At 36.2% G+C, this 144179-nt stretch overlaps 9 protein-coding genes, 1 non-coding gene and 3 pseudogenes across 10 annotated transcripts; 4 read left to right on the top strand and 9 right to left on the bottom strand.

Annotated features, from left to right (window-relative positions):
• Positions 1-7473: 7473 nt before the first annotated feature.
• On the top strand, positions 7474-11626 carry LOC143583126 (4-hydroxy-3-methylbut-2-enyl diphosphate reductase, chloroplastic-like). Its single transcript, XM_077065521.1, has 10 exons — positions 7474-7773; positions 9182-9378; positions 9578-9757; positions 9858-9989; positions 10067-10141; positions 10230-10335; positions 10426-10520; positions 10949-11134; positions 11225-11311; positions 11392-11626. Exons 1-10 carry the CDS (start codon positions 7530-7532, stop codon positions 11455-11457), a joined length of 1368 nt encoding a protein of 455 aa, XP_076921636.1. The 5' UTR covers positions 7474-7529; the 3' UTR covers positions 11458-11626.
• A 153-nt stretch (positions 11627-11779) lies between these two features.
• On the bottom strand, positions 11780-13156 carry LOC143583130 (UPF0496 protein At4g34320 pseudogene; annotated as a pseudogene).
• An 8301-nt stretch (positions 13157-21457) lies between these two features.
• On the bottom strand, positions 21458-23207 carry LOC143583132 (deSI-like protein At4g17486). Its single transcript, XM_077065526.1, has 3 exons — positions 22918-23207; positions 22175-22462; positions 21458-21702 (listed from the first exon to the last, which is right to left on the bottom strand). Exons 1-3 carry the CDS (start codon positions 23138-23140, stop codon positions 21458-21460), a joined length of 756 nt encoding a protein of 251 aa, XP_076921641.1. The 5' UTR covers positions 23141-23207.
• Positions 23208-30188: 6981 nt separating this feature from the next.
• LOC143583129 (pentatricopeptide repeat-containing protein At1g74630) lies at positions 30189-32188 on the top strand. The gene has a single exon (XM_077065525.1). The coding sequence runs from the start codon at positions 30189-30191 to the stop codon at positions 32142-32144; it is 1956 nt and encodes a 651-aa protein (XP_076921640.1). The 3' UTR covers positions 32145-32188.
• A 2406-nt stretch (positions 32189-34594) lies between these two features.
• Positions 34595-36695, bottom strand: LOC143583133 (putative pentatricopeptide repeat-containing protein At3g18840 pseudogene; annotated as a pseudogene).
• Positions 36696-55071: 18376 nt separating this feature from the next.
• On the bottom strand, positions 55072-58419 carry LOC143583134 (pseudouridine kinase-like). The gene is made up of 8 exons (XM_077065527.1): positions 58314-58419; positions 57314-57416; positions 57206-57253; positions 57030-57127; positions 56793-56907; positions 56625-56707; positions 55248-55815; positions 55072-55164 (listed from the first exon to the last, which is right to left on the bottom strand). The coding sequence occupies exons 1-8, from the start codon at positions 58377-58379 to the stop codon at positions 55106-55108; spliced, it is 1140 nt and encodes a 379-aa protein (XP_076921642.1). The 5' UTR covers positions 58380-58419; the 3' UTR covers positions 55072-55105.
• Positions 58420-62269: 3850 nt separating this feature from the next.
• Positions 62270-62835, bottom strand: LOC143583139 (uncharacterized; the record flags this gene model as incomplete). The annotated part of the gene is made up of 1 exon (XM_077065531.1): positions 62270-62835. A coding segment is annotated over one exon (543 nt), but the record flags the coding sequence as incomplete, so codon positions are not given.
• Positions 62836-65482: 2647 nt separating this feature from the next.
• LOC143583135 (BURP domain-containing protein BNM2A-like) lies at positions 65483-67049 on the bottom strand. The gene is made up of 2 exons (XM_077065529.1): positions 66946-67049; positions 65483-66256 (listed from the first exon to the last, which is right to left on the bottom strand). The coding sequence occupies exons 1-2, from the start codon at positions 67003-67005 to the stop codon at positions 65483-65485; spliced, it is 834 nt and encodes a 277-aa protein (XP_076921644.1). The 5' UTR covers positions 67006-67049.
• Positions 67050-93628: 26579 nt separating this feature from the next.
• LOC143583136 (BURP domain-containing protein BNM2A-like) lies at positions 93629-94728 on the bottom strand. Its single transcript, XM_077065530.1, has 2 exons — positions 94658-94728; positions 93629-94520 (listed from the first exon to the last, which is right to left on the bottom strand). Exons 1-2 carry the CDS (start codon positions 94706-94708, stop codon positions 93678-93680), a joined length of 894 nt encoding a protein of 297 aa, XP_076921645.1. The 5' UTR covers positions 94709-94728; the 3' UTR covers positions 93629-93677.
• An 11665-nt stretch (positions 94729-106393) lies between these two features.
• Positions 106394-114394, top strand: LOC143583128 (SWI/SNF complex subunit SWI3D-like). The gene is made up of 7 exons (XM_077065524.1): positions 106394-106853; positions 110065-110588; positions 111277-111960; positions 112056-112222; positions 113115-113560; positions 113636-113826; positions 113902-114394. The coding sequence occupies exons 1-7, from the start codon at positions 106394-106396 to the stop codon at positions 114241-114243; spliced, it is 2814 nt and encodes a 937-aa protein (XP_076921639.1). The 3' UTR covers positions 114244-114394.
• Positions 114395-116395: 2001 nt separating this feature from the next.
• On the top strand, positions 116396-126055 carry LOC143583127 (coatomer subunit gamma-2-like). The gene is made up of 18 exons (XM_077065522.1): positions 116396-116489; positions 119248-119342; positions 119426-119476; positions 120110-120223; positions 120314-120514; positions 120626-120727; positions 120843-120950; positions 121034-121267; positions 121589-121839; positions 122378-122549; positions 123406-123561; positions 123659-123709; positions 123780-123920; positions 124020-124187; positions 124277-124408; positions 124485-124658; positions 124750-124989; positions 125694-126055. The coding sequence occupies exons 1-18, from the start codon at positions 116447-116449 to the stop codon at positions 125883-125885; spliced, it is 2625 nt and encodes an 874-aa protein (XP_076921637.1). The 5' UTR covers positions 116396-116446; the 3' UTR covers positions 125886-126055.
• Positions 126056-126751: 696 nt separating this feature from the next.
• LOC143583137 (transcription termination factor MTEF1, chloroplastic-like) lies at positions 126752-127564 on the bottom strand (annotated as a pseudogene).
• A 676-nt stretch (positions 127565-128240) lies between these two features.
• Positions 128241-128343, bottom strand: LOC143583146 (U6 spliceosomal RNA). The gene has a single exon (XR_013144106.1). It is a non-coding gene; the product is annotated as a U6 spliceosomal RNA (small nuclear RNA).
• Between the last annotated feature and the right edge of the window lie 15836 nt (positions 128344-144179).

The raw sequence follows: 144179 nt of genomic DNA on the forward strand, positions 1-144179 counted from the left end.
ACTGCGGTGGCGAGGGGTGGTGGTACGGTGGTTCTATAATAGGGTGGTGGAAGGTGGTCGCTTGCGAATTATGGTGATGGTGGCTGTTTCCATGCACAAGAGGTGATTTTCCTTGGTAGCCGGTTGTCAAACAAAAGTGTGTAAGTTTGTTGTGTGATTTATTTCTTGAAGTGGTGGTTGGTTATATGCAGCATGGTTCTATAAACAAAATCAAGTACAATTGTTGGAGTGTAAGAATGGTGGAAATTAAGAAATGGAATTGGGTGGGTGGTTTGGGTTTTGTCGCATCAAAAGAGAAAGAGAAAGTGATCTCGAATTTGTTGTAATCTAGAATATATATTTTTTTGATATATAAAGATCAACAAGTATGAGTGTCTAGTATATGAAAATAGGTTAGGTGATGTAAGATGTTGAGTGTACACTGTATATAGTTTGAGAATTTGAATCAATAAGCATGGTTGAGTTGATTGTTGTACCAGAGAGAGACTAAAAGAGTTATAAGAGATTTAATATTGTCTTGGCAATATATTAAAAAGAATTGGTAATTTCAATAGTTTATTTACTTTGCTAAATTTTACTCCAACAATAATGAAAGAAAGTGTGCATGAGTTTGTTCTAACAATTTGAATAGTGTAGTGTCCGTAGGATTTGGGTTGAGAATTTAAAGGCAAATTAAATTCATTAATTGTTATTAATTGTTAGCCGTAAGCTAGTTATATAATATCACTTGAATTTAAATTTAGACGTGTTTAGATGTTAGGCATTATCTTAAACGTTCGTATGTTCATGTACCGAAAGTATAATGCAATGTAGGATTTTTAACGTACATACTGAACGCTCGCAATTTGTTTCATATTGTTGTTGATATCTTATAAAAATAATTATAAATATACTCATAAAACATAGAATCAACCCTCTTGGTTCATTTAATCATATTCGAGTTCTTTAAATAGTTTTATCACCAACGTCTGTATTCACTGGGCAAGTTCCATAAGGTCGGGTAATTTAGATAAAAATAAATTACTTATATGCAATGTATCGTGCATATGCGGCCAAAGCTAGACTCGTTGTGATTAAACTTAACAAAATTTAATTATGCGGGAATTAACGTTAAGAAATCATGATTAGTGTTTGTACGGAAAAAGACTTAATTTATAGAGTGTTACAATTTGTGATTTTTTATAGTTTTGCTAGACAAGGTAATCCATGGGAATATTGGTTGGTGATTTGTTAAAGACTTATATTCTACCTATCTAGATAGCTGACATGTGATAGACAACCGGGCTGTCTGTGAGGTTAGGTGTTATGTTTAAACGCTCTGACATGACGTTTTCCTATATTTCCCTAGTTTTACTTTAATTCCGTATCTTGTTGATTGTTTGTAGGTTACCCCCTCGCAATTTAGAGTGTACTGAGATAGTGAGATTGGCATGTAATCTATCTTTAGGGTACTTTATCATTGTTGGAGAGACTGGCAGGTGGTAAGTTTGCACACCCCTTATGATTTCCTTTTAGGTCACATCCAGTGAATGATCAGGATCCACTTGGTTGTCTAAGGGTATCATATTTTAAGATTCCGGTTCCATCATAGTTTCCATTGTCGAGAGAATTCCAAGAGTTACAAGAAGGATTCTAAACCTAGGTAGTGTTTTCCCTATCTTTGAGTTCATTTAGGTGATCGTGTTGAAGTCTGCCAATGTCAGTTTTATTTTAATTAATTAGTTGTATAATCGGTAAAATCATTAAGTTCTTAGTCAGAGTCTAGTTTATGTGTTGCTAGTGTCTTTTGGGTTCGATATCTGGACTTCATTAGGCTTTACTACAGTTAATAGGTACACTTGCTAGTCTAGTTGTGTAGCATTAGGAAAGTCTAGGTTTATAAATTTAAAACTAGAGTGTTTAGGTTAGGTTAAGTTTTATAGACCACTTTTAGCACATCAACTAACTAATCATGTCTATGTAATTATCCAATTGATTGGAGTTATAGTTGTTCAGTTTATTGCATATTTCGAACTTGAAGAGTTGTCACCCTTTTCTTGAATTGTTTACAAGCAAAAGATAATCGTGTTTTCATTAATCAACTCATCTTTCAAATTGCTTGACATCGTCTGTCCACCCTTAGTATAATTAGTTAGCGAACAATAAACCTGATTTGCACTTTCCAATAGATTTTCAATGGATTCGACACCTTACTTGTCCTAGCGAGTATAGGTAGTTTTATAAATCTTGTTGATTGACTTATCGACACCGGTCATTGTGACATAAGAAGCAGAGACTTTTAGTAACTATGTATAAATCTCTTTGTAACCATGGCAAATGTTCACATCACCATAAACATTACATTTCAAGCATGAGTTAAAGCTTAAAAGGAGTATTTCAGAGCATATACCGATAATGGATAGGAAATTGATAATCGAAGTGAAAGGGATAGACTACGGGCAGTGTTGTAAAAATCATGATTAATCACTAGTCCCCACTTCACTGGTTAATTTTGGGCTAGTCAGCCAATTAGTCGGTCAGTGGTCAAATCCGGCTGAAATTAGGAATGATCGGACTTAGTCGGCCTTTTCTATTGAGGTTTTCAGCCGATTTCTGACCAAAATGTGTTTGTGTATATATAAAACTAAAAATTACATATAAAAATGTGGGCACTGTTTTGGTCAAAAATTACCTAAGCAATTTAGTGATCAAACTTTGTAGGTGAGGTAGGATTTCTTCACAATATTGCAAGTGTGTGTATGTAAAGCAATCAACGGCTCAGGATATAGCGAGAAAAAACCCTTGATCCTTAGTAGTATCTCCGACAAAAACCTCAGGAGGGAAAAAGTATTCACCTGCTTCAGATTTATTAATTAAGTAAAAAGTGCAGCAACTCGAGAACTAGTAATAAACAAGTCTAGAGTATAAGAGCGTGTGCAGTGTGGTGCAAGTGAGCGAGTGTCCTATTTTGTTCATCATAGCCTCATGGCCATGAACTGCTCAACTATATTTTAAACGAACACGAACATGTTCCTTTTGTAAACGAATAAACGAGAACACCAATATTTGTAAGATTAGTTGTTCATGACTTTGTGTTCAATTAAAATTAAATGAATAAACACAAACATGCCTTTGTATATGTTCGTTCGATTCATTTATAGCATCATTTGATAGTAGCTAATATTGTAAATTATTTAAGTATTCATTAATAATTACTTCTCAATCAAACGTCACATGTTTCTTAATTTAGTGAGTCTAAGATAAATGCTAGGAGTATCTATACTCAACTAATATTTACTGTTGTAATTTGTCAAACTACTAAGTTATTCACTATGGTGGGGGGCTTTAAAGCCCCTTCATAGTGTCATATCATCGTCATGTGGACGCTGAGGGCTTTAAAGCCTCAAACTATAATGCTCATCTATAGTTTAGCGTCTTAAGAGGGTTTAAACTTTTTTTTTTCATAAAACAAAAAAACCAACAAAATAAAATAAAGGGTTTTTTATATATTTCTCCTTCCTAAACCTTTGAAATTACATATTTTCTCAAAATACAAGTTTTTAATGCACAATGTACAATGCTCTTTAAGCATGGTTTGGGGAAATATGTAATTTCAAAGTTTAGGAAGAGGAAATATGTAAATGCCCATAAAATAAAATACAATAATAATAAAAAAAACAAACTAAATTAAATTTAAAAGCATATAAGTCGGGATCGGGGTAATAGTCGGACGTCGAAGATGAGTCGGAAGACATAATTTTGGAGAAAATTTTATAAGTTTAAAGAAGTGAATGAGATGTTTGTAGAAATTGAGTGAATGAGGGATATACACACACACACACACACACACACAATATAATAAATAAAGGTTTTTCTAATGTCACATGTCATCACATTAGAGTGATTTTTACAAAAATTTCCCTCCTCTCTCTCATATTAAATACATTTTTCTTTCTTATTGATAGTTTAATTTATTTCTTCTTTTACTTTTTAATCTTTCATTTTCTCTTTTTAATAATTATTTCTTGATTTTAAAATTTTAATACCAACATAAGTATATTTGTTATACATAAATATATTGTATTAGTTATTAATATTAAGCTTATATAAGTAACCAATTTTCACGTTGATTTTGAATAATTATTTCAAAAATTAAGGTTTTAAATATACTATATTAGTTAATTAATATTAATATTGTATAAGAAATAATATTATTTGACGAAGAACAAGCCTAATTTAAAATTAAAAAATTTAATAAACTTTAATCTATTAAATATATATGATTGTTTACTAAATTACAAGTTTTTTCTTTCAAACCTTTAAAAGATAAATTCAATATTTATGGATTCTCAGTGTTTATGTTAATTTAAATGAGTGGGTTTAATCGATTAAAGGATCAAACATGGTTTAGGACGAAACAGACTATGATTAGAACGAGTTTCGGTCCATGGATTGATTTAAAAGAGTATCCATTTACAATTTTTTTTACTTAATTTTTTAATCAACTCATCATTTATGTTAACTTCATTATCTTAAAAATCCACACAAAAAATATAAATACTAGACTGCACGTTTTAGTTTTTCAGGTGGATAAGACAAGTTCTTACCCGAGGAATACAAATGTTATACTTAAGCACACTGTTAAGCATACGATAAACTGACTCTGTATATTCTTTTATTCTTGAATAATTCAAATATATATTTCTTTAGTGAACGAGTAATACTTGCACAAAAAAATGAGTTTGTTCATGAAACGAACTACCTTTTGTTATCCATGTTTTTTGAGAGATGAAAAATATTACCATTAATCAAATGGTACCTGCTAGAAATAAAATTATATGTTACAAGAAAGTTGTACTTTCCTAATACTTATATGGCTTCAAAATCTAAGGTTGTCAAGTCATAGGTTAGTCTAAAAAGTCAATGTTGAAGTGATGCTGCTTAAAATATTAACTAGAAAAGTGGCACATACAACATGTGAAAATACATTATGGTAATCGTGTTATAGAAGTTGAAATCACATCTCAAAGTAATATTAGAACTCACACTTTTATTCTAAAAAAATCCTATACCTTTAGATAAAATAATTAATTTCAAGTAAGGAAAATTTCACATTATGTTTGTTTTACAATGAAGATAAATAAAAGCTAAGACCAATAACTATAGATGGTTGGTTTGTTTTTTAGACCACCTGTTTTAACTCATGGTCAGTTATGCATTACTAGAGTTAAAAATATAAACAAAGTAAAACTACTATTTTTGTATAAAAAGAAATATTTAGAGATTTATGAATTTTCTACAACTTTTTATTTCCATATTGTGTAATGTATAATTTAGTCTATCATATATTATATCTTGAGAGAATTTCGGTTTTGATCCACATGGTTTTTTAAAATTATCAATTTTGGTCGAATAGTTTATTTTAGGCTTTTATGATACAATACTTTCATTTGACGGCCAATTTTAGTGCAACTAATTAACGTCATTCACCAACGGTTAGCGAATATAATTTTCATATTATGACCCCCCCCCCCCAACGCCCCTTTGTTAGCGCTTCTCGACGGTGTTCAACCCCAAAGACGTCCCAACCCCGCTCGTAACGAACCGCCTAAAACCATAATTTGATTACCACTTTAAACCTTAATTGTCTATATATATGATGAATATAATAGAAGTAGTCTATTCATTTAAACACCCCAAGTTGGACATAGTGGCATTAAAATATTCAGAATCGGCCCATTTGTTTGGAAGTGTTTAATATTTTTTACACTCTTAAAATATTCATAACCGATACATATGTTTTACTTAAAACTTGAGATGATATGTATAATTCTTAGTCATCACTAAACGATTCATGAACTTTTTTTTAACGATAAATACTACTACTATTTCACATATACTTTTAAATAACTATATTTCACAAGTTTGAGTTTGATTTCTCTTCTAGTCATGTGTGTCTACTAAGGGGTTGTTTATTTTTTTGAAAGAGGTCTTCGCGGGCTTTTTGTTTCTGCCGCGCAGATATTTTCATATGTAGACTGTTTATTTTCTCAAACACGTTTCATTAAAAAAACGTCTGCGCAAGCTCTTCTTGGTGCAAACTTGGCATATCCACTTCTGAGATCTTCTAAGGTCTGCAGAGGGTTAAAACACCACACCCTACCAACATCCACTATCCAGTATCCACCACCACCACCCACCGTTCGCCGCCACCACCATCCACCACCCACCCGTCGTCCGCCACCACCACCGTCCACCCCCACCGTCCGCCACCCACCACCTTCTACCATGTCCACCACCCACCACAACCGCCTTCTACCACCATCGCCACCATACACCACCACCGTCCGCCACCACCCACTGTCCGCCACCATCCAGCACCACAACCACCCACTATCACAGTTTGTACACCACTATCAGTTTATTTTAGCAGTATTCTTCTTGCAGACTGCAGAGGTCTGGTCCATCTCTTTTTCTACAGATGTGATCCGCAGACCGCAAATATTTTACCTCTAAAAAAAACAAACAGCATCTAAGTGGGTTAGTACCACATTGCATCCATTCTTGTAATTCATTCTCTAAAATACTAAATTTTTTTATAATACTTTTTTTAAACAACGTTTGAAACTACTCCCAATACATGAACGAGTCATTCTAATACAAGATGTCAATCATTCATATTAATTTTGACGCTTCAATCCTGATGCACCGTGGAACACCATCAATAAGAAAAACCATCACTATGAGAAAATCCCATTAGATCAGGTTTCGAAACTGGGATCATAAAGATCCCAACCCTCACTCATCACCCCAATGTCATGCGCCATAAGCCAATTATCTTATACTACCTTTTTTAAAAATGACCAACGAATAAAATTCGGCTATCCGAGACAACCCAATGGCAAACGACAACCCCATACGCCCATGATCGCAGACAACGCTAGGTAGCAAGCCCACAATCTCCTGTTCTCCATATTTTTTAAAGATATTTAATATTTTTTTTATTATAAAAATTATCTTTTAATTTATATTCTTATTTTAATTTACTTTTTTTTCAAATAGATAATTCATTGAAACCCCTTTCCACCATAATAACCTCAAACAGCTTTAACACAGTCCTCAACGAGTATACAGTTAACATCCAACCAGCATTATATGACACAACATTAATAATGAACCCAGAACGAGACTTCACTTCACTGATAACACGCATACTAATAATAATCGCTTATTTTCAATATAGATACACGCATAAAACATTATTATTATTATTATTATTATTATTATTATATATTAATATGTCACACTTCCATTAAAATTCCACCCACGTTTTCCTCGACCACTGGCAGCTCTTCAACATTTTCCACACGAGACTGCTGCGCCTCTAATGAGACTTAAAACCGCATAAATGCCAATTGATTCCATCTTTCAATCAAACAAAATAATAACAATAATAATAATAATAAATAATAATAATAATATTATCGTTTGTTATTGTTATTATATAAACTCAAACCCTAACAAACTTCTTACCGGAACTCTAACTGCCAATGGCGTCACTCCGATTCACTCCGTTCTCAACCTGTACGGACCGATGTTCACCGGACGTCAAACTGTTCCGCTGCCGGAAGCCGGTATCCGTCCGGTGCTCCGCCGGAGACTCTACGGTTACCGGAGGCGCTGATTTCGATGCGAAGGTGTTCCGGCATAATTTGACTAGGAGTGATAATTATAACCGGAAAGGATTCGGACATAAGAAGGAGACTCTGGAGCTCATGAATCAGGAGTATACGAGTAAGTGATATAAGATTAAGTTGATTTTTGTTGAAATGTTACAGGATAGTGGATTAATTGAGCTGTTAGAAGTTGTTTGGTGTGATGAATTTGTACGGATTGTGTCGGTTTACAGTGAGACTGAAGTTTAGGTTTATCGATCTAATTGGTTGATTATATTGCATGTACGGGTAATTGACAGAGAAATTGAACTGTGATAGCTTCGGATTGTATTGATTTAGAGTGAGATTGAAATTTAGGTTTATCGCCTAATCGATTGTGTATATTGCTTGTACGAGTAATTGATTGATAAATTGAACTATTAGAGGTTGTTAAGTATCAATGATTCGAACGGATTGTGTTGATTTACAGTGAGATTGAAGTTTAGGTTTATTGATCTTATTGGTTGATTATATTGCATGTATGAGTAATAGATAGAGAAATTGAACTGTGATAGCTTTGGATTGGATTGATTTACGGTGAGATTGATGTTTAGGTTTATCAATATAATCGGCTGCTAAATTGCTAGATAAATTGAACTGTGATAGCTATGATTGATTTGTACGGATTGCATCTATTTACAGTGAGATGGAAATATAGGTTTATCTATCTAATCGGTTGACTGTATTGCATGTACGAGTAACTGATAGCTTCAGACTGTATCGATTTACATTGAGATTGAAATTTAGGTTTATTGATATAATCAGTAGATTATATTGCATGTACGAGTAATTGATAGAGAAATTGAACTGTGAAAGCTTTGTATTGTATGGATTTACAGTGAGATTGAAGTTTAGGTTTATCGATCTAATCAGCTGCTTATATTGCATGTGCAATAGCTTCGGATTGTATCGATTTACAGTGAGATTGAAATTTAGGTTTATCGATCTCATCGTTGTTTATATTGCATGTACTAGTAATCGGTAGACAAATTGAGCTGTGATAGCTTATTAGGTATGATGAATTCGAACAGATTGTATCTATTTATAGTGAGATTGAAGTTTAGGTTTGTCGATCTTATCGGCTGCTTATACTGCATGTACGAGCAGTTTGTAGATAAATTGAACTGTGATAGCTTTTGAGTTATGATTGATTCGTACGGATTGTATCGATTTATAGTGAGATTAAAATTTAGGTTTATTGATCTTATTGGCTGCTCATATTGGACGTTCGAGTAATTGATAGATTAATTTTACTGTGATAGCTTGTTAGGTATGATTGATTCATACAGATTGTTTCGATTTACTGTGAGATTGAAGTTTAGGCTTATCGATTTTATTGGCTGCTTATACTGCATGTACGAGTATTTGGTAGGTAAATTGTCTAAATTGATAGATTTGCAGAATTGCAGTTTATTTTATCTACTTTCTTGTCTAAGATTAACAGAATTATTGTTTATTGATTTACTGATGTGCTTGCATACTACCAGGTGACATTATAAAGACACTGAAGGAGAATAATAATGAATACACTTGGGGAAATGTTACTATAAAGCTTGCAGAAGCTTATGGCTTTTGCTGGGGTGTTGAGCGTGCGGTTCAGATTGCTTATGAAGCAAGGAAACAGTTTCCTGATGAGAAGATTTGGATTACAAATGAAATTATTCATAATCCTACTGTTAATAAGGTATTATGATGACTTTGATTGCTTAATCTTAACTGGTTATTCTTGGTGGTTTCAAACATACAATTTAGCTATCGAGTGGCATTGGCTTATTTCAATAAAGCGGATTATATGCTTCTGCTTATCAAAATTACAATGTAGCATCAATTTGCAGTCTTATCTCCTGTGTCAAATTTAGTAACACTTGAATCATGCAATATAGAGGCTAGACGAGATGGAGGTTAAAGACATTCCCATTGAGAACGGAGAGAAACAGTTTGATGTCGTTGATAAGGGCGATGTTGTAATTTTGCCTGCTTTTGGAGCTGCAGTAAATGAGATGTTGACTTTGAGTAACAAACAAGTTCAAATAGTTGATACAACGTGTCCTTGGGTATCAAAGGTATTTCCTTTTCTTCTTTATTTAGTTGCTTACTTGCTTTAATGGTTTTACCTTATGCAATGTTCTCGCATTGTTATAAACTTTCTGTTTGGTATACAAGGCGTGGACGTCGGTTGAAAAACATAAAAAGGGGGATTATACTTCTATAATTCATGGTAAATATTCTCATGAGGAAACTGTAGCAACCGCATCTTTTGCAGGAAAGTATGTCATTGTTAAGAACATGGATGAGGTATGCTTATTAATGTTCATTTCTTTGGCTTTTCCTTTTTTATATTCTTCTAAAGGTTTTCTTTCCTACACGACTAGGCGACATATGTGTGTGATTACATTCTTGGTGGTAAACTTAACGGATCGAGCTCAACAAAAGAAGCTTTTCTGGAGGTATATACTATATTAAACCTATTTATATTGATTTGTTGTCTGTGTTTTAAAGATCTACACACTTCTAACCTTTTTTCGATACTAGCAGAAATTTAAATATGCAGTTTCCAAAGGTTTTGATCCCGACACTGATCTAGTCAAAACTGGTGTAGCGAACCAAACTACAATGTTAAAGGGAGAAACAGAGGAAATTGGTTGGTATCATTTTCTTCGATTTATTATAATAATCGTCCAGAAATTACAATTTCCTATGCTTACTTTTTTACTTTTTGTAATATTTTCAGGGAAATTAGTCGAGAGGACCATGATGAGTAAATATGGAGTGGAAAATGCCACCGAACACTTCATAAGTTTCAACACCATCTGCGACGCTACTCAAGTAAGTGCTTCTTTTAAAAATAGGCGGGGGGGTAGCAGACTAGCTGGTATTTAACTAACTTTTGGTATGTGTCGGATTGCCTTAGACCAAAAAACACAGAAAGATATTATTACAAAATAAGTTAAGTACCTAACTTTCCTTAATACATTGACCTGTTAGCCATAAAGCAAGTTGACCCTATTTCTTTGTAGTTTTTTTACCGAGTTGACCCGTAAGACATAAAACAGTACCCATAAGACCTAAAACAGTACACTAATTATGAAAATTTTGGTGTTTAAAAGTGATAAATATGATAACTATTGAACTTTTCACGGGATATATATGAAATTAATCTAATATGTAACCAGAAACGATCCATTCACAAGTAAACGGGGGTTAAAATTGCTACCGTTATGATCTTCATTTAATATATTATATCATTTTTTTAGGAGCGACAAGATGCTATGTATAAATTAGTGAACGAAAAGATGGATCTTATGTTAGTAGTTGGCGGGTGGAACTCAAGCAATACTTCACATCTACAAGAGATCCCCGAGGAGCAGGGTATTCCATCTTATTGGATCGACACCGTAGAGAGAGTGGGTCCCGGAAACCGCATAGCCTATAAGACAATGGTAAAAACACTAGAAACTATACTATTAATTTATTCTCTTGTAATGTAATTACATTTTTAACGTCCCGTGCTGTTGTCTCGTTCTTAACAGCACGGCGAGTTAGTTGAAAAAGAAAACTGGCTACCGAAGGGCCATGTGACTATCGGTATCACATCCGGTGCATCTACTCCTGACAAGGTAAGTCTTACTTTATGAACTTTAATTTCGAATTTGTTGATTTTCATGTATTTAATTCGTTGAAATTGGACTTTGTGTAGGCTGTTGAAGATGTTCTTAAGAAGGTGTTTGAGATTAAACGCGAAGAATCCTTGCAAGTCGTGTAGGTTAGTGTTTTATTTAACAAGATAATCTAAGTATAAAGTTCATATGTTGAAGCATACATTTGCTTAATATTCGGTTGTGGCTCGTCTTTATGTTGTAAGATATACAGTAAATGTGTCGATTCGCCATAACCATTCGGAAATAAAAGTTGCAACATAGTTTTTGCCTTCACATTTAAAGGATAAAATAGCACACTATGTCATTATAAGCTTTAACAAATAACATAACAACACTATGATATAGTTATATTAGAAAACAAATGAACACATGAATGAGCAAATTGAAGTTTAAGCATATGGGATTCGACGGTCATACCGAAGGCTTTCACTGATGTTGTGGCGGTTTGATGATCCTTTGCAAGACAACGGTCCTAGCCCGTCTGACATCACGACTACAATTATCCACCTGCATCCCTAAATCGTCCACATTTTTCATAAACGAGTTCAACTTTATCTTAATCTCATCAATTGCAACTTTCACCATTTCATCACCTTCAATCACGTGATCGGCATTCTTCATTAACTCCTCTATATCCATTTGAAGTCGGTCAACAAGGACCCTAATCGAGTCAAGGTCCCTAATCGCCACAAAGCCTCCGACCTGCATCGAGCTAATTATCTCCTTTTGCCCTTTAATCACATTCTCATAGTTTTTCAAAAGAGTGTTGATCCACTTCCCAGTCGATCCCAGAGGGATCGCAGTGGCTGCCGCAAGAGCAGCAGCCACTGGCGGTGCAGCTATCGCAGCCGCCACCACAGAGCATATCAACACCGCGGCAAAAGTAGCCACAAAGATAACCGACGACAATTTCCTCCACGTATGAATATACTTCACTTTCTTATCCAATTTCATCTTCTTCGCCTGTAATTTCTCAAGCATCACCATTTGTTGTCTATAGACCGAATGAAAAATCTTATAAAATTCATCCGTAAACGGATCACCCGCCTCTTTAAAACTCTTCAAATCCTCAAGAGTCTTCTCATACCTATTCTCCTCCACACCTTCATCTTCATCAAGATGCTGCAACGCCACAAGAATCAACAACTGGCTCCCTCGAATCCGTTTCAAACACTTATCCAACGCCGAACAGAAATCCACCGTCTGAAGACTATTCTCAAAATACTCCTCCACCAATTCAAACAACTCTTGATTCTTCCATATATCCTTCTTACAATGCAAGATAACCTTCACAACCTCTTGATTCATCTCCAACAAACACTCCGTAACTTCCTTCAACGAGTCAAACGATAACGCCCGAACCTCAACCCCCACCGCCAAACTATTAATCACATTATTGGCACGCGCGTGTAACGCAGTATCAAACAATTGCAAATCAGCATCTGATTTGCAAGCAGCTTCATACGCATTAAGCTCTGTAATAATCTGTTGTGTATCCTTCAAAGCCATTGATGTTGAACTCGAAGCACCACCCGCAAACTTCTTGCTTACATGGGCTCCCATATTATTATTAACAAACCAAAGTTTCAGCTAGACAATAACACAAACAGTTGGTGTGCAACAATAAAACATGAGAAAAAAACCTGCAAATATAACAATTGGATGTAAACTAATTGATGGGTTTGTGAAATGAAACTTGAATTTAAAAACCCATGATGGGAATTGATGATTATTAAATAATTTGTGGAGAAATAAGAATGAAACAGTTAAGATGATGATGAAATGAAGGTTTTGGGTTTAGCTTGCACGCATGAATTAATAATAATAATAATAGATGGAAAATGCGGAAAGCAATGGTTATTGTTTCTCTCTCTAGAAACCGCCATGGAAGCTGGTGAATTGAAGGTTTTGAAACAGTAAAGTGTAAATAGCTGTGAAAACGCGGATTGAAGGTTTAAGTAGAGTAACTTGAGCTGAAAGTATGGTGAATAAGTCAATAAGAAGAGAGGATGTGTGTCCACACGTTTTAAACTGGGTTTTCGAACGGGACGGGTTTAGGCAATCCCAATTTCCAGCCACATTTCCGTTTATAAAATCTTGTCCCAAGTCTGTTGGGTTTCTATCAGGGAATTACCTGTTGGGTAATAGGTAATAAGTGGGTTCAGGTGTATCTATTAGTTTATTAAAAACTGGGTTAGTAGTCCGTGTTATACACGGGTGAAAAATAAAGAAAACGCAATATATATGTGTTATATGTGTATGTTATATATTTTAATGAAATATTTTTTTTTGAACGGCCAACAAATCCTCCAAATGAGCTACTGGCTAAATTCACCTTATCAGGATACATTCGTCTTTCGATCTGGGAAAAACCCTCACCTAAGGCCAACGACCATGAACACTCGCTCGAAGGCATGACAATGCAGTGAGAAAAAACCCGTTCAGTTCAAGGATCCAACTAGTGAAAATCATCTAATCGCTTAGTCTCCTATCATTATCCTGATACCTTTGAAACTAAATGTTATGGGTCGGAATTGAACCTGGGTCACATGAAACACCAAGTCTCTTTCTTACCATTCCACCACTAGCTCATTGGCTTTTAAAAGAATGGATAGTTTTACATAATTAAATTTAAATAAAACATAATAATTATTTGATTTTGGTCAATAAGAATAAGAGAAAAAATATATAAATCATTTGAATATTATACTATTTGTATATTGTGAAATATAGAAAGGTAAACAATTAAATATAATTTTGGTTTTATACATAAAGAAAGAGACATATTTATATATGTTAAGTTTAAAAAATCTAACACAATTACCGTTTAATGGAATCGGTAAACATCTTTAGTTTGAAACATGAGGTCTTGGTTCAAGACCCGTAACACACAATAATTTATTTTTCAAAATTTTATTAACTCTTATTGTCATGGAAAATGGATCATGGGTCATGATATGATAGGAAATAGCTGGCATGACATCTACTTATGACATCTAGTTGGCATCCTATGTAAGGGCCTAGTTGAATGTCATGTGGACAATAGGTTTTCTTTTAATTATATAGTTAGATATCTGTCGAATATATATCAGGTTTTGATAAAATATTGATAATCGATTGTGTCAAGTAACTATTAATCAATTACATAAAAGGATTATCATGAAATGACTAATCAGTTACAAAAATAAAGAATAAAAAGAAGAGAGAGAATGTGTCTCCACGTGTGTTAAACCGGGTTTTCGAGAACCGGTTGGGTTTGGGACGGGTTTAGGTAATCCCAAGTCCCAACCACATTCCCGCTTATAAATTTTTTTATCAAACCCAGAGGCTTCTATCGGGTAATTACTAGTCGGATATTGGGCAAACATGCAGGTTTTGGGTATACGCATTAGTTTATTATAAACAACTGTCAGGTGTCTATCAGGTTTTAACAAAATATTGATAATCAGTTGCGTCAAGTAACTATTAATCAATTACAAAAAGGATTATCATGAAATGACTAATCAATTGCAAAAAAATAATTGCGTAATATATTTAAAATATAATTAAAATAAAAAGAAAATTATGGCAAGTTACCAGGGTATATGTTATTGGGTAATCGAGCATATTACAGGTTTCAAACCCATTCCAAACCTGTGAAAAAATTAGAAGTAATCCCAAACCGTCACATCCCTTAATGGAACGGGTATCATCGTTCCCAAATATATCAGTTTTTCCATCGGGTTCGGGTTTCATTGTCATCCCTAATGATCGATAATATTTCTAACTTTATTTTTGTTATCAAGATTAATTACATTTACATAATCATTGTAAATATCACTTCATTTTTATTCGATTCCGCTCAAATTGAATGATTATGCGTCAAACGGAGAAATGTGTATTCCTTATGACCGAATTACGTGCAAATTTATGATAATTGCGTGAATAAGATTGTCATTTGCAACGAAAAATAAAATTAAGATGTCACCAATTAATTTTGTTGAACGGATTATAGTTAGGTAGTAGTTAATAGTTTAGATTATTAAAGAAGTAGAGAAAACGTGGAAAGTATTTGTATTGTCACGTACAATGTTTTGAAAAGTTTAAACTATATTCTAAATCTCTTATAGATTGACATGAAATCTAAAATATAACAACTAGCACACGTTAGAATGTTTCAAAAGCTTTAAACAAAGATCAAAATCTATCAAAGATTATACGAAATCTAACATATAACCATACTCAAAAGGATAGTTCATGTAATCTACACTTTACTTTAAATAGAATGTGAGAAACCCAATTTTAATTTGAACTTTTTTACTTTTTCTTAAACATGACACGTAATCGGTTTTTTCAAATAATTTATAATGTTCATGTACATAGTGTTTGGATCAAATGTGTGAAGTGAAGGGTGAAAAAAAAGCGCACTGACATTTTTGTAATTACGTTACAACATAAAATACAACTAGCGTAATAGTTATTACACTAATTGTAAATAGTGTAATAATTATTATGTTAGTTGTTTTTGTGGTGTGAACGCTATTTACGAAACTGCCTTCGCGTGACTTTTTGCTTCGCTTTGCACGTTAAGGTTGATTTGTACATTTTTATGGCCAGGGCCGGGTGGTCGACACCCCGATAGGCCTGGTTTTTTTAAATTTCAATTATACATACATATATATATATATATATAATGTATTCTTAATGTTTAAACTCAACTCACATAAGACTCGAATTTTTTTCACTTTCGAGCGTCCAAAATATTTTAGCGGTTCTCAAAGACACGGCCTGTTTATGGCTATGTATATGTCTAATTTATTCAATGTAATACCAAATGGCATAAGGATTTTCATATTCAATTTAATTACCTTTGGATTAGTCAAATGGTTCATCTCTTTTGAACATATATTTAATTAATGATGTCACTTGTCTTGCTTAACAACTTATATCTACATCATGACATCATTATACATTGCATTCTATATCATATTCACAAACACAAGACTTTAATGCATATCCGATTTTCTTTCTCTATTATGATTTTAAGAAACGTGATCAATGATATAATTGTATATAGATTGAAGATCAAGTCAATGAGAAATAAGCTTTAAAAATATAAAATGGTTATGCAAATTGTACAAATTAACGATTATGTACAAACAACGTCAACTTCTTTGCTTACACGAGCGAATTAAAAACTAAAAAAAAGAGGTAAATCTTCAAGGTCCTAATGCAATGTTAAATTTCTATTTTTCGTATATTTTTTATAGTTTAATCTTGCTTTCACTAGATTTATACCACAATCTATTCGAGGTCACTTATTCAACGTAACTTACTATTTTTTTTATCACAATATTAACACGCTCATTTATCATTAAAATCAAAACAATTACAATAAAGTGGCAGGCAAACGGGCAACAAGCTGCGCCGCAACCCCCTTTTAAATAGCAAAACCAATTCTACTAAAAACAAAGCATTGGGTCGTAGGAGACGACAAAGTACCATGAACGACACGCTGAACCCTATTTAGAAAATTCACGGCCTCCGGGGCCAGAAACCCAAATGTATCAAAAGCAAAAGGGAGAAACACATGTTGATTTTCTAAACAGGCTTTCTCTTGTTTGGCAACTTTGCCCGATTCGGCCTTCAACGCAGCCTGACCCACAACAAATCCGCGGTCCCTGAGCCCGACAAGAGGAGACACTCCTGTAAGGTCCACACAAGCGTGTTTCCCCCTGCCCACCCAAACACAAGAATATCAGCTGGTCTTAACGTGGACCTCCCTTCGAGCGGATCTGTAAGAAAGTTAACTGGGGCCTCCTTTTTTGCAGAAATCCCTGCCCGTTTAAGAGCATCGCACAGGACATCCCTAACCAAATCATGCCTATATTTAAAACCAGGTAATTCTTTGCAATGCACCGCATGGTCTCCAAAGGAATCCAAACAGACTTTGCGGCAAACTGGGCAAGGCTCATCAATCGAAAACATAGGGATCATTAACCGGTACTTAAGGATAGCCCGGTACTCCAACCCCGACATGTGTTAGCCTAATCCTTCAATAGGGATGACCGTTAGAAAATCCTGGGCCCGATGAGCTCGAAGGCATTCAAACACCGCTTTTTAGCGAGAAGATAGATCAAACTTCGCTTCTAAACTCTGGACGATTCCACTAAATAAGGCACTCGCCAAAGCATGTTGGGCTTTAGGGGGGGCGGTGTCCTTATTAGAGAACCCTCTAAGATCAAAATCAGGAAGTGAAGTACGTAAACGATCCATCGCACACCCGTAGTCAGTGTCCAACCCATCAATACCACATCCCCGAAGAATGTGGTCCTGCAAACTCCATGATTGTGCTCTCGAAGCCACAAAAGCATATGTAGATACATCCCTGGCCGAACATAAACCCAACCCCCCAAAACGGGTAGGAAGAAATGCCAACCTCCATTGGAAATCCCCGAAGAACGACCCCTGACAAACCACGATGTCCTCAATCGCCCCTCGAAGGCCATTATCAAAAATAGATACAGCTTCCTCCACGTACACAGGTTGGCACGTTCTTAAGCCAAACAACAGCTTTGCGACCACCATACATGAGCGAAGCAAAAGAAGCTCGCATTGAGGGTCTCGAAGCCTTGGGAGATAACTCATCAATTCCACAGCACTAGATGCCATTTTCACAGCCAAACTACTGATAAACCCCGCATCCCGACTTACAGCGCCACCAAGGAGTTTCACACCAACCACTGGCCTTCCAATCCCGCAAGGGAACAACCCCTCCCGCACCTTTTCCCCATTGCACGTTGGCCAAAATAATTATGTTTTCTTAACGTTTAATTCAAGACCCAACCGAGGGCCCTCGGCCCTGATAATATCTAATTCATTAGCCACCTCTTTAGTGTCCCCGATAATCGTACCATCATCCAAGTACCAAGCATGGAAAAGAAGCTTGCAACGATCTCTGATTCGGTGAACAAGTGGATGCAAAACTAGACAAAGAGAAGAGGCCCAAGAGGGTCCCCCTGCTGAACCCCAGTGGTGGACCTAATATAAACATCCCCCACATATAACCTAGCCGATTGCCTATATAAAAAATATACTCATAAGGAAATAGAAGGACATCGACTACGTACCTCATGTAGAAGGGCTGTCCTATCCACTAAGTTGAAGGCATTAGAGAAATCAACGGTAAGCATAGCCAATGACCCATCCGAGTGAAACTGATTTAAAAACCTGTTTGCGCTATGAAGCACACCCTCTGCCCCACTAGGGACTCCCACCCCAAATTGAAAGTCACAGAGGTATTTAGCAATCTCCTTCCCGACACTCCTCATAGCCACCTTAGAGACCAATCTCCTCCAAATGGCCCCTACAGCAATAGGTCTAATCCCATTGTCCGGTTTAAGCAGTGGCGTAAGGGGGCAGACGCAACAAACTCTGCCAACACACTAGGGCACCTTCCCCCCAAAAATAAATTAACAACCACAGAAATAGCCTTGAGCAAACTATCCGCAATAGGAGACCCCTCTCCACACAGCGCATCTAAAATATGTTGGGCTCTCAATCCATCATGCCCACACGAAGTCCCTTTAGGGAAAGATTTAATGCAACCGAGCACACAATCAACGTCCACAACAGGGGGGATCGGAAAGCAAGGAAACAGGCATACTCGGAGGGGGTAGGATGGGATGCTTAGACACCAACGCGTCCAAAGTATCCTTACTGAAAGGGGCCACCCCTAAAGAGCATAAAACTTTAACCGCGGTAGTGAAATGCCTATCCGCAACTTTCCGTAAACATTGTTTAACGTTAGCGCACAACCTGGAACTGCCAGACTCGGGGACGAACGTATCACTCCCCGAAGCACCCCCTAAGGGTTGGTCAGTTGGTTAACAGGAATTAACTGGTCCTACGAATTCCTCGAGTTGGTTAATAGGTTTCTATGGTTACCAAAGAAAAGTAATAACAATAAGGGTAGTAGTTTGTCAATTCGATAAAGTTTGAGGTGTGGTTATAAAAAATCAAGTGTGGGCTGGACAATGCTATTGCGCGTTTACACGCCACGTCAGATAATTATTTTCGTCACGTGGCATTTGACACTTTATTTATAACAGTTTCTGACATAGACATGTTAACACGACACAGCACTAATATTAGCAGGTTTGGGTTTGAGCTTAGCAATGCAACGCGGTTAAATTTGTGTCTTAACATGTTAATCACCTATTAGCAACCTATTAATAACATGTTCGTATTTTTAATTAAAAAATAATAATGAGTTGCATAATATGAAAATGTATAGCGGTACTACCACGTCTACCTGTCTTAATTTCAAATGTGAAACGACAATGATGAATCCCCTAACCTCTCAGACCTCGGAATTGTCTTTAATAGATGTTATGATTTAAAGACTTTCATAGATTTTTGTTTCAAATATGTAAATGACTATTTTGTATTATGTCAAGGATTATGTATTTATTTATTTATTAATTATTACTTTTATGAACTTATGAAATTTTTTGTTTCAACACATGTATTATTAACCGTGTTTTTGTGTTTGGAAAAAACGAAACGACTAGTTATGGTGTCTGAGTTTAGCACTATAGGTAATTGTGTCTTACTGTGTTGTGTCTGTCGTCTGGCATGTTATGCCACCTCTATGGATGAACAAATATCGGTCTAGACCCGTGGCTCTAGCCGGGATGGTATGAGCTTGTATGCACCAATCCTATTTTTGTTTTTTTTTTTAATTAAATAGTTAAATGAGTTATGGTGCTACCAAATTGAGAATTACAAAAGTGTGAACGATTATTCGATACGCATCATGTATATATAGACATGTATAACATGACGTGACGTGACATTATTAAGGGTCAGTGTTGCCGTACTGGTCTAGCCAGAAGTGCAAATACTGGTTAATCGGATTTTGGAATATCCGTTACTAATAGTTATTGATCAAACAGTCAAAACCAATAATTGCCAATAAACTGGTTACGTTTCCTAACCGGTTTTTTGATGGAAAATCCCTAATCTATGTATACTTACAATATAATTCATATGAAAAAACCGCTTAATAGAACTCGAACACCTAATACATTTGTTGGAAGAAACTAAACTTAACCATTTGACTGATTTGACTCATTAACATTAGACATAGTTGCAGTATTATGCTACAATGTAAATTCACATGTGAACTCTTAATAGATTTGCTTTAAAGCAAGAATAATAATTACTTTATAGTTGGGATGAATTTGAACACGACTTCAAATCGCGGGGCGCATTTAAACGAGTCGAGCTGCTCGCGAGCTACTCGAACTCTATTGATAAAAAGCTTGTTTAGGCTCGTCGAGCCTTAACGAGCATTGTGTATATATGAGTTTTTCCTCTTTTGGACTTCTAAAGTTAACACTTTACAACCGAGCTGGAGCCGAGTTGTGGCTCATTTAAGGTACTAAAGGAGCTCGAGTCGAACTTAGGCTTACTTAGGATTTTTCTAAAAATATATAAAATTAATTAAAAAAATGTATATAAATTAATTTATAAATATAAATGAGACAAACCCGAGCTCGAAAAAACATTCACGAACTGAGCTCAAGCTCGAGCCCTTGTAAATCAAAATAAGCTTAGCTCGAGCCTAATCAAGCTCGGGCTAGGCTCGGCTCGCTTGCACCCCTACGAGTTAACTTATAAATAATAAACGAGCCAAACCCAAGCTCGAAAAAACACTCACGAACCGAGCTCAAGCTCAAGCACTTGTAAGTCAAAATAAGCTGAGCTCGAGCCTAATCAAACTCGGGCTAGGCTCGCCTTGTTTACACCCCTACGAGTTAAAACCGAACCTTTTTTTTTTTTTTGCTAAATTCGTTAATTTATTTCAAATGCATATAAAGTAACCCAAATCAACCCATTCATATATCATAATTATTTACCCAAATTTGCAGAAGCCTAAAAGAGATATCAATTCAGTCAAAAAGCTCATACAATCACAACAAAGCATTCAAACACTTTGTACACTTTCTACCATTAAAGATCCCAACAAAAGTTTATACATTCACACCCAAACATGACAGTTTGAGACACCCTTTGAACACGACATTCAAAACCTTCAAACTTTAACGGAACCCGCTCACTTCACTCGTCGTCACTAACTCTTTGCGAGTCTACTTGCAGCTCCCACGGTGGCAAACACCCTTTGTAAAGCGAATGTTTATACAACGAGGATATCGACACTTTCCTCAACTTATTATGCGTCGAAAACGACGTGAAACAACTAAACGAACCCGTTAAACTCCTCTTTTCGTAGTCTTGAGAGTTTGATTCGTTTTTGACAGACGAACCCTTGATCGAACTTGGAAGTATGCAACGACAACATGAACCTAAAAACATTATATTAATAATTTAATATTAATCTTTAAGTAAATGATTAACGCAGGCTGCTCGAGCTCGGCTCGTGAATACTTTTTCCAGGCTCGAGTTCGGCTCGTTTACTATTTATTAATTAATTTTTATATATTTAAAATTATTTTTATATATTTGTTTTCAATTATAATTTAATCTAATAACATAATTTATATTATTTAGTTACTTTTTCATAACATTATATATATAAATTAATAATTTTTAAATATATTTATATGTATATTTATATATATATATATGTGTAATACAAAAATTATATAAATGAAAGGCTCGTTTAGGCTCGCGAGCCGGCTCAAGCTCGATAACTGAAGCTCGGGCTCAGGCTCGTTTATTAAACGAGCTTAGTTTTAGGCTCAAGTTTGAGCTCGGCTCGTTTGCACCCCTAAATGCAGTTTTTTTTAACATTAATAACCGAAAAAATTTAAGTACCTATTCTCGCTAGCCGGTTAACCCATTTCGGGATCTTGTTCCCGGTTAACTTGTAACACATATCTTCACAAAAATGATTGCAGTTTTTCCCAAATAAATGGTATGTGTCACCATAATAGTTATTAGATTGCAGCTCAATGAATCTTCGAACTTGACTTGGTGTTAACTTTGTTGTACCCATAAAAATCGACTCCCGAAACTTGAACCTGGGGCATTTTCGTGGCTCGATTTCAAACACACCGCTTTCGGATTCTTGATGACATCCAAAACCATATTCCACACCATGAACTGCAAATAATCACATTTAAAAATTTTAATAAAAACCAACAAAAAAATTATTTTTTTATTAAAAGTTGGCCTTCTAAGCATTCAATCACATTTAAAAACTTTAATAAAAACCAACAAAAAAATGATTTTTTTTTTATTAAAAGTTGGCCTTCTATGCATTCAATCACATTTAATAAATTTAATAAAAACCAACATAAAAAAAATGATTTTTTTTATTAAAAGTTGGCCTTCTAAGCATTCAATCACATTTAAAAACTTTAATAAAAACCAACAAAAACCGACTTTTTTTATTAAAATTGGCCTTCTAAGCATTCAATCACATTTAAAACTTTAATAAAAACCAACAAAAAAAAATGATTTTTTTAATTAAAAGTTGGCCTTCTAAGCATTCAATCACATTTAAAAACTTCAATAAAAACCAACAAAAAAGACTATTTTTTTAATTAAAAATTGACCTTCTAAGCCAGTGTGAAATGCACCGAGGCCCGTCCACGAAATGCAGCTGTTGATGGAGCAAATGTCGTACACGTTAAGGTAAACGGGTGCGGTCCCAGGAGGGTAAAACCGGGAAGAATCGTCTCGTGGTAATATGCAAAACAGGCTCGACGGATTCCCGTTCATGTAGTAAGGAACTATTTTTGATTTCATGTTTCTAAAAGGTACAAAACTAGAAAACATGATTCTTTAATTCACATAAACCTGCAGGATCATGAGTTCATGACATGATTAATAATAATATTATTGTGTTAAAGAAACATTATGATAATAATAATTGAGCAAGAACATGTATATAATTGTGTACATAATAATAGTCAATGGTGACAACTCATAAGATGTATAATGATTCCATATTAGGAAATGTAATTTAACTTTTTGTTAACATTAAGTACAAACAAATAAGGATGAGATCAGTACTGTACCAGAAAAAAAAAACGATACCGAATGAAACCATATACCGACTTTTTTCGGTTGGAGGCCGGTACCATTAAAATTTAAAAAAAAAGACCGAAAACAAATTAAACCATACAACAAATACCATACTGATTTTTGGGGTTCGGTGCCGGTACCATTAAATTACTGAATCCGAAGGGTAACGACACTGGACACATGGAAAACGAATATTGGTACCGAACCAGTACCGTATGTCCGTACCAAAAAATACCGATATTGAAAACAAATGAAACCATATATGAATACCGTATCGATCTTTTCGGTCCGGTACCATTACCATTAAAAACACCGAAAACTGAAGGGTAACGATACTGAAAACATGAAAAACCGAATACCAGTACCGAACCAGTATCGCACCGGAAAATTCCGTACCGATTTTTTCGGTTCAGTACCGATACCATTAAAAAAACCGAAAACCGAAGAATAACGATACTGAAAACATGTAAAACCCAATACCAGTACCAAACCAGTATCGCACCGAAAATTCCGTACCGATTTTTTCGGTTCGGTATGGGTACCATTAAAAACACCGAAAACCGAAACTGAAAGCTACCGACACCACTAACATGAAAAATGAATACCGGTACCGAACCAGTACCGTACCGAAAAATAAAGTACCATTTTTTTGGGTATAAAAACACCGATACCGTAAACATGAAAAACGAAGCAAAAAAAATTATTTCAGTTCAGTACCGGTACCATTAAAAATACCGTAAACATGAAAAACAAACACGGGTACGCCCGATTGTGTTGGGCCCGTACCGGTTCGGTATGATACCCGAATTTAAAAACTTATCAGGTCTACAACTAACAAATTAGCCTAATTCTGGAAACATGAACATATTAACCAAAATGTAGTCCAAAAGATTCACTAAAAACTAAAAACCAACAGATCTAAAACAGATTAAACTTACACAATCTTGAACCCATCATAATTAACAAGAACCCAGTTCAAATCACACAACAATAATCAAAAAACAATGAATAATAATAATAATAATAGTAGTAGTAGTAGTAAAGCCAAGAAATGGTTTACCGTGAATATAAGGGAAATAGTTGGCCTTGGAGTGAAGAAAAGAATGATTGTGAGTTGAAGTTTGATGAAAGTATAAATTATTATTATTATTATTATTATTAGTATTATTATTATCTGGAGGTTGAAATCGAGAGAGTGTTTTGATGGAGAGTTGAGATATATGTATGTGTATGTATGTGATTTTTAGTGATGGTGATTTAGGGAATAAAGTGAAAGTGATTGGGTCAAAATGTTGGTAAGACTTTTTTTTTATTTTTTTTTTATTTTTATTATAATTTTCAAACTTTGAAAATTGTGTCAAATTATGGAAGTGAATCTAGGTTGGGTCCCTTTTGTTTTGGTGGTGTGTAATTTGAATGGGAACAATAAAGTTGGAAATTATAAGGGTGTCTGGGTAGTTGTTACTTGGCATGGCAAAATGGGTATTGGTACCGATTGGTGTCGGTACTGAACCGGTACCTGTATCGAAATCGGTACAATTTGGTATCGTTGGTATCGATTCGGTACCAAAGGTTTGAGTTTTCAGGACCGGTACGGTACTGGTATTTCCCGAAATTTACCTTAAATACCGGTACCGTCCCGGTACCGTACTGGTACCTGTACCGAACCAATACCGAACCGATCATTTTGGTAGTGGTACCAAAATTTTGTGATTTTCGGTACCGGTACGGTACCGAGCTCATCCCTAGTTGTTACTGCGCTTGTGTCACGAGTCACGGGTAGTGTTGTAAAAGTTGGATTCTAAGACTTACTAGTTGATCCTTGGATCCTTACGTTGGAGACTTTCTTCAAGTCGGTATGGATTAGTTCAAGACAGTCAAAGTCGGGTGAGGTGGGCTAGGTAGTCAAAAGTTGGGCTAGGAATTTCCAAAAGTCAGGCTAGGATATTCAAAAGTCGTCAAGTCAGCTAGAGTATCTTTTTGACGTGAATTATACTTATTTTGACAAGTATATAATATCCAAAAATTAATTTTCTCTATATTTATCATCCCCAAGTACTCCCAAGTATATAACCACTTTTGCAACCTTGCTCAGGGGTGGGGTTTGCAGGTATGTTTCATTGAAGAATGGAGGTCAGGATTACGTGTGTGTTTGTTTAGGTCATTGTTGCACCACCCGCGGGCTATGACGGGCATGTTTAGTTAAGTTCCTTTTGTATGCGTCTTAGTCTGGTATCTATATACGGGCTAAATGGTCTTGAAACTTTTCTTGTAGGGTGTTATAAAGTTGGATAGCATTATAGTCGCTGACGAACACTGGTAGAATTATATCTTCACATTTAAAAGAAGAACACATATTTGTTTGATTCTTACATACATGTTATGTGGATTGTAAAGTAGAGTTCTTGAGAATGTGTGTATGATTTTGAAGTTGAAGATGATAGTTAATCTCTTCTTTTTAAATATTCAAAACTCAAAAGAAAAAGATGGTTAAAGTGTATTTTTCTCTTAATAATTGAGGTACGGACAAGACCAATCAATGAAAATATAAGGACAAAACACAAATAATTTCATATCTAATCAAATTTATTCTTTATTTTAACTTTTGCATTTGTAATTCAAACTTATCCGTTGAAATATTTATTATATATTTTCTATAGTACCTTCAAACACACACCCTGTCAGGGGTGTTCATGGTTCGGTTTGAAACCGTGAAACCGTCTAAACCGGCCATCGGTTTAGTTTAATGGTTTGTTTTCTTTCTTAACTTTTGGTCGGTTGGTTTGAAAATTTTTAAACCATACTGAATGGTTTGGTTTACGGTTTGTACCGAAAACCAACCGTAGAAAACCGGACCGCATGATTAAATTATATTTAATTTTTAAATATTATATGTATATATATATATATATGTGTGTGTGTGTTTGTTGTTACTAGGCATATTTAGATAAAAACTATTAGTTTTTATATGCATCACTATATACTCACAGTAAACAAAAATAAATGGGCTCAGGCCAAATCTAAAAAACACAAACCTTATAATTGGCGATGCATGTCTAGTTGTAAATTGGAAATTCAAAATTGGTGTTTTAAGTTAGTAAAAATATGTTGGTTAATTAGAGCATTACTATGATATATCAAACATTATTTTGGACATTTTGTATAAAATTCCAACATGTTTAAACCATGAAATTAAACCGGAACCAAACCGTTACTAACGGTTCGGTTTGGTTCGATTTAAGAGTTCAACGGTTTGGTTTCGGTTTACAAAAATAAAAACCGTTACTAACGGTTTGGTTCACGGTTTGCCCTAAAAACCGCGAAAACCGGACCGTGAACACCCCTACACCCTGCCTATGCATAGATTAAACGCGTATTGGTTGGTAACGGTCTCAACTAACGAATTGGCTGGTACTATCTTATCTTTTAACATTAATATATTTGTTTTTAGCGGTCCACAACTAATAGAATCGTAACAATGCACTTGCAGATCGTTGGAAAAGCGCTTTAACCAAAAAAAATCGCATTTTTTGTCGAAAAACTCAATCTGAACACCATCACTACCACCAATTCACTCACCACCACCACTTGAGCAGCACCAACCAACTGACGATAGTTATAGGATTCTGGCGACATTAATAATTGAGACTTTTACGATAAAAATGTTCCTAAAGGTCTGGTCTAAGATTACAAAGATGCTTGGGACGAAAAGGTTGAGTTTTCCAGTAAAAATGTGAGTTGTCCAGCCAAAAACGCTTTTCCGGTAGCCTGCAGGTAACGGGATTTGGATTCTATTAGTCGCGAACCGTTGGGAACAAATACGTTAAAAGATAGGACCATTACCAACCAATTCGTTAGTTGGAACCAACAGCGACCAAAAAATAATAGTTAGGATTAATAAATACCAATACTCGCAGATTAAACTTTGTTATCGTAAATGTTAACTAACAATAAACTATAATGATTGTGACTTGTGAGCAACAAACATAGTGTAATGCAAGGGACAAATAGAACTAGCATGGTAAAATTTTGATTGTATACTATTTTAATTTAAACTCAGATGTTTTAAGTTAGAAGATTCATTAATAACCTTTTGATCTCAACACTTTTATTATATATTTAGAGCACCTTTTATGCAAGATGGTGACAAATCTGTGAAGGACACTCGGTTGATGTGAATGAGATCAATGACTTGTGCTTATAGGCATAAGCGCCTTCCGTGAAGGATTGTAATAGAGGAAAAAGATAAGGAGTGGAAAGAGTTCAGGAAATTCGTTAGTGTTCGTTCGGGCGGGGTGAGAAAGCCGATGTGAATGAGAGATTTTATCTTACATTTTAAAATTCTACTCTATTATCAAAATAAATAAAATGTGAATGAACATATTATAAATTTAACAAGTAAACCAAAACTTACAAGTAAAAATCTTATGGAAAAAAAATATTAAAAGGTACAACTTTGAGGTGAAACCAATATTACCTTCTAAATATATTTACAAAATTTAAGAGTTTTTTATAGTTTTTGAAATGTACTGACAAAATTTAAAGCAGATAAAGTGTGTAGATTAGATGATCAGTCCTCATATGGCTTTTTTGACCCCTTTGTAAGAAAGATACATGTTGTTCTTCACATAAACATAAATAAAAAATTAATAATCTATTTTGCAATTAACTCAAAAGTATATGTATTTTAATACTCAACTATTATCATAACAATCCAAGCTCTTAATTTTTTTGATTTCATTTAAACAATCACAGAGAGTTCCAGGCATTTAAAAGTTATTTTATGGGTTAGCATTTATTTACTTTTCTTTACAAAAACTTTGAAATTATAAAAAATTCTAAAGTGTAAAAAACAAGTAGTCACTTAGATTATGGGTTACGTAAGCAAAAATAAACGAACATGAGACACAAGAATTAAATTCAGTCCGGACTAAGTTGACTTGTGTCCACATACGGCAACCACAAATTTATTATTGTTGAATGCTCTTTACCTTGTGAAAAAAGATTACACGTACAATATATGAATATGTAGACTAGTCAAGGCCTCTAGGGTTTGTAGCTTACGAAATAAGAAAGCATAAATGGTTAATAATAAAGAGATAACGGTCGGTCTAAAGACCTCTCATGTCTTCAATCTTCATGAAACCTAAAACATGTTTTCAACTAACCCAACCCAAAACCAGATCCAAGCCTCAACAAGCCCTAACACATTTTGTCTCTTTTATGTATTATCATGCATTCTTTTACCAAGTTTGGTGTAAAGGAATTAGGAAACCCGATATATATTTCGAAGTAATAAATTGTTAAGGATTAAGTTTCCTTTGGACCCGAGCATGGTAGGAGACCTAATCAAGTATTTCGAGAAGTTTACAGGGTTGAAAAGATGTAAGATGGCGGTCTTTTCTAAGGTGCAGCTAACTTATGGAGAGTTTGGGTTAGTAGGAACGCTATGGAGTTTAATGGGAAGTCGACCTTCAACCTAAAGATGGCGGAGATGATAAATGAAGATTTCTTTTGGATCAAGTTTAGGTCGAAGTTTTTTTTCCCTCGAGTGGGATAGATGGTCTGTTTTTGCTCTATGCTTGACCCATAAGTAGTTGATAGTTTTGATCTCCTCAATAATAAGGTGTTTAAAATAAGGCTTTTTCTTATTGAAAACCGCTTCATTTCAGGTCTTTCAAATATACCAAAAGGCCAAGTGGGAGTTGCTTATTTATTTTACATATGGATTGTATCACATAGAGGTGCACAGTTCAGTTCGGTTCAATTATTAGCCTCAACCGAATTAACCAATCGTCTTTCGGTCATCGGTTTTCGGTTCGGTTAATAATGAAAATCATACTTGGGGCTAAAATCTTTACTCACAAATACACGAATTGGTGATATAAAACATGAAATAGAGGTATAAAAGCTAAAAATTTATGAAAATATATTAATGATCCAGAGTTCACCAAGGTAAAAGAAACCGATAACAGGTTTCGGTTAACTTGATTTGATTTCGGAGTTAACCAATGTTAAAAAAACTTTCACAATCTAAGGACTTGTGATTTGCTATTTGCTCTATGCTTGGCCTATAAGTAGCTGATAGTTTTAAACTCCTCTTTAATTGAAGGTGTTTTCTTACTAAAAACCAATTCATTTAGGCCCTTTCAGGTACACCAAAAAGCCAAGTGAGGGTTGCTTATTTATTTCACATAAATTTTAACATATGGATTGTATCACATAGAAGTGTGCACGGTTGAGTTATTAGCCTCAACTGAATTAACCAATCGATTGTTTTGTCGATTTTTGGTTCAGTTCATTTAATAATCAAAATCATACTTGGGCCAAATCTTTTATTTCATATGAAATGATGGTATAAAACATGAATACATAAAACAAATGCACAAAGGCTAAAAATGCACAAATATAAATGATTCAGTTCGTATAACTTCAAATTAACCAAGGGTAAAACAATGACAACCGATATTAGTTAGTTTAATCAGTTTCAATTAACGGTTCAGTTATTATCCGCCATCAAATCTTAACCCATTTTGGTTTTCTGTTCAGTTCGGTTCATAACCAAATTCCTACTTGGGAAATTGATGCATAAATACATGAAATAGGTGTATAAAACTTAAAAGTATATGAATGTATAAAAAAAATATGAATGATTCAATTCCGCTAATTTTAATTAATCGAGGGTAAACGAACCCAAAAACCAATTTCAGTCAATTCAATCAGTTTCGATTAACGGTTTAGTTATTACTCACCCGTCAGGCGTCACATCTTAAAACTCCCCAACACAAACTCTTCACCCATGGCCGACCACCACCATTTAATCCTCTCACTCCTTCAACTCTGCAAAACCCTCAAACCCCTCAAACAACTCCACACCCACATCATCAAATCCGGCCTCCAATCGGATCAATTCATCACCGGAAACTTAATCCTCCATTGCACCACCACACTAATCACCAATGCACTACACTACGCCCACTCTATTCTCCATTATCACCCAAACCCAGATGCATTCATGTACAACACACTCATACGCGGATTCACAGACTCAAATAACCCACATAACTCACTCACCACATTCATCAACATGCAACGTAATAATATTAATAATAATATTATTATACGACCGGATAGTTTTACTTTTGCTTTTGTGATCAAAGCAGCAGCGAGTTTACAATGCTTTAACACCGGGATTCAACTCCATTCGCTGGCGATCACACACGGGCTCAATACCCATTTGTTCGTTTCGACCACGCTCGTCAGTTTATACGCGGAATGTGAAGAAATTGGGTGTGCACGTAAGGTGTTCGACGAAATGCCTCAGCCGAATGTTGTGGCTTGGAACGCGGTGATTACCGCGTGTTTGAGGTGTTTCGATTTAAAGGGTGCGGAGATTTTGTATAATCGGATGCCGGTTAGGGATATGGTGTCGAAAAATATTATGGTGTCCGGGTATATGAAGGCGGGAGACGTTTTTCGTGCGAAAAAGATGTTTTTCGATGAAATGGCGGTGAAAGACGAGGTTTCGTGGAGCACGATGGTTGTCGGATTTGCGCATAACGGGTGTTTTAACGAGGCGTTTGATTTGTTTGTGAAATATAGAGAGGTTGGGTTGAGACCGCACGAAGTGAGCTTGACGGGGATTCTCTCGGTTTGTGCGCAAGCCGGCGCCTTTGAGTTTGGGAAAATGTTGCATGGGTATATTGAGAAATCCGGGTTTGGTTCGATAATGACGATAAACAACGCGTTGTTGGATACGTACGCGAAGTGTGGGCATGTGGAGATGGCTCGTTTGGTTTTTAACCGAATGCCCGGGAGAAAAACGATAGTTTCGTGGACGACGATGGTGGCGGGATTGGCTATGCAAGGGTACGGCGAAGAGGCGTTGGAAATTTTTAATCAAATGGAGGGGTCGGGTATCGAACCGGACGGGGTTACGTTTATTTCCGTTCTATACGCGTGTAGTCACGCGGGTTTGGTCGAACACGGGTGTAACTACTTTTCGATGATGAAAACACGCTATAACATCGAACCGACATTCGAACACTACGGTTGTATGGTTGACTTATACGGTCGGGGTGGCGAGCTTGAAAAGGCTCGGGATTTCATAACCCAAATGCCGGTTAAACCAAACGCGATTATTTGGCGGACACTTTTAGGCGCGTGTAGTATTCATGGTAATGTTAACTTAGCCGAGCTTGCGTTAAAAAAGCTAGCCGAACTTGACCAGGACGACTCGGGTGACCATGTTTTGTTATCGAACATATACGCAGTTGCAGGAAACTGGAAAAACGTAGCGAGCGTGAGAAAGTCAATGAATAGTCAACGGCTCGCGAAAAGCCCCGGGTGGAGTATGATTGAGGTTGATAAAGTGATGTATAGTTTTGTTGCAGGTGATGAACGAAACGAGGTTGTAAACGAGGCGTACACGTATCTTAAAACGATGATGTCACGGTTAAGAGTTGAAGGCGGGTACGCCCCGGAGGTGGTCGGTAGTGTGTTACATGATATCGAAGACGAGGAGAAAGAAAACGCGGTTGTTACACATAGTGAAAAACTTGCTTTGGCGTTCGGGTTGTCAAGGTTATGTGGCGGGAAAGTGGTTAGGATTGTTAAGAATTTGCGGGTTTGTAAGGATTGTCATACGGTTATGAAACTCGTCTCGAAAATATTTAGGGTTGAGATTGTGTTGAGAGATAGGAGTCGGTTTCACTCGTTTAGTGATGGTTCGTGTTCTTGTAGAGATTATTGGTAAAACTTGGGTTTGACAATATTATTTCGTTCGTCCCAAAATGTACAGATAGACACGGAAAAAACCAAAAATTAACTTAACCTGAAAATTGTATTAAGCACGAACACAACATAAGTTTAGACATTTGGGTACATCAACATAAAATAAAAACTTGTGTCTATTGTCATAGTGATATATGTTTTAAGAAAATATATATAGTTTAAACATATAAAATAAAGGGTTACCTAATAGCACTATTAGTTTACATAAATATTATTTTATTTTATTATTCTTTAATGCTCAAAATAGGAATATATTAACAAAGATATTATCCAATTAAAATATAGACGCAAACAAACGGACAATAAGCTGTGCTTGTAACCCATTTAAATGCAAAACCAAACCTACTACTAAAAATAAAGTTATGGCTTTTTGATGGGGTGAATTATTAGGCTGTCCGGTATACTCCTCTCACACAAGTGAGGGGTCCTACGTGGAAGGATCATCACAGAAGGGTCTCAATGAAACACCGCCCCGCTCATACCCCCGTCACGTGTGGCTGCAATTTCTTTTTTGTTTTGTTTTTTTTTTCTGATAGCAGACAGTGGTGGTTGGGAGGTAGGAGGCGGTGGTCGAAGGATTATGATTAGATTGAAGATGAAGTTGGGTATTTTATATATGTTTTTTTAAAAACTTTTTATTTAATTACTTTTGTAATAATAGTGATATTAATATAATAAAGATATTGAAATGCTAAAATTATTAATAGTTAGTATTAATTTAAAATGTTACATAAATTGTATTAAATAAAAAATAAAAATAGAAATTGGAAAATGGTGGAGAATGAGACGAATGGTGTATACCCTTGGTTGAATGGTGATGTTGATTGATAAGGGAAAAGCTGACGTGATGCAGACGTGACGAATGAGAAGAATGATATTCAGGGGTGTATACCCCTTAGCCTTACGCACGACCTACTTAACTCTTTTTCAGAAACACGATATACTGGGAAACAATGGACATTCGTCCCCTACTTTATACACACTTTCTATCATTAAAGATCACAACAAAAGTGTATACATTCGTCCCAAAACATGATAGTTTGAGACTCCCTTTGAACACAACATTCAAAATCTTCAAACTTTAACTACAAACTGTTAAATAAATGAACCCGCTCATTATGCACACATCAATAGCACTAAAACCGTTTTACTCATCAAATTGAACCGATACTAACTAAATTCATGTTGATTCATCGTCGCAATGTTCGGGTTTTACCTATCGTTATTGGTGCCACAGTGGCACTTTTTATTATATTAATAGTTTTTCCGACATATATATTTGTTTTGACGAAATTCTTTTTTCCAGTTCCGGCACCGTAACTAGTCTAACAAATACTGACTGAACTCACAACGCAACACCCATGTTTTACTGATTTAATTTGTTTTAAATACATGAACTTGCCGATTTACCCTTGTCTGAAATGTGTTAATTTCCCGAAATTATTTTTCGGATTTTGTCCTGGTACCGTAAGTCTGTAACCCAGTGAACCGACAACAACCGAATTCGCACCAACTCGCTGCTGCAACACTCGAGTTTCACCAACCGAATAAACTACATTTCAAATATGTAATTCCTTTTCTATCATAAGCTACACGAGCGCCAATAAAACCACCTCACTCTATCATCAAAGATTGAGTAAATCAATCACTCTGAGTTTATTACTCATTGACACCCTTAAATCTCACTGTCACACCATTAAATCCGGTAACAATTACACAATATTCACATGCAATCAGCTCATACACTTATACTCCAAACATGGACTCATTAAACATGCTCACCAACTGTTTGACGAAATGCCTGAACGAAATGTTTTCACTTGGAACGCCATAATATTCGCTTATATCAAACGAGTATGAGTGTGAACGAAAGTCTTAAACTTAAATTTAAATTATGTTTTTTTACTGCTCCATTGTAGCTTTATGATATGTTCTACCACAAGTCCTATCCGCGCGCAGGAGGGGTACCAAATTGGATTTCTGACTTTCTGGACTGGAATTTCTTCAAACCCGTGCATACCCGCACGTCCCTCGGACACGAGTGCAGCTCCGAAAACCTAGACCCGGTTTTTTAAAAAAGCTAGCTAAACTTGACCCAAACAACATAAAGTTATAACTTGAGTATGTCACGTGTTTTCACTGGTTTACTCAAACACACTCTGTATTAATACGAACTTATTTTATCTTAATAATTTGTATATCAATACTTCAATATTAAAAATTAACCACAAATACAAATATATATACAACAGTTATGTTTAAACTATAAAAACTTTATCCTCATTTATCTTTCAAATTTTGATATATACTAACCAATCAATTTATCACATAAAAATTATATTTTAAGAATAAATATATAACTCAACTAGTTATACTAGTCAATCCCAAACCCGCTAAGTTGAACCGAACATGACCCGTTTAACTAAACCTAAAACACGATTCATATCATGTTAGAAGTTCGATGGCGTTAAAAACGAACTTGAATCTCTTCTTTTTCCTTCATTTCCATAACCAAAAACCGCAAAGCATCACACAAAGCTTCATTTTCGGCCCTACACGAGTCACCCGAAGTAAAACTATGAACTCGACTCCCGACATGAACCCAACTACAACCCGCAACTTTACCAACCTCATTCCCTCTCATCTTCTTCCTGATCCTCCCCATATCCCCCCACCGCCCTTCAGACGCATAAACATTCGCCAGCTGTACATACCGGGTCCCACTCTCCCCGCCAATCCTCAACATTTCATCCTCAACCACTCGTGCCAACTCAGCGTATCTGTGCAATTTACAAGCACTCAAAAATGTCCCCAATATTACCACATCAAGTTCTATAGGAATATTTTTCATAAACTCCATTGCTTGTTTTAACTCATTAGCCCTCCCATAAAGATCAATCATACACGCGTAATGATCGATTCCCGGTTCTATACTATACGTTTCCGTCATTAGTTTAAAATAATATTCACCCGTTTTAACCAACCCCGAGTGTCGACAAGCCGACAAGACCGCTATAAAAGTTACACTGTCAGGGGTAAAACCGTCTTTTACCATTTTATAGACAAGGTTAAATGTGTGTTCTACATAACCGTGGTGAGCAAAACCCGACATCATGACATTGTAAATAACCGAATCCTTAACGTGAAGTCGTTTAAATATCCTCTCCGCGTATACTATGTTTCCACATTTCGAATACATGTCGATTAACGAGCTTATAACTTTCACATTATTAATAATCTCGGTTTTTAATATGTAACCATGGGTTTGTTTTCCGGGATCTATAATCGCCTGCATCGCACACGCACCGAGCAACGTGGACCAGATTGAGTCATCAACTAAATTTGTTTCTAATTCTTGGTGTTTGAAAATGTGAAATAATTCAAACACATTTTCACAAGAGTTGCAGTTTAAGTAACCAGAAAACATTGCAGACCAGACAACCGAATTCTTTGACTTTAACGAGTCAAACACGCGTCTCGCGTGTAACATATTCTGTTGTGAACAATAACCCATAATCAACGACGTGGCGGAAAACATATTTTCGCTACCGGTTAGTGAATATACGGATTCTGCATACTTCATGTTACCGCATTTGCAGTAAACATCAACAATCCCACTACTAACAAACGGATTCGAATTCAAGTTTATCATTTGTTTCAATATTCTCGCATGAACTTCTTTCCCCAAATTCAAACACTTTAACGACGAACACGCGCTTAACACACTCGTAAACGTGTGTTCGTTCCATTCAAACCCGTTTTCCATCATACAACGAGCCAACTCAACCGCGTTCTCCCCAAACCCGTTTTGCGCATACCCCATAATCATCGTATTCCACGACACCGCATCGTTTAACTCATCCCGTTTTAAAAAAATCCCCATCGCCATATCGAGTTTCCCTTCCCTGCAACACGCAGCAATCAACGTGTTTTTCGAGACCACATCAACCGACGCGCACCCACACCCGTTAAACACATCACACGCTTCGTTAAAACACCCGGTTTTCGAATACATATCGACCAACGCGCTTACCGCAAACGTGTTAATATTGTTCCCGGTTTTCACCATAAACGAATGCAACTGTTTCCCGTATAACGAATCCTTTAACTTGGCATTCAAGTTACACATTCGGGTCAGCGAAAACTCATCAACCCGAGCTTCTTCATTCACAATATGCATCTGTTTGAATAAACGAACCGCCTTTGTTTCGTACCCTTCGGTGTTTGCATACCCAGACAACATTGTGTTATAAGTTACTGAATCTTTAAAAGGGGTTGCATTAAACAAGATTTCTGATTGATTTAAGTTATTGAATTTGATATAAGCGGATATTATGGCGTTCCAAGTGAAAACATTTCGTTCAGGCATTTCATCGAACAGTTGGTGGGCATGTTTAATAAGTCCATGGTTGGAGTATAAGTGTATGAGCTGATTGCATGTGATTGTGTAATTGTTACCGGATTTAATGGTGTGACAGTGAGATTTGAGGGTGTCAATGAGTAATAAACTCATGGTGATTGATTTACTCAATGTTTTTTATGATAGAGTGACGTGGTTTTAGTGGCGCTCGTATAGCTTATGATAGAAAAGGAATTACATACTTGAAATGTAGTTTATTCGGTTGGTGAAACCCGAGTGTTGCAGCAGGAAGTCGACGCGAATTCGGTTGGTGTCGGTTGACTTACGGTACCAGGACTAAATCCGAAAAATAATTTCGGGAAATTAACACATTTCAGACAAGGATGAATCAGCAAGTTAACGTATTTAAAACGAATTAAATCGGTAAAACCCGTGCGTTGCGTCGCAAATTCGATCAATATCTGTCAGATTTGTTAGACTGGTTACAGTGCCGAAACTGAAAAAAGAATTTCGTCAAAACAAAGATATATGTCGAAAAAAACTATTAATATAATAAAAAAATATCATTGTGGGACCAATAACGGTCGGTGAAACCCAAGCATTGCGACGACAAATGGGCATGGATTCAGTTAGTATCGGGTCGATTCGATGAGTAAAACGGTTTTAGTGTTATTGATGTGTGCATAATGAGCGGTTCATTTATTTGATAGTTTGCGGTTAAAGTTTGAAGATTTTGAATGTTGTGTTCGAAATTCATACCCAAAACTTCCAACCTACTACATGCGCCTAAAAGTGTCCGCCAAATAATCGCGTTTGGTTTAACCGACATTTGGGGTTATGAAATCCTTAGCCTTTTCAAGCTCACCGGCCCGAACGTATAAGTCAACCATACAACCGTAGTGCTCGAATGTCGGGCCAAGGTTATAATGCTTTTTCATAAGTGAAAAGTAGTTATACCCTTGTTCAACTACACCCGCGTGACTACACGCGTATAGAACGGAAATACCGTCTGGTTTAATACCCGATTCCACCATTTGATTAAAAAGTTTCAACGCTTCTTCACCGTACCCTTGCATAGCCAATCCTGCCACCATCGTCGTCCACGAAACTATCACTGTTTTCCCGAGCATTCGGTTAAATACCAAACGGGCCATCTCAACATCCCGCATTTCTTGAGTCGAGTCTAATGTACCAAAGAGTTGTCACTTCTTTATAAATCCTTGACTTTTGGAATAAAAATAAAAATCCACGTTAAAAATGCCAGGCCCGGCCCATATTTACTTGGGCCGGACCGGGTCTAATGTACCAAAGAGTTGTATAAAGATGTTATTAGTAGATTTGAGATCAATCTTATGTAGTCATATTGGGATACATTTTTTTTGTAAAAAGATCATCCAACAAATCCAACAAGATGAGGGTTGAGAGGATTGGTAAAGTAAAATGGCGTCTTATTCAACGTCATTTGAAGAACTAGCTATAATCTTCGTAACGTTTTTCTGAGCTTTAGAACAACTGTGAGTGAATTCATTTTATTTCTAAAGCTCAAGTAGTTTTTCAAACACAAGCTTGGCTTGTTTATCGTTTATTTTTTTCAACTATAAAAATTTAATATATATTATTTAGTTACTAGTAAATCTGGAAATACTCACATTCGTTACCAGATAGTATACTTACAAGGTTAATGAAAGATTCACTCAGTGGGGATGCTAAAACATTGATGTTTGTTAACATCTCGCCTGCCGAGTCAAATTTGAAGGAAACCCGCGAGTCTCTTATGTATGTCTTCATGGACCATCGATAGATGGTTCCGTTTATATATTTATACGGTTAATTGTTTTAATATTTGTGTAAAAATTAGGCATTTTATGAATTTACATTCGATCATTAATATCAATATACAATGGTGAGTGAATTCATTACCATAAGCTAAAACCAGATTTGAGCTTTATTTTTGCACATATAGGATTCTATAAAATATATTGGTTTTTATTAATCTCAACTATCGTCTTTTGGTCACTATCGGTCTCAACTAACGAATTGGCTGCTGACGGCCCCAGCTTTTAACTTATTTGTTCTTAACGGTCCGCGACTAACAGAATCCTAACGTCGTTAGTTTCAGGTCGCCGGAAAAATGTGTTTGGCCGGAAAACTCAAAATTTTTCCCGAAAACTCAACATTTTCGTACCAAACATCTTGGTAACCTTGCATCGGACCTTTAGGAACCTTTTTCTAGCAAAATCTCTAATTATTGAGGTCGCTGGAAACCCTAGAACCGTCATCGGAATCGGTAGATGGTGCTCAAGTGGTGGTAGTTGGTTGGCGGTGAGTCAATTGGTGGTGGTTGCGGTGTTCAGGTGGTGTTTTCAGGCAACAAACTTGACTTTTCCGGCCAAAAATGTTTTTCCGACGATCTGAAACAAACGGCGCTAGGATTCTGTTAGTCGCGGACCATTATGAACAAATACGTTAAAAGTTGGGATCGTCAGTAGCCAATTCATTAGTTAGGACCGGCAGTGACCAAAAGACAATAGTTAGAAGTAATAAAAGCCAATATACCAAAGAATAATAGTAGCAAAATATTTAAATGAATTGTAGGAAACCTTTGTTAGACAAGGAAGTGACAATACAAAAACCTTTTGGGTTGACATATTCTCATTTCTCACACATTATGTTAACTGTTGGTTTTTGAACTTCCAAATCCCACACACTTGTTTGCACAAATACTTTATGTTTTTATGAAATGTAAAATAGTAACTTAAAAGGGTCAATTTTGTTTTAATAAAAGTTGTTTATGCATTGTATTGTGTATTTTTTAGTTTGCCAATTTTTCTAGTCCATTTAATGATTCAACCAATTCACATTACTACACTGGTTTTAAGGCTGTCATTTTTATCCGAAACCTAACCCGAAAAAACCTGTACCCGAACTAACCCGATCCAAAAAACCAAAACTCGAGGAAAGACTAACCCGAACCCAAACCGAAGTAATTCGGGTTAGTTCTTGGGTTTGATTTATAAGTTTTGGGTCAACCGAAAAACCCGAATAAACTTTTAGTTTTGAAATTAAATATATTTTTAGGTAGAATAGGCTTGGTCTTAATCACTAAAGTTATCAAAATATGAGCCTAATTAACTGTTGTTATTCAAACTATTATGGATCGATTGTTTATTGTTAATTTATGTTTTCCATTTAATACTAATAGCAACCGTAATCGAACAACCAAATCACGTCTGGTGAAGACGATTATGGTTCGGTTAGTTACTTAGTTTTACTTTTCTTTTAAATTGTTTTATGGCTTTATGTTGGTTTATTATTGATTACTAGCTTATGTACCCGTGTGCAACATGGGTTGAAATGAATAAATTTATTCAAACGACGACACTATATGAAATACAAAAAATGTGTTGAACTGTTTGTATAATTATGTATTAGACGGTATATTAAATTACATATTAAACAATATGAAAAAATATATACATACATGTTGGAAATTCCTAAATCTCTAAATATTTCTATATATACAACATTTATTGTTTTTTTAACGTTACCTTATCTATCTCTACATATATATTATTATGTCTTCATTTTTATCTTTGTGTTCTTAACAACGAATGTAGAATATCAAACTGTACAAAATACATATGACTACCCATTTGGCTTCCTCTTTGATTTCTCGTTAGGATATTAATATGGTATAGTTTTCTTTTGAACCTTAAGGTGCCATGACACAAATCAAGCGCCACAACAATCCTTTTATTTGTTATACCAAACATAAATTCAATATACTCACTTGGTAATTAAAAAACATATAGTGAGTAATGAAGAGGTATGTACCCGCCTCAACAACGAACGAGGCGGGTCAACCCACAAGATAAAGACAAGAAGCTTGAAATCAAGACATTATGAAGGCAATAAGCCAAAACCTATGCGCATGGCGCATACCACACATGCTCAGGCATCATATGCCCAGGCACCACACATGCTCAGGCATCATATGCCCAGGCACCACATATGCTCAGGCATCATATGCCCAGGCATCACATATGCGCGCGGCGCATCAGCGCGCGGCGCATATCACATTTGCGCATGAAACATCTGCGCGTGAGAATAAAGAGAAGACCTCGCGCATCCTCAGGATAGGCGCGTATCACACATGCACATAATCAACCTCATCCTTATCCAAATCAGGATTAGGGCAACCCTGATTGTGCACGTCAGACAACCTTCCAGAAGGTATCATTTTAAGGAATAAGAATATGCTGATGTTGACAGCTGCCAAATGAAAGGTGGACAACTCAGCATGACACATGTGCTACCACGTGATTACAACCAATGAGAAAGCACCAGGTGTCCCAGAGGACACGTGGCGCAGAGCAATTGGAGGAGGCCAACAAGGCTGAGCCCAATCAGTGGAAACCCTAGCACTATAAATACAGCATCAACTCCACAAGGAAGGATCATCATATCACATTCAATCATATTCAATTACATTCAATCACAGACAGTTACAGCCAGTAACATACAATCACATCAAATTATAGAGTATTCAGCTATTAAGCAATACTCTCCAGAATTCCTTACTCTCACATATTATTATCTTCTCCACAAATACTTATTCTCACACCGGAGGGTTACCCCAAAGAGGACCCCTCTGTCCCTTTCTGAGGGGTAAGTTGACGGTGCTGTTCATTTTGTAGGTGGAAGAACACAGATCCAAGAGAAACCATCGGTGAAATAGCATAATCACACCCGAGGAAAGTAGATCGTCTACCAGTGAGTCGATCCACGTTTCTTCATTGGCGCCATCCACTGTTACAACGGCAATCAGATCTCATCAGATCTATATATAAAAACAAATTTTCACCATGGTTTCTGGCGTTCATAACGTTGATCAAGCTCTGGAGGATATTGAACGTGAGGATGTTAATGAGGGACAACAGTTTCTGAGGGCGCAGCGTGATTCTACGCGCGCCACCAGTAACCGTCCTTTCATCACAACTCCTCATGGCCAGACTGAAACTCCTCCAGACGATCTTACGTTACAAAATCTTGCCGGCGCGAAACAAAAAGGACCAATGGGTCCAGAAGATGAAGCAAATGATCCTAAAGAATGGCTCATAAACGAGCAGCGGCGTCTAATGGACAAGTACAATGAGATGGTCAAACAGAAAAAGCTAGCCGACTTAACACAAAGGCAAGCGTTTGATAAGCAAACTGTTCATGGAACGAAAAGGCCGCGCGCGCCGGAAGAAGGACATTCTGTTCACACTGCACACACTGAGTTCAGTGATGAAGAAGTGCACAGCATGAGGAAGACGCGAGATACTCATGCAGGAGGCTCACAGCTCCGCGCGCCTGTGAACATGGCGCCTGGAGCCAGAGCCGATCTGGATCTGCACATACCGTACAGCCCACCAGTTAGAGGGCAAGTGGACGTAACCACACCGTACAGACCAGCCATCTTGGTGAAACATTCAAAGTTCACTGAGCGCATCGCGAAGGCTCCCATCCAGCACAAAACCAAGATGCCAAGTGGTTTGGGTAAATATGACGGCACAACAGATCCAGACGATTTCTTGCAAGGTTTTTACAACACGGGAAACCTAGAGAGCTGGACGATGCCAACGTGGTGTCACATGTTTGCTCGCTGCCTCACGGGCGCGGCGCGTGTCTGGTTCGAGAGCTTGCCGACTGGGCAAATTGATGGGTTCGAGGAACTATTGGAAAAGTTCCAAGCCCACTTCGTACAGCAGCGCAGACACACGCGCGACCCTGATGACATCATGCACTGCGTGCGCAGGAATGATGAAACGATTGAAGACTACATCACTCGTTTCAATCAGGAGTCTCTGGCAATCGGAGGTATAACTGAGCAACTCCTGCGCGTGGCCTTTATACAAGGCGCGCGCAGTGATCAACTCCGCCGAGCTCTCGTAAGCAGAGATGGCATGCCCACCACGTGGGCCAAGTTAATGGAAGCATCGCGAGTTTTCGCGAGGAATGAAAAACAAATTGCCCAAGATAAGGCAAGAGAAAGAGCGCATCAAGCTGAGTCACCGCGCAGCAAAGAAAAGAGGGGCAAACAGAACTCTGTATGGTCCAGGTTGCAACCAACCAGTTTTTCTTCCGCAGAAAAGCAGGCGCAACCGAGCTCACCCCAGCCCCAAAAAGACGTTCGTAGTCGCGGGGAGGGTGACAAGAGGGAAGGCGGCAGAGATCCTAGCAGACCTCTGCCAAGAATATGGACTCCCCTCACTAAAACGCCTTCACAGGTGTTAAGCACTGAGAATGTCCAATTCAAAAGCCCCAAGCCACTACACTACAAGGGACCATCAGACAGTGGCAAGTACTGTGAATTTCACAAATCCACAGGGCACAACACTGATGCATGCCACCACTTGAAGGATGCAATTGAAAAGGATGTGAAATCAGGCAAGCTGGCTCACCTGGTGAAAGACTCAAGACCAGAAAACGAACAACCAGGAGCCTCAGCCAGCAAAAAGTACAAAAGAATTTGTGTAGCCGAGGGAGGAAGGCAAGGGCAACTATCAAGAAAGAGAAGCGCGCAAATCCAAGGAGATTGGCGCGAGCAACAAGTCATCTTCCCAAGAATCAGGGGAGGCCCTTCCATCAGCAGTCCTCTTGTCATCACTACACACATTGCTCATTATGAAGTGTCAAAAGTCCTGGTGGACACTGGCAGCGAATCAGACATCATGTATGAGCAATGTTTCAGGAAACTGGATCCGGCAGACCAGGCAAGGCTTGAAATTGTGAATGCCCCGATCTCGGGTGTTTCAAATGAAATCATTCATCCCCTAGGTCAAATACAATTTGAGCTAACTATGGGGGATGAAAAACACAAGCGAGCTGAAGTTGTCAACTTCTTGGTCTTGCCCACCACTTCATGCCACAATATGATCTTGGGTAGGGAAACGATTGCCCAATTCAACGCCATACCGTCGCCAGCGCACGGCGCATTGGGGTTCCCAACACCAACAGGTGTAACTTTTGTATACCGAGATCATTTGTGCGCAGTGACAAGTACTCCGCAGGAGGGGAGAATGAAACTTTCAATGGCAGACAACGCGCCAGAGGAATGGATTCTCAACCCAAAATTCCCGGAGCAGAAAATCACAATTGGCGCTACGATATCAGACGACACGAGGTTGAGAATGAAAAGGTTGCTCACAGCCTATATGTCGGTCTTCGCGTGGCAACACTCGGATATGACTGGGGTTCCGCGAGACCTGGCGCAACATTCTCTCAACACGTTCAAGTCTATAGAGCCAATTGCTCAAAAGAAGAGAGTCATGGGGGACGAGAAGGCGAGGGCCATGAATGAGTAGGTTGAGGATCTATTGCGCGCAAACATCATCCGCCCGATACGATACCAGACATGGGTAGCCAATCCTGTGATGGTAAAGAAAAGTAACGGGTCGTGGAGGATGTGCATTGACTTCAAGGACCTCAACAAAGCGTGCCCAAAGGATTGTTACCCCCTCCCAAACATCGACGCAAAGGTGGACTCCGTGGCGCCATTCAAACTCAAATGTTTCCTGGATGCCTACAAGGGCTATCACCAGATTCAAATGGCACCACAAGATGAGGACAAGACCGCCTTCAGAACCGACAAGGGTGTTTTTTGTTACACAAAAATGCCCTTTGGTTTGAAGAATGCGGGCGCAACCTACCAAAGACTTATGGATGCTGTTTTCAACGAGCAGATTGGAAGAAACCTAGAAGTCTATGTGGATGATTTGGTGATCAAAAGTAGGGAGGAAAAGCAAATGCTCAAAGACATCGAAGAAACCCTTGGCCGCCTAAAGGAAGTTAACATGAAGCTCAATCCGAGCAAATGTACTTTCGGCGTACTAGAGGGAAAATTCCTAGGTGTAATGGTCACCAAGGATGGTTTCAAGGTGAACCCTGAGAAGGTGGAGGCCATCCTTGACATGCCCTCGCCATCCACCATGAAAGAAGTCCAGAAGCTGAATGGTAGATTGGTTTCAATCAACAGGTTCCTAGCGAACCATGCAAGCAAATCTACCCCATTTGTCAACACATTGAGGAATTGCTTAAAGAAAAGCCAATTCAAATGGACTCCTGAGGCCGAGCAAGCTTTCAGGGAGATTAAAGAATGTTTGATAAATCTACCCGCGCTCACAGCTCCACTTCCTGGTGAAACTTTGACATTATACCTATCAGCAGGAGAGCGCGCCATCGGCGCAGTATTATTGGTGGATCGCAAGGGAATCCAAACGCCAATATACTATGTGAGTCGGGTGCTGACAGATCCTGAGACGCGCTACTCCATCATGGAAAAGTTAGTTTTATCACTAACACACGCGTCGCGCAAGCTTCATAGATATTTCAATGGTCATCCCATTGAAGTTCTGACTGGTTACAACATCCAGCAAGTTTTGCGGCGCCCCGCGCTCTCAGGAAGGCTGACAAAGTGGGCGCTGGAATTAGGCGAGCACACGATCGCCTATAAGCCCCGTCCAGCAATAAAGGGACAAGTCTTGGCTGATTTCATTGCCGAGGTCCCCGAAGGAAGAGTTGAAGAGGCGCAGCGCGAGGTAGACCCTCCGCGAGCCAATGATGAAGAAAATGTTTGGAGATTGTTCACTGACGGAGCTTCAAACAATGAAGGGTCCGGCGCAGGCCTCAAACTGGTGGATCCAGAGAATCATGAATACACTTACGCCATCAGGTTGGACTTCAAGAGCACCAACAATGAGGCTGAGTATGAAGCCCTGCTGGCTGGCCTGCGCATCGCGCAGAAATTCGGAGTTAAAAAGCTAGAGGCCCATGTTGATTCATACTTGGTAGCAGCACAGGTCAATGGCCTTTATGATGCCAAGGAGAACACCATGCCTCTATATCTGGAGCAGGCGAAAAAGCTCATTGAGCAATTTGACTGCTTCAGAATCATTCATATTCCGCGCAGTGAAAACAAATCTGCAGACGCGCTGAGTAAGATGGCATCAACCAGTTTTGATCACTTTGGCAAAGATGTCAGGGTAGAAGTAATGAGCAACCCGTCGGTGGTAGCGAAGTCTGTCCTGGTAACTCATACAACCCCTTCATCATGGATAACTCCAATAATGGAATTCTTGAAGGAGGGAAAGGTACCAGATGATCGCGCGCAAGCGAGGAAGATAAGACACAAGGCGCAGAACTATGAACTGCTTGATGGTACATTATATCGACGCTCTTATCTTGGGCCGCTCATGAAATGCCTAGATGCTGAGGAAGCAAGCTATGTGATCAGAGAGATACACGAAGGAATCTGTGGAATACATGCTGGACAGCGCATGGTGGTTGCCAAGGCAATGAGCGCAGGTTACTATTGGCCTGGCATGTACTTGGACGCTCTAAAAGAGATCCAAAAATGCAAAGCATGTCAGAGCTATGCGCCAAACACCATGCGGCCAAAGAACAACTTAATTCCAGTGACCTCCGCATGGCCTTTCCACAAATGGGCAATCGATATTGTGGGTCCCCTACCGCAAGCGCCTGGGCGAGTAAAATTTTTGGTAGTGGCAGTAGACTATTTTACAAAATGGGTCGAAGCCAAGCCACTAGCAAAAATCACAGCCGAAGCGATGAAGCAGTTTATCTGGAGCCACATCATATGCTGTTTTGGCTTGCCCATGGAAATTGTGAGCGATAATGGCAAGCAATTCACTGACAAGAAGATATCCAGCTGGCTCAAGGAATTGCGCATCAACCAAATCTTCACTTCGGTATATCACCCTCAGGGGAATGGCCAAGTGGAGCGCGCGAATCAAAGCTTGTTAAATGGGCTGAAGAAAAGGTTGGAGGGAGAATCCCATTCTTGGGTTGAAGAGCTACCTAATGTCCTGTGGGCACACAGGACATTAAGCAAAACCAGCAATGGCGAATCCCCGTTCAGCCTAACCTATGGAACGGAGGCATTGATTCCAGCAGAAATTGGATGCCCATCCCATAGAGTGCTCATGATGAGCAAGATTGATAACGAGCGCGAAAGAAGGTTGGATCTCAACTTACTTGAAGGGCGCAGAGAGGCGGCTATCATCAATGAGGCCAAATACAAGAAAAAACTGGAAAAATATTACAACCAGCGTGTGAAAGAATGCCACTTTAAGAAAAATGATTTTGTCCTTCGCAACAATGAAGCTAGCCGCGCGATACCCCCGGGAAAAATGTCCCCCAATTGGGAGGGACCTTATCAAATCTCAGAAGAATTGGGGAAAGGCGCATATGCTTTAAAAGATTTGAATGGAAAGAAGATCCCGCGCGCATGGAACGCGGCACAGCTTAGAAAATGTTTCATGTAAATGTCAAGTTTGTAATCAAGGCTTTTTAAGCCATTATGAATAATGAAACGCGCTATCTTCTCTTAATGTGGATTCTATTACCTTTTGCATACATGTTTCACACTTCCCTTTATTAATTTTGAGCAATATGATAACATTGTATTGACATCAAAATGAAATAAAACGAAGTAAAACATACATGCGCGATCTTCAAGCTCAAACGAGTTAACGAGTCTTAACTCTAAAACGTCAGGGCCTTAGCCCAATTATACTACCTTTTGCATACATGTTTCACACTTCCCTTTATTAATTTTGAGCAATACGACAACATTGTATTGACATCAAAACAAAATAAAACGAAGTAAAACATACATGCGCAAACGCGTTAAAGAGTCTTAACTCTAAAACGTCAGGGCCTTAGCCCAATAATTTGAGCCTTAGCTCAAACAACTCACAACATCCATCCTGCATGCTGCGCAGACTGACCATAAAATACCTAAACACAACTAAGGCAAAGCAAACGCCAAAACATAGTTGTTAAGGTCTCAGGTCGAGGTCGCGCATAAAATTGTAATGGATATCTGAGTAACACACTGACGCGTAAGGCTAAAAAACTCATAATTCCATAAACGCGCGATACCGTCGCGCAAAAGAGGAATAATGAAAGCGCCAAGACACGTGTCAACATAATCAAGATATGGCAAAGTCACTTACAATATGACAAGGGTTAAGTATAATAAATTCCTTACAACCTTGTTCTTATTCCAACGTGCAAGCATATCTTATATTCAACATGCAATATAAAGAGATGAATGGGGAATGCGCAAGATGCGAAGAAGGGAAAAGCAAAATTTCATTACAAAAGCGATTGAAATTTACAAGTTTACAAGATGAGAAACAAACTACAAAAAAAAAAAAAAAAAAAAAATGAAGGGCTTCTCAAGTCTCCACGTTGATATCAGCCTCTTCATCATCCTCATCATCGCCCTCGGCATCTGGCGCAGCCTGCTCCTCTTCATCTCCAAACTGACCATAGTCAAGTTCTTCATCTTGAATGGAGTCTTCTAGCACAACAGTGTCAGGAGCGGATCCTTTGGCCACGCCAGAGCCGCTAGCAACGCCAGCATTCGCCGCGCCATCATCGCCGCCACCAGCCCCTTCGCACTCGTCAAGTAATTTCTTTAGCGCGACGAGATCGGGCTGGTCAGCAAGCGCGGATATCTGCAAATCATAAGCAAAAATATGAGTACAAAAAGACTTAGAAAATAAGTCAAGGTAATCTCATTAAGGTTAAAATACCTGCGCAAGGATGGGAATGGGAGTGTTCATGTACTTCTCCCCCATCGCGGTCATTTCCGCGCAGGCAGCGTTGCTCTGATAAGGGTACTCGGATGGGTTCTTCTTCAATATGCCATATTCATAACCATCCGTGAACCCTTCAGCTCGGCCCACCAAGCGCGCGGCAGCGTTGCAATCCATCACCAGGGCTTGAAACTCGTCTGAGTATTTCATCGCGAAAGCGCAACGAGTCATGCCCTGTGAGATTAGCCATTGGCGATCCTGCGCGAGGCCAGCAACAGACGTCTCGAGGGCAGGAACCTGAGAGTTTAATAACTCAACAGTTTCCTTAGTTTGTTTTAGCTCCTCTTTGTCGGACGCTGCTGCCGCCAAGATTTCTTCTATTTCCACCCGCGCAGCATCAAGTGCTTCCTGGCTAGACGCTGCCGTCGCTAGGGCTTCATCTTTATCGGCCTGCGCGGCCGCCAGCTCCCTCTTCAGGCGCGCAACCTCACTCTCCATTGATGATTTTTCAGTTATAGACTGGACAAGAGCTTGGTCACGCGCCTCCGCCTCAAGCTCCAACTCGCGCGCTCGGCGCGAGTACTTGGCCGCGTCCGCCTCCGCCGCCTGCAGCTTCTCTCGCGCAGCCTGAAGCTCATGACCGCGCTTCACGAAGGCGCTGTTGGCACTGGCTCTGTTCTCACTGAGCTCGGCTTGGAGCTTCTCAGCTCTCTCGCGAGCATCAGAAAGATGCCAAGCAGACACCTTAGCCTCTTGCTTGGCTTCCGCAAGAGCATCACGTACTTTTACGTAATCAGAGCGAAGCTCTTGGGAGGCAGCAAAGAAGGCCGACCCAGCAAACATATGGTCGTTGAGCAGGTCGTCGCGAGCGCGGTCCTCCTGGAACCTCCTTTCAGATGGAGGCACAGCATGAGCCCAGAATTCCGCACACACACCCATGGACTGAAAGGTGCTGTCTTCAGTAATATTCCATCTCGAGCGGTAAATGTGATCGGATTCCTGCAAAAGCAAAGTAATTATCTAAGTTATCAAAACACTAAGATGGAAGTCCGCGCAGCGGAACAAAAATTAACCTATACCTGCGGGGATGAAGCAGAAAAGTCAGCGCAAGCCCCACGAGAAGGCTCCGCCGCGAAACCTCGTGGCGCTGCAGGGCTGGCGCGGGCGCCTGCGGAGTCTTCAACTTCAAACTCCTCACCCTCCTCTGAAATAGGCCTCTTCTCCTGAGACCTAGAATCAAAATCGGTCTCGCAGGGAGGGCTGTGCGCAGGAGGAGGTGAGGGAGGTCTCGACGCCGCCAAGTCGGCGCGCAAAACGGCCTCCTGCTCCTTAGTAATGCCGATGAGGGGAGATTCATCGCTTGCAGGAGCAGGAGCAGAGCCAACGGCGCCAGGAGTGCTGCCAGAAGCTTGTGCGCCAGCTACGGCTTCTGTGAAAATATCAACAAAAAGAAATGGTTAAGGACTTGATCTAAAAGAAAGTCATAAAACAAGAGCGCAATACGTACCTTGGCGCAACTCCGTTCGCGAAGCAAACATCGCCATGAAGTCCATTCTACCCTTCTTTGAGGGTAAAACAGGGGACTTCGAAGCGACCGCCGGCGCAGCCTCGGCATCTTGTTGCGCTGTCGCCGGCTCTACAAACATTTGAGTGAACAAAGATTCATTAGTAACTCTATCAGAATCGCGCTCATAGAACCATAAAAGATAAGCAAAGGATAACAAAGTATACCTGTCGAAGGCGCAACACCGCTTCCCTTTTCCGCAGCGCGAAGGGAGGAGCTAGTGGCACCATGCCTCAGGTGGACAGGTGGTCTGCCTACTTTTTTAGGCAGGGAAGACAAGGAAACCTTGGTGGTAAACTCCTGGGTTTTCCCAAATCCCCCCGCCTGAGTAGGAGGGTCCTGAACAACAGGGGCAACATCTTTTTTCTGCTTCTTACTGGCCCCTGCGCCAGTTTTCCCCTTAGCTTTACGCTTTAGTTGGGGCGCCTCCTCTTCCTCCTCCTCTTCCGCGAGCTCCAGCTCGTAATTTTCAAGCGCATCTACAATACATACAACAGAAGTGTTAGCAAAATTTGGTATTATAAAGGAAAACGCATAAGTACAAAGGCTTACCAGGCGCATCGCTGTCGAAGACAAATCCCAGATCAACAGGGATGAACATGTCATCAAAGCGATCCGGGAAACCAACCTCCCCAGCGCCGAGCGCGACGGAGCCACCCTCCATATGCTCATCATATGCGGCGTGGATGTACTCCTTGGTGACTGCACAAAACAAGTCAAATGATATCAGCAAAAACAATTATATTCGCGCAGAAGTAAAACAATGAGATTAACTTACATAACCCGTCGACTTGGATAACGGGCTCAAGCGCGCTGTCCGCCCACCTCTTGCTCATACCAACCCCCACCAGCGCCTCCTCACAAATGTTCTTGGCGGGGGATGGTTCAGCGGTCAGCTTATTAACCCAGGCGCCAGTTGGGTTCTTGAGGACACCCACATCCGCAGGCGCAGAAGAAATCGCGCGCATAGTCATGCGGATGGGGATCACACCAGCCCTTATATAGAAGAACCTCTCAGACCAGTCATGAAGGCTCTTGAATGAAACAGTGGAGCACTTCACTTTCTGACTGCGAGGAACGAAGGAGAACCAAGAATCTTGGATCTTGGGCTTATAAAAAAATTGAAAGCGCCGAGGGGTGGGCTCCTCGCGCTGGGATTTGCACATGAACTCAAAGTGAGTCATGCGCACAAGTCCAAACGGATGGACTTGGGATATATGAATCCCATAGAACTGAAGCAGTGCACCCACAAACCTTGTCATCGGGAGACGAAGGTTGCAGTGGGTGAAAAAATGGCTATATAGGGATATATAGCCGGTAGGCGGGTCCGCCGCCGTTTGCCCGGCCACAGGCAACATGCAGCCAAACAGGGTGGGAAAACCCTGAGAGGCGATAAGGCTGTCAAGATCAGCCTGCCTCAATTTGCAGGGGATTTCATTCCACCTCTTCACCGCCTTGGTCCTCCCTACCTCCTCCGATGAGCCCTCAGCAGCCTTCTTCCCCTTGCCGGTCTTCTTCAATGTAGACATTACTAACGATTTTCTACGGCAATGGATGGGGGAGATTGTATTGTCTGAACTATCAGACATACAACTGTAAAATCAAACAAGGGAAACTTCTGAAGAACAGATAGCTGGAAGCAGAACAAGGGTAATCGGAATACAAGGAAAGAAAGAAAAGAGCTATGAATATTAAACAAGAAGATGAAGGATAAAAAGACTAAGGGCTGGCTTTTATAGGCCCAGGAGAGAGAAATTTTGGTGCTGAACGGACTTCACGCGCCCCCACTCGCAGGTCTTGGCCAATGCGAGCGCGACACGTGTCCCTGACACTGTGTGAGGGGACATGAAAGGAAACTATACGGCTGCTGCCAGAGTTCACGCGCCACCACTCGCAGGAACAGACCAACGCGAGCGCGACACGTGTCCCTGACAGCATGTGAGGGGACACGAAAGGCAACTGTAGCACCTCGAGCACACGAAAGGTCTGACACGTCTCCATCACTGACCCACGTCAGCAACAACCAACCACGTACAGAGACGATTCGTTTGCAGCCAAAAGGATAGAATTTCGCGCAACGATGAATAATAAGAAGAAAAAGACAAACCCCTACAAAAAGAGCAAACTATAGTCTAATATCTATCTTACCTTGCTCGCGCGAGACAAGACACACATTAGACTGGGGGGGCTTGAAGAGGTATGTACCCGCCTCAACAACGAACGAGGCGGGTCAACCCACAAGATAAAGACAAGAAGCTTGAAATCAAGACATTATGAAGGCACTAAGCCAAAACCTATGCGCATGGCGCATACCACACATGCTCAGGCATCATATGCCCAGGCACCACACATGCTCAGGCATCATATGCCCAGGCACCACATATGCTCAGGCATCATATGCCCAGGCATCACATATGCGCGCGGCGCATCAGCGCGCGGCGCATATCACATCTGCGCATGAAACATCTGCGCGTGAGAATAAAGAGAAGACCTCGCGCATCCTCAGGATAGGCGCGTATCACACATGCACATAATCAACCTCATCCTTATCCAAATCAGGATTAGGGCAACCCTGATTGTGCACGTCAGACAACCTTCCAGAAGGTATCTTTTTAAGGAATAAGAATATGCTGATGTTGACAGCTGCCAAATGAAAGGTGGACAACTCAGCATGACACATGTGCTACCACGTGATTACAACCAATGAGAAAGCACCAGGTGTCCCAGAGGACACGTGGCGCAGAGCAATTGGAGGAGGCCAACAAGGCTGAGCCCAATCAGTGGAAACCCTAGCACTATAAATACAGCATCAACTCCACAAGGAAGGATCATCATATCACATTCAATCATATTCAATTACATTCAATCACAGACAGTTACAGCCAGTAACATACAATCACATCAAATTATAGAGTATTCAGCTATTAAGCAATACTCTCCAGAATTCCTTACTCTCACATATTATTATCTTCTCCACAAATACTTATTCTCACACCGGAGGGTTACCCCAAAGAGGACCCCTCTGTCCCTTTCTGAGGGGTAAGTTGACGGTGCTGTTCATTTTGTAGGTGGAAGAACACAGATCCAAGAGAAACCATCGGTGAAATAGCATAATCACACCCGAGGAAAGTAGATCGTCTACCAGTGAGTCGATCCACGTTTCTTCAAGTAAAAAAATAGAACTATATAAAACGTATAATCAATATAGTCAGTTGGTAACTTAAAAGGTTAAGTTTCATTCTATATTATGGAAATTTCGACCAGTTTAGTTATGAATAGATTGATTCGAGTTACGTTTAATCAAGTTATTAGAAAAATAAATAATATTTGATATTTATGCTTTTGAAATGAAACTTTAGACAATTTTTTATAGAAAGTAAATTAAATTTTGGAGAACAACCCGACCCCCAAAGTATGTTAAAATTTTCACATTTTCAAAGTGGTTTAATTAGTTAATGAGAAAAGATTATTTAAGATCGGTTTTATATAATCACCTTTAGTATGCTACATCTAGATCAAAACACGTCATTATTATTAAGTTTCAAAATGGACGGGTTGGGTTGACTTGCAATCACTTTTTTCTAGTTATTTTATTTACAAAATAAATAGTGCATCATTTTAAGTTTTGTTACAATTAAAATTCAACTTATTTAATATTTTAACCCATTTTAAATAAAAGCAATGTTTAGAAACTGGACCATATTGGCCGTCCAACCGGCAAATAAATCAAAAAATAAAAACCGGTCGGTTGTTCGCAAACCAGCTTTCAAACGGCAAAAAGAACCGAAAAAAACCAGTTGCAATAACATTAAATATTTTTAAAACCGAATAACTGTACACAATAGTTCATGCACAGCCTAATGATAATGATAAGTTTGATGCACTACCTTATCTTTTATAAGTATTGGCTTTATTCTTGATTTCTCATTGAAGTAATTCGACATGAGATATAGTTTTATTTCGAACCTTGAAGTGCCAAGTGACATAAAGATGGTCTAATTAGGTGTCAAGTGGCACAATCATGTTTTTGTTTATATTATATGAAGGACGGGTTTCCGTTGTTTTCTTTTTCTTTTTTTTTCAGCAGCATCAGAATAGGCATTGTTCGTATTAAAGACCGTAAGAAGAAAACTATTTAGATGGAATTAAAACAAATATGTTTGGTAAATTTTTATTTTTCAAATTTATATTCAAGTTGATAAAATTAATAATAATGAAATACCATTTGAAATGTTGACAACGGACTTGTAGATGCATAACTGAAACATTAAAACAAATAAGTACAGTCTTATATGTTAGTTGTAATATAAAATAAATACACATCCCATAAACTAAATTATAAGCATGTAAACGAATGAATTATAATTTCTTGTATAACTCCTGCTAGAAACATCGTTATCCGAATTAATAAGGTGAACATTTTATCTTTTAGATATCGTCTTATCATTTGATCATAGAAATACATTTATATAAAGGAATCATATGAATGATAGAAGAAGGAATACATTTAGTTGTGTGTATAAGGAAGGTTTTAATATCTTTATTTTAAATTTAATTTTGAAATATTTAAGAACTAAAGCTTCAAAGATAGAGTGCCACATGACAAAATATTAGGCCAATTAGGGGTAACGTGGTTCAATCACATTTTTGTTTATTATAATAGTAGATTTGTGTTACGAGCAAAGAAGAATATGTTGTTTTAATTTTAGCATTGCAGACCAGGCAACCAAATTCTTTGACTTTAACGAGTCAAACACCCGTCCCGCGTGTGACATGTTTTGTTGTGAACAATAACCTAAGATCAACAGCGTGTCGGAAAACACATTTTCGCTACCAGTTTGTGAATATACGGATTCTGCGTCCTTCATGTTACCGCATTTGCAGTAAACATCATCAATCCCACTACTAACAAAAGGATTCAAATTCAAGTTAATCATTTGTTTCAATATTCTTGCATGAACTTCTTTTCCCAATTTCAAACACTTTAACGACGAACAAGCGTTTAACACACTAATAATTAATACATAACAAATGAGGTAAATAAGTTGAACCCGAGCTTCAAAATTACTCGTCGACCAAGCTGTCAAACTATAGACATAGAGCTTGAAACGAGCTGGGCTCGTTTACGGTTTACACCCCTAAATCCACAATAACACACCAAAAGTGTATCAGACTTACGGCAACCCGAATCGATGTCACAAGACAAATCGTTAAAAGTTTCAAATAACCGAATAGCATATGCGATTAAATTTCACTACATAACATTTGCTTCCGCGTAATAACTGATTAACAACCAAACAAATGTTCAATAATAGCAAAAAAAATAATTATTAAAAAAAAATAAAAAATAAAAATTATTTGATGATTAAGAAACCCTTGATGACAATGTTTTACAACTTTGAATTACCAAAAACAACCTTGGCACCTAAGTACACTGTTCTTGCATCAGCTGCATCATAAAATCAAACATTAAATACAGTTTTATTTAAAAAAAAAAAACCAAAACAAAAAAAAAACACTTCTAAAGCATACCTGCAATTTGATCCAACTTATAACCACTAGGCACATTCGCCTCGGCCTCAACCGCACCTTTAGCAGCCGCAATCCCAACCGCCACACTCTGCATAACATCCAACCCTGCACAAATCGCAGCAACCGCCCCACCAACCAAACAATCACCTGCACCCGTCAACCTCACCACCGACTCACATTCCACAGCCGGAAAATGCACCACATACGGGCTCACACTAGCCCCTTTTTCAAGCCGTAACGCACTAAAAAACCGGTCAGACGGGCAGAGTTGACTTATGGTCTCATATAACATTTTCCCGATATAATGTGACCGGTTGTTTCGTTTCGGCCCGATATGTCGAAAGTCAAACCGTCCTTTCGAGCATAATAATACACCTTTTGACCCGAGAGTTAGAATAACCACTTGAATCCCGGATTCAAGTAAAACCCATATTGCAGGTTTTAGTTGTTGAAATAGTGACGATATTGTCGTGTTATTGTTTCTTTTAACCGGTGGAAATTTTTGTTTGGAAGATAGAGAATTTGCCATGGAGATTAACTCGTCTTCGTTAGGCGAAGTAAACGTTACCTGTAACGATTTTTGTGTCAACATAAAAGATTATATAAACAGAATGAAACTAGAGGTGGCAAAACGGACAGGTTGAGTAAGAGGTCAAACCGAACAAAAAACCAAAAATTCGGTTTTTTTAGTTTTTGGAAACCATTCGCTTTCGGGTTCTTCAGTTTATGGTTTGGGTTCTGTTCGGTTTTGCCACTTGGGCTTAAATTTTTTGGGCCGGAAAAAATTGATCCGAAATAATGAATTTGGGCCTAAATATTTTGGTTAATTAATAATTACTTAATTATTATACATTTGGGCTAAAATATCCGTTACAGTCTTATAAATTAGTTCAAATTCAATATAAAAAATTAAAATCCATAGATTCGGTTCGTTTTTTTTTCCGTTTTATTCACATGCAAAACCAAAACGAACCAAAAATTCGGTTTTTTAAAAAATCAAAAAACAATCAAATCGTTAGTTTTTGTTAGGATCGGTTTTTTCGATTTCACACGCACCCCTAATATTAGCGAGTAAAATATGATCACAACCTTTAATATTTCCAAATAATCAAACTAGTTGAATAAAATGATTTATGACGTTTATCATTTATGCAATCAAAATGCATTTTAGGCAACTTTTGACCGATTTGACTCATTTCCTTCTATGCTATTTTTGCGATTTTAAAAACATAATCTGAATCAACTAATTAATAATAACTTGGTCATAATTGCGACCTCTAACCAAACAATTCTTTATACACAAGAAACTGGCCATGTTTATAATTTTTTTTTCATGCTAAAAATTTTGAAAAATGAGTATTTGAATAAGAAACTCACATACTTCGCAACGGAAGCGATTCTTTTTGACTTTGCTACAGATACCGGCTCGAACCACACTGCAGTACCAACCTCTGCTGCCACTGCAAGTACAAGATTCAAAAAAAATATATATTATAAAATTTATTTTTTTTATTATTATTTTTTATTTATTTTAAGTGTGCGTACACTGACAAGACGTTTTGAGAGCCGGTGGACTTAAGTTTGCATCAACCATCACGATAGGAGCCGATGCTATATTGGATTTAAATTGTACAATCCATTCGGGTGTAAGAAACCGTTCCTATAAAAAACAAGTTAAAAAAAATACAAATATATATGCAACACCGTTCCTATAAAAAACAAGAAGTTAAAAAAAATACAAATATATCTGCGACATACATACGGTTTTGAAAATATACTTACAACTGATTCAACACTTGCAACACCAGCAGCCGGTTCTCCTTCGGTATCAAAGATGATAGATACAACCGGAGTCTCAATCTCATGGCCCGTTCGAATGCCTTAAATAAATAAAAACACAACATTATATTTATATAAACATTAAATGTTTTTTTTTTTAAGGTTAAAAACAAGTCTACCGTCTAATGATAATCCTGCAGACTTCCAGTATTCCAGCAGCAAATTCCCTGTTAAATAAATTCTAATATTATATTAATAATAACAATAATAATAATAATAATGCTGACCTGGCATGTCTAATCCTAATGCACTTATCATGTAAGGCTTTGTTCCAAGTTTTGATACACACTCAGCAATGTTCCTTGCTACACCACCTGCTGCATATTGCACCTGATTACAGTACACAAATTGAGTCTATTTTGGGGTGTTTGGATGTGCATTTGAACTAATTATTATAAGAAGAAACATTTGAAAAATAGGGTTTGAACTTGAATCTTTTCTACTGAGTTATTACCGAATTTCTAACTGAAAGCGCATATTATAACGCATAATATCATAATAACAACTATAAGAGATCAATGTTTGGACGCGCGTTTCTCGGCCCAGTACGCGTAACCGGCTCTGCAGACGCAACCAGCATTTAAACACACGTAATGTTCCAGTAATTTAAAAAAAAAACATTTTTTTAAACCAACCCGTTTTGACCCGATCCCGGCCCGACCCGAACCAATTTAACCCTTTATGAATCGACCTGTTCCAACCCTAGCCCGTATTGCCGAATCCGCCCCGCCCCGTTTACCAGTCCTAGCTCAAATGTAAAGCAATTTCAAAAATACCATATTTTAAACCAGCCCGTTGACCCGAAACCCATTACAACCCAAACCCATTCTAGCCCGACCCTTTTCGACCCAAACCAACAACGACAAACAAAATTAACCCATTTTTAATCGACCCATTCCGACCCTAACCCGTTTTGACCCATGACCCAAACCCACCCGACCTGACCCGTTTGCCAGTCCAAGCTGAAATGTACAGTAATATAAAAAAAAAACAAAAAAAAAAACAATTTTTAAACCAACCTGTTTTGACCCGAAACCTGTGCTAACCCAACCCCTTCAACCTAAACCAAAATACCTCTTTTTTTATTCGACCTGTTCCGACCATAACCCAGTCTAACCTGACCCCTTTCGACCCAAACCCAAATGACCCTTTTTGAATCGACCCGTTCCGACCCTAACCCATTCCAACCCAAACCCACCCGACCCGTTTGCCAGTCCTAATTAATACCTTGCCAGGAGCTGTAGTTCTAGGGTTTGGATGAATAGAAGGAGTGGCATGAATATCCAACACCATACCCCCTATTATCACTGCCTCTGTTTCACCTTCTTCATCCTTCCAAACATAAAATCTCAAATTAAATCAATTGCCAATGAAATATTTAAAAAAAACACAATTTTGATCAAATTGATTGATTACAGAGGATCAACTTGTTATTAATTAATTAATTAATTAATTAATTATATGTGTGATTTATGACGAGATTGATGATCCATGCTGATTCCAATCAGCTCTTGAAGCTTCCTCTTTATGTTTAATAATTTAAAAATGACAAAAATGTTAGCTTTTGTTTGTGGTACAGTGCAGCGGGTATTCGGGTTGTTTCGTGTTTTTGTTTCGGGTCCTTCAAGAATGTTTTTACGTGAGGTTTCTCGGTCGTTTTATAGCGTTAGATTTTTTTTTCTTTGTTGTATTCTGCAATAATACCAGATTTTTGTAAAACGGTCAGTATTTAGAGCCCGGTATTTTTTATCGGTTTTCTAAAACATTGTACCGCCGGTTTTTCTAAAAATATCGGTTTAAACCAGCAAACCGGTTTTATATCCAAGATATTTTGAGATTTTTTGCAGCTCATATTTTTTTAAAAAGGACTTTATAACATGACGGGTAAAATTTAAAAGAGTAAATACAGTAAAGGACGATTCGTTGATCAACAAATTTTGTATCATGCAAATCCAATGTTGGTTTATTTACATCTTTTGTTGCTGAGATAATGCTGTATAGAAAGTAGAAACTTTCTATCTGATTCGACAATTGTTCATGTGTGATATTTTGGTTCAAGTGTGATTTTTATTAATATACTTTTGGGTTATTTTTCGAGTTGAAATTGTATTTATATGAAATTACAAGTAAACTATTCAAACCGGTTGAACCTCCCGGTATATTGTGGTACGAGTAAAATAACGGCTTTTAAAACATTGGTATTCTGACTAGTTCGTTGCTAGTCGGGGTTTCGCTTAATAAATTTAGCCATTCCAAGAAAATGACAAAACCTAAGTAGGATTATTAGACGGATTTTAGGTTTCGGATTTCTTGGTTGGGGATTTTATCGATTAAAACCTAACTGAATTTAAAACTGGCAAAGCAGAACCAAAATTTGTAAACTTCGGTTTGGTTTTAAGCCGAAATAACTCGTTTCTAATAAATCCCAAAAAAAAAATGAAATTTAGTGCTTTTTACTGTTCTGAGAGCTTTTTACTGTTTCTTCAATTTAGTGCTTCGGTTTGTTGTTCTTCATGCATCATATATTGTACATTTCTTATTGTTGTTAGATTGTTACACGTAGCGATGAAGCATTTTACACGTATTCGGTTATTATTCACATACCCTGATATAGTGATATCATCTCCTCTCTCTCTCTCTCTCTTTATATCCTACCGACCTACCCTCTCTCTTGGCTTCACCAGTGATCTACGGCCAATCGGCGACCACCATCGTCTTCAACTTCCGGTAATTTGGTTGGTGATTACCGGCGGTGTGTCGTGGTGCATGTTACGGCTCTGAATCGTCTGTTGCCGGGTTTCATTTTGTAAACCCTAGGCGACGACGATGTGACGGCTGTTGCCGGGTTCTATATTAAAACCCTAGGCGACGGCTGTGGCGGAGACCGGCGACATTTGGTTGCATATGGTTATGCAAGAAATAAGACGGTTATGTTTTCGGCCGCATGTATTCTGATTACTACTTTCCATTTTTAAACCTAGGCGGCGGGAGATCTGTCAGTGGCTGCCGTAGCTAATGGCGGTGGCAGTTTAAGTTCGTAGACTACTAAGCGTCGGGATGGTAATCTTAGAATCCGATGAAGGCATTTGCAAATTTTTTTAACATTTATTTTAGGTATCTGAAAAGTAAAATAACATAGTATATGCATTAGATTTTTGATGAATGGAATAATGTTTTAGATAAAGAGAAATCAGTCTGTGTGAAGAGATGAGAGTTACAAATTGAATTTCAGTTTCCGTATACGACGCGCTGAACCCTACTCAAAAATTTCACAGCCTCTAGAGCCAGAAACCCAAATGTATCAAAGGCAAATGGTAGAAAGACATGTTGATTATCTAAACAAGCTTTCTCGTGTTTAACAACTTTGCCCGATTCAGCCTTCAACGTAGCCTGACCCACAACAAACCCACGGTCCCTGAGCCCAACAAGAGGAGACACTCCTGTAAGATCCACACAGGCGTGTTTCCCCCCTGCCCACCCGAACACAAGAATATCAGCTGGTCGTAAAGTAGACCTCCCTTCAATAGGTTCGTACACGGAACCTCTTCAGCTTCTAGGTCCCAAAGCTTCGTTTTTAGCAGGATTGGCTTTGCTGTTCAAAAGGGAGTTGCGGCGCAGCTTGTTGCCCGTTTGCCTGCCACTTTATTGTAATCGTTTTATAGTAAGTTATATAAAATTTCAGTTTGTCCGGTCCTCATCAGGTGTTTAAAGAAAAGTCCCAAGTGATACTTTTTCTAGCTAATTTTAGTTGTTCGTTTGGCTGTAGTTGTCATTTGGATGTCATTTTCGCTTTATTAAGTGAATGACGTGCTAATTGTTTTGTATTGAAATAACTGGGTGTCATGTTTGGATGCAGGTCTTGGTTTGTTATTTTGCGTTGTAATATCAGCTTCATCACTTCCAAGGTTAGTTATCTGTAACTAATCTTTTTTTGGTGTCGCCTGACTTTTGAGAACTTGAATGAAAACTATTTTCACGATTTGTTTTCACTCACATTTTCACCATTACTTCAATTATTTGTTGAATTAAGTAACCCCAGGGATTCAGATATCTAAATAAGAAAAAAAAATTCTTAATATCCCTGCGTTTTGAATATTTAATTAATGATCTTCAAAGGGAAGTTAAACTCCTTGAATGAACGACATATGCAGGGAAGACGCGCATTGGCAAGCCTTATGTTTTAGGTTATGATGATGCCCCGCTATTGGCGTGGCAACCTATTTGCAGCCATGGCGGAGATCTGAGCCTTAGGTAATTACACTCGATTACCACCTAAATTGTTGTGTAACAAGGAGATTTTGATAAATATTCGGTCTAAGCTATGAAGATGGTGCGCCATCTGAAGGCCTTAATATCAAAAAGGCCACTGCAGCAGTCACAAGGTTAGTAATTTAGTATACACAACCATCTCAAAGTAACATGTCTAGAATAGTAACAAAAAAAACTTTTGCAGGTGACTGTGACAAAAGGAATCAAGATGTTGATATTTGAAGCAAGCATATGTTTTGGCAAACCATATGCTAAGTAACAACACATCTCCCAACACAGAGACTCTTAACAAAGATGCAACTTATGCTTTTTTTCTATCTAAAGATAGCCTTGGCTAAGGATGCTTACAAATATTTTGGTTAAGGGAAACTGCTTCCTTTGTGTTTGTGTTTGTGTTAGCGTTTTGATTTTCGAATGTTGATGGTACGTTCTTCAAAACCCAGAGCAAGACGTTTGTAAAAACTTTTCTCCAGCCAATACAACATATAACTGAATAGCATGCCGTGAATAAAGCTTGAAGCGAAAACCACCACATATCAACTACATATCAACTGTGGCAGCTTAACTCAATATTAGTTAACTAATACCATCCCTTCTAAGCTTAACATCCCTGCCGCAGTCTAAAATCTAGTTTGAATATAAATTATAATAAAATTATAAAATGTTTAAAATGCGATTTCCATCAACTCACTTAACAGAAGGTGTTAATGTGTTATACTCAAATGACAAAAAAAAATAATAAATAAACAACAAAAAAAGATTTTTTTTTTATTGATCAACATAACATAAATAAGAAAAAACACTAAAAATCCATATATTCAAAACCAAGATTAATATGAGTACCAATCTTAAGAAAAACATTGTTATCATAACATACTAACCATCAACAAAACCAAAAGTCCCAAAACATAACAATAACTTACTAACAATCAACTTGTCACAACCGATCAAACGGTCCATTCGGTTCTAGTTGCTTGCACAACCCTAAATACGTCAAGAAAAGAACCCGATCCTTAGCTCCGGTTCGATGATTCCTAGTATGCTTACAAAAATACTTCAGTTGAGCCAAAGTACAACACCCAAGCATTTGCCCTAGAAGCAAAAACAACCAATTTATCGATTTCTTGTTCGCAGCCATTATCGGCTTAACACAATTCTCTTGTGCACAAAATCGACAACTCGGTAAAATTGGGTTTAGCCATGAAGGTGGAGCTCTATCATTTAACTTATATTTATTTTCTTTTACGTAGCATGAGATCTCCATGAACTTTGACTTAACATCGTGTTCAATTTGGTATTGTCGGTTGCAACGCTTGCATTGGACGTCGCCTGAGATGGCGGTGATGCCGGATTCGGTTAGGTGTTTAAGGCTGTGGATTGTGGCTCGGTGGTTTGTGGCCCATGGGAAAGGTGGTGGGATGGTGGGAGATTTGCCTTGTGGGAGGATTTGTCTAGGGTTTCGACGGTTGTGGCGGAGTGGTACCGGTTGTCAGCCGCGATTGATAATGGTGTTCTCATGGTAAAAATGAAGTTTTTGATTAACAATAGAAATAATAATTAGGGTTGAGGTATATAAGTAGGTGGTGAGAAAAATGAGTAGTTTTTGAATTTCAAATATGTTTGTATAATCCGCTTTAATCTTTTTAACAACAAATAATAAAAATAAAAATAAAATAAATTAATTACAAAAATTCCGGATTTTTTTCTTTTTATAACTAACATATAATCTCTTTCAAATTTTGAATTTTCTTTTAGATTATTTTCTTGTCAACATTATCTTGAATAGTTTTGGTTGCTGATTTGAACATTATTTATAACTCTAGTAGCATAGTATAATATCATTGTGTCACCTTTTAAGAATTTATAATAGAAAAAATATATGAATTAACTTCGAGTTACATACTTACATGTGTTAAATAAAAATGGAAACGATCATTATAACTTGCATCTATCAGATATAGTTTGTTGTTATAGCATTAGAAAAACTGTCAGCTGACATGGACAAATAGTCGGTGTTTATAATGCACAATTAAGAAATTTATAGATTTTGGTGGACATTTTGTAGACCCTCATGGTAAAAATGGACATTTTAAAAATTTTTCCATGTTAATGTGCATCATGTTGATTTCATGATTTGGATTTTTAATTTTAAGATTGTGTATTTTCAATAACTTGTAAATTAAAAATGACATTGTCTTGAATTCTTGATTTTAAAACTCATCATCTAGGTGAATTGGTAAAGGTCAAATTATGATTGACCTGATTTTCAGAACATTAAACCAATATATTGAGTAATTAATGCATGCATGTATGTTTGAACTCGATCTTTTGGAGTTCTAGTTATGTTCAATGTCTTGATGAGATAAGAGAGTTAAGACTTAAGAGACAATGTCCAAAACATATTTGACTTGAATTGTGCCATTTAAAGTGAATAAATATTTAATATTAATCATTTAGTGTTAACTAGTTAGCTATATTTATGGAATTATTACTTCTGTTGCTTTAAGTTAACTGTTAACTACCTAGCTATATTTATGGAATTATTAAAAAAAAGTCTTATTATTTGATCATACTTTATTGTTTGATATATTAAAATGTCTAGATATAAAGTTAAAGAATATTTATACATAATAAGAAATATTGTAACTTTATTAAAACATCTTAGAACATAATCAGAAAACAATTTCTCATGCGTTTAAGATTTTTAATCCAGTTTTGTATTATGATTTCATTGGATAAAAAATATGTGTAATATTTTTAGGTAATTTTTTAACACTTAAGTGTGCTATACACCATTTCAAGACAGGTTTTGTATTTAGCAAGAGGTTAATTGCTAAATTTGACTTGTTAGCACTTAGCAGTAATAATAAGTTAATAACATTGAACAAATATTAAGATAATGATTCAGCCCATAGAAAAAGTGGCCCAGCATAACTACAGTATTATTAATCTAATGAAGTAATGGGCCCCAATTGTTTAGTGGCCCAAGGCCCTCCAGCGTAGAATTAAATTATTTAAATTCAATTATTTAAGCTTATATTAGGAAGTTTATTTTTCGAAAAGTATAATTACAAAATTTTTAATGTAATTTTTTTACATTTTATATAATAAATAATAATTATTTAATATATATTACAAAGATTAAATAAACAATAGGCTTGTTTAGGCTTGCAAGCCGGCTCGAGCCGGATAAGCGAAGCTTGGGCTCGAGCTCGTTTATTTAGTGAGCTTATTTTTAGGCTCGAGCTCAGGTTCATGCTCGTTTAAGCTCGGCTCGATCAGAATTTTTCACGAGCCGTTCCTCGAGTAGCTCGCGAGTGACTCGTCTCGTTTGCCCCACTAATTGTGCTTCGAATCATCAATTTTAGTTGGTTAGTTTCCTGGTTCTTGTTGATTATCCGAGACTCTTTTTGTTTTTAGGTTAGTTTATGATTTGTGCTTATACTTTCATCAACTTTTAGTTTTTTTTATAGAATCATCCTCTAATATTGTAGAACATGTTGGATTGTGTAAAACATGTTGGAAGGGAAGCGGGTTTCGACTTGAAGCTAGAGGTTCCACCTAGTTACAAACGTTACAAGCGTCAAGTGGGATATCCATCATATGTCAATTTTTACCCCTCAACGATCATGAGCCCAACTACCTTCGAACTGGCTGACAACTTTAAGGATCATGTGATATTGTGATCTACCAACTAATTTCAGGTAAACCCGTTGAGTTGTATCTTTCGTAACTTGTCTGGTCCGATTATGAAAAGCGTGACATAAACAAAGCAGCATTCGCATGAAATCATTTGATATATGTTATGAATGTTTAGTATTTTGTGATATTTAAATTTTCGAACTTTATAGTTATTTGTTTAATATCCAATTGTTAGTTATATGTCTTTTAACCTTAGTAGTGCAACAACTTTACCTTTCTCACATATGTTACATTATAAACTATAAAGTTATATATGTATTTTACAGCATAGTAATATGTTACACAAATTATAACCTTGAAACTCAAATAATAAAACAAAATATTGTTAATAGGTCATAAAATCACTACCTATAGGTCTACATATCAAACACATATAAACATGATTTCTGATCGATTTATATAACATAAAACACTCGGTTATTGGTCTACGGTGACGGTATCCACACAATATTATCAGCAGGGAGAAAATGACACACCGGCGAGCTACCAGGCTGGCCTCCGAGCACACGAAACGCCACGTGGTCACTATCCCATTGGGAAGTGTCCATGTGGCAGACAGCGATTGCGTCCACTATATTTCCATTTTCACCCCCTAAAGAAATCTCAAAAACCCTATTATACCCCTTTTGACCATGACAATAATAAACAGTATAAGGATAAGCCATAGTGTGACAAGCCACCATATCATTAACATCAATCTCCAAAGGCTCATTTAAAAAGGTGTACTCTTGCAAATTAGTATTTGACATATTATGAATATTGGTGGTCAACGCCTTTAGTTTGACCATACCCAATGTGCCATGTGTCAAGTCAAGCATTGACTCTAATGAGCTGGCACAAAACCTTGTCTCACCAGGGGTGGCCTCAAGCTCACATTGTTTAAGTGTTTGTTCCATGGCTAAGGCTTGTGGCGAGCCCTCGGCTAGCGATATAAGCTCGAGAAGGTAGGCGAGTTTTTGGGACGAAAATGGTATCGAATCGGATTTTTCTCGTGTTAACAACCTAGGAGTTGTCGAAGGATCGTTGACCGCGAAATAAATTGGCATTTTTTTGCCTAAATATAAATCATGTACATGAAAGAACACATTTAAAGCCGGGTCTAAATCATTAATATCGTTCTTCCCGTAAATGTTTATATGATTTTCGTCCTTCTGGTTGTTGTTTTGTCCTTTGTCGACGATTTCACGTGCACTGCAAAACTGTCATTCGTCGAAATATTAGATTTAAATCAAGTTAATCATAAACAAGTTCATTCATGCGTCAAACCAAGATCGTTAAAAATTTATGTTTTAATGAATTCAAATCGATTTTCTTATGACCAAATTAGGGCTGTCAATTTTACCTGAAACCCGAATCAAACATGAACCGAACAATCCGAACCTTAAATGGTTGGCTATAAAGATTAGGGTTACTTTTTCCAAGTAAAAAAACTGAACAACCCGAAAAAAAAACCCGAAACCTGAAAAAAGTACCTGAACAGTTATTGTCTTTTTTATAAATACTTTTTGGCTCGAAGTATTTGGTATTTGAAATATTAAGTTTGAGACTTTTGCATGTTATCATATCATATTTATCATATTGTTAAACAATGTTTAGTAGCATGATAAATTTTGATGAAATTATGTAAAAAAAAAAAAGAAGAAAGAAAGAAAGAAAAAGTAAAAGAAAAATTCTTTTTTTTTTGTCATTTTGCATCTAAACCCGAAAATTGAACAACCCATATTGAACCAACCCAAACCCGACCAACTGAACTTTAAATGGGTCGGTTATTAGGTCACTTTTTTCCAGCCAAAAGCCCGAAAAACCTGAAAAAAAACCCGAAGAACACCCCTAGATTGAAGGATGAATGATATATAAAAGGAAAGAGTATAGAAAGTAGCAAGCATACTTGTATAATTAATAAAGCATAGAAGATGAAACTGCAACTTGAAGAAGAAGAAGAAGCCATGGTTGTTTATTATTTTAAATTTAGTTTTGCATAGGAGATGCAAAGATGAAAAGTTGATGAAGTGTGTGGGTTATAGAAAGGAGGGATAAGCATATATACCAACTTCCTTTATATTATTATTATTATTATTATTATTGTTATTATTATTATTATTATTTATTGTTTTATATTTTGAATATATTCTATTTTTAGAATGGTGACTTTTTTTTGTGTTAAATCATTGCACTCTTCAATTTAAAGAGCCTCATTGCCCCACTCTTATTAAACTATGTTATCTTAACTGGGTCCGCGCTGGTTTAAGAGTTTGCCTTGGGCGTTCCCAAGGAAACCATACCGCTGGCTATCACTTGACACTTGTTGTGCCGCCACAAGAGCAGAACTCTTTTGCGTAACATATGGTAAACCTGGGTGGGCTCGGGATCCGAATTGACAACCTAGCAAGGCCTAGCTCAAATCCTTCATTGCCAATATCCACTCAAAGTAACACAAGTAAGAATTAAACTTGGGTATTTACTGAAGAACCAAGTCTTCTTACCATTAGACCACAAGTGTGAGATGTTTAATGAATATTTAGCATTAATTAACCAATAATTACAATAAAAATCAATATAAATGAAGTCCAACTTTTTCCAAACTTGTTATTACTAAAGTTGGCATGTTTATTAAGATTATTTTTAAAGTTGAAAATGTTTAAAAATATGGGAATATATTGTTTTAGAAAGTCATAATAAAAAATAGATATATGCATGTTAGAACTTGACAATTATTTAAATATCTATGCATGTTAGAACTTATTCAAATAATTATATACGTAAGGAGAGAGTGTGTGTCGGGTTTATGTGAGCATTTTTTATATTCTTGAGAGCATGACAACAAGGTAAGATAGACAAAGAACACAACACAACTTTAAGTGAATGTTGGGTAGTATTTATGTTTTTAACACAGATAAATATATAGATCGTATTTGATTTTACTTATTTAACTCATTAGCATAAAACTAGGGCCGTTTCTGAGAATTTAAATGCCTCGATCGAGCTGAAATAAAAGAGCCCTTAGGCCCTAACGGGTAACGAAATAAAAACACTCGTAGGCCCAGTATCTCAAATGGGTTATGGGTAAAAATAAATATGGCACAATATCTAATAAGAGGATTAAGATTTGTACCTATTTTATTAAAAAAAATTAAAAATATATAAAAAAAATTTGTGCCCTCAAAAATTAAGTGCCCCGGCTGGTCACCTGGGTTGCCCAACCCTCCAGCCAGCTCTGCCCAAAACTATTTAGTCTGTCAACCAACATGATTTACACCCTAGTTGGTATGTTTATTAGTAATGAAATCATATATGTGATAAAGTGCTATGAGTAAAATCCAGTTAATAGATGAGTTAACATGAAGAAACTAAATAAATGTATGGTTGTATATAAATATTACAACTGTTACAATTGTTAAATGCTATATTTAGAAATGAAGCATCTTAAATGAAGTATGTTAATGATTTAAGAAGCTATGATATAAAATGTGGAAGAATACAAAGTTGTGATTGGAAGTTGACTTTTTATAAAATTAAAAATGGTTTAATTGCCGACCATTGAATTGTGTAGAGACACATGCGCACATTCCTTGTCACAACTTTCACTAATAATAATACTACCTACAGATCAGATGATAACATGACACTATTTCTCTCACTTTGTATAGCAATGACAATGGGTGGGGTTCTAGCCGAATATTGGTAATTTCAATGCCATTCATGTTTGTAAATTGTGTCTCATATACAACCCGTTACTAGTCAGGCATGGTTCGGTTAAATACCCATTAAGATTTTCATATACATTCTTTCATCATTTTAATTTTTTATACCTTTTTATTTATTTAACAACTCTTACAAATTAAAATATCATACATGCACTACATACTATAAATAAATAAATATTATTATAAAAATTTTATATATGTATTTCACAACTTACAAAATATAAATAATTATTAATAACTACTTATTCCATAAGAAAAATAAATATTTTTTATACATATATGAACCTGTTAAAATGAAGAAAGACAAGAATTAAAGGAAAATAAAATTTCAAATTTCAAATTTTTTTAAGTATATGATTCGGGTATATGTCTCGTGGTGAACGGGTATATGGTTTTGGGTAATCAGGCCGGGTATTGTTTAATCCCATACCCACAAAAAAGTGTAAATCTTAATCTCATACGCGACTCATACTCGTCGGGTTCCGGGTGTACCCCTCCTATATGTTTCGCGTATATCCGTCAGCCTCAGGCTTTTTTTTCATCCCTACCACTATATCACTTTGTCTTCTCTTTTTTCTAATGGCCACTTTAATTAAGAAATACATAAATCTAGCAAGTAGCTAGACCGAGCAATAAGTACATAGCACGCCTTATTACATCCTTCACACCAAAATTACACACAATTGTTCAAAACGAAAATAAACCCCATGTTTCCCAATCAAGTTCCATTATTTTCCCTGTGTATCACTTTATTTGTTACTTTTAATGCGTCTACTTTTACTACAAGCACATTATGTTATTTTAACGAAAAATTCTAACTTCTAACAAATATTCTCCCTACCAAAAATTAGTTTTGTAATCAACATACTCGTTCTCCTATTAATAAAAAGTAATTATCCTTACGCATGTCACTTTCTCTAATACATCTTCACCTTTTGTTTACCCCATTTCTCCTATTAATTATACATATTTCTTTAATTATTGTTTTATAATTTTTTGTTTCCCGCCACTCTCCCATACAAAATAATAATGATTCCTATTATTCATTTAAATTTTTTTATTTAAAAAAATAAGTTTGTTATATAACATTTATAAATTGAACTTTTTTTATTATTTAACCTGTGCAATATCTTTTATATAAAAAAATATTTATATATCTTATGAATCATATTGTTTTTATTATTCAACCCATGTAATTCACGGTTGTATAACCTAGTGTGTATATACACGAGCAATTGGTTTAAACTAATTGGTATAAAAATACACCATAATACCATTTGTTCTATTTTTATTCATATTATAAATGTATTTAAAAATTATAAAGTGATAAACAAAATGCACAAGTTGGACCAATTAGGTGATGAAGACGAATCAAAATTAAATATATATTTGATACGTTTCCGTTGCTTCTTTCCTTAAATATATTACAAATGACTCCAATAGCAACATTATTAAAATATCAAGTTGATTTTATTTTACAAAATATAATTTAACTAGCAATGGCAGTTTTCGAAACAACAAAATCAGACATGTTGTAAAGTTTATTTTCAATCTATTGTGTCGGTTTTAGGTTCACCTAAACTATTTTCAAACTCTCATCTCGTTTTAATATAAAATAAATAATAAAATATATATAATTGGCATATCACTTTAATTTGGTTTTTAGCGTCAAACATGACAACAAATGCGTTAAATGCAGGGATTGTAGTACCATAAAAAGCAACATACTTATATGTTTTATATGAAAAGTTTTTCAATCAAATTTCAGTATTTTAAAGTCATTGCTTAATATTTTTAAACGTACTTTCAAAATTAAAAGGAACTTCTTACCCCTTGAATGGATCAAGATTTGATGAAATGACATTCCCAACATTCAAAAATTTTGACGTAGATAATAGTTTTTATTATTATATAAGACTCGGTTTAGGTTGATGAAGTGGCTTTTTTTTTGTCACCAAAATTTTTTTACATTACTTTATATTTTTAAGTAAGTTTAAAGATCTTAATATATTACAATTAGCTTAATCTTATAAGCAAAACAAGAAAGCATGTTTTTTTTCTTGTTTTGCCTTTATACACATGATCATATCATCTTGATGCATGCATGAATAATGTTCTAGAATTAGGTCCATATGAGAGCGAAGCTTACAAAGTATTGTAAATTTACCTATTTTCGATTGAAATTTTGAGCTCAGCCCCCTTGTTTATGATTTTTTAAAATACATTTTGAGCCCCCCCCCCCCCCGATGAACTCGTCCAAGCTTCGCCAGTTATCGTTAGTGGTTTAAAGATTTTGTACAAAGGGTCAGTGTTGGAAAATTTTTGGCAAGTTGAAAAACAACAATAAGTTCCTGTTATAATCACTAAATATTGGGAAATTATTTTATTTGGTCACTTCTATTCATTGATAATTTCATTTGGTCACAAAAATTTTTTATTGGTTTTACAAGTAGTATATTCACTAACAAGAATACATTATAGTTGTTGCTAATGTCAGTGAATACACTAAAGGTTTTTTTTGCTAATAAAATGAGCATTGTACCTGTAAATTCTGAGAACTATGATAACAATCACGAGGAAGAAGCCAATGCACCAAATTCTCAAACTACACCTCCAACACACTCGTATAACCCTATCTCAGATGAGGAAGATGTTCATGAATCATCTAGGAGTTCACATATCAAGTATGATCATACTCCACTACAAGGGTTTAAAGAATAATCGGTGGTGCAACAAAAGGCATAGATGGACAAGTAGGGTACAGGCAGAGGAAAAACCATGTAAATACAAGGAAACATCTGCATACACAAGGTGGTTTGAAGCAATGAAGATTGAGTTAGACTCAATATACAAGAATAACATTTGGAAGTTAATTACTTGCCCAGGGGTCATAAGTTAATAGCTCTCTAATGGGTATTCAAAACAATCATACTAAAGGATAAATTGTAAAATATAAGGCAATACTAGTAACAAAGGCCATGTTCAAGAACATGGAATATATTTCGATGAAATATCCACACCAGTATTACATATTGAAACTGTTCGATTAATTTTAACCTTATCACGGCTGGAAAGTACATCATCTTGGTGTAAAGTTAGCATTCCTATACGGAGACTTGAATAAATAAGTCTATGCTTTACAAAAAGAAGGCTCTGTAGAGCTAGTGAATGTAGAAAAGGTATACAAGCTTGGTAACTACCAAGTTGATTTAATATGTATTTAAGTGTCAATGTAAAGTACAAGGGTAAGTCTGTAATAAATCAAACTTGGTAACCACCAAGTTGACGTGTCGATTAATTATGATAATTTGAAACGTCGTAATCCTACATACACATTGGTTGGATGCCTATTAAGGGGTCGACCAAACTCAAGAACAAATAACCAACACAACCAGACTGTCAACTAGCCCTGCTTGCGGTGCGCACATATGATGTATATATGTGTGAACCATCGGGTGGGCAAAAGTGAAATTGCACTAATTTTGACGTTATTTTACTAATCTCGTGAAAATAACTTTAAAAGTGACGGACGGTTAATCAGGCATCATGTAGTGGCGTTGATAGCTGAAAGATAAGGGTACATGCACCGATCAGCCGGTGTCCCGATGATTGAGTGTTATGTGCCTTATGTCCAAGGCTTGATGCAAAACTACTATCGAGCCGGGGGTCTCACCGGAAGCAGCCTCTCTATCCCTATGGGGTAGAGGTAAGGCTGCCTACATCTTACCCTCCTCAGACCCTACCATAGCTTTGCTATTGGTGGGATATACTGAGTACGATGATGATGATGATGATGATGAACCAGACTGTCAACACAATAAAGTTCTTGTGATTCAATGCTCTACTCATTCTTATCTTTCTCGTAACACGGATTATTTTGGCGTCCTTAGTCAACACCTATCTTTCCATAAGTTTATTACTCTATCACAAGCATCTTTGTGCCACATGAAGACATTTATTTTAGCCTTAAGGTCATAACTCATCACAAACATGTTTGCTGGCTTAGTATGTATGTATGTATGTATGTATGTATGTACGTACGCATGCAAAATAAAATGCGTATGATATTTTAAACTAATCTTTAATCCATTTTTAACAGTAGCTGTATTAGGGAACAAGACAAAATATCTCCAACAACCATTCCATCCCCATCCTCAATCCAACTTCTTACTTTTTCCGTAAGACTTTTTACAAGACACGTTTATTCTCCGTGGACGAAAATATTCCTCGTGGATACAGATGAATCCTCGAAAGTATCATGATGATCATACAACAGTGGAAGACACCTTTAGGGGAATGCATGAGAAATTTGTGCACACAAAAGCGAAATTCCACAACATCCACAATCATGTACACAATTAAAGAAGGATTAACACTATTTTAACCTAAAATAGTTCAATCCACACTTCTTTTTTGAGTGTTTTTTTACCAATTAAAGTGATTTTCCAAAACTTTGGGCTTTCAACACCATAATTTCCAAAAGTTGGTTGGAAAAATGTTAAACAATGAAATAAAAACAAGGTTGCCGTTTCAAACTTGTGAAAGAGACCCAATGGAGTCAACTTCTTTAGTGGAAGAGTCAACGTTTGTAGTTCATTTCAATCATCATGTCAATCTAAAGTTTTTCAAATATTGTAATGATTTAGGGATAAAAATGGATGATGTTTTGTTACGTGTCGAAATAGGCGTGGTTGTGTTTATAATATGGTCGTGAATTCATAATGGTACGGTATTAGTGAAAAATAAAGTTTTTGGATTAACGGGTTGTGTTCGTTTTGGTTCTGGTTTTGGTTTGTAAGAATTCGTGTTGTGTTTGTGTTCATGTACCCAAGACAATTTTTGGATTCGTGTTGTGTTTTATTATTCATTTATGTCTCTATAATTACATTAAAAACATCATATTTTCTCACTTTTTTTCAATTAAATAATACTTTTTTTATACTTTTATCATTACCTTTTCTCTCTCATTTACTCACAACCACTTTTAAAAATATTAAAAAATTATAGAGATGAACATTGTGTTTCTTCAAATTTAACCATGAACAGTAACATTTTCTTTTCTTCTCTCACAGCCACTTTTAACCATCTCACATAAGAGCATTACATTATGTGAGCATTCCCACTCACATAATTTGGAGAATCCATTGGGAATGCTCTTAGTTCGACCACAAGAATAAGGTAGTGTTTGGTATGAAGTAAAGATAAACGTAATGGAATGGATCATTCCAAAGGAATGAAATAAAACATGTTTGTTTGGCATTCATCAATGGAATGAATCATTCCTAAGGAATGAAATTACTTCTATATATAATATTTTTCATTCTATGTAAAATGCGTTTTTTCTTTCGTTCCTTCAAGAATGGAATGAAAAATTATCAACAATTATTATTATTATTATTATGTTATTGCCGTTCCATTAACCGACAAAAATATATGTGTATATAGTTTACTATTTAATAAAAAAAATAATAAAGTGATTATTTATTTCATTCATACATGGTAACCAAACAAGATAATAGAATGGTAATGATTCATTCCAATCCCTTGTTCATTCCAATCCCTTGTTCATTCTATTCTCTCGTTCATTCCATTGCCTCACACCAAGCAGACTCTAAGTATTTGCAGAGCCTTCTCTTGGGTTGTAAGGCCCCAAACCCGGTAGCCCTACTTTAGCGTCGGATTTACTCATAAACACAGTCCTTCAAATCAGAGTTAATTAAAACTTTTCGCGGAATATAAAACATCAATCATTTGTTACAAAACATTAAATCTTTTCTTTGATACCATAACACAAAACTTTATATTCAAAACATCTTTACTTCTTTCTTCAGATGACAGCCGTTCAATCCATGCCATGCGTCATCCTCTTACTAGCTCTGTAATTGGCTCACCTGCGTGCATACTAAAAGTCAGCTACGCTGAGTGAGTTCTAGTTAATCAGGTATCATACAATTTATTCCCATATATTACTTCCCGTATCCGAAGACACATATTACTATCTTAACCTTGTATAAATATCCATAGGAGGATCGTCACGTAATATTTATTAAAAGAACCATTACCATTACCCTACCATATATAATTTCCATATGAGGAACACTATATATCCATAGAAGGAGCACTATACCTTCCATAAAAGGAGCACTATACCTTCCATAAAAGGAGCACTATACCTTCCATAAAAGGAACACTATACTTAATTATTTAATATCCATGTAAGGAGCTAGTCACTTCCCTTGACGATACGTGCAATATCCGAAGATCGTTCACGTACCGTCAAGCAATCAATCATATCGATCACATATACCATACACGGCATACACATAAAATTATATCCTTTCGTTCGTACTTTCTTACTTTCTTTTGTATTATCTTACTTTCATATCTTACGTTATAAAGAGCATTACGCCCTACATTCCTCGAGTATTACTAGGGCTCGGTACCCTCTTCGTAACCATACAACCATACGTTATCATTTCTTTCTTCTATTATCTCTATCATGTTCATACCCATAAACATACATAACATACTTACCTTATTCCTAGCGCTGCAACCTGACAGTACGTGCAATATCCGAAGATCGTTCACGAACCATCAAGCAATCATTCATATATTTCACATTATCCATATAAGGCATACACTTATCTCTTAGGATAAGTGTATTAACAAACATATTGAGTATGCACACAGCCCCGAAAACGTAACACATAAATGGGGCTAGAAACTCACCTGAACACGGTTACGTTCTCCATTGATCGTAATCCCTTTCTTCAGTTGTGCACGGCTGACTGTATAACAAGTATACATATCAATTTAACTATCACTACTTATAACATCTTTCTAATCTTAATTACTACCCACCACGAACGGGGGTCCGGGGGCAGCGCCCCTGGCAGCGGGGTCTAGGGGCGGCAGCCCCCTGGCAGGGTCCAAGGGGCAGAGCCCCTGGCTGGGGTCGAGCTGCCAGGCCAGCTTGGAAAAATTTTATTTCCATTAACCGTCTTAACACATTTTTCATTAGATTTTTAATTTATTTTCTAATCGAACTTGACTTTAGGCGAAGTTAACCTTAGGCGAACTTAGCTTTAGGCGAAGTTACCAGCTAGGCGAACTTAGCTTTACAGCGAAGTTGCCATCAGGCGAACTTGGCTTCAGGCGAAGTTGTCATCAGGCGAACTTGGCCTCAGGCGAAGTTACCAGTTAGGCGAACTTAACTTTACAGCGAAGTTGCCATCAGGCGAACTTAGCTTGCAGGAGAAGTTCATCAGGCGAACTTAGCCTGCAGGCGAAGTTCGTCGCTTTGAAGGCGAAGTTGCCCAGATGAAGGCGAAGTTGCCCAGACAGCCGCTGTTTTAGTTTCTGATCGGCATTTCGAGCGATTTTAACACCCTTGCTATGGTTCAATATCACCCACTACGCTACCCGACCATTTTTGGTCGTTTATACACTAAAAAGCTTGGATCTTTAAACTTCAAAGATCAAGAATCATACCTTTTTGGGCTTGTTTGGATCTCGTTTACTTGCTTATCACCACTAATCGCTCTCTCTCTCACTCGGGTCTGCCGGATCTGCCCGGATCTGCCTTCGGTCCGGCGGCGGTATGTGTGTGGTGTGTGTGTGTTAGGGAGTTTGGTGAAAATGAAGATATTTTGGGATTTTGGGGGTATTTATATCCCTGAAATCTCATTCTCATTTAACCCATCTCAATTAATCCAAATCCATAACCAACGTCCATTACCCGACACTAGCCCGACCCATACCAACTCCTATTCTTTTATTTATTTCCTGATAACCCGAGTAAACTTTCCCTCTATTATTAAGTAATATAATTAATATTATCTTGAAATTTCGGGATGTTACATGGGTTGTGCAACCCGGGACCTGGGGCACTTAACTTATATATATTATATTTTTAAAAATTTTTTTTATAAAATAGGTACAAATCTTAATTCTTTTATTAGATATTAGGCTCCATCTTTTTTTGCCCATAACTAATTTGAGATATCGGGCCATGTCTTTTTATTTTGTTACTCGTTAGGGTCTCTTCATTTCAGCTTGTCCGAGACATTTAAATTCTCGGAAACGTCCTTGGGTATTTGCTACGATCAAATCCATAGCTAATTCATAGCAAATACTCAATTTTCTACGCACTTGGTCCGTAGTTATAAGTGTGTAACTAATATTGTTGTTCGCTGTGGTTTCTAGCTAAGGAATCGAAGTTTTCGACAATTTTAGCAACGAAAAGGGCCGTCACTATTTTAGTTAGAGATTTTGCTATGGAAATGTTTGCTATGGATTTTAAGCAACATATTTTTTGCTAGAAACTTTTTATCTATGAAGTTTTCTATAGATTTCATCTACAGATTTTGATACAATCTACTATGAAAATTTGTTATATATGGTTTTTGCTACCGATTTTGCTATGGAACTTAGCTGTTGATTTTGTAAGATTTTTGCTTTGAATTTAGCTACAAAATTTGACACGTTTTTGCTATGGATTTTGTAAGGTTTTGTGGCAATCTTTAAATCCTAAGGGAGTTAAAGTTGAAAATGTGAGGCATTTGTGGTAACCTTTAAATGCAAAATAGGGATTTTGATTAGACTACCCATAAAGCAATAAAGAGCAATATCTACCAATATCATGAAACATTATACATGGCTTTCAACATGTCATAAGTTGCCTACAACCATTGATAATTTGAAAACCCCCTAACAACCAAAATAAGTTGATTATATTCCCAATAGATATTATAAAAAAAAGCAAGATTTGATTGGAAAGGAAGTGGAATAATGTCACAAAGCATTTGTAGTGGGGTGCTATGGGCTTCACATGTGGTGTAGACCAACATTTGCTCCTACCCACTAAAGTTCAATCAATTTTGACTATTCTTTTTAGAAAGTCAACTAGAATATGATGATCCCATGTTTTGTCTGTTACATAGACCAAGTTGTCATGTAAAAATAGAGATGAATGTCAAATAGGAGAAAATGTATAGTTTTGAGTATTGATTGAAGGTAGATATGATATTTACATTAAAAAATGCGGGTAGATATGAAACTTATATTAAAAAAAATGGATTTTAATAATCATAATAATGACTTATTGACTGATAATAATTCATACTTATACCTTAACCAGTGATAATCATAATTTTTCTTTTTGTTGCCAAAAACAATCTCGATGATATAATCATCACATATTTATATTTGGTTTTAACTTGATTTCTCTTACAATGATGATTATGAGCGAAAATGATAAACATGCAAGAGAAATCGAGAATATACCTATTGTAAATTAAGTGTAAAATGTATGATGATTATACTATCGGTTTACTGACAAAAAAATGAAAGGATTATCATTGGCTAAATTGTAAGTATGAATTGTTATCGGTATATATGGTAGTTTAGATTATTAAATTTCAATTTTTAAAAAGAAAATGTTGTGAACAGATTATTTTAGCATATGGTCCTTGTTGAATCTTTAATTAATCAGAAACACCCATATTTATTTAGTGGCTATCTTGCTGTCAAACCCAAAAGTATGATAGAAAATCTAAGCACCAAGGGCCCACTAAATGCCTTTTTGGTTATTGGGTTACCTTTTGTAGTTTGACTTCCAATTGTGTGAATAGAGTTGGAAAATAATCAACGATATGTGAAAGTTTAGCTTGTTAAAAGCTTGATCAAATTCACTTTGAGTTGATTTGGTTTATTGAAATTTTTATGCAGTGTAATCGCTTGAATAATAAAATATAAGATAGTTCGTTTGTTTACTCTACTGGTTTCCTAGCTTAAATTGATTTATGGTATTCTTTCTTTGTATATTTGTACATGCTAGTGTGTTATTTAAGACTTTTATGACTTGATATTGTTGTTAGTTTGTTGTCTAATACTTGCATAAATGGTTCAACGCTTCTTTTTGTGCTCCTAAATGACAAAAAAATTGGATCTCTTATAATGATAACTATTCAATTTCTTTCTGTCGTTTTTTGCCACTCTTTTTTCATTTCACAAGATTTTTCAGAAAATTCCCTCGATTATATTATCCCTAACTACTCATAGTCAGTTAATTATTTCATGGGTTGGATTTCACTTGATTGTCTACGGTTTTATTGCATGTGCTCGAGGTAGAAGTTTTGTATAAATGTATCGCCATGCTATTAAGTATTTTGATTTAAGTTCTTTTTTTTCTAATAGGTGGAATAGAATAATCTGGTTGAAGCGTAATGATCATACGTCTGTAATGCATTGTCTGTCCCATAATGGGTCCCATTCTTCTAACCTTTTCCCGAAGTCGATGACTATTCATCGCGATTACCTTGACACCAAATAAGAGTTCGACCAAATGTAAGATCATCAAAAATTAAGAAAACAAGTGATCGACATAACCTAGCTTGAAATGAATATGAGCCAAGACTCTAGCACGGGCTATACATTACCAGTTGAGTTATAAAATTTCATGTTGTCTTGATTCAAACTTGATTATTTAACAACCACAAGGATGGATAAAGATGGTTATTTAGCAACCCTAATGGATAAAGATGGTTAAAAGGGACACAAAATTTGTGTTCATGAAAGTTGTAACATTATTTACATATATTATAATAGTTTTAAAAATAATATATTCCATTTTAATGGGGCATTATATTACTTTTCATTAAACAAAGAGATCGATAATGAAACATACTCAATTTAACTAAAACTTTTTAAAAACCAAATAAAAAGATGTAGGAGTAAATAAACCAATTAATCATCTTCATCAGGGGTGGCTCGTAAGACAGCGAAAACAAGTTAGGGCTTTAGGCCCACGCTTAGTTAAGGCCTCCAAGTTCAAAAAAATATTATATATAAATATATTATTATAATGGATAAAGTAAACTCGAAGTAATGTATTGGTGTGGTGGTAGGCCTGGTTGTTACTAAAGTATAGTTTATGAGTTTAAAACTTGTAATAAGCAACTTTTTTTTTCTTAACAATTGTTATGAAAAAATGAAAAGGCCCCCAAAATCTTGTTTCGATTTAGGCCTGCACATTCGTTGAGCCGGTCCTAATCTTCACTTTTCTTTTCTTTTTTAACATCACATACACTACTAATATAATCCTAAGTCCTGACATCTTCATTCAAACCCTTCACTCTTAGGTTAAGGAAACACACCATTGTCATCTGGATATCCATGGATATATCCAGCGGGAATAAACTTAGTTGGGATTATTATCGGCCAATAACATATAGTTAATTAGTTAAGATTATTAAAATCCAATTTGCCCTTAATTTTATATCTCATATATCTCTTCTTTTACAATATTTTCCGACAAATTTACACATTCATATGTACAAATTTAAGGCAATATGTAGAGACTAGCGATATGTATAGTTATGGTTTTGAGTTTCGACAAAGATTAACAACATATTAAAATAATGAAAAGATAAAAGAAAATTTTTTCAAATGTAGTTATTATGAAATTTTCAAGTATTATAGTGATTTTTGTTTGATAACTCTATTAATTGCGAGAACTCGAGAGAACTTCATTTGAAAAAAAAGTAATATTTTTCATTCTTTTATTATGTTATTATTTTACCCAAAAAAATATGTATGTAGTTAGCAAGATTTTGCATATGTAATCTAAAAAAAAGGTTTAAAAAGTTCTTTATATAATGTTCTCATAATAAAAATAAGTTTTAATTGATCCGACCCTAATATATACATAAAGATTGAATATAAGATGTCACTTTAGCCCATAAGTATACAAAAAGGGGCGTAAGAAGAAGTTAGAATGGTCTTTTCAAAGCCAGAATGGCCAAAGTTTTATACTTAAAGTTTACGTACTACTTGAAGTACACATTATTTCTTATTATAAAAGTGCATTAGAAAAAGATAATAATAATAACAATAGCTCAATCAACTTACAAGTTACAATAACACTAATGACTAAGAAGACTATGTTGTACTCCCTAATTTACTAATTTTCACAGTATGCCACTTTATTACCACATCATACCCTATTCAACTGTACTTTCTTTCACAATATCAAGAAAGCACTCCCTAATTTGCTCCCATGTATTTTCAAGTAATAAAATAATAATATTTATCCTAATTTGCTCCCATGTATTTTCAAGTAATAAAATAATAATATTTATAGATCAAAAGGTAAATTTAATTGGTGGGGGTTGAGATATTGCTCAGTGAAATAACAGGTGGATATTCCTCAAAAATTTCATTGATGTTAGCCCCAATACGGGGGTAGTGTTTGCCGTTGGCCCCAACGGCCACGCCAACACCAAATTGGTGAATCACACCCACTAGTCTAATACACAAACACAAACACAATCCTAGGGCTGATAATTTAGACACGAGACACGAATACATGACATATACCTACACGACTTTAACATGTATTAGGTATGGCTTTAGCAGGTTTCATGCACTAAACAGGTAGACATGAATCGACCTGTTAATTTTTGTGTCACGTGTAAAATACCCGTTAGCACCTGATTAGATTTATATATATAGGCTAAGTATAAAATAAAAATCCACTTGAGTTGTGAAAACTTTAGAAACTCATTCTCAACCACATGTTTTTAATTAATATTTAAATCTTGTGGTCCACAATTAAAGTAAATAAAAAATGTAAATATAAATATAACTTTTTCTCTCTCCTGAAAATATATATAAAAATTAGTAAAAAAATGTTAAATATTTTTTTTCGATGTTTCGATGTTTTGTATTAAATATTACAACATATATTGCATGTAACAAAAAAAAACGATGTTACATCGGGTTTTCGCGGGTTTTCGCGGGTTTTCATTTTAACCTTACTATATATATATATATATATATATATATATATATTCTAGGAAAAGTAAGAATAGATCATAGCCATTGGATTATGTAAATCAATGGTTGAGATTTAAATTTACCAAAAACCGACATAGTTTCCTAGAATTATTCTTTCACCATAGGTTATAATGTCGCATGTCAAAAATTTATTGGTTCTTACTATTCTTAGGAAACTTCTTATTCTTATTTGAACCATTTTCTACATATATATATATGTGTGTGTGTGTGTGTATAGGGGAGATTTCAAATGAGAACCCCTTTGAGTTTTAAGAACTCGAAAGAACTCAACGTAACAATTTTTTTTTCGAATTTTTTTTACACATGCGTAATGTATGTAGGTTACATCTACGTAAAAAACTTATAGAACTTTTTACGCACCGAGTCGACTTTTTACACATGTGTAAGGGACGTAAAAGTTAGTATAATCACTTACATTTTTATTCTCTCTCTCATACTTTGACTTTTTAGTCAGATTTAATCTCAATCACATATTCCAATCTATTTAATGTGTGGCAAAGAATTGAGTTCTTAAGTTCTTAAAACTCAACATGGTTCTCAAAATATCCCTCCCCTAACTAGTTAACCCTAAATTTTTATACCAAACAATTGAACACGACCCATATTATTTTAATCCAACTTCAAGCAGACGACGCACAAACCCTTCTCTGATTCTCCCTCTCGGGATCTCGGGTGGTCCGATGGTTTCCCTCCATCTCTGGTAGTCGCAGCCCTTCGATACTTCGGTCTACCACTCCACATCTCCAATTTCCCGGCATTCGACCTCCTCGCAGTTGCAACGGCGCCATCGGTATTAACAGATTCGTGTCTTATCATGCATACATGGTATTAACAAGTTCGGGTTTGAGATACAAGTACACGATAAGTTTTCGTGTCATGCATAGATATACATGTTTCATGTCCGTGTCTTATTGTATTCGTGTTTTATTGTATACAGGTATATACGATATGCCAGCCCTAAGCCCTATGCAAATCAACTCCCCCCACCCCCACACACAGTGTACCACACCATACGATACCTTACAAAACCGCACCACGTTGTAAGACATAATACGACACTTGTGTGTGTGTGTATAAGGTAAGGATCCTAAGAGAACCATTGACAAATTGAGAACTTTAAGAAATATTTTGGACCACTAAAAAAACCTCTAAAAAAATATTTAAAAATTATAAAACAAAAAAAAACGAAAATTTTAAAAAAGTAAAAAAACCAAAATTCTTATATTTCATTCCGGTTTCATTAAAAAACGATTTTTTTTCTTTTTAATTCGTATTATACCTATACACATATGTATACTTTCATTTAATCTCTAGTTACGTAATGTACACATATGTACATTATTATTTACCTTAAATTATACATATGTGTATAGGAAAAAACATGTGTGTACATATTATACATATATGTATAATAAAAAAAACCGATTTTTTTTTCTTTTCAATTTGTATTATACCTATACACATATGTATACTTTCATTTAATCTCTAGTTACATAATGTGCACATATGTACATTATCATTTACCTTAAATTATATATATGTGTATAGGAAAAAAAATATGTGTGTACATATATGTACATATTATACATATATGTATAATTTAGCTAAACCGGAAAAAAAATTTTACGTTTTTTTTAGAAACCGGGATGATAAATAAGAACTTTGGTTTTTTTACTTTTTTTATTTTTGTGTTTTTTTTGTTTTATGATTTTTTTTATTTTGGATTTTTTTTTGTGGTCCAAAATGGTTCTCATAGTTCTCAATTCCCAAAAAGTTCTCTCTCTCACACACACACACACACACACATATATATATAGGGATAGGTTATTGTAAAAAGACAATGTTTCCTAGGAATGATAAGAATAATTATGGGCCATTAGATTAGGGGATCCAAGAGTTGAGATTTAAAATTACCAAAAACCGACATAGTTTCCTATAATTATTCTTTTACCATATGTTTTAATGTCAAATGTCAAAAATATATTGGTTCTTACCATTTATAGGAAACTCTTTATTCTTATTTGAACCCTTTTATATATATATATATATGCATGTTAATATTCTTGAATTGATATATACATATATGGGTTGTTCAAAAATAATTATGTAAATACATATATCCATACGTAAATTTATCACAAATATCTACTTACGTGTAGATTCGCTATAACCATGTGATTTGCGCATGAGTAAAAGACTTCTTACAAGAAACAGAGATTATAGAAAATAAGAAAATAACTTTTTATATTGCTTTCATTTGGTTTCTACATTGATACATGTATATACAAGTGTGTGTATATATGGAAACGTTCATCTATAAATGATCTTAATATGGTAACGTAGGAAACAATACCAATATACAAAAAATGAAAACGTAAGAAACATACCAACTACAATACCAATCTACATAAGCAATGTTTTATAATAAGAAAGAAAAAACCATAATAATAATTACAAAAAAAATCAAAATTATCAACAAAATAATAACAACAAGTACTTATATAATAAAAAAACTAATAATAACAACAAAATATAAATCAACTAACGCCTCATAATCGAAAATCAGCAATTACGAACAAAATATAACAGCAAACACTTATAAAAAAAATCTTAATAATAACAGCAAATTGTTTTTCACTGTTTTCATGTTAAGAATTATTTGTATTTGATCCTGAAACTATAAATGTGTGTGTGTGTGTGTGTAGGATGACTATCGTTACAGAACTTTTAAATTATTTAAGAATTTGAAGGAACTTTTAATAACTAACGTTTTTTATAAAAAATTTTGTATGTTAATATTTTTGAGTGTAGTTTTAATCACTTTTTATATCTATATTTACGATTACAGTTATGAAAATTAGTTTTTACACACATCTAATTTTTTTTTACATATATGTAAGTTTGTTGTTGTATAAATTTTGCACATATGTAAACTTGTGATTTATATGCGTAATCAAAAAAATTACATATAAAATATGGTAAAACTAGTCTCAAACAATGTTAATATATGAAAAAAAAATCAAAAAAATGTTTGGTTGTTATGAGTGTTTAGAAGTTTTTAATTTTTTTGGAGTTCTAAAATGATACTAACCATATATATATATATACACACACACACACAAAGGAGATGGATAAAATACAAATAAAAAATTCTTACTAAACGTGGAATGAAGTAAATAGACGGTGACAATTTCGTAATTAATCAACCACAAACAATTCTTCGCGTAAATATGCAAATTCTGAATAATTGAAGTTTTGCCATTATAGAGCTTGATTCAATTAAAGATTGCAATCGATTCAACCTATGCCTAGCTTGATTCAAAATTGAAACGTGTACAAAGCTTGATACAAAATCGATTATTAAACCTATACATATCTTGATTCAAAGTCAAACAAACGTGCTTAGAGCTTGATTCAATAGCAATTTACAAAACTTGATTCAAAATTTGAGTAATTGAAGCTTTTGCAATCAAAGAATTTGATTCGATTGAAGGCCACAGTTGATTAAGCGTGTACAAAGCTTGATTTGAAATTAATCAAACGTGTAAAAAGCTTGATTTAACATGATTTTGAAGAAGAAGAAGAAGAAGAAGAAGAAGAAGTGTAGTTGTAATGTAACTACACTATTTATAAAAAAAAAACTACTCTTGTTATAAGAATAATTACGCCACGCAAAATTATTCTACTTACAAAGTTGTTTTATATATAGAGTAATTATCTTGTGTAACTAGAGTAATTATCATTAATAAATATAATAATTATTTTTGTTATCATCGTTGTTTTATCATTAGAGTAATTATCGTGTACAACTAGAGTAATTATTAAAACAATTGACTTTTAATTAAACAACCATGATAACAAAAGATACTTACTCTATTAATATAGTATAATTACTCTAGTTACACGAGATGATTAGTCTACAAATAAAACAACTATTATTATAAATTGTATAAGTAGTGTAATTATATGCATAGCTAGAGTAATTGTTTTTTTTGTGTGTAATAGTTACTTGTATTTTTGTATTGATTGAAATCACATCATTAGTTCCATTCAATTTTTTATTTCTATCAAATAGAGTAATTATATTTACAAGTAGAGTAATTACTTATGTAAATAGATTTTGGTTCAACTCAAACATACAATCTATTTAACTATTATATTAAATCAACACAATTTTGTCCACGTGTCCTTCATCTAGGTTGTCTACATAGGCTTCCATGTCATCAACCTTCTATAAATCTAATTTTCACATAATCACAATAAAATTTTAATCAATGATATTGACTTTTATATTTTTGTAACTTATTAATGTAATTATGCTATTAATTATTCTAATTATTATTCGGATTAAAAAAAAACTTATTAAATTTACTAGGTTTAAATTGTTCATCGTTTCTTCTTTAAAAGCCACATGCTTCGTTCAAAAATCATAACGCTCCCCATCATTTATAACCGGATATTTTGAATGTTAAACACAAATATTAATTATATTGCTTTATAATATAATATATTTATGTATTGTTTATTTAAGTATTTGTATGAGTTGTATCAATCTTTCTTTTAAACGCTATTCTTCTTAAAAATATAAATCCCTATATCAAATTAATATTATTACTAAATGATTTATGTTTTTAATAACAATCGTGTGTTATTAGTAAGAAAAATTAATTAAATAAATTTTAACTGTTATATACAAGGAAAGTTTTTAGAGTTTTATGTCACACTTTTTAGATTAAATTAGAGATGAAGTCAATCTTCTAATATTCAATTAAGAGGGTAACTACAAATGTTGGATATGAAGAAATTTTTAGAGATTAATGAAAATTTACTATCTAATTTTCTTTTTTTATTTTATGAAAATTTTATTGTATTCAATGTTGTAATACAAATTCATATTCATTCATCTAATACCAAATTAGTATAAGTATTTCACATTGTTTTGATCTTTTGTTAATATGGCTTACACAACCCGTGTATACACGGATATTTAACCTAGTTACACTAGATAAATTAATTATACATCTAGCATAATTATGTAGCCATATACTAATCCAACCCAATCATATAATCGGATTAATTAACGTAATTTATATTACTCTAGTCATACTTGATAATTACTCTACTAGAATATCAATTATGATTTAAATCAAAATTACTCTACTTTTAGAAAATAATTACACTACTAGTCATAAAGGATACCATAGGAAACAAAACTTAAACGCAAAATCGTGAATATACCCTAGTTATTTCAATTAAACAATATATAGCTGATTACGTTATGTTGCCCTCTGTGATTTCTTGTTTAATTTTGGTTTATTTTCAGAGAATTTGTTGTTCGCATATATGAGATTCGCATCAGTTGCTTTTGTTTGTTTTTTTTGTTTTTTGTTATATATGAGGGTTAATTAGATTACAATTTTGCCACCGTTTTTTTCTCTACTTTTCTTCATTGTGCACGTTTTGCATCAAAATTTTGTTTGTATGTTATCCCACCCCTATATATATATATATGTATGTATATTATGTGTATATAAAAGCTACAACAAGTCATACTTGGAGTTGAATTTTAAAGATTCTATTTGAGTTCTATGTTACATTAACATCAACATGTGGTATTAACATATATTAATTTCATTTTCAAAAGACATGTTCATGTATCAAGGCTTTGACTTTTTAATTTCTATAGACTGATTCTCAATTTAGTAAACAAATTTGTTGGAGTATTTTATAAGACAACAAAGTACAAAATTACAAAATAAACCACTAGACAGACACCTCAGCTAACATGGATGATGGTGAGTAATCTATTGTGGTTGTTTTCTAGATAATAATTGTGCACAAAATTATAGTTTTGACCAATATATTATTAAAATATAAAATTCTAAATGTTATTGTGGGCATCAATATCTGGATTATGAAAACTGGGTCTACAAGTACTTAACATGGACCCACAAGGAGACATAAAGAGCTTTGGGTCAAACTATTATCAATCTATAAATAATAGTAAACCCTAGCAACATCAGCATACATACAACACAAAGGCATAATGAAACACCTCTCAACTTTCTTGATCATCTTCTTTCTTATGTTGGTAAGGACTCATGCTAACTTCATCTTCATCGCAAATTCATGCGACCGATATGTATTAATCTTTTCATTTTCTAATTTTTTTAAGACAAAACAAAAACGTGTCAAAACATCAAAAAGAAACTTTTGTTTCTTGTCAGCTGACACATTTCTAATTAACAATTCGTTTCTGAAACCAATATCATTATTCATTAGGGTAATATCTAGAGCAAGTTTGACAAGATAATCTTGGAAACTTTGTGTTGGAAACCTAGAAATGTATAAAAACTAATAAACCCTAATTTTATGTTGTTATGTGATGTAAATTATCAGATTGTCAAGACTAATGAAGCAAGAAGCAACCCTCGGGAATATTGGAGCAGCGTAATGAAAGATGAACCGATGCCAAAGACGATCCTAGATGTTTTGCCTCTTGAAGATGGTCTAAAGTTGAACAAGGATATATTCGTTAAGAATTTCGATTTAAAGCCGAATCTCATAATTTATCGTTCTCATGTTGTGTATAGTGAAAAACATCATCACATAGTTTCGTCGTCGTCGCTATCATCATCTGATAAGTTAAATTAATTAGTCTAATTGTTTAAGCTTATGTGAGGGAAAAAAGTCAAATCTTGATTGTTTAGTATTATGTATGTATGTAAGTTAAATTATTGTAGCCTTTTTGGTTTTAGTTGTGATGGGGTTATTATTATTGTTTAGACCCAATTACAAATTTTGTCCTTTAAAAAAAGCCAAATTACGGTTCGTGTCCTTTCCTTGCAGGCGGTGTCCTTTAAACTTTTTTTTTCTACACGTTATGTCCTTTACGCTAACTGGGTTAGAAAAATTCAGTTAAATGCCCTCACGTGAGACGCATGTGAGGGCATTTTTGTCTTTTTGTCTACCAGCAACTTCTTCTTCTTCTTCTACTTTTTCTTCTTCTTGCAGACCACCATCACCATCACCATTCTTGCAGACCTCAAACACCATCACCACCGCCACCACAGGTCTGCCACCAACCACCGCTCCATCTCCGACGCCGACTCCCATCTCCGACGTCGACTCCCCTCGTTCTGACGCCCAGAAACCCAGAAACCCACAAATCCCCTCTCACAAATCAAATCAATAAAATCAATATTCTAATATATTGAAGCATCACACCACACCCAGATCGTGTTCATCTTCTTCATTTCAATTCATTCCATCCTCAACTGCATCTCCATCTTCCGTCTTCTTCTGCTTCTGCTGTTAATTTAAAATTAAAATAACAATAACTAAAAATATGGAATTGAAAAACATTGTTTCAATGGTTGCTCGTAGAGGCCGTCAGTTGCAGCGTTACAATCACGGCTAACGTCAAGTCGTTGGGTCAGTCCACACCACTCCTCAATCCATCATTTTGTCTTTTGTTATTCGTTTCTGGTTTCCCCCAAATTCGGATTCATACCTTCATTCATTCCTGCCCTAATTAACAAATTAGGTGAAATTGAAGGCTGTTAATGAACCTTTACATGTTAAAAATATGAAGAATCAAGCATCAATCATCTGAAGTTAGAAGACGCATTAGAGGTTCTTGTCATCACTGCTCAAAGGAAAGGCAAAGGAATGCTGTTCCCCAAGGGAGGCTGGGAATCCGATGAGTCGATCGTTGAAGCCGCTCAGAGGGAGTCGATAGAGGAAGCTGGAGTCTTCGGAACAGTTGAGGTTAATCAACTTACAGTTGAGGTTAGGCAGTGGTGGTGTTGGTGTAGTGAGAGGGAGGGAGAGAGTAGAGAGAGAGAAAGAAGACGGGAAGAGAGAGAGAGAGTATATATTTAATATCTATTATTTATTTTTGTTATAATATATTAATTTATTTTTTAATTATAAATAACTATCAGTAGACGAAAAGACAAAAATGCCCATCACATGTCTGGCACATGTCATACTTAACTGAGTTTTTCTAACCCAGTTAGCGTAAAGGACATAACGTGTAGAAAAAAAAAGTTTAAAGGACACCGCCTGCAAGGAAACTTAGAAAAGGACACGAACCGGTTTTTGGCTTTTTTTAAAGGACAAAATTTGTAATTCTGTCTATTGTTTATAAATATGAATTTTAGCATGGTTTATCATAATCTATAGTAATTGAGTTACGTGTGATATTATTTAAATTAATTTATAACATTTGAATAACAAGAATATAATACAAGTTGGGTTGAATAATGTGAGATGCTTATTGCTGTCTCTATTATGACGCGTGGTTATAATACATTTTTATTAATTTCATTCTTGTTCATATATATCATACGTTGGACTAAAGTTACGGGCTCTTTACCAATTATATGTTAAATCATTAATAGAGTCACGTTACTCTAAAAAGAATGACAAAAATAAGGACTAGAATAATTTGTAGAAAAAAAAACTCTCAAAAAAATTAGTGAAAAGTTAGTAAAAAGTCATAGCTCAAATTTTAATACAAAAACAAAAAATGTAAAAACACAAAAATGTTTCCACCGTCTTCATCGTTCTCAAATAAAAAAAACTCGAAAAAGATACAATGTTGAGTAAAAAGATCATTGTGCATTTTTGTTTATTATTGTGTTTTGTGTTTATTTTCGTCATTGATTGTGTCTTTTTTTTACATTGTGCTATATTACTCAACATTGTGTCATATTTTGTTCGGCATTGTGTTATATTTTGCGATCTATTGTGTCTTTTTTGTTTATCATTGTGTTGTTTGTTCATTTTCAGCATTGTGTCTTTTCGTCGTTTTTTTTGAACGGGAATGACGGGGGAAACATTTTGGTTTTTAAATTTTTTTCGTTTTTTATTTATCTATCGAGTTATGATTTTCTTGTCTGGTCACAAATCTTTTTCAAACTTCTCATTTTTGTCTCATTTTACATTTTAACTTTACCCATCATTAATATACCTGATTAATTAAGAAGTAGCCTATGAGTCATTTGGTATATCTTTGTTACTTAACCGTTAAGAGGCTCCAAGGACCATTAAGAGGTGTCTTTCCAGACAAAACGCATTCTACCTCTGATCGATACAAATGTACACTCTTAGGGGGGTGTTTGGGATTGCTTATTTTCATCAACTTATAACTTATTAACTTTTTGAAAAAGAATAAGGTGTTTGGGATTGCTTTTAATGTGAGAGGGAATAGTTAATAACTTACACTTTTATAACTTATTAACTTAATGAAAAGTTATAAGGAGGAAAAATAAGGAATCCCAAACACCCCATTAATGGCCGGAATTATTAAGAGGGCTACAGGACACCCCCTTGATCTTTTAAGTTTATTTTTCTAAAATTATTTGGTTTAAAAGATTTTAATATTGATAAAATATTATCATTGTTTGAAGATGTATAAAATAAGTTTTATTTTTCAACGAGATACGTATGTGTTACATATCACTGATGTCAACTTTAAGTTTCTCATGTACCTAAAGTATACTTTAATTCATTCAGCATCATATTCGTATCTGATTTATGCATGCACCCACTATTTTCCTAATCTAGCATCATGATCCTTTCAAAAAATCTCTTAAAATTTTGGGGTTCGGAAGTCGGAATGAGCATAAAAATGGGTGTCTTAAATCACGTTATTAATTATGTGTGAAAATTTTGACAACTGTACCAATTTTGTTGCATTTGCCCAATACGGAACTGTCTACCATGAAACCCCCCCCCCCCCTCTCTCGGGCCGACTCTGTGTAACTTCCTGGCATGTCACATTATGATTTAAGGGAAAAACTTTAGTCAAAATTTAGGGATGACAATGAAACCCGAATCTGATAAGAAAATCCAAAACATTTGGAACGGATAATACCCATCATCCCATTAAGGTATGAGACGGGTATCAGACTTATAGTATGCTTGGTTATCTGATCTAAATACCAGATAACATAGCCCCGATTACATACCTGGAGTAACCCGACTTAGTTTTTTAAATTTATATATTTATTTATCCTAAATACATTGCACAGTTGTTTTTTGTAACTGATTAGTCATTTGAGACGTGCTTATGGTAATAATTTTTTGTAATTGATTAACAGTTACCCAACATAATGATTAGTTATATTTTATCAAAACCCGATAGATACTAGCAAGTTTTGGGCCGAGGAGTATATTTAATAAACTAGCGAGATCTTTTGTTATTGATTTAGTAATTAGAGACATTTTATGATAGTCATTTTTTATAATTGATAGTTAGTTAGCCGATGTAATGATTAGTTATATAATTATGTCAAACTTGATAGATAACGCCGGGTTTTGGGCCAAGTATATTTAATAAACTGACGAGTATACTTGAAACTCGTGGGTGTGTTCAATACCCAAAGGATAATTACCCAATGAGTTTGGGACAAGGTTTTATAATTGGGTAAGGGTTTGAAATGACCTAAACCCGACCCGTTATTATCCCAAGTCAAACGGACATTTTGGGTTTTTTTTCAAAATAAAATCCCCTGGTTTGGGCCTAAACCAAATCAGTGTGTTATTGCATAATCAAAACCAATAGAGGGCTATTTCACTCCTTAGCCCAAATGTATGTTTGTCCATTACTCTGTTATGTTACGTATAAATTATAATGCGAGGTTATTATCAGAAAATGCATAGTTTATATATTTTAAATCTGTTTAAAATTTACATTTGTGTTCTTCTTTTAAAAATACTTCATAATAATTTATCTTTAACAGTAAGTATACTCAATCTTGTGAAGTTTTTCACCAAAAAAATAAATAAATAAAGTTTTCACCAAAAAAGAAATAAATAAATCAAAAACAAGTATTTCTTATTTTTGATTTATTTATTTATTTCTTTTTCGGTGAAAAACTTCACAAGATCAAGTAGAATCACTGTTAAGATAAATTCTTATAAAAGGAGAATACACATGTAAATTTTAAACAGATTTAAAATATGAACTATGCATTTTCTGATAACAAACTCGCAGGAAGCTTGGATTCTCCAATGGAGACCCAAGTTCGATCTCTGCTTGTGATATTTTTGGTGGATATTGACAATGAATGATTTGAGTAGGCCTTACGAGGTTGTCAGTTCGAATCCCGATCCCACCTGGGTTTTAGTCCCACCGTGTGTTAAGCTAGAAAGTTCTGCTCTTGTGGTGGCACAACGAATGTCAAGTGGAAGCTGAAGGTATGGTTTCTCATAGGAACGCCCAAGCCAAACTTTGAAGCCAGCTAGAGGTATGGTTTCTAAATCATTATTATCTCTAAATATACCAAACATATTGTCATATTAGGTACCATATGGACTTGAACAAAGAGTGATTAGCCATTTGTTGTATTTTAAAGATTTTAAGTTTGAATATTTCGTTGTGCCCAAGAAAACAATGTTTTTTTTCTATAATGTTGTTGCTTTGTGAGTAAAAATTTTGGATGCATACAAATATAATATGCAGTTTTATTCAACTTACCGGTATTACATTTTACTAGTTGCACAAAACCGCGAGTATTTTAATATGTTGTTAAAGGGGTGTTCATTTTAAAACTAGTAATATGTTAAAAGCTATGATAACTGTATAACACATTTGTATATATTTCTTTGAATGTGATATATAAAATGGTCATGTAACCATCACACTTTCTCTCTTCCAAAACTTTGATTATTATCTATGCACTATCTACATGCATATGATACGCTTCTTACGATTCTATAGGTTTTGAAATTAACATGTTTGTATGTTGTTAACACAAATTTGTAGAATATTCCTACTTTTAAAGCGTATGTGCTTTCTAATTATTTCATGTCTTATTTCTTTCAATGAAAGTTTTCAGGTTTCCAAAACGAGCTGACAGATTGAAGATGTAGTGTAAAATACCCGACATCGATCATTTATTTATTAAAACATACGACAGATCTTACAAGCTTGGTAGAGTTAAAGAAAATTAGCAAGTGATGCACCCTAGACAATCTTTTTAATGTTACAAATGAAGGTTGTTTGAACTGTATACCCTTCTTTATTTTACGGAGTTCAACATACATATTACATCGTTGCTGAAGAAGGTATGAGCACGAAATTGTCACTAGGAAAGAAATGACAAACCGAGGTGGCTCCAGGCTCGACCCCAAGCACGCTAAACGAGATATGATTGGGGCTCCACTGAGACGTGTCCATGTGGCAAACACTCAGTGCCTCTACCACATCACCATCTTCACCTTTTAATGTAACCATAAGCACTATGTTCTCACTTTCTTGACTATGACAATAGAACACCGCATATGCATATGGCATGGTGTGACATGCCATTAATTTTGGTGATGGTATGTTCTGTGAGATTGCAATAATTTTATAGTTTTGTAAAAGTCCACTTGGTGGATTTTTGAGGTGGGTTGTGGCTAGCGTTTTCACTTGAGTATCAGATCCAAATATAGCGCGTGAAAACTCATGCACTGATTCTAAGGAAGTTGCACAACGCTTGGTCTCACCTTTAATAGGCTTGACCTCGCATTCTCTAAGTGTGCTTTCCATGGCTTTGGCTTGTGGCGAGCCTTGTGAGAAAGAGTACAAGCGAAGGAGGTTAGGCAATTCGACTAGTGAAAAAGGGATTTTATCTGCTTCGTGTTTAGACAAGAGTTGAGATGAGGAAAGGTGTCTGTTTGGGAAGTGGATTGGCATGGTTTGACCTACTTGTAGATCTTGTAGCATGAAGAAAACCATGACTCTAGGGTCTTTTTGATTCGCTGATGACGACGACGATGATGGATGATGTCTATGGGCATGGTGTTGGTGCATATGGTCATGATGATGGACAAGGGGACCATCATTATCCATGGTATTGAGTCTAATGGCCTTAGCTTCTATAGCTCCATCTCCTTTCACTTTAATCTACAAAACAAAATACAAACTATATAAACAAATATCTAACAATTCATGCATGGTTTTTAGGCCAAAATAACACTGATCAGTGTGCGTGTGTGTGCGTGTGCGTGTACGCGTGTTTTCAAGAGAGAAAGAGAGATTACTAGAGTACTAAGAAGAAGGAAAAGAACCCAAGATGCCAATCTGAAAGCCATTACTTCTTGTAGGAATGCGTGTTTGTGCAAGTAGTATGAAGCTTAAAATAGTAATGGCAAAATTGCAATTTATGGAAACAAACAATAAAAAACTTATGTTTAACAAGCCTAATTGGATATATACATGTATTAAAATGAAGTTGAAAACTACATATTGATGGTTATTTTATAGAATAAAATAATGAATTTAGTAATCAAATATATGTTTTGGGTGTATTCTTTGATAGGGAATTAGGGATTTTACATATGCATTGAACTTGATCGACTGTAAAAAAATAAAAATAAATAACAGAACAAGTTTTATTAATATTGTTACATTTACTCAAAAACATATATATACTAGGCGTAAAACCATTAAAAAAAAGTAACCTTGAAACATTTATCGAACACGCGTGTAGATGGGGGGTTGAACTCGTGCTTTGTGGCGGGATTGTTAAACCGAGCGAAAAGTGGCCATAAAAACGTTCAATCACGGCCGTCTGTTGTGACGTGTTAACACGCGAAAAATTGTCCAAAACATAAACATAAAGCATAGAATAAATAAGTCGCCTTATGACCGAGCAGTTGAACGGAAAAGATAGACACAAGAAAGTTGAACAACACACGCGTGTTGCAGCATGTTAACTTGCAAAATTTAGACTAAAACGTTAAATGAAAATTTTGTAAAAGATGAAAAGTATCGGAGAATAAAGTTGAAAGCAGAAAAGTGTTTGGGTTAAAAATAAAGCATACTTTGTGACAAACTTGTAAAAAATGAAATATGTAGGAACTAAAGATAAAATATGAAAACTATGGGATAAGTGTCTTTTTTTCGACATTGTGTCCATTTTTTTTTGGATGGGAATGACGGGGGAAACATTTTGGTTTTTTAAATTTTTTTCGATTTCTATTTATATTTTGAGTTATGATTTTTTTATTATTATTTTCTGAAATTTTTTAAAATTTTTTTATGTGATCACAAATTCTTCTTACACTTCTCATCTGTTTATTCCTTTTTATTTTAACCTTTTCCCTATTATGGATAATAGGAGTTATTATGAGAAAATAAAGTGTGATCTTTGTAGATTCTTACTCATCATCTATCTTAACTTACTTTGATTATTAATAATATCAATTGATTTATCATATCGGAAAAAGATATGACACATTAATAGTTGTCCTTTTGGAAGCAACGAAATCTACACTAAAACATGAATCATGAAGCCAATTATTGTTAGCCATTGAAAATAATTTTTTATGTAATAATTCAGAAATATCGTGTTTTTACCGTTAACGTAATCCCAACTATGTCATATTAGCAAATAACATTTTTAACTTTAAACTTGACTGATAGCAATCCCAACTAAAGGGTATTTGTTTTCAACGGACCGCGACTAACGGATGTTAACTCTGTTAGTGATTTGCTGATGTGGACCTTCTTCTCCAGCCGCATCACACCGAAAACCTGCAACTCGCCTCCATTCTCCATAATATTGTTAAACCGACTCTCTCTCTCTCTCTCTCTCTCCCCCCCCCCCTCATTCGAAAGCTAGCCGACGTGCCGCCATCGTTGTCTTCGGTGAAGTCCACCCTCGTCTATCGTGCACCATTCGAGATAATTGATACATCATTCGACTTGTTTTGATCCCTTTAACAAAAGCCATATGTTTGTTTTGTAAATCGTGTAACAATGATTTCAAATTTTTGAAAATAAGATCGGGTTTGGTATCTAAGAATTGGCCATGAAAGAAGATGAAATCATTTTTTAATTTTCGTATGTTTGAAGAAGGAGTGAGACGGTGTAACGATATTAGGGAGAATGAAGACGAGTTGCAAGTTTCCGGCGTGATGCGGCCGGAGAAGAAGATCCACGTCAGCAAACCAATATCGGAGTTAACATCCGTTAGTCAGTCGCGGTCCGTTAAAAACAAATACCCAAATCATTTTTTTAATTTTCGATATGTTTGAAGAAGGAGTGAGACGGTGTAATGATATTAGGGAGAATGAAGACGAGTTGCAAGTTTCCGGCGTGATGCGGCCGGAGAAGAAGATCCACGTCAGCAAATCAATATCGGAGTTAACATCCGTTAGTCAGTCGCGGTCCGTTAAAAACAAATACCCCTTTAGTTGGGACCGCTACCAGCCAAGTTTAAAGTTGTGACTGCTATTTGCTAATAGATTATAGTTTAAAACCAATATTCTAATTTTAAATAAAAACTGAACATTGTTAAAAAAAATAAACAAATAAATAATACAAAAGTGTAAGAACTTAATACATTTTGTAAATAATGTTAAAATGTGATGGAAGAATGTTATATAATCGTATAAGTGTCTTTGTTTTCTTTTTTCACTTCGTCAAATTCACACTACATAACAAGTAGTATTTATACATTTCGAATGAAGCAACAGATACTAGAATCCGTGAAAGTCACATGTTACTTGAAAAGCCTGTTTGCCAGGCTAAGATGAGAAACATATGAGATCGTAAAAACTAACGTGTCATATGAAGTGATCCACGTTTAACGAAATCTCTTAGGTTTAGTAATTACCAACTAAACGTGATTTGAAATATTACTACTTCATCAAATGATGATGATCACATGTCAAATACGTGTTAGATGTCACTAATGACTAAACACCTGGTTAAAGTCATATCCATATATCATCCAATATTTTAACATTAACTTTGATACATCTACACGTATGGGCGGATCTTGCTAACAAACGGGTGGTTCTCAGGAACCACCTGAGTTTCGAAATAATAATGTATTGATATATAAAAAATACTTGAATGAAACACCTTATAAATTAGGTAGGAATCATATAGTTAACAATATGAGTGTTGGTCCAGTTGGTAAGTTGCTGGTTTAGTAAGCTAAAGGTCACTGGTTTGATTCCATTTTTGAAATATTTTTTTATAACTTTTTTTCTCCTAACTCAACTTTTATCAATTTAAGGGGTTTTATAAGACAAATTATACAAATACTGACACAGTTACACAAACGCCTCTCTCCCCTCTTCATACTCAACAACGTACACCACTACCAGACCACCACCGTTTGCCGATCACCGCCTGATCGCCGTCCACGACCACCGTTGTTGTTTTTCCGACTAACCACACACCACCGTTGGTTCATTGCTCCATCCTCCTGTCTTGCTACTCTTCCTTGATTCCTTCCACTATCATGGTAAGTTTAGATTCGTTTGGTAAATATTAAATACTAATTGTTTTTTATGCTGTTAATTGCTAAGTTATTTGTTAAATTTCAGTTTTAATTTGTTAGTTTGTTGGTTTTAATTTATATTATGTGTTTTTTAATTTCTAATGACGGTGTCTTTTTTATTAGTTTATCGTATTTTTATTACATAATGAACTTTGCCCAAATCATCGAACCGGCCCAAACCTCAAATCGACCCAGAATTTTTTATATCCGACTCAGTAAAAGCATCTAAAAGTAATGTACCACCTAAAAAAATTCTTGAATCCGTCACTGTCTACACGACTATAAAACAACCAAGGATATATAATAACAGTAATATTGTTTTCAAACAAGACATACGACCAACTCTATAATAGAATATTCATTTGAATAAAGGCATTACACGATAGCCAAACTAGAAAAGGTATTATATACTATTTTTTTCGGATTTTTCAAATAATAAGTAAAGTTGAAAGGGCTAGTAATAGTTTAATCAACATGTTTGTGGTTACCCCTTAAACTTTCTTTATAGGATTTTAATTTTGAAATTCTATATACTACAAGCTAAAAACATTAACATGTTCAAGCCTAAATAATACTTTGGTGGCATTTACATTACATAATTAGTATTTGTCATGGCAATTGCTATTAGTATTTGTTAATGTTAGCACATTGATCTCCAATTACGAATAGTATTTAATATGTCTAAGCATGACAAACACATGTAAGTTCGTTATTCTTCAATTTTCATTTTTCATACAGTTACTTCAGTCACTAACTGTATATTGATCTATGTGCCTGAAAACACCACACATAACAATATCATTTTTGATATATGATGATACTAGCTTTTGAACCCGTGTATTTGTAACATCCTAAAATTTATAATGTTGAATAAAGAAAGTTATGTTAGTGATTTCGCGTTTTTAATTATTAATATCGAGTAGGAGCGGGTCATGAGAATGTGCATAGACTATCGTGAGTTGAATAAGCTTACGGTAAAGAATAGATACCCCTTGCCTAGGATTGACGATCTGTTTGACCAACTGCAAGGTTCGAGTTGGTTCTCACGAATAGATCTCAGATCAGGCTACCATCAACTGAAGGTAAAGGAGGCAGACGTCCCTAAGACGGCGTTCCGAACGCGATATGGACACTACGAGTTCCTCGTAATGTCATTCGGTCTAACAAATGCTCATGCAGCATTTATGGACATGATGAACAGGGTGTGTCAACCAATGTTGGATAAGTCAGTTATCGTTTTCATTGATGACATATTAATATATTCAAGGAGCGAGTCTGACCATGCGGAGCATTTGAGAGAAGTATTGGAAGTTCTGAAGAAAGAGAAGTTGTATGCCAAGTTTTCGAAATGCGCGTTCTGGTTAAGAGAAGTGCAATTTCTAGGTCACGTGATTAATTCGGAAGGGATTACCGTGGACCCAGCTAAGATTGAGGCGATAACGAATTGGAAGACTCCGCAGAATCCGACTGATATACGAAGTTTCCTAGGGTTAGCCGGCTACTACAGGAGGTTCATCGAAGGTTTCTCCAAGATAGCCGCACCGCTGACCGGTATGACCCGAAAGTCGATAGTATTCAGTTGGGGAAAATTTCAAGAAGAAGCCTTTGAAGAATTAAAGAGAAGACTCACGCAAGCTCCAATCCTTACTTTACCCGATGGTGATGAGGGTTTTGTTGTTTGTGTTGATGCCTCGCATCAAGGGTTAGGTTGCGTGTTGATGCAACGAGGGAAGGTGATAGCCTACGCGTCTAGACAGTTGAAGGTCCATGAGAGTACTTATCCGACGCATGATTTGGAGTTAGCAGCTGTAGTGCATGCTCTTAAGATATGGAGGCATTATTTGTACGGCACTAAGTGTACTATCTATACCGATCATAAGAGTTTAAAGTACTTCTTCGAGCAGAAAGAACTGAACATGAGACAGAGAAGATGGTTAGAATTGATAAAGGATTACGACTGTGAGATTAAGTACTACCCCGGTAAAGCTAACGTGGTCGCTGATGCGTTAAGTCGTAAGAATGAGGAAGTCCTTGCAACCGTGAAGTCATACAAGTTGATCATGAACTCAAGTCTTTTTGAAGAAATCATCAAAGTGCAGTCTGAAGTGTTAGTAGACGAAGGGTTAGTAAAGAAAGAAAGGATTTATGGCCAGCAAGATGAGTTGATGGAAAACACTCATGGAGTTAAAACTAGATTTGACCGTATGTGGATTCCACGCCATGGTGATCTTAGAAGTCGAATCTTAGATGAAGCTCATAAGTCAAGGTACTCAATCCATCCTGGAGCTACAAAGATGTACCAAGACTTGAAAAGAGATTACTGGTGGCCTGGAATGAAGAATGATGTAGTAGATTATGTCGGTAAGTGCTTAACTTGCTTACAAGTCAAAGCCGAACATCAGAAGCCTTATGGGAAGATGCAACCGCTAGAGATACCTGAGTGGAAATGGGAACACATCACCATGGATTTCATAACTAAGCTACCTCGTACAGCTAAGCAACATGATACCATCTGGGTGATTGTGGACCGTTTGACCAAGAGTGCTCACTTTCTACCCATACGAGAGGCCATCTCGTCAGAAACGTTAGCAAGCTTGTTCATTAAAGAAATTGTAACCAAGCATGGAGTACCGTTATCGATCGTGTCTGATAGAGATACACGGTTTACTTCAAGATTCTGGAAGAAATTCCATGAAGCTATGGGGACGAGGTTGAACATCAGTACGGCGTACCATCCTCAAACCGATGGACAGTCCGAAAGGACGATCCAAACCCTTGAGGATATGCTACGTGCTTGTGTTTTAGATTTTGGTGGAAGCTGGGATGATCATCTGCATCTGGCAGAGTTCTCCTATAACAACAGTTACCATTCGAGCATTGGTATGCCACCGTTTGAGATGCTTTACGGTCGACGATGTAGAACCCCGGTGTGTTGGGGTGAGATTGGTCAAAAGGAAATGGGAAGCCTAGAAGTGGTTCAAGAAACGTCTTCAAAGTTCGATCAGATCAAAGCAAGAATGAAAGCCGCTCAAGACAGACAAAAGTCTTATGCAGATAAGCGGCGACGACCAATTGAGTTTAACGTTGGCGACTATGTGATGCTTAAGGTCTCGCCTTGGAAAGGAATTATCCGTTTTAGAAAGAGAGGGAAGCTAAGTCCGAGGTACATTGGACCATTTAAAATTTTGTATCGTGTGGGGGAAGTAGCTTATAAGCTGGATTTACCCGATGAGTTAGAAGTAATTCATTCAACCTTCCATGTTTCTCATCTGAGGAAGTGTCTAGCTAATGACACGTCTCACGTGCCATTAATGGACATTGAGGTTGATGAACAATTGAACTACATCGAGCAACCGATAAAGATCGTTGATCGCAAGGAGAAGCAGCTTCGTCACAAGATTATACCCTTGGTGAAAGTGATATGGAAACACCGCAAGGGATCAGATGCTACTTGGGAAGTCGAGGATGAGATGCGCAAGTTTTACCCTAGTTTGTTTATGTAATAGTTAGGTTTCGGGGACGAAACCTCCTTAAGGGGGGAAGACTTGTAACATCCTAAAATTTATAATGTTGAATAAAGAAAGTTATGTTAGTGATTTCGCGTTTTTAATTATTAATATCGAGTAGGAGCGGGTCATGGACTTGGATTAATTGAGATATGATAAATGAGAATGGGATTTCAGGGATATAAATACCCCCAAAATCCCAAAATATCTCATTTCTCACCAAACTCCACACACACTCCACACACTCCTCAAAACACACACATACTAACCGATCAAGATTCGAAGCCGAAACCAGAGATTTTGTTGATAGATCTGAGTTGGTAAGGTAAGAACAATCCAACAAAGCTATTATTACTGTAAATGGTTAGGATTGGATGGGTTAACCGGACCCGAAACCCAAACTGCCCAAATCGGACCCCTAAAACGTCGATTTTAGGCCGATTTGATGGTTGGGATTTGTAGGCGCCGATCATACGATTCCGTGGGTACCAAAATCGAATTATTTGGCTAAGAAACGAAGGAGTTATGGGCAAACAGATCTGCAGCGCGATAACTTCGCCTGCAAGATTAAGTTCGCCTGATGAACTTCGCCTTCAAGCGTAACTTCGCCTTCAAGCGTAACTTCGCCTGAGGATAACTTCGCCTACGGCCAAGTTCGCCTAAGGATAACTTCGCCTGAAGCCAAGTTCGCCTAAGGTATAACTTCGCCTGAAGCCAAGTTCGCCTAAGGTTTAACTTCGCCTGAAGTCAAGTTCGCCTAAGGTTTAACTTCGCCTGAAGTCAAGTTCGCCTAAGGTATAACTTCGCCTGAAGCCAAGTTCGCCTAAGGTTTAACTTCGCCTGAAGCCAAGTTCGCCTAAGGTTTAACTTCGCCTGAAGCCAAGTTCGCCTAAGGTTTAACTTCGCCTGAAGCCAAGTTCGCCTAAGGTTTAACTTCGCCTGAAGCCAAGTTCGCCTAAGGTTTAACTTCGCCTGAAGTGAAGTTCGTTTATAAAATAAATTAAAAACCTAATGGAAAATGTGTTAAGGCAGTTATCGAAAATAAAATTTTTCCAAGCTGACCTGGCAGCTTAACCCCAGCCAGGGGCTCTGCCCCTTGGACCCCGCTAGGGGCTGCCGCCCCTAGAACCCCGCTGCCAGGGGCGCTGCCCCCGGACCCCCGTTCGTTGTGGGTCATATATAGATAGAAATACAAAACGAGTAGTAGTAGTTAATTGATATGTGTAAATATTATACAGTTAGCCGAGCCCAGTTAAAGAAAGGAATTACGATCAACGGCGAGCGTAACAGGATCCAGGTGAGTTTCTAGCCCCATTCCTTGTTATGTTTTCGGGGCTGTGTGCATACTTGATGTGTTGTTAATACATTTACCCTAAGTGATAAGTGTATGCCATATGTGATATATGTGATATGTATGAATGATTGCTTGATGGTTCGTGAACGATCTTCGGATATTGCACGTACTGTCAGGTTGTAACGTTATAAATATGGTAAGTATGATATGTATGTTTATGTGTATGAAAGAAGGAAATGACGGTTGTATGGTTGTATGGTAACGAAGAGGGAATCGAACCCTACTAATATTCGAAAACAAGGGACCAGACCCTTATAATATCTGTGATGTTAGGGACCAGACCCTTATAATATCTGTGATGTTAGGGACCAGACCCTTATAATATCTGTGATGTTAGGGACCAGACCCTTACAATATCTGTGAGGATAGGGACCAGACCCTTATAATATCTGTGATGTTAGGGACCAGACCCTTATAATATCTGTGATGTTAGGGACCAGACCCTTATAATATCTGTGAGGTTATAGGGCGAAAGGCTCTTTAAAACGTATGATTATGAATGTAAAGAAAGTATGTAAGTAAGAATGAAGGTATGAGTACTTGTGTGTGTATGAAAGAAAGTTATGAGGTTAAGTACGTATGTATGTAATAAGGTATTGTATGGTATTGTATGATTAACTAGAACTCACTCAGCGTAGCTGACTTTTAGTATGCACGCAGGTGAGTAGGATGAGACAGCTGGCTTGAGTGGAGGACACATGGCAGAAGACTAAAGCCTGGCATCTGAAGATCTGATATGTTTTATAAGTTATGTTTTGATTTTGAAAGACAAGAGGAATGTTTTAAGACATGATTATGAATTGATATGTAATGTTTTATGAAAGTTTTATATTCCGCGTAAATGTTTTAATTAACTTTGATATTTAGAACTGTGTTTATGAGTAAATCCAACACGAAAGTAGGGCTACCGGTAACGGGGCCTTACAGTATTACACGGGATTTGTCAAATGATAAAAATTAATAAGATCTATTATTTGAAATAAGACAAAAAATTAAAGATAAAAGAATTGAATTATATAGTTTAAACAATAAGAAGTCTGAAATCTTAACTTTATAAAGTTGAGAAAATCTCTTTATATTTTATACACAACATTTGTAATTTTATTATAAGTAGGTACTATTCAATATTATAGGACTATAAACTCAAGCAACATCTTTTATTTTATGTTGTTATTTTGTATCTTTTTTTTCTTTCAAATAATTCACTTTATTAATTTATATATTAGCAAATGTCATGTATACATGGTTCTAGAGCAGATAAAATAACGAATATGATAACATGAATCTATTTAGATTTACACTCATAGCCTAATTTTCTCTTAATTCTCTAAGTTATAACCCTTTTGTCAAAATGGTTTTAACCTATGGCCCATAGATAGCTAGAATGAATGAGAGAAGAGATTAGAGAATTAGGAAAAAAATTTAGGCTAGGATTGAATGTGGTTATGACACCTAAGCATTATTATTTTTGTTTATTAGAATTGTAAGATAAGATAAGATAAGATGAAGATCACATACTAACCAACAATATCAAATTAATATACGTTTGATATGATTGAACGATGAATCACTTTAAAACTGATTATATTTATTATTTGGTGAAACTATAGAAAATATAAATTAACGATAGTTATTATTATTTAAATCTATATGATGAACAAAGTATACATATTATTGCAAGTATATTTATTATTAATTATTTATGTAGAGATCCATTTAGTTAATTGGTAACTAATCCAGATTAATCAAATAATAATAATAATTTGATGATATAAATAAAAAACATTTAATTATGAGTTTTACAATTTCCTTACACAAATTAACAGATACGTTCATATATTATTTCTCTAAAATAACTACATACGAGATTATTTGTGTTAACTTGTGATAAATTTAAGTGAAAAACGAACTTAACGCGGAAGTTAAATTCAGTAAAATGAAAGTAGTCAAGTATGAATCAAAATCATGATGTGAAGTTAAACAGAAATATATAACATATAATCAATTTCTAATATAGTCACATTATTCTAACATCAAGGATTAAATGAGGATAATTATGATCCAACACTCATTGTTGTGGTCGTTGTCGTCATAGAAACACCTCACCATTTCAACATTTTAATCATTTTAATAACAACATCACGTTAAACATGTTGTTATTGTCAAATACCATTGTCTTATATTAAGTTTATAATGTTTCAACAATATACAACTTTGCATCACAAACATTACTTGATCTACTACGCATAGTGTTGTAAAAATCGCTAGTCGGTAGTCGGGCGGTGGGGTGGGACTAGCGATTAATAGAGATTAATCGGATCAGACTTTAATGTATATTTTTCAGTTTTATATATACACGCACACATTTTTATATGTAATTTCAGTTTTATACATGCACAAACATATTTTGGCCAGAAATTGGCTGGAATCTCGTTGGAAACCACTGGTTTTTACTGAAATCTTGTCGGAAACCTCTAACTTTGGTCAGAATCTCGTTGGAAGCAGCCGATTTTGGCTGGAAACCGCCGATTTTGGCCGGATTTGACCGTTGACCGATTAATTAGCCGACTAGCACAAAATTAATCAGTGAAGTGGGGACTACGATTAATCGGGGATCAATCGATTCCTAGTCGAGATTTTTTCAACAGTGACTACGCATTTACACAAAAGAGGAAGAACTATGATTCTTTGTGGGGAAAAATAAAACTAAAGTGAAAACCCTAACGTCATGTGTTGTAAAATTTTGGCATTATGTCCTTAATACTAATCACTAAGTTATTATGGTCAGAATAACGTGTAGTCGTTTTAACTTGATGCAAGACGATGACATGTGATCAACAAAAGCGTATTTGCTGACTCAAGGGGTGTACAAAGTCGGTTCGGTTTGGTTACGAGAGTTTAACCATAACCATAACCAAACTGAGGGCTTAACCAAAACATATTTGAGGTTCGATTATGGAAGACTACTTAACAATAACCATTATGTTTTTCTCTTGTGGAAAAGTTAAAACCAGTTTAGTTATAATATTCCAAACTCAATTATAAAATTTTGAAACTGAAATATGTCGATTCCAGGCCATGTTTTCAAATAGTTGCAACATAAATTTAAGTGCTTTAACAAAGATAAAAAAAGTACAAAATTTGAAAAAAACATAAACATATAATGTTCAATTCGGTTCGGTTAAAGTCGGTTTTATTTGGTTATGGTTAATTCAGTTAATCATAATCAAATAGTCAATTAATCATATTTAGTTAACAATAACCGTCGATTCTATTTGGTTATGGTTAATTTCGTTTATTGATTCAGCTTTTGCTCTCCCTTAATGCAGGATGCGTTGAAGGTAGAGGTGTAAACGAGCCGAGCCAAGTAAAAGCTCGGCTAGGCTCGAGCTTGGCTCGAATTACTCACCAACAAACGACCTTAAATTGAAGTTACACTTTATTAGTTTTTCTAAAATGAAATTTTCACGTCCGTCAGATGTAAGACACAGTCCATCTAAGGCAGATACTAACGCGGAACACCGTAACAACGGTGAACCGCAACGCACACAATAACACATCAATATTGGTGTGTACAGTCTGTGTAGTCTGCAGATCTTCGTGTCCGTTCCAAACCCTAAAAATGGACCAAAACCACAATCCACCGGCCACCGCTGCTGACTCAGCACCACCGTCGTCATCGGAACCACCACAACCGTCACGGCGGCGCGGCGTGAAGCGCAAATCATCGAATTTCAGCAACACGAACGCATCGACTCCACCTACAGCATCATCGTCGAAGCGTCAGACGCGAGAGAAGCCTTCGCCGGTGTTGTTTTCTCCGATCCATAACGGACCGTTGACGAGAGCTAGGTTACAGCCGAATTATGCGGAAACGGCGTCGTTTTGGGAGGCGGTGGAGGTGAGTGGTGGAGATGGTGAAGGAGAAGGGAAGGTGTTGGCGGCGAAGGTTGCGGCGAAGGTGGAGGAGGAGTTGAATGCGAGACGCGAGGCGTGGGAGGCGGTGGAGAAGAAAGTGGAGAAGGAGTATGATGTTATTAAGAATAGAGGGGAGAGTGTTCATGTGGTGCCGAATTCGGCTGGTGAGTAAATGTGGAATGTGGAAATTGGTTAATTGAATTTGTTTAATTGATTTTTAATGTGTATAGAACTCGTTAGGCGTTGATCGGGCGGTGGGGTACTTACTAGCGATTAACAGGGACTAATCAGATTAGAATTTGGCTGGTGAGTCACATTAACTATAGCTGAATGGTCGGTTAATCATATTTAGTTAACAATAAGTCAATAACCGAATTCGACTGGTGAGTAAATGTGGAAATGTTTAATTGATTTTGTTAAAGTCGGTTAACGGAGACACACTAACTATAAGTGAATGGTCGGTTAATTATGTTTAGTTATCAATAACTGAATTTGGCTGGCGAGTCAATGTGGATTGTTTAATTAAATTATGGCTTAGTAGTTGTTGTTACAGTAAAATTATATGATCAGTGTTGTAGAACTTGTCAGGTGCTCGTTGGGCGGTGGGGTACCGACCAGCGGTAAATAGGGATTAATCTCATGATTATAATGTTCATGTTGTACCGAATTTGCAGGTGAGTGAATGCAGATTGTGGAAATTGGCTGTTGTAAATGTAGAAATGTTTTATTGATTTTGTTTTATTAGTTTTTGATTAATGTGGATAGATTGGTTGCGGTTTAGTAGTTGTTACAGTAAAATTGGGGGTTTCTAGAGTCAAAAGAGTGATTAGATGATATTTGAAACTCTGATGATAACGCTGATGTTGTACCGAATTCTGCCGGTGAGTGAATGTAGATTGTGCAAATTGTTTGTTTTAATTGTGGAAATGTTTAATTGATTTTTTGTTTCTAGTTCTTAATGTTCATACACTGCCTAGGGCTTAGTAGTTGTTACAGTAAAATTAGGGGTTTCTACAACGTAACATTGGATTATGATCAGTGTTGTAGAACTCGCTGGGTGTTATTTGGGTGGTGGGGTACTGATTAGAGATTAATCGGATTGGAATTTGTATGTAATTTTTTAAAATCATACACACACACACCATAATTTTATTAAAAAATTATATATAGTTTTTCAAAGTTATTAATCGGATTGGATTAGTATAAGTATAGGTTTTCAAGTACTTGAAAGATTTTGAACAATTTGACTGAAATTTGAATTTGGTTCGGCTTTGATGGACTGCCGATTTGTTGGTCGGATTAGGTAAAATCAAATCGGTAGCATACCGATTATAGAGACGTTTAATTGTTGATTAATCACGATTTTTAGAACGCTGATTATTATGTAGATGTTATAAAATCTTGTGATGATGAGGTTCATGTTGTATCTAATTTTGTTGGTGAGTGAATGTAGCTTGTTGAAATTACTTGTTTTAATTTTAGAATAAGTTTAATTGATTTTGTGTTTTTGGTTTCTAATGTGGGTAGACTGCTTAGGGTTTAGTAACTGTTATAGTAAAATTAGGGGTTCGTGGAGTTAAAAGAGACTATAATAGTGGATTGTCATCAGTGTTGTAGGACTCGTTAGGCTCTAGTCGGGAGTGGAGTATCGATTAGCAATCGGATTGGAAATTTATGTGGAAATGTTTGATTAAATTTGTATTTTTAGTTATAAAATTCTAGTTTTTTAATTTTCATACACTGCTTAGGGTTTAGTAGTAGTTGTTACAGTAAGCTTAGGGGTTTATAGTAGAACTCGCTGGGCGGTGGGGGTACCAAGTAGCAATTGTATTGGAATTAAAACTGTAGTTTTCTAAAATCATATGCATATACACACACAACATTTTTCAAAATTTTATATATAATTTGGTCAAACTTATTATTTGGATTGGATTAATAAGTATAGTTTTTCAACTACTTCAAAGATTTTGAACAATTGAACGGAATTTGAACGATTTGGACTGGCTTTGACGGACTACCGATTTGTTGGTCCGATTAGGTAAAATCAAATCAGTAGCATACCGATTAGCGATAGTGTGACTAATCATGATTTTTAGAATACTGATTGTTATGTAGATGCTATAAAATCTTGTGATGATGATGTTCATGTTGTACCGAATTCTGCTGGTGAGTGAATGTAGCTTGTGGAAATTGGTTGTTATAATAGTGGAAAAGCTTAATTAATTTTGATTTTTCAGTTGTCAATGTGCATACACTTTTTAGGGTTTAGTAGTTGCAGTAAAATTAAGGGCTTCTAGAGTCAAGAGAGGGAATATAATAGTAGATTGTGATTTAGATGCTGATATGTAAAACTCTGATGATAATGTGCATGTTGTGCCAAATTCTGCTGGTAACTGAATGCAGCTTGTGCAAATTACTTGTGTTAATTGTAGAAAAGTTTTATTAAATTTGATTTTTAGTTCTAGTTTTTTAATGTGCATACACTGCCTAAGTTTTAGTAGCTGTTACGGTAAAATATGGGGCTTCTAGAGTCAAAAGAGGAATATAATGATGGATTTTCCAAACTCTGATGTTTCAGTATTCAGGATTGTTGTGTTGGTTAATGGTTATGCACTTGTGCTATCAGAAAATATGAATTCTTTTTTAGCTCTTAGTGCGCATACACTGCCACTAGGCTTTAGTAGTTGTTACAGTTAAGTTCGGGCTCTTAAAGTCAAAAGAGAATATAATATTGGATTATGATCTAGATGTTGAAATTTAAAACTCTGATGTTTCAGTATACAGGATTGATTTGTTGGTTAATGGTAATGCAGCTATTAGGAAATATGAAGCTTTATTAATATAGCCAGTTAGTCACTTGTTAATAGAAGTTCTTTGCAATTTGCAGACATAACTCAAGTTTGAAAAATGACCATATTTCAGCTGAGAAAGAAATATTCGGTGACTGTAAAAGAGACTGGACTTAGAATATAACTGAATGCAATTAGATTGTAATTAATATACAAGTGAGAAACCTAATAAAAGCTGTTAGTAACACACTGGTAACTATCATAACAGTAACTACTTTACTTCAGTCATTGGAGATTATTTTTTTTTATGAATAGGGGTACCGATATCTTGAGTTTTGGCAATAGTATTGGCTATGCTGGCATTATTAAGATATGCTCACCTTTTTTTATTGCTAGAATCAGTGAAGAGGATATGCAAACTTGACATTTTTAATTTTCAGTACGTATTTGACTAATTTGAGACATTGGAGCAGTAGTCTTTTGTTTGTTTCATGCTCTATTTGTGTAGATTTTGTTATTGAATATAGCTAGTGGTTAATCACATAAGAATTATCTACTGTAAACTGACACGTTGTGGGTTTTGCAGGTTGGTTTTCATGGACAAAAATCCATCCATTGGAGGAGAAAGCATTGCCTTCTTTCTTCAATGGAAAATTGGAGAATCGGACTTGTGAAAGTTACATGGAAATTCGAAACGCAATCATGAAAAGATTTCATGAAAATCCCAACACTCTGATAGAAGAAAAAGATCTTTCTGAGATATCAGTTGGAGAATTGAATGCTAAAAAGGAGGTGATGGAGTTTTTAGACTATTGGGGGCTGATCAATTACCATCCACTCCCTGAACCAGATACTGTTAACTCAGTGGGTGATACCGAAGAAGCTGCAAAAGTCAACTCATTGATACAGAAACTTTATGACTTTGATTCGGGCCAATCGTGCTCTCCAGCTGTACTGAAGAGTAGTTTAGCAACGCCTGCAATTCCATACCGATTACCTGAATCCATAATAGTTGATGACTCAGCATATCCCGAGGGACCATCTGTTGAGTATCACTGCAATTCATGTGCAGCTGATTGCTCTCGTAAACGTTACCACTGTCAGAAGCAGGTCTGTTTTTTTCTTTTTAGCTCCAAATCAGTTGAGTTTATCACAATAGTCTGATATGCTTTCTAATGTTTGTATGCTATTCATGCTATTATACCAAATGGTGCCTACTGATAGTTTTTCAAATAGAAGTTAGTTTTGTTTTTCAAGCGTGAGCAAGTTTTTGTAATAGCCCAACATGCGGCGTGGTTTTATGAATAAAGTATTATTAAATATCATCATTAGTTACTGGTTAAGTAAATTATTATAAAAGTGAAACTAATAAACTGTAGCATAAGGGAGCTAAAAAGATAACTCCATGTATTCTTCTGCACACATTTTGAAAAAAGCTATGAACTTTTATTCTCCATGAACACATACACATGTAATCTTTGATTTATACATGTAATGTAAGTTACAAAGGTTTCATCTCTTACAATAATGGAATCCTAATTTGTGTATAATCTGGATCTTTTATAAAGTGAAAAGATATTAAAAAACAAGAATATATTATAATTTATAATATACAGAAGGGATCCCTATAAAGAATTGTAGGTCTTCGAAGATAAAAAAAGAAATCTTTTTCTCTGTAGACTAAAAAATGGAAGATAATTATGCATGTGATAAACTGGAAAACATGTTCCATGTATGTACACATACATGAATGAGTCACATTTGTCTGTTTTATGTTGATTCAGTTTCTGTTAGGCAGGCAGATTTTGACTTATGTACTGAATGCTTCAATGAGGGCAAGTTCGACTCTGATATGGCCCCGTCTGACTTCATTCTCATGGAGCCTGGTGATGCTGCGGGCGCAAGTAGCGGAACGTGGACCGATCAAGAAACGCTACTTCTTCTAGAAGCCTTGCAACTTTTCAATGAAAACTGGAACGAGATTGCTGAACATGTTGCAACAAAGACAAAAGCTCAGTGTATTCTACATTTTCTTCAAATGCCGATTGAAGACGCATTTCGGGATTGTGATGATGAAGATGATAAGAAAGATACAAAAAGTCCTGATGATGAGAAGAAAGATACGAAAAGTCCTGACGATGAGAAGAAAGATACGAAAAATCCTGATGACGAAAAGAAAGATACAAAAAATCCTGATGACGTGAAGAAAGAAGCTGGTCAAAGTCAACAGGAAAGCGATGACAAAATGGAAGTAGACAAGGAGAATGGTGATTCACAAGATACGAAAGAAACGGAGGATCCAAAGTCTAACAATGATCAACCAATAGAGATTTCGGAATCTGCGGATAATAGTAAGTTAAAAGATAATGAGGAAAATGGTGTGAATATCGCAGTGAAAGCATTAAAAGAAGCGTTTGATCCTGTGGGGTCTGTTGATGAGAAACTCAGCTTTGCTGATGCTGGTAACCCTGTCATGGCAATGGTAAGTTCAATTATTTTGTTTTTTAAGGAGGGGGGGTTTCTGATACGCTTCGTGTTTTCTTGAGTTGCTTACTTTGTTTAATGTTTCTTTTTCAGGCATCATTTTTCACTCGGCTTGTGAAACCGAATGTTGTAACTGCATCAGCCCGCACGTCTCTGAAATCTGTGTCTAAGGGTGGCACGGGTTTGCAGCTGTCTGCAAGGCATTCCTTTGTTCTAGAAGATCCTACAGATGAAACTAAAAAAACAGATGACACAGACAGGTCAATAAATTTTTAGATTTATATTTAGTTACCAGTTAAAAGAGTATTACTGAAGTTGGTGGTTTCAACTAATTTACTTGAAAATGGACCGATTTGGGTCATGTTTTTACTGTGATAATGCGGCAAATGCACCAAATTTATAACCTTAAAAAAGGTTGGTGAAAGTGTTAATCATGCTTTGAACCACTTTTATATTATATTAAAGGTTAATGTTGAACAAAACCAACTTTCAACATTTTAATGGTTTAGTTCCTTCACTTTTATTTTTGCATCGGTTATATCCCTTAACTTGTTTATTTGCTGAGAATGCCATTTTGAGTCTTGATCTATCTATTAAGCAGGCTAAATTCATATGTTGAACTAGTTTATTCAATGGTTAACGTTGGAAACCAACCAACTTTGCAGGTTGGCGGGTTGAACGGGTCGGTGTCCATATATTTTTGCAGGCCTATTTATTGGTCTCAGTTGTGTCGGGTTTCAGGCTGGCAGGTTGAATTGTTCATCCCGAACGCGATCCATATATTTTTTTCATGTCAAAAACATCAGCCCTAACCAGTAACCTCCACACACTTAAAAGCGTAACGAACATGACCCGTTTAACCCAAATATCTAAAGTGTCAAATGGGTCGGTGGGTGATAACTAAGGTGTACACATGTTAATTGAGTTGGTGGGCTCTAAAAATGGGGTAAACGGGTTAGTGGGTCCACTTCTTTACGTAAACAGGTTGGCGGTTAACCTGAACACGGCCTGTTCAATTAAACAGGCTAACCCAAACACGGCCCGTTTTTTAAACGGTTAGATACCCCAACCCAAAAGCTGCCTTTTTTCGTGTCGTGACGGAAATTGCCACCCTACCTTTGAAAATAACTAACACTTAATATGTATGTGCAGAGATGTGCAAGTAGTCGTAGATCAAGAAGCCGTGAAAGAGAAGACCGATTCTTCCAATAAGGAGAAAGAAGAAAAGGAAGACATGACAGTAACTGAAAACAAGAACAAAACAGAAAAACAATCAGTTTCTGATGAGAAAAAAGAAGAAACAGTTACAGCAGAAGCGACGGTTTCCAAAAAAGGAAAAACCGCTGGCACACGAAGAAAGGGTTCAAAGAAAGACAAGGATTCAGCGCCTGAAAAACCGGCTATTACCGAAGAAACAAATAAGCAACCGGATAAAGCGGAGATTCCTTCAGATTCCAAAAAGGAAACTGAAGGGTCTGCTGATGGTGGGCCAGAGTTAGGGTTAGTAGTCTCTGAGTCAACTGAAGCTCCAAAAGACGAGATGACAGAAAAGACGGAATTACCCCCATCTACACTGGCTGAAAACACATCAAATTCAGGTTAGTTGTTACATTTACAACTTACAAATAAAATCTTATTTAATTTAATTTGTTGGTTTATGTTTATTGATATAGTGGTCACAGAACCGAAAGACGCTAAAAACGAGGACAAAAAGGCTTCAGACACTGAAGATGATCCAGTTATGGCTAAACTGACACGTGCAGCTGTTACCGCCATCTCAGCTGCTGCAGTTAAGGCTAAGTTTTTAGCAGATCAGGAAGAAGACCAGATTCGCCAGCTGGCAACATCATTGGTGGAAAAACAGGTGAGGTGTCAATAACCTATTGGCTAAATTTGCCACATCATATATAGATTATGTAATAATAAATTTGTACTACAGTTGCACAAGTTGGAGACAAAGCTGGCTTTTTTTACCGAGATGGATGGTGTAGTATCACGGGCCCGAGAACAATTAGAAAGGTCAAAACAGAGACTTTACCATGAACGGGCCCAGATAATCGCAACCCGTTTGGGGATGTCGGGTGCTGCTGGTTCTAGGCCCATGGCGGGACATCCATTACAAAGGCCTCCAAATCCAAATCTGAATCCAATGACCATGACCCCTCAAAGACCGCCACTTTCGAGGCCCATGATGGGACCCGTACCTCCTTTTTCTAACCCAATGGTTTCTAACCCAATGGGGCCCGCAACAGTTGCAGGAAACAACCAAGCAATGAAGTAACTGGGCGTGCGGATCATGTGAGTGGTAGCTGGTAGGTGTGGGTGTGTTATTTAGTTATAAGGACAACTTAGGGTTCATTCAGACTTAATTATCATTATCTTATTAAGGTATGGGTAGGTATTGTATGTTGTATGGCTACATAAACTTTTTAAAATTTGTTTGTAAATTTGTAATTTTAGCTAAGTAATTAACTTAGCAAAAAAATTTCGAGCAGCCTTCCTGTGCCGTTGATGTCTTGCGGGTATCTTCGCAAAACAAAGATGTCGTGTTTGTACTGAATATTTTCGAAATAGAGGGTATAATGGTCATTTGACGTGTGAACAACGATGACTCGTTTTAAAATATTGTTTCAGAGATCCGAAGTCTTATTGGCAATTTTTCCATTGTGATGTTAATGTGACTCTGACGTCGTATTGTTGCAATCTATGTACAGTCTTTACACATGTATAGCAACCAATGTATTTGTGGACCTTGTTGTAAAGAAACTTGTGAACTGTGGTCTAAACCAGTGTGCGGTTTAGGCTTTCTTTCTTTAATGGTTGGCTTAAAAATCTAAAACCGCGTAGTTTACAAAAGATCCAAGTGGTTTGGTGTGAGTTTAAGACCTTGTCTAGGCATTGATCATTGAGTGTATTGTTGAATTTTTCAAAGAACTTCCATTAACAAAATAGTTTGGAGCATAATTTAGAGACTTATTTTAAGGGCCATTAATAAAAATTGTGGTGGATTATGCAATTCTCACATGAGTGTATGTCTCATATTATACATTGGCTTGTAATAAAGATAAACATGTAATACACAAAAAAACATCATACATGAAAGAAATATCAAACTCAAATAAATCACTAGTTTCATTGTTAAAGAAACCTTAAAACAAAAAATTATTTGTGTTATTGTCTTTTTATGTTTACAAATTACAACCAACGTTCCTTTCTAACGTGGTGTAGTGATAGGAAACAAGATGTCTTCAATGGAGACTGAGGTTCGATCTCCACAAACAATACTTTGGGGAGAACACGGGTGACTCAATGAAGGAAAACCAGGATCTTTGTGATCACTGGTTCGATTCCGAGGGTGTTCGGGTTTACCACCGGTGGGTCTTTGGACGTATGAGTTTTCTTCGAAATTGGAGATAATTTGGTGGCGCTTAAGGGCTACGTATGTCCGGGTTGGGTCAGCTGACAGTGGTCTTTTGCCATAGGATCACCTCAATACGGAGTATCTAAACAATTCTTTGTTTGTTGACGTAAGGCGGGATGTGATCCTCATACATCACCCCCAAGCTGACTGGACACCCCTATACGGCTCGTGTAGGCCTCACCGTATAGGTTACACATGACTGACAAGTGTACGAAGAGGACAAAAAAAACAGCTTTTTGTAGCCTATACGACCGTATAGACCTATATGAGCCTTATAGACATTTAATTGCTTGTATAGCACCTGGTACACCATAAAACCTCTATACGGGCCGTGTAGAAAACTTATTTTCATGTATATGGACCAGATGTTTATCAGTATGTTGTTTTGGCCAAATGTTTTGTTGTACGCTTAATTGTTGAGTGATTATTGTGTATGGAATATTGTAAGGTGTAACATATAATCTTAAACGAAGGTTCTCGAGGTACAACTTCAAATTACTTAGCCATGTATGTTATGTAAATTTTAATAGACAATTTATTTTATTATAATATTCAACCTTTCAGTATAAAACATAATTCTATGTAAGCGAAACAAAACATGAAAGGGTCGAAAAAGAGAGCGGCTAAAATTGCTAAAAAAATATGGTGCATGTCCGAACGATGGCGTCATAAATATAAGAGTCACAAATCACATAAGTATATAGTCATCAAAAATTCGTGTACAAAAAATTTCTATACGGCCAGCATTGGCTTATCCGAGACACTACAAACAATGACCGATAACGTCCGACCAAACTAACACGACTCAGATGTTATACAATGCGAATAAGAAAAAAATGGTGTGTGGGAATCTAAAATAGTGAATGAGAATCTAAGCCTTACAAAAAAACCCATCATATTTTATTTATATTATTTTATTAAGCTCAAACCCTTAAAAAGGAAATCAAACTTCACTCATCACAAAAGCATCGAACAGACTCAAGGATCTGCAACTGCCACCTCATCCATCGTTCCATTAGCAAAACCTTCAATTACACACACACACACACACACATCTTCTTCAATGGCTCAGTACATGAAGAAAGACGACGATCGTGACGAAGACGGTACGTTACGCATCTCTCAGTTCCGTTCAATTCCTCACTATTTCTCATAATCGTTCGTTTAATTTCGTCGATACAGTTATTATAATTGTTCGTCTTATTATTAATTACGCGATTAGTTTCAGTTTTAGGTTTAATTTCAGTTCGGTTATATCGTTACGCTAATGTTAGGTTAGATGATCAGAAACTGCTTAGAGCTGTTTGATTAGTTGATCCAGTAGGTTTTGGATGTAACGTTTCAATTTCATCGATACAGTTGCCGAGAATTAGATTATTAATTTCGGTTTTAGGTTTAATATCAGTTACGCTATGTTGTTATGATAATATTAGTTGAGATGATCAGAAACTGCAATTTCTGTTTGATTAGTTGATCTGGTACACTTTGGATGTAATAAGGTTTAGGTTTACATTCAGTTGTGCTATATCGTTACGATAATATATTAGTTGAGATGATCAGAAACTGCAATATCTGTTTGATTAGTTGATCTGGCACGCTTTGGATGTAATAAGGTTTAGGTTTACATTCAGTTGTGCTATATCGTTACGATAATATTAGTTGAGATGATCACAAACTGCGATTACTGTTTGATTAGTTGATCCGGTAGGCTTTGGATGTAATAAGCTTTAGGTTTACATTCAGTTCCGCTATATCGTTATGATATATTAGTTGAGATGATCAGAAGCTACTTAGAACTGTTTGATTAGTTGATCCGGTAGGCTTTGGGTGTAACGATATTGACGTTCGCGAGTTAGGTTTAGGTTTACCTTCAGTTCCGCTATATTGTTACGATAATTTTAGTTGAGGTGATTAGAAATTGCTTAGAAGTTATAACTGTTTGATCAGTTGATCTGGTAAGCTTTGGATGTAACGAACTAGACAATAGACATTCATGAGTTAGGTTTAGGTTTAGGTTTAAATGTTTAATTTCAATTCCGTTATATAGTGACGAGAATATTAGTTGAGATGATTAGAATTTTCTTAGAACTGTTTGATTAGGTGATCTGGTAGGCTTTGGATGTAATGGCGGTATTGACATTCATCACTTAGGTTTAGGTCTTCTTGTATGGCTTAATTACGCGAATTAGATGACTTACAGTTTCAGTCTAGGTTTAGTTTCATTTCTGCTATGCCGTTGCAATAATATTAGGTGATCAGAAATTGCTTAGAACTGTTTGATTAGTTGGTGTTTGGTAGGCTTTGGATGTAACAGTCTTGACATTCATGAATTAGGTTTAGGTCTTCTTGTAGGACTGATTCAGAGGGCATTGGTGAACCTATATTCCAGCTTTTAGATCATTTTGATTTAAGCCTAGATGATAAGATACTACAGAAATGATGTTTGTACACATCTAGGCAAAATCCAGTTCACAAGCATATTCTATAGGCATAATAACATAATTACACAGTTTAAATAAGTGGAAGATGATATAGGTTTAGGTCTTCTTATACGATTGATACTGTAGTCCAGCTTTAGATAATTGTGATTTAAACCTAGATGATAATATATTAGATAAATGATGTATGTGCACATCCAGACAAATCTAGTTCACAAGCATATCCTATAGGCATGGATAAATTACACACTTCAAATAAGTGGAAGATGATATAGATCTTTGAACTTCAGTTACCCAATAGTTATTGAATTATGGAATATTAACCTAAATTGTTTTGCGTTTGATATATGATTTCTTTATTATGTTACCTAATAGTTTTAGATTTAATTTCATTTCAGCTGTGGCGTTACTGTAATCTTAGTTGAGATATTCAGTATGCGCTCAAAACTATCTGATCAGTTGATCTGGTAGGTTTTGGATGCAATGGTCTTGACATACATGAATTAGGTTTACGTATTCTTGTATGACTGATTCAGAGAGCATTGATGAGAAGTTTGGTTTGGTTAATACTTAATAGATCGGCTTATAACCAACTCCAAACTTGGGATAAAATTTTAACTTAACATAATAGAGGTATAAAAGCTAGAAATATGTGAAAATATGAATGGTTCAGTTTGGTTAATTGGGTTAACCGACGGTACAAAAAAAAAAAAAAAAACTGTAACCGATTTTCGGTTAATTTCGGTTCGGTTTAGTCAGTTTTTTGGAAAGGTTCGGTTTTTGTTCACCCCTAGATGAGACTATAATCCAGCTTTTAGATCATTGCGATTTAAGCCTAGATGATAAGGTACTAAAGAAGTATTATATGTGCACATCTAGGCAAATCCAGTTCACAAGCATATGTGACAGGCATGTATAATCTACACACTTTAAATAAGTGGAAGATGATATCATCATCATCATCATCATCGTACTCAGTATATTCCACCAATAGCAAAGCTATGGTAGGGTCTGAGGAGGGTAAGATGTAGGCAGCCTTACCTCTACCCCATAGGGATAGAGAGGCTGCTTCCGGTGAGACCCCCGGCTCAATAGTAGTTTTGCATCAAGCCTTGGACATAAGGCACATAGCACTCAATCATCGGGACACCGGCTGATCGGTGCATGTACCCTTATCTTTCAGCTATCAACGCCACTACATGATGCCTGATTAACCGTCCGTCACTTTTAACGTTATTTTCACGAGATTAGTAAAATAACGTCAAAATTAGTGCAATTTCACTTTTGCCCACCCGAGGGTTCACACATATATACATCATATGTGCGCACCGCAAGTGGAAGATGATATAGATCTTTCAATCTCAGTTACCGATCTTAAACTATGTTTTTTGTATTTGATATGTGATTTCTTTGTTATTTGCTGCAGAGTACTCTCCCTTTCTCGGAATTGAGAAGGGAGCAGTTCTTCAAGAAGCCAGGGTCTTCAATGATTCTCAGCTAGATTCAAGGAGGTGTTCACAGGTGACTATTTTGTTCATCTCATCTGATTCTTGCTATTAGGATTGTTTGATTCTTACAAATGTGATTTATCTTTCTGTTGTCAGGTTATTACAAAGCTGCTTTATCTTCTAAATCAAGGGGAAACCTTCACAAAGGTCAGGTTTCATTCTCAAGCCTGTTTAAACTTGAAAGTCTAAATGGACCACATCAACTTGTATACAGATTTATAGATAGGTTCATGCTTTAGATAGTTCGATCATGTCACAAAATTCACCTAAGGATCAAGGAACAGATATGGGGTGGGTTTTCATCTCTAGTTTATGTCTTAAATCCCTTTTGGAACCTTCCACTTTTAATATGGACAAGCTTATATATGATGCCTTAGATATTCTCTTTTCACGTTGCAACACAAACGTTTCTATCTGTGGATCTTTCTTTTTTTTTTTTTGGGGGGGGGGGGGGGGTTCTTGTAATATGGGCACCAGAACGTGTTTCTAAATCCTGCAATAATTTACTTTTGGTTGTGTATTTTTTTGCATCTAAACTAACTGAAACAAAACATTTCCAGCATACAATTTTTACAATTTAACTAAACAAGTAGTGTTATTACTAGATATCTTATCTTATACTCTTAGTTCTAAGTATTTCTGTGGAATTGTGGATAATCATGTGCTTAAAGTTTATGGAAGTGTTACATGCCACATGGCTAATTACAGATGAAAAGATATGTTTGTTATACTTAACATAGATTTCATATCTTGACTTTCTGTTAATGTTTTTCAATGTAGGTTGAAGCCACAGAAGTCTTCTTTTCCGTGACAAAACTTTTCCAGTCTAAAGATGTCGGTTTAAGAAGAATGGTTTATTTGATTATAAAGGAGCTCTCACCCTCTTCTGATGAGGTTATTATAGGATAACTGTATTCCTTTCTTTGCTCACTCAATCTTGATACATTAATGTTTGAATGACATGTTATTCTTGTTCACCAAAAGGTTATCATGGTCACAAGCTCACTCATGAAGGATATGAATAGCAAAACCGATGTGTATCGAGCAAATGCAATCCGCGTTTTATGCCGTATTACAGATGCAACACTTCTTACTCAAATTGAGAGGTACTTAAAGCAAGCTGTCGTTGACAAGAATCCTGTGGTTGCCAGTGCAGCTTTAGTCAGTGGTATCCATATACTCCAGGTACAACTAAGCATTTGGGAGATTGTGTTCTGTTGTGCAGTGTTCTATATTGATCTTTAATGATATTTTTTTTAACAGTCTATAATTATTTTGCATCTTTTTGTTATTTAGACAAACCCTGATATTGTGAAAAGATGGAGTAATGAAGTACAAGAAGCAGTTCAATCAAGGGCTGCACTTGTGCAGTTTCATGCACTTGCTCTACTCCATCAGGTATGAAACATTAGCCCTGTTCTGACCAGATACTCGTTATTCTCATTGAAAACCGAACGCCCCCGAAACTTTCAACATCTGTTCTGGTTGTATAAGAAACTTGATATATTTTCAGATAAGACAAAACGATAGATTAGCTGTGAGCAAATTAGTTACTAGCTTAACAAGGGGTTCGGTGCGTTCACCTTTGGCTCAATGCCTGTTGATTCGTTACACCAGTCAGGTACTGTTTATCACTATATTGTTTTTAGAAGGTACTGGTTGGTTAAGTTCTGACTCATCGTCACATGTGTGATGCATTTTTAGGTTATTAGAGAATCAAGTATGAATAATCAAAACGGAGAACGCCTATTTTATGACTATCTAGAAGGTTGTCTCCGCCACAAATCAGAAATGGTTATACTAGAAACAGCAAGGGCAATAACCGAATTAAATGGTGTTACTAGTAGAGAATTAACTCCCGCAATTACTGTTTTACAGCTTTTCTTAAGCTCCTCTAAACCAGTACTTCGGTTCGCTGCTGTTCGCACATTAAACAAGGTAATTATCATTCTACCCCTTTACGTGTTATGAATATTTTTTTATTTGCTAGTTTTCCATGGCATTTTTTTCATGTGACTTGCCTTAGTTCCCTTGTGATGAACATGAAAAATGTATATTATTGGTCTTCAATTAAATTTTACTTCTACTGCAACTCTGTTGTGCTAATTGTGTAATTAGTTGTAAATTCAAGTTCTTGTTTTTTTCCTCAGTTAGTAATCTTATCTTTTTAAAAATGTGCGTTACAAACATTTATTTTTCTATTTATGTAACATATCTATTCGTATCTTTTCTAATATCTTATATTTCTGCATTATCTAGGTTGCCATGACCCATCCGATGGCTGTAACTAACTGTAATATTGATATGGAGAGCTTAATCTCAGACCAAAATAGAAGCATTGCTACCCTTGCAATTACCACACTCTTGAAAACCGGCAATGAATCAGGCGTTGACCGTTTGATGAAACAAATTACTAACTTCATGTCAGACATTGCTGATGAATTCAAAATTGTTGTGGTTGATGCCATTAGATCTTTGTGTTTGAAGTTTCCTCTCAAGTACAGATCATTGTGAGTATATTTATACGCTTTTATTCGGTAATCTGTACATAGGCCACCCATGTTATAAAACAACTTTAGATTTCTCCCAAGTATCAGTTTGATTTTGTTTATGCCAATTCCGCCATTGTGAATGACAAAATGTCTATAAATTAAAAGGCTTTTCTCTTCTAAAGTTGTAAAAATGACAAGAATGCCCCCGAATGTAGTTTTGTACTCGGAATCAACTCTAGATGGATTTTTAAAACATGCATACATATATTTAGGGGTATTTTTGCCATTTCACAATACTAGAAATAACAAAAGCTTAAAGTTTAAGAGCACCTTTTCGTTTTACAAATTTCCTTCACAAGTTTTTTTCTTGGAATTTATATTAATGAAACAAAATTGATATTTGGATGGCCTTAAAAGGTTTTTTTATTTGTATATGGGTTTGGGTGGGCCATGTGCATGTTATCCCTACTTTTATAGTCTTAATTCTTTTACTAAGAAGTGAACTGTATATTATGAGTGTATGACTGTGTCTCACAAACATTTATTTTTGTTTAAGGATGAATTTCTTAAGCAATATTTTGAGGGAAGAAGGTGGATTTGAGTACAAAAAAGCAATCGTTGATTCAATTGTGATACTCATAAGGGACATTCCAGATGCAAAAGAAATCGGTCTTCTTCACTTGTGCGAATTCATTGAGGACTGTGAATTTACCTACCTATCAACACAGGTAAGTAGTTAGACCTGTTATTGGTGTAAATAGGAGTCTAGTGAGCTGTTAGAAAGGCGCAGAAAATGTAAAATCAGTCAGGACTTAGGAGTTAGGACCCGATTGTTTAGTTGTTTTTGAGACATTTTCAGGTCAGAGGTTATGTGAACCTAACTCTTTTAGTTAAACCAATTTAGGTAAGTGAGTCTAATAATATGATAGACATGAACTAGCATCATTAAAGACCAAAAAGGCTATTTTTACAGGTATAGATAATTAAGTTATACTGGTTTAGGCGGTGAGAGTAGAAAATGACTTTGCTAGTCACTGTCTGCTATTTGATATAAAAGCAACTGCTTTTTCAAAGTTAATTCAACTTCAGTTTTTTATTTAAATTTTTTAACTTATGTGTGGTGTGTGAAAATAACGTATATATGTGTGGGCCCTGGGGGGGAGTGAAATTGCACTAATTTTGACGCTATTTTACTAATTTCGTGATAATAACGTTAAAAGTGGCGGAAGGTTAATCAGGCATCATGTGGTGGCGTTGATAGCTGAAAGACAAGTGTGCATGCACTAATCGGCCGATGGTTGAGTGTTATATGCCTTATGTCCAAGGCTTGATGCAAAACTACTATTGAGCCGGGGTCTCACCGGAAGCAGCCTCTCTATTCCTTCGGGGTAGAGGTAAGGCTGTCTACATCTTACCCTCCTCAGACCCTACCATAGCCTTGCTATTGGTGGGATTTACTAAGTATGATGATGATGATGATGATGATGTAAAATCATTGTTTGCATATTGATATAAATGTAGAATCACAACATTTTGCTATGGTAGGTAACAAAACATCTTAAATTTCTTTAAACTTATGATCAGATTCTACATTTTCTCGGCGTGGAGGGACCAAAAACTGCTGATCCTAGCAAATACATAAGGTACATATATAACCGTGTCATCCTTGAGAATGCAACAGTTCGTGCCAGTGCAGTAAGCACATTGGCTAAGTTTGGTGCGGTGGTTGATTCTTTGAAGGTAACTTTACTCACATCTTTTTATCGTTATATCAACAAGGCGGGATGATCTCATTTTTGCCACTAATATGGACATGAATTCATATATTTGATTGCAGCCCCGTGTATTCGTTCTTCTGAGGCGCTGCCTGTACGATAACGATGATGAGGTTAGTTCCTTTTGTTGCAATAGGTTTTCTTGTTTGTACATAGTAAATATGCTGACCAATTTATGTGTAGGTACGCGACAGGGCTACACTGTATTTAAACACTCTTGGAGGAGACGGTTCGGTTGTTGAAACTGATAAAGATGTAAAAGACTTTCTCTTCGGGTCACTAGACATCCCTCTGGTCAACCTAGAAACTAGTTTGAAGAATTATGTAAGTAACAGCTCTTAGTTTTTTTTATTTTGTTAATGATCTTGTCTATCAAATTTATCCATTTTTATTGTTTGTTAATTACTTTATTTGCCAATATAGGAACCTACAGAAGAACCTTTTGATATCAATTCTGTAGAGAGAAATCCTGCTGGTAATAGGCCCACTGCTCTCGGTGTACCAGCAGCAGCCCCCGTTTCCACAGTTGATGCATATGAGGATCTATTGTCATCTATTCCGGAATTTTCTACATTTGGAAATCTTTTCAAGGTTCTCTTGATTCCACATAATCTTATAAAAATACAAACTTGCTACCTGTTTTTTATTGTGATTTTGTATGTGGTTTGACGTATGTACAGTCATCAGCCCCCGTGGAGCTAACTGAAGTCGAAACAGAATATGCAGTAAATGTTGTGAAACACATATTTGACAAACACGTTGTGTTCCAGTTCAACTGTACAAATACTATACCCGAGCAGTTACTGGAAAATGTAAGTTTAATTTATAGAAATCTTAATTTAATATAAATTGAAAATCTCTCGTCTTAATCATGGATATTTGTTTTAGGTCGTCGTCGTTGTAGACGCTTCAGAAGCAGAAGAGTTTGCTGAGGTGGCAACCAAGCCATTGATATCTCTACCATATGATGCACCGGGTCAAACATTTGTGGCATTTGAGAAACCTGAAGGGGTCCCAGCTGTCGGTAGATTTTCTAACGTCTTGAAGTTTCTTGTTAAAGAGGTAATAATTAATAACTTCTCATCTGATGCTATTTATTTTATTATTTAACTATGAAAAAAGATCTGATATTTGAACTTATTGGAATTTGCAGGTTGATCCATCAACCGGTGAGGTCGAGGAAGATGGTGTCGAAGATGAATACCAACTTGAGGATTCGGAGATTGTTGCAGCTGATTACATGCTTAAAGTTGGGGTTTCTAATTTTAGAAATGCGTGGGAAAGCCTGGGCCCGGAGTTTGAGCGAGTTGATGAATATGGGCTTGGCCCGAGAGAAAGTTTGAGTGAAGCTGTTAATGCTGTTATTAGTCTTCTTGGCATGCAACCTTGTGAGGTACGTTTTATATGTCGTAGACGGTTTCAGCCCATTTGAGATAAAAGTATAAAAACACAACCCAAATCGACCCCTTTGAGATGAAATCATGAGTCATGACCAAGATCAAGCCCATTCATAGACAAATGGGCCCATGAATGGGTCGATTTGGGTTGTGATATTGTACTTATATCTCAAATGGGTTGAAAGTTTCTGCCCATTTGCCTATGTGTAGGTTGATTTGTATTGCGTTTTATTCTTTCATCTCAAATGGGAAGAAAGTCGATTTCTAATGCATACAATCGACCCGTGTATACAAAATGGGCCAAAAGTCCGAAACTTTCAACCTGTTTCAGATGAAATTATATAAACATGACCTAGATTGATTGACCCGTTTGTAGGCAAACGGGATGGCATTTTCAACCCATCTAAGACAAAAGTAAATAATATAACCCAAATCGACCTATTCATAGCAAACGGGCCTATGAATGGGTTGACTTGGGTTGAGTTGGGTTGTGTTTGTATACTTTTATCTCAAATGGGCTGAAAGTTTCGGCCCATTTGCCTATGAGCGGGTTGATTTGCATTGTGTTTTATACTTGTATTTCAAATGGGTTGAAAGTCGATTTCTAACGCGTACAATCTCCTAAACTATTCCGTTAGAACTTTATTATCGCAAAAATTAAAATTTATTCCATGTTTATTATTATTATTATTATTTTCAGGGCACTGAGGTGGTTGCAGCCAACTCAAGATCACACTCGTGCTTGTTATCGGGCGTATACATAGGCAATGTGAAGGTACTCGTTCGTCTGTCATTTGGGGTCGATAGTTCTAACGAAGTGGCAATGAAACTTGCAGTTAGATCTGAAGACGAATCCGTTAGCGACGCAATTCATGACATAGTAGCCAATTAGTCTGCTTTTATTTACCATTTTTGCCAATTTGACATGATCCGACATACTAGTTTGTTGAGAAGGTATAACGTTACTCGTTTTTGTGTTTTTGTCACGTAGACATTAATTGAGGTGAGTGGTTATAAGAAACTTTGTGTTGGTCTTTTGGTATCGAACGATAACAAATGTTGATGTTTCAGTAACTTGTTTGATGGTTTTGATAATCTCGTCTAATACCCAATTATAAAACCATGTCCTGTGCCTGTCGAGCACATGTTACTCGTTATCCATCAAGTTCGTGGGTATTACCACAAGTGCATTTACTCGCCCTACGTTTCTCTTCTGTTTACGAACCGGCCCGTTTTTTTAACTAATAAAAATCTTTAATTTTATTCTTTTTAATAAAAATCAGTATTATAAAAACACGAGTGACATGCCAAAATCTTCTCTGATGTTTGTTTATATATGCGATTTTCGTCCAAATAGTTTCTTTTTTGCAACCGGACCCTTGAGATTTCTCATTAGTTGCCAATATCATCCAAATCGTTAACCTCGTTAGTTTTTCATGTTAAATCAAGGGTAAATTTGGACAGTCTCATAATGATCACATATACTAAATCAAGGACGAAAATCTCTATTTAGACGAAATTCGCATAATGATTATCTTCATCATCATCGTGCTCGATAAATCCCACCATCGTAGGGCCTGAGAAGGGTAAGATGTAGACAACCTTACCTCTACCCCGTAGGAATAGAGAAGCTGCTTCCAATAAGACCCCTGACTCGATAGTAGTTTTAAATCAAGCCTTAAACATAAGGCACATAATACTCAACCATCGGGGCCCCGACTGATTAGTAAAATAACGTAAAAATTCGCATAATAATCTTCATTTCCATTTCTTGTAAAACCTATGATCACTCCACAACAACATCCTATTCAATGGAACCTCACTATCAACACCCTATGTTTCAAATGCAAATGTCTAACCTTAATCCTCTTGTCCAAACTAAACCCAAAATACTGTGGAAACTTATTCACTTCCTCTTTCCCATCTCTCTTCATATCCTTAACCAAATACAAATACTTCACCTTCAAATTATTCTCAATCCCATACCCAAATATCGCCGGAAACCGCCCACAAACCCGCCTCGATTCCTCCCTACTAAACCCAAACCCCCCCAAAAACCGCATTTTCTCTTCGAACATGTCAACTCTTGTATTCAACAAATGCGCATTCAAACTCGTCGGTTTGCTCAACCGCGTAATCCCTAAACTTGTTAAATACTCTAACATCGGTTTTAAGCATAACTCGGGGTCTGACTCGAGTAACTGAGGGCATTTTTAGTAATAGTACTCTGGCATCTTGTGGTGAAGTTGATAATTCGACTGTTAGGAATTTAAAAACCGAGTTGATCATGGATTGGTTATACGTTGGGGCGAAGACGTTTGGGGCGAGGAATGCGAGTCTTGGGAAGTCGGGTTCAGAGAAGCCTTTGGATTTGAAGAGTTGGATGGTTTTGAGGAGGTGAGAGATGGTTTGTGGAGAAGGGGTTGTGAGTAGTTGCGGTTGGAGGATGCCGAGCGATTTGAGGTAGCGAATATTGTTCCGGTGAGATGTTCGGAACCAGAGGTGGTGGTGGTGGTGGTGGCCGGAGTAAGAGCAGTGGGTTGGAGTAGGATGGAGTAGTAGAAGGTGCATGGCTGGTTAGTTTGTGGTGGTTATGAAGATAACATTGTGTATATATTGTTTTGTTTGTATTTATAGTTTTATTATACAATTTGACCAAAATGCCCATATGGCCATACTACAGTAAAAAAGAGATTAAAGAAAATATCTTATTTTGTTGAGAGACCACTGACCTCATAATTTATCAAACGTACATTTAGTTACACTAGAAAGAAGGATCTTGATTAACAATATACATGAACCGTTCAGTGGAAAATTTGACAGCCTAGCAGTAAATGTGAGATTAACTTAACATTGTAACCGGTAAACATGATCTAGATGATATGAAAAATGTAAGATCGTTAATGTAATTACTTTTTGTAAATTATATATATTTGTCACAGACAATCCGACATCTTAAATGCACATACAATATAATATTCAAATAATGAGGAGCTTAAAAACATCATTGTTAAGTGTTTTTTGTTCACTAAACATGTTGATTCAAGATTACTATGGCTAACATTTACCACATTCATTAAGATAATAACCTCTGTAAACTGTCGGGTTTCAGCGTAAAAAAACGAGAAGATAATAAACTAACAACAGCAGACTCGAGAAGATCGAAAAACTTATGGTTTGTGCAAAGACGACGAAACGAAATAGAAAACTTATGGTATGTGCAAAGACGAGGAAACGAAACAGGAAAAAAAATTTGGACCATTTCTTGATTTGTGCGTGTCATCCTTGCGTAGGGGCCATGCTAATATTCTCTGTATCGTTCCAATTATATCAGATGTCCCCAAAGGGAGGATAATCATCACTCAGCTCGATCTTTTAAAACAGCCTAACTTTCATCTCGGTGTCGATGTGGGAGCAACTATTCAATTTTATTTCTCTTATTTTCCTTTTAAATAACAACGTTGTGCTTTAAGTACACTTTTTTTAGACAAACACATCTATAATCTATAATCATGCTAGATAAAAATCATATCTATATATTTGTATGGCATGTGACACTGAATTTTATATTCATTTATATGTAAGTGCATGTGACACGCAACTATATTTACGTATCATCATAATGTTATCCTTTTATGACGAATAATGGTAGATAATGACGTGACACAAACTCGCGTAGTATCTATCATTTCACACTAATTCATATTTATTTATTTCGCATAGGGTTTGCTCCTCTTTTTGTTTCACCTATTTCTCACCTTCCATTCGTTTTTCATTGTGTTAAAATTTGTATAAAATAATTTTCAAGCAGAAAGAAATGGTTGATCAAAATTGAAGATAGTTTTGTACATTGTTCTTATAGTAGTTATGGGATTTTGACCAAAATGCCCATATTTCTAAAAAGAATATTAAAGAAAATATATGTTTATTTTCGTCACAATTTTCGTCCATGTTTGTTAAATATGTTATTTCAATCCAAAATTTATTAATGACTATATGAGATGGATGGAAATTGTAACGAAAATGAAAATTTAGAAACGGGTAAAGCAAATTTTAAACTTTTGAACTGAAATAGCAAATTTGAAATAACAAATTTTTAATAACCACAATGACAAAAATCATACTTTACGAAGACAGCGTTGTCCATTGTTAGTCCTTATGTGATTTTGACCAAAATGTCCATATTACTAAAAAGAATATTAAAGAAAATATCTGTTTATTTTCGTCATATTTTTCGTCCATGTTTGTTAAATATGTTATTTCAGTCCAAAATTTGTTAATGACTATATGAGATGGATGGAAATTGTAACGAAAATGAAAATTTAGAAACGGGTAAAGCAAATTTTAAACTTTTGGACTGAAATAGCAAGTTTGAAATAACAAATTTTTAATGACCACAATGACAAAAATCATAATTTACGAAGACAGCATTGCCCTTTGTTCTTATAGTACTTATGGGATTTTGACCAAAGGGCCCATATTACTAAAAGAATATTAAGGAAAATATCTGTATATTTTCGTCACAATTTTCGTTCATGTGGTTTGTTAAATATGTTCTTTCAGTCTAAAATTTGTTAATGAGTATATTAGATGGACGGAAATTGTAACGAAAATGAAAATTTAGAAACAGGTAAAGCAAATTTTAAACTTTTGGACTGAAATAGCAAATTTGAAATAACAAATTTTTAATAACCACAATGACAAATACCACACTTTACGAAGACAGCGTTGTCCATTGTTCTTATAGTACTTATGTGATTTTGACCAAAATGTCCATATTACTAAAAAGGATATTAAAGAAAATATCTGTTTATTTTCGTTACAATTTTCGTCCATGTGGTTTGTTAAATATGTTATTTCAGTCCAATGTTTGTTAATGAGTATATAAGATGGACGGAAATTGTAACGAAAATGAAAATTTAGAGGCGAGTAAAGCAAATTTTAATTTTTCGGACTGAAATAGCAAATCTGAAATAACCACAATGACAAAAACCACACTCTACGAAGATAGCATTTGTCCATTGTTCTTATAGTACTTATGGGATTTTGACCAAAATGCCTATGTTACTAAAAAGGATATCAAAGAAAATATTTGTTTATTTTCGTTACAATTTTCGTCGTCCATGTGGTTTGTTAAATATGTTATTTCAGTCCAGAATTTGTTAATGAGTATGCGAGATGAACGAAAGTTGTAACGAAATGAAATTCTAGAGACGGGTAAGGTAAATTTTAAACTTTTAGACTAAAATAACAAATTTAAAACACTCTGAAAGAGGATGGAGTAGAAGATGCACTTGATTTTGAAACTTTTACATAACTAATGATTTGTGCAGGGAGCTTTTGAAGTTAGGATTTAACGTCCGAGCTGGTGTACGAAGCACTCAAAGAGCAGAGTCTTTGGTGAAGGTATAACTTTTAGTGCTCATTGTCAGTAGATTGAGCTTTAATAAACAAAAATACACGGGTGATCTCTTAACAAAAATACCACTGAACCTCACCAGTGGCTACAGAATTGCAGAAACCCATAAATCTCTCTCTCCTTGTACCGCGTAAGTCACTCTTTGCCAGTAGATTCGTGAACAATTATGTCATTCACACAACTCTAGATTTGATAGAAGCTTTAAATTTAATGACATTGTCATTTTACAATTTTCCAACAATTTTTTTTTCTTTTGTCATCATTAACGAAATCAAATTGACCGTTAGGTGACATCCAAGTTTGTTTTAATAGTTAGGCCTATGCACACGATATCACTATTTAAAATAATTATTGTCAATATAGCACAAAATAAGTTTGTGGACATACTAAAAACCCTAAATACTAAAGTTAAATGAGTGAATGATCTTATACCATTATCCGTTTGATCTAATTTGTTTTTGTTTTGACGCGTATGCATAAAGCGTAACCCAAACTGACCCGTTCATAACTGGGTTGAAAGTGCTATCTTTAGACTCTTATTGTTAATATTACTATTACAGCTATGAAGGTTTGAAACCCCCTTCATCTCCAACTCCATCAGGCGGCAGTAAAGCGGTGGTTGAAGCAGTATCAGCTCCTCCTACTGTTCCTCAAACTAGCACACAAGTGAAAACAGTTACATTTTGAAGAAACACTAATCAACCCCGGGCAGATTACGGATAATCTGGGGGTTAAATAGATGTTTCCCACGAGGGGTTAGATCCGGCAAAGATGGTTCTTCTGATAACCTGCAAAACAGACACCGTGAGCTCGTCACTGAGAAGGGGGGGGTACCTCCTTGTGACCACCCTCCGGCGTGAGAATCAGACTAGATTGCTCTTGAATATAAGTGTATATTAAGAGATTGCTAGAGCAGATATCAGGTATATGATATAAGATACAAGATAGTATATGATGAGATGAGATGATCATACCATTTGGGATATTTATAGCCGAAGGTAGGTTTCCAAGAAGGTATAGCCGGCTGAATAGTATTCCTGTTCTACCAACTGTGGCCTACGCACGTGCCATGCTGGTAGTTGGTGGGTAGGCAGCGGCTGACAGTGACCAGGCCTGCTGTGTACTATTCCTTTTCCACCAACTGCCGGCTATGCACGTGGTATGACAGGAGTTGGTGAGTAGGCAGTGGCTAATAGTGACATACAGTACAAGAGCATGCTGCTCGCCATACTGTTGTCAATGAGCTGTCGTATCTTTGGTCAGATCTTTTGCCCATACCTCGTCAGGTACAGTATAAAAGATCTTCCCGTATCGTACGGACTGGCTTATTTGGGCGGGAGTATTCCCCCTCCCGCCTTTGTGCGGGATTGTTCCCGGCTTTGCTCATTCCTTCAGGTGACAACTGAATTATTGAGAGCTAAGTGCCTTGTGCGTGTAGCCTTGCTGCGCGGGTGGCCTTCCCTGATGGCTTGTATCCGCAGCTGCGGGAACAGGCGGAGTACTTCACCATTGGGAGGCATTTCCCGCGGAACAGCTTGCGTACTGCGCGTAAGGACGTCACGTCTCTGAGCATGGTGGGTCCTGCGGATCCAGTTGGTTTCTGCGCAGACGTCTCTCTTCAAGGTGAGTCATGCGGGTCCAACTGGGCTCTGCTGGGACCTACCTCTTCACATTTACATTTACAACCGAACCTCCACCAGTGGCTGTAGAATTGCTGAAACCTAGGCCTCTCTCGTAAATCAAATCTATTTCCACAATTCCACTTGATTTTTATATTCTAGTGGCAAAACGTGTGGGTGGGTACACATGCAAAACGGGTCGGGTTAAAACTAGTAACTTTATGTGACGTCTAAACAAGTTAGCAGCTAGGTCTATAAACGGACCAAACAAACACGAACGGAGCATGTACATGTTCGTTTATTTAACTTTAACCAAACAAGTGATAGGACACGAACAATTAAGTGAACAGTGTTTTAGTGTTTTTTTTAATCTTTAAATCAATCTCTTTAAAAAGTAGTGTGTACATCAATAAGCACGTGTTAATTGTCAAGGCACTCTTTCTCGTGTTTAGTCATTAGTCACTACATATTAAAATTGTTTGTAAGTGACGCAACTTGGCCAAAACTAAAATTAATTGTTTTGACAAGTCATCTTTATTCTCATAAGCTTCATGTTATATCTGTTTTATGTGTTTGGATGCTTCCTGTTATATCAGTTTGGCATTTATTCATTTATTAAAAATGACCCGTTTTCCTGTTTTGGGTTTGGTTATAAGGTCAAATGTGTTAAGTTGAAAGATTTAACTAGAAAATAAACGGGTCTAATGGTTTAGAACCCGTCTACATTGTGTATTAAAATCCATTGAAAACATAGAAATAACTTTACTAAACAAACGTAAGATTGTTGTAATTTTTTGTATTGTTATATTTTTATCTATTAATTTTTTGTTTCTATTTTATTACCACCTCGTGTTCTGTAATTTTTTTTTCTCGGTGTTGATTTTATTGTTTTTAGGAGTATGTAGTGGTTTTGTAGGAGCCCTATGAAGAATCATGATCAATGTCATGGAAGATACAATCTGCTGGACCCGAACCCGGAACTGGACCAGTCCTACCCGAACAGCGGGTAGAAACTAGGTTTCGGTTCCTCGGAAAAATTGTACCCGGGCCTGCTAGAACCACTACCACCTCTACCTCTACCCGGTCAAGCCCTTGACCCAACAAATAAAATCCCATCAAAATTCAGTCAACTACCAAACCAACTTTTGTTGACCATACCAGAGCGGTTTCCTAGCCAATTCCGGTTCCTGAAAATACATGATTCCTGAAACACTTTTTTGCATGTCTTTCTGAGGTGCACATCAGAAATTAGGGTGATTCATGGATGCACGGATTTTATCAAGCATCGAAGCATTATTAGAATTTTTTCATGAATATCATGTCTAGACGCACCTAGTTGCGCACTCTGGGTTAAAATGTTATACTTGTTTTACGCTTCTGCAAACGCAATTTGTATTGTAACTATATTTTCTCATTAATGACGAGCAATATTAATTAAATGATAACTATCATTATTAAATGATTGTTCGCATGACACATGGTTAGATCCTGGTATGTCACGCACCTAATGGTAAAACCCCGTTAGTTGAAAATTGATGGTGTGACAAGATACTCATTAATTTTTCTTCTAAATTTGCCACCGGCTACGTCCAAAAGCCTAAAATTTTAAGGAATTGCAACTGAGTTTGTAGATGGAATTTAGATATGAATAAATTACAATTTGAATTTATGATCGACTTGATCGCTTTATAAGTTTTTAAAAGAGACTAGAATGTGGTGACAGTGAGGACAATATCAATGTTAGTTTTGGTGGCGATATTGATATTGGCTGCTTTATAAGTTTGTCAAATAGACTGGAATGTGGTGTTAGCGAGGACAATATCAATAGTAGCTGTGGGGTGATATTATTATCACTATAGAATAAATAATAGCTTTGATGCAACTAATCAATCATTGGTCCAAGTTGGTCCCAATTGTACAACATAAAAATTTACTATTTAGTGGCATAAAGTGGTCCTTGGAGTGAACCGCTATCAATAGCGTGCTTTAGATGTGATTCTCGTGTTAATATATATTGTACATACATTACAAACCATGATAATTCAAATAATATACATTATAACTATGTGTTTTGCTCTCTGACCTTACTATACTACCATATTTTATGATAGAGTATGTATTGTCTAGTCGGTCTAGATCGCTAATGTTTGTTGTGACTGCCATAGCCTAGTGGTGTTGTGTATTGCCCATATTGACAATAAATAAAGATTGCCTTCTTAAACCTTCACACTTTGACCATACAGTGAAAAAAGAAGACGGGGTTTTGATGAAGATGGCGGTAAGAGTGGTGGTGGTGTGGTGATGGTTAGGAGTGAATATAACCATTTGACAGGGGCGGATGTAAGGCAAAGGCAGGAGTAGCACCCTCAACTTTTCCGACGTAGTGGAAAATTTTTAATTTTTCTTATGTTTTATGTGTTTTGTTACCCCTGGAATTATATTATATCACCCCTGAGATCAAGGAGAGCAACTCAAACAAGAAAAGAAACACAAAGATAATGTTTTGCAACATTTTCCGGTGATCGGAGGTGAATTTTACCTTGAAATGCTGGTCATTGAAGTTTGGTGAAGAAGAAGAAGATAAAAAGTAATGTTTTCTTTTAGTATTTATTTACGTTGATTTAATGTAATACCTACAACACTACAAGGGACTATACCTATACCTGCTTTTGGCATATCTAGAATTTTATTTTTAGGATTTATTTATGTTCACATTTATAGGAACAAGAAATTTGTTTTATGTTCGTTTTGTTAAAAATAAGAAAGTTGATTAGTGACTCAACTTAACTTTTACTTTATTTAATTAAATTACACTAATTTATTTTCATTTGGTTTCACTAAATTCATTTGATTTTTTCAAAAAAATTTGTATTTTTAAATATATATATATATATATATATATATATAATTCTTTTTAACGACCAAATGTTACATTCTACATTGGTTAAACTTTTGTTCTCCTATTGTACACTCTAAGGCTATGGGGTATGGGCCATATTAACAATGGTTGAGTGATAGGTTAAACGATAAAGGGAAAGTTAAGTTGGCACATAGGTGATGAGTGATAGAAAATGAGAAAAATGATTGATAACATGATCTAACTATCTTACCATTTCACCAAAATGGGTATGACAACAATATGTAAAAAAATTTACTATTTGTAGATGCAATTAAATTTACTTGAATTTTCCTAAATTTGTTTCTATCCTTTTATAAAAATATACAATTAAGGTATCATTGCCACATTATGGTAAAAAGAATTCAAGCCAAGCTATTTGCATAAGAATTAATACTATTACCTAACTATACGCATTTTTAAAGGTTCACTTATAATATAAAAATATTTTATGTTGTGACTTGTGACCCTCTGAGTGAAATCTCTCTCGTACTACCAATGACAATGGAGAAGGTATACTTGTAACATTTCAAAATGGAAGAATGGGACTAAGAGCATTTCCATCTCTTCTTCTGTTTGTAAATTCAAAATTATATTAAAAATTATCAAATTTTCTTTTTAATTTTTAATTAAATTATACTTTTTTTAATATTTTTATCATTATCTTTTATCTCTTCTTTACTCTCAACCACTGCCAAAATATATTAAAAAATTATAGAGTGCTATAGGAACTTTTCAAATATACAGAAAATTTACTGCATTTTTTATCTCATCCACTCAGAACACCATACACCACTCCCTGTATTATAAAAACCACACTCACAAAATATAGTGGATGGATTGTGAATGCTCTAAGTATACATCAGTAAAAGTAAACGCCAAGTAAATATCAACGTTAGTCAACTTTAAAAAAGCAATGTCGGTTTCTATGATACAAATGTTACTTTTTATTAACCTGCAGCTTTAATTGGATAGTGTGACTGATGTAATGATTAATTGTTTATCGGTTGCTACATAATTTGTTTGTGCGGTCGAAAGAGAAACATTTGATAAAGTAACAGAAGATGACGTAATGGCTCTACATACCTGGTAAGTTTAACTTTGTGTATTATCATCATTTTTTTTATGTATGGTAGAAAAAAATTTTTTGCTACCCCTAAAATTATGTTCTAGATCCGCCACTGCCATTTGATGAAGATGAAAATCATAGTGGGTGGGACCCTTGTTGATCAAATAGTTTATTTTAGTGTCATGTAGGGTTTCAACGATTTCACCGTCACCAATTATGGGGGCGTCTTTTGTTATGTGCTCTTGGTTGGAGGAATGAGCATGTTCGAGACCATTTTTGAAAAAAAAAAGCTAGATCTTGCGACGTTGTGGCAGGTCCATTGCTAGGTTGCATATCTGGATTGGTGACTTAGTGGGTGTTTGGGATTGCTTATTTTCACCAACTTATACCTTACTAACATTTTGAAAAGGAATAAGGTGTTTGAGATTGTTTTTAATGTGAGGGAGAAAAGTTAATAAGTTACACTTTTGTAACTTATTAACTTAATAAAAAGTTATAAGGAGGTAAAATAAGGAATCCCAAACATCCCTTACTCTTTCGGTAGACGATTTATCCAACTGTAAGTCGAAACCATATGGCCTCGATTTTAGCAAATATGAGTTTGGTAATAATTTAAGTTGGAATAATTAGAAAAAAAAATAATCAAACAAGAAGTTATTTTGCTTAAAAACTAAATGTTATTTTTCCGATTACTTCATTTTCAGGCTAGTAGAGTAAATACCAGAACTTAGAACTTTTGAGGGTTAGTTTAAAAATAAAACAATCTATCTATCTATTCTAATAAAAGAATATCTATTCTTGCTACTTGTCAATCTCTTAGTCATTCTCACCTTTTTTCAACTGTTTTCAATATATGATCATTATCAGTCATTTCAATTTCAATGTATAAATTCAATATTTTTATTAAATGTAAATCATAACTGATTCATTCATTAACATTAATGGTGAAATAAGAAAATTAGGAAATATAAAAATTGAAGTTGCAGACCTGTTAGAATAAAATTTTAAAGTCACAGGTAATTAAAAATTAAAGAAAATAAAGGTATATAATTATCGAAGAATTTGAATTTGTATGGTAAACAACAAATTGTTTTAAACTGGGATTCGAGTAGCAGTGCATAATTTTTTATATAAGATTGATTTCAAATTTGGATTTAAAGTTTTCTCATATGTATCAGGAAAATGTGTATTTTCTTCAAATATTTTGTATAAATATTACAAACATGGATAATACCTATTATATATATCTTGAACATTATCATTATAATCTATATGTATAACTGTTTACTCTATGAATTATTTTTCATTTATTTATATGACTTTTTGTGTAGTATAAAGGGTTTAAGCAATAAGAAAATCAATATTTAGTTTTCATATTTTCTTTCATAACTCAGACTAAAATCCTTCAAAAATATATATTTTATGGATTGATTTATACTTTTTTTATACATTCAATTTAATATGCCTTATAAGACAAATTACTTAATTGAAAGTATTCAAAATGTTAAACAAAAAAAAATCTGTTTCAATCCCATTTCACTATTTTCGCTTTCCAAAAATCATTTAGGATATTGAAATCTAAAATATCATTTTTCATAAATTATTTACATGATTTTAATATTATATTAACTTATTAATTTTATTTTGTATTCAAATACAACGAACTAGGGCTATGTTAGTTTACATGTTGGTTAGTGCATTGTAAAGTGTTTATTATGATTTATATTCAAAATAATAAAGCTATACACAAAACTTAAAAAAAACTTACATTTATACCATTTATTATTAAAATATGTTATAAAAATTCATTAAGATTCATATCTTAATTATAATGTAACTTAATAGAAATATTTATTATTTATTATTTTTATTTTTATTATTTGTAACTTAATTTTGCCCCTCATTACATTTCAAGGATATTCCATTTTCACATTATTTTTTTATATAAAAAATAGTTAATTCGGTTAAAAGTCATTTACCATGCTCCCATAAAATCCGAAATCTTTGTTTCTTTTTTTTTCTATAAGTTTTTAAAATACATATATATATCGATTAATTAAATATTCCAACAACTTCCCATATTATTAACTAATAACACGAGATTAGTATTCAACATTTAAACATTCCTAATCCGATACTTTCAACTATTATAAATAAGAATTACTACATTCACTTAATGTAACAACCCCAATTTTTAGGGTCTGAAATTTTTTTTTCCATTCATTCATATGTTAGCTTAGTCATATTCAGTTTTCCTATGCCATTATCTAGTTAGAAATATAATTTAAGAAATTATGATTATTATTAATTTTTGTTTTTTTGAATATGATACAACCTAGCAATAGATAATGGTCGATCATTGGGCTTAATCCGATCCACTAAACCCTCCAAAATTTAAGTTATGTACAACAATCACTTCACGTGTGTAAACGCATAACGAACACACACACATACACACACACATGAAGTATTATATAAACCTAGAAATAACAATTATAAAACGAAGCTATCTAATAGCCTTAAGTATATCTACGTTTGCGCACATGTATGGTACTTAATGTCCATATAACTTCACATTCTCATCACAAATATTACAAAAACTGATTATAAATTTGGTTACAAATTGTTACACGTATAACTTACTAGATGTAGGGGTATGGTACTAAACCCGGTTTTACGACCCTAAATTTATTATGTTTGGCTTATTTTATTTTATGGACTAATACAATATTATTGGGCTGAGGGGGTTTTGTGGAGGTAACCCTAACTGGGCTAGGCCCATTAGGGTACCATGATGGTGGCCATGAGGCTCTCTATATAAGGAGGTCTCCACCTCCTTGTTAAAGGGTCATGCTCAATAAGAGCCACCACCATATTTTTGTGTCTGTAAACAAGAGATCCTTGAGATTTCTTAGCAGTCACCTCCACACCCCCGAAAAGCCATTGCAGGTCTCAAGCAACCGGAGAAGAAGATCAAGACGTGGTTCGTTCATCTCGAAATCCGTGGAAACATCGTCATGGATCAGGTCAGATTCGTTATCATGTTTCGACATTGGCGCCATCCGTGGGACGGCAACGAACTACCCTTCGATTTTCGTCTCGGCTGTCAGATCTCTCCCAGGAAAAACCCAGATCTGAAAGTTTACAGAAAAAGGCTTCAAGGCTTGTTCTATTAAAGCTCAAAAAGATCCATAGATCTAAAAGAGGCTTCCAGATCTGTGCAAGAAGAAACTACCTGATTCGGATGATCAAGCCTCCGGATCTGTGATGGTTTTAAATCCGCTCCGAGCTTCAGATCTATCTAGATCTGATTTACAGATCTAGATCTAGATTACAGACCTGGATTTTAGGTTTAAAATTGCAGATCTAACTCTCAAATTTAAGATCCAAAAATTACCAGACTTCCGCCGCCATGTACGCGCGCCCGCGGATTCTCACTCCGCAGCCATGCATGTGCCGTCGCGGGAACCACCATGTGGGTTTTGCGCAGAAGACTGCCACCACGCATGCTCGCCAGCGGGTCACCATTCCGCCGACATGCGTAAGCGCCCGTGGAAACCACCGCGGAAACCACCATGTGGGTTTTGCGCAAAAGACCTCCGCCATGCACGCGCGCCCGCGAGTCACCACTCCGTCGCCGTGCATGCGCACATAAGGCCACGCGCCAAACTTAAAGGTTGGGAATCCTCATAAACCCATAAGGCCACGCGCCAAACTTAAAGGTTGGGAATCCTCATAAACCCATCAGGCCAAGCGCCAAACTTAAAGGTTGGGAATCCTCATAAACCCATAAGGCCACGCGCCAAACTTAAAGGTTGGGAATCCTCATAAACCCATCAGGCCAAGCGCCAAACTTAAAGGTTGAGAATCCTCATAAACCCATAAGGCCACGCGCCAAACTTAAAGGTTGGGAATCCTCATAAACCCATAAGGCCACGCGCCAAACTTAAAGGTTGGGAATCCTCATAAACCCATCAGGCCAAGCGCCAAACTTAAAGGTTTGGAATCCTCATAAACCCATAAGGCCACGCGCCAAACTTAAAGGTTGGGAATCCTCATAAACCCATCAGGCCAAGCGCCAAACTTAAAGGTTGGGAATCCTCATAAACCCATAAGGCCACGCGCCAAACTTAAAGGTTGGGAATCCTCATAAACCCATCAGGCCAAGCGCCAAACTTAAAGGTTGGGAATCCTCATAAACCCATATGGCTTCGCGCCGAATACAAGACCGAACGCGGCTCCGCTCCGTTCAACACGCCGTCATAATTAAACCTATTAACACAAGCCGCATCACATGCACGCCACCGCGGATCAACCATTCCGCCATTCTACATACGCACCACCATGATGCTTGAGCGCAGTCGCATATCACATGCTCAGGCACCACATATGCTCAGGCACCACATATGCTCACGCATCACATATGCTCACGCATATTACATATGCTTACGCATCACATGCTCACGCATATCACATATGCCCACGCGTATCACATGCTCACGTACCATATATGCTCACGCATATCACATCTGCGCGTGGCGCATCTGCGCGTGGCGCATATCACATGCTCACGCATCATATATGCTCACGCATATCACATCTGCGCGTGGCGCATCTGCACATATCACATGCTCACGCATATCACATTTGCGCGTGGCGCATCTGCGCGTGGCGAATATTACACATGCTTGCGCATATCACATCTGCGCATCACAAAACCAAAGCCTATGCGCTAGCGCATGAAACATCTGCGCATGGCGCATGACACAGTCTACGCGCACGCGCATGCAACATCTGCGCGTGGCGCATGACACAAAGCCAGAGCCTATGCGCAAGCGACACAACAAATGAGAATAGTCTAATTAAACCTATTAACACAAGCCGTCAACACGCCGTCAACACGACCGAACGCGGCTCCGCTCCGTTCAACACGCCGTCATAATTAAACCTATTAACACAAGCCGCATCACATGCACGCCACCGCGGATCAACCATTCCGCCATTCTACATACGCACCACCATGATGCTTGAGCGCAGTCGCATATCACATGCTCAGGCACCACATATGCTCAGGCACCACATATGCTCACGCATCACATATGCTCACGCATCACATATGCTCACGCATATTACATATGCTTACGCATCACATGCTCACGCATATCACATATGCCCACGCGTATCACATGCTCACGTACCATATATGCTCACGCATATCACATCTGCGCGTGGCGCATCTGCGCGTGGCGCATATCACATGCTCACGCATCATATATGCTCACGCATATCACATCTGCGCGTGGCGCATCTGCACATATCACATGCTCACGCATATCACATTTGCGCGTGGCGCATCTGCGCGTGGCGAATATTACACATGCTTGCGCATATCACATCTGCGCATCACAAAACCAAAGCCTATGCGCTAGCGCATGAAACATCTGCGCATGGCGCATGACACAGTCTACGCGCACGCGCATGCAACATCTGCGCGTGGCGCATGACACAAAGCCAGAGCCTATGCGCAAGCGACACAACAAATGAGAATAGTCTAATCCCAAATCAGGATAAGGACAACCTTATTTAGCAGCAATGAACTAGGGGACTATCGTGGTATACCACCACTACATTATCGCGATGGAAGACATCCGAATCTTAGGGCGGGAGCCTAACAATATCCCAACGGCCACGCGCCAAGGTTCGGCTACGAGTCGCACAAGCACCTATGACATTATTACTATCTGGCCGTTTGTGCCTCCATTATTATTTTGAAGACAAGCCGGGATAGTCATCCTGCGTAGAAGAGGCCCTTGTGGGCCAGTCATTATCATCATATTATAGCTCATAAGCCGCAACGCGCGCAAGCTTTATTATTCTTATAGCTCGTAAGTCGCCTCACGCGCGCAGGCTTTATTATTCTTATAGCTCGTGAGTCGCCTCGCGCGCCGGCTTTATTATTCTTATAGCTCGTGAGTCGCCTCACGCGCCGGCTTTATTATTCTTATAGCTCGTGAGTCGCCTCACGCGCCGGCTTTATTATTCTTATAGCTCGTAAGTCGCCTCGCGCGCCGGCTTTATTATTCTTATAGCTCGTAAGTCGCCTCACGCGCCGGCTTTATTATTCTTATAGCTCGTAAGTCGCCTCACGCGCAGGCTTTATTATTCTTATAGCTCGTAAGTCGCCTCACGCGCGCAGGCTTTATTATTCTTATAGCTCGTAAGTCGCCTCACGCGCGCAGGCTTTATTATTCTTATAGCTCGTAAGTCGCCTCGCGCGCAGGCTTTATTATTCTTATAGCTCGTAAGTCGCCTCACGCGCCAGCTTAGTTATTCTTATAGCTCTTAAGTCGCCTCGCGCGCAGGCTTTATTATTCTTATAGCTCGTAAGTCGCCTCACGCGCGCAGGCTTTATTATTCTTATAGCTCGTAAGTCGCCTCGCGCGCAGGCTTTATTATTCTTATAGCTCGTAAGTCGCCTCACGCACCAGCTTAGTTATTCTTATAGCTCGTAAGTCGCCTCGCGCGCAGGCTTTATTATTCTCAGATCCGTAAGTCGCCTCGCGCGAATGCTTTATTATTCTCATAGCTCGTAAGCTGTCTCGCGCGCAAGTTATGTTACATTATTATCGAGATGCGCGCTCTATCTTTTATCAGGCCTCGCGCCACTATGATGCGTGCTATATCTTATTCATGCCAGGGCATCATCATTATCATAAGGACCACAACATGTCACCATCATGAAGAAAACCTCCCAAAACTCAAAGACAATAAAGACAAGGCCGAAGAAAAGGGAAAAAACCGCCTCATGGCCTAACACACCTCATAAAGTCTAGCGCTCCACCTAAACGCTTGCGCGCCCAGGAGCAACGCTGGACTTGGGGGGCTTGTAGGGGTATGATACTAAACCCGGTTTTACGACCCTAAATTTATTATGTTTGGCTTATTTTATTTTATGGACTAATACAATATTATTGGGCTGAGGGGGTTTTGTGGAGGTAACCCTAACTGGGCTAGGCCCATTAGGGTACCATGATGGTGGCCATGAGGCTCTCTATATAAGGAGGTCTCCACCTCCTTGTTAAAGGGTCATGCTCAATAAGAGCCACCACCATATTTTTGTGTCTTAAACAAGAGATCCTTGAGATTTCTTAGCAGTTACCTCCACACCCCCGAAAAGCCATTGCAGGTCTCAAGCAACCGGAGAAGAAGATCAAGACGTGGTTCGTTCATCTCGAAATCCGTGGAAACATCGTCATGGATCAGGTCAGATTCGTTATCATGTTTCGACACTAGACAAATCATAAGATAACTTGTCTAACCAATATATTATAATTATACAACCACTACTATATAGTTAGAAAAATTGGAAGTCCAAATCCGTTGAACATATTCACATCCATATGGATGTCTTCTTGTTTTCCTTACATTTTAGGGAAAAAAAAAGGAAAAAAGGGAAAGAAAGTCTTGTAATCTTTTAGAACTCTTTTAAATACATATAAGAATCATAAAATCTTATATCTCCTTCTATTCTTCCTCAAAACAGTCACCCATATAGAAGTATATATTTATTTTTCTCATTCCCTAATTCTATAACTAGTAAACATCATAATAAAATCCTCAAATTCGAAAGTTATAAAAAATTCCCAAAAAGATCTCCCTCTCGCTACTTCCAGCATGACCTCCCTCTACTACTAGATTTTAATTTTTTTTAAACTTTTAGATGAAAGTTGACTTGAGAAAATATATTATCCAGATTCTCACAAATCTACTTGAAGAGGTATGTACCCGCCTCAACACCGAGCGAGGCGGGTCAACCCACAAGATACAGACAAGTGACTTGAAATCAAGACATTACGAAGGCACAAAGCCAAAACCTATGCGCATGGCGCATATCACATATGCTCAGGCATCATATGCCCAGGCACCACACATGCTCAGGCATCATATGCCCAGGCACCACAGATGCTCAGGCATCACATATGCTCACGCATATCACATATGCGCGTGGCGCATCCGCGCGTGGCCCATATCACATGCTCGTGCATATCACATCTGCGCATGAAACATCTGCGCGTGAGAATAAAGAGAAGACCTCGCGCATCCTCAGGATAGGCGCATATCACACATGCACATAATCAACCTCGTCCTTATCCAAATCAGGATTAGGGCAACCTTGATTGTGC

This window comes from Bidens hawaiensis, unplaced genomic scaffold (assembly GCF_021521415.1).
Source record: "Bidens hawaiensis isolate Kalapana, Puna unplaced genomic scaffold, B.hawaiensis_p1.1 tig00032146_1, whole genome shotgun sequence".
Classification (NCBI taxonomy): domain Eukaryota; kingdom Viridiplantae; phylum Streptophyta; class Magnoliopsida; order Asterales; family Asteraceae; genus Bidens; species Bidens hawaiensis.

Coding starts and splice junctions, on each gene's coding strand:
- LOC143583134 (XM_077065527.1), bottom strand. CDS start 58,379: ATGGTGTTGGATATTCATGCCACTCCTTCTATTCATCCAAACCCTAGA. Junction 56,908..57,029: donor TTGCAAGTGTTGAATCAGTT/GTAAGTATATTT, acceptor TGTTTTTTATAG/GAACGGTTTCTTACACCCGA. Junction 55,816..56,624: donor TCGCTTCCGTTGCGAAGTAT/GTGAGTTTCTTA, acceptor AAATCGTTACAG/GTAACGTTTACTTCGCCTAA.
- LOC143583126 (XM_077065521.1), top strand. CDS start 7,530: ATGGCGTCACTCCGATTCACTCCGTTCTCAACCTGTACGGACCGATGT. Junction 7,774..9,181: donor CATGAATCAGGAGTATACGA/GTAAGTGATATA, acceptor GCATACTACCAG/GTGACATTATAAAGACACTG. Junction 9,758..9,857: donor CGTGTCCTTGGGTATCAAAG/GTATTTCCTTTT, acceptor TTGGTATACAAG/GCGTGGACGTCGGTTGAAAA.
- LOC143583135 (XM_077065529.1), bottom strand. CDS start 67,005: ATGGCTTCTTCTTCTTCTTCAAGTTGCAGTTTCATCTTCTATGCTTTA. Junction 66,257..66,945: donor ATGCTTTATTAATTATACAA/GTATGCTTGCTA, acceptor GACGAATGACAG/TTTTGCAGTGCACGTGAAAT.
- LOC143583128 (XM_077065524.1), top strand. CDS start 106,394: ATGGACCAAAACCACAATCCACCGGCCACCGCTGCTGACTCAGCACCA. Junction 106,854..110,064: donor TGTGGTGCCGAATTCGGCTG/GTGAGTAAATGT, acceptor TGGGTTTTGCAG/GTTGGTTTTCATGGACAAAA. Junction 113,827..113,901: donor CATCATTGGTGGAAAAACAG/GTGAGGTGTCAA, acceptor TTTGTACTACAG/TTGCACAAGTTGGAGACAAA.
- LOC143583129 (XM_077065525.1), top strand. CDS start 30,189: ATGGCCGACCACCACCATTTAATCCTCTCACTCCTTCAACTCTGCAAA.
- LOC143583132 (XM_077065526.1), bottom strand. CDS start 23,140: ATGTTTTCTAGTTTTGTACCTTTTAGAAACATGAAATCAAAAATAGTT. Junction 22,463..22,917: donor ATTTCACACTGGCTTAGAAG/GTCAATTTTTAA, acceptor GATTATTTGCAG/TTCATGGTGTGGAATATGGT. Junction 21,703..22,174: donor TAACCGGCTAGCGAGAATAG/GTACTTAAATTT, acceptor TAATGTTTTTAG/GTTCATGTTGTCGTTGCATA.
- LOC143583136 (XM_077065530.1), bottom strand. CDS start 94,708: ATGGCTTTCAGATTGGCATCTTGGGTTCTTTTCCTTCTTCTTAGTACT. Junction 94,521..94,657: donor TCCTTCTTCTTAGTACTCTA/GTAATCTCTCTT, acceptor TTTGTTTTGTAG/ATTAAAGTGAAAGGAGATGG.
- LOC143583127 (XM_077065522.1), top strand. CDS start 116,447: ATGGCTCAGTACATGAAGAAAGACGACGATCGTGACGAAGACG. Junction 119,343..119,425: donor ATTCAAGGAGGTGTTCACAG/GTGACTATTTTG, acceptor TTCTGTTGTCAG/GTTATTACAAAGCTGCTTTA. Junction 120,951..121,033: donor TGATTCGTTACACCAGTCAG/GTACTGTTTATC, acceptor ATGCATTTTTAG/GTTATTAGAGAATCAAGTAT.